At 37.2% G+C, this 139,568-nt stretch overlaps 1 protein-coding gene across 2 annotated transcripts; it reads right to left on the bottom strand.

The window, feature by feature from the left end:
- Nucleotides 1–22,933: 22,933 nt before the first annotated feature.
- LOC120775870 lies at nucleotides 22,934–84,944 on the bottom strand. Of its 2 annotated transcripts, XM_040106240.1 has the most exons (5): nucleotides 84,293–84,944; nucleotides 53,243–53,290; nucleotides 31,891–31,947; nucleotides 27,029–27,280; nucleotides 22,934–24,686 (listed from the first exon to the last, which is right to left on the bottom strand). In XM_040106240.1, exons 1-5 carry the CDS (start codon nucleotides 84,422–84,424, stop codon nucleotides 23,928–23,930), a joined length of 1,248 nt encoding a protein of 415 aa, XP_039962174.1. In that variant the 5' UTR covers nucleotides 84,425–84,944; the 3' UTR covers nucleotides 22,934–23,927. The 2 variants fall into 2 exon arrangements, with proteins under 2 accessions (XP_039962174.1, XP_039962175.1); XM_040106241.1 differs by lacking the exon at nucleotides 31,891–31,947.
- Between the last annotated feature and the right edge of the window lie 54,624 nt (nucleotides 84,945–139,568).

Below are 139,568 nucleotides of genomic sequence, written 5' to 3'. Positions count from 1 at the left end.
AGTCATCGGACCTTTTTTCTTCGAAGACGTCGCGGGCCAAGCGGTTACTGTGAGTGGTGAGCGCTACTGAGCAATGATCAACGAGTTCTTTTTTCCGCAACTTGATGAATTGAGATTGGAAAACATGTGGTTCCAACAGGACGGTGCATCGGCACACACTGCACGTGCCTAATCCTTCGTTTTGGCGACTTGCACTGGCCAGCAAGATCACCTTATTTGACCGCTCCAGACTTCTTTTTGTGGGGCTTTTTCAAGACGCGGGTTTATGTCAACAAGCCTCAGACTCTTGCAGCTCTTAAAAACAATATCCGTCAAGAATGTGAGGATCAATGGCCGGAAGTTCTGGCCAAAAAGATGGAAAATGCCATAAAAAGGACTCAAATGACAATCAACTGTGGCGGCGGCCATTTATATGGTATCATATATTCATATAATCCACAAGCAGAATCAAAGTTTTTCATTTTTTAAAAAAATTGCAGCCCAAAAACATCGGAAGGTTATTATTGCGCCACCTTGTACATACGTGATATTAGATAAATAAATAGTAATTAAAACATATGTTGCATATTTGACACGTCGCTGCTAATATTTTCTTGATGTGCAGACAAATATTGGACATTTGCTAATTATTTGTGCAAATCACACGCAAACCGTGACACCAGTTGGTGATGGTGTTGCAAGTGTTGCCAGAAATTCACGCAGAACTTTGAAACTGTATAATTGCCATCTCAAATGACCAGTATTTGTTCGAAAAAAGTTTTATAAACGCGTTGTTAAGTAAAAAAATAAACGAAAAACTATTGTATATTCAATATCATACTTTCACTTATTTTTGATAAGACCTCTGTCATTTCTCAAAAACACTATCATAATCATAGTATCGAAACGACAACTCTGATTTAAAATAAAAATATGGCGTTAAACATTCAAAGTCAAAGAAACACATTAAGGTGTAAAACCAATCGTATAGAGTAAACTCAGCCGGATGTTCGAAAATCCTGATATTGGGTATATAGTGGCTTGGCCAAGTTTTCACTCAAATTTAGGTTATAAATAAAACACGCTCTCTTATTTTCATTGGGATAACTCACATATTGGCCGATATATGCGGTACAAAGTCACCCCGAAGTTCGAAAATCTTTATTGTTAGAATTGAAGTAAGGAATTCACCTCACAACCACAAAATTCACGCTGTGAAATGTTAACATTGTTTCCATTTTTAACAGCGAATAATGTGTACAAATACAGCCTTATCGGGTGATTTTTTAAGAGCTTGATAACTTTTTTTAAAAAACGCATAAAATTTGCAAAATCTCATCGGTTCTTTATTTGAAACGTTAGATTGGTTCATGACATTTACTTTTTGAAGATAATTTCATTTAAATGTTGACCGCGGCTGCGTCTTAGGTGGTCCATTCGGAAAGTCTAATTTTGGGCAACTTTTTCGAGCATTTCGGCGGAATAGCCCGAATTTCTTCGGAAATGTTGTCTTCCAAAGCTGGAATAGTTGCTGGCTTATTTCTGTAGACTTTAGACTTGACGTAGCCCCACAAAAAATAGTCTAAAGGCGTTAAATCGCATGATCTTGGTGGCCAACTTACGGGTCCATTTCTTGAGATGAATTGTTCTCCGAACTTTTCCAACTTTTCTAGGGCCCATTCACTGAAAATTCGACGTTGTGGCAGATCGTTCGGCTTCAGTTCTTGCACGAGCTGTATTTTATACGGTTTTACACCAAGATCTTTGCGTAAAATCTTCCATGTGGTCGAATAACACAAACCCAATTGCTGCGAACGGCGACGAATCGACATTTCACGGTCTTCAGCCACACTCTCAGAAACAGACGCAATATTCTCTTCTGTACGCACTGCACGCATTCGTGTGGTTGGTTTAATGTCCAATAAAGTAAACTGAGTGCGAAACTTGGTCACAATCGCATTAATTGTTTGCTCACTTGGTCGATTATGTAGACCATAAATCGGACGTAAAGCGCGAAACACATTTCGAACCGAACACTGATTTTGGTAATAAAATTCAATGATTTGCAAGCGTTGCTCGTTAGTAAGTCTATTCATGATGAAATGTCAAAGCATACTGAGCATCTTTCTCTTTGACACCATGTCTGAAATCCCACGAGATCTGTCAAATACTAATGCATGAAAATCCTAACCTCAAAAAAATCACCCGATATATGTATGCATGCTCATGATGATACTCCCAACAACAGCAATGTGATATTTTCGTTCTCGAATTTTTGCTTTCAACTAGGGAATCACAATGTATGCAAATATTTATGCTTTTGGGTTTTGCCGTCGACATTTCCAAAACAATTATAATATGGGTATAATTTTGTATGAATGCATGCATAGTAATATTTACAGTCAATTTGAACATGCATGTTTAATAATTTTATCTGATTTTTACATAATATACTATAATTATAAGTATCCAGTGCTTTTAGACGTGCGCACGTTGACAGTCATAACTTTGAAGTTGTAGATAATTTCGTCTATTTAGGAACCAGCATTAACACCACTAATAATGTCAGCCTGGAAATCCAACGCAGAATAACTCTTGCCAACGGGTGCTACTTCGGACTGAGTAGGCAATTGAGAAGCAAAGTCCTCTCTCGACAAACAAAAACCAAACTTTATAAGTCATTCATAATTCCCGTCCTGCTGTATGGTGCAGAGTCTTGGACGATGTCAACAACGGATGAGTCGACGTTGCGAGTTTTCGAGAGAAAAGTTCTGCGAAAGATTTTTGGTCCTTTGCGCGTTAGCCACGGCGAATACCGCATTCGATGGAACGATGAGCTGTACGAGATATGTGACGACATCGACATAATTCAGCGAATTAAAAGACAGCGGCTACGCTGGCTAGGTCATGTTGTCCGGATGGACGAAAACACTCCAGCTCTGAAAGTATTCGACGCAGTACCCGCCGGGGGAAGCAGAGGAAGAGGAAGACCTCCACTCCGTTGGAAGGACCAAGTGGAGAAGGACCTGGCTTCGCTTGGAATATCCAATTGGCGCCACGTAGCGAGAAGAAGAAACGACTGGCGCGCTGTTGTTAACTCGGCTATAATCGCGTAAGTGGTGTCTACGCCAATAAAGAAGATGAAGAAAAAACCGCCTACGCGGTTATAGCCGAGTTAACAACAGCGCGTGGGGGCGGGGGGGGTCTCTCATCCAAGACAATTGATAATTTTTCATATGCGTTTTTTATGTGGCGGGTCCCAACCTTAGCACACAACCCTGTGTAGGGGGTTTTTCGCCTTCTCACTTTAGCTCGCCTTTAAACGGATGTTCTTAGGCTACCCAGAGGATAATTGGTCAAAGGCCGGAAGTCCTGAGCTGCTTAAGCCATATGTAAAAGAATCGTTTCGGGCCACTCCCAAGTGAATGGCTATCAGAGAACTTTCCTCACTTGCGTAAACTTCTACACAAGACTCCATCCTCCAATTAATCTCATATAATATATTTAATGGTGATTGGGAAATAATCAAAAACACTTCAACGTAGAACAATTCTACGCACTAATCAATCACCAATTATCGCCTATAACCCGAGCCGAGAATTTGATATATTTATTATAGATTTAAATGACGAATTGTCCAGAATATTGGTCATTCAACGACCCAAGTACCTTCCCGGAGCATGCGGGAATTAATCTCGGTAGAAAAAAAATTTTATTTATAATAAAAAACATTCAAAATCTGGCACCGTCACCACCCAGACCACCAGTCCCGATGGAGGTGAACCCTTCAATACTTTCACGAAGAATAAACTATACGAGGTGTGTTCAAAAAGTAACGCGAATTTTGTGTTTTTTCAAAAATTATTTATTTATTCATGAATATCTATTTTGTCCCCTTCAAAGTAATCCCTATGAGATATTATACACTTGTGCCAAAGGTTTTTCCAACCTTCGAAGCACTTCAAAAAATCATTTTTTTTATCTTCTTCAGCTCCTCCCTCGATGCCGTCTTTATCTCGTCAAGAGAAGCGTAACGTCGTCCTTTCATGGGCCTCTTCAGTTTAGGGAACAAGAAAAGTCACAGGGGCTAGGATCTGCGGAATACGGTGGCTGCGGCATCATTAGTGTGTTTTTAGCCAAAAGTCGCGCACAAGCACGATGTGTGATCAGGGGCGTTATCGTGGTGCAAGCCAATCTTTTATTCTTCCTCAAATACGGGCGTTTCTGGCGGATTGCTTCGCGCAATTGGCGCATAACTTGCAGGTAATATTCCTTATTGACCGATCTTCCCTGCGGCAAGAACTCATGATGCACCACGCCCCTGCAATCGAAGAAAACTGTCAGCAAACTGTCGCGATATTTTTTGAACACACCTCGTATGTATTTACCGAATAATACGCCTATGGAAAGGGCATCCAAGTATTCTTCAAATATCCCTAGGAAAACCCAAAAATTATTTAATGTCAAAAGAGAGTACGAGGAAATAAATTATATGACAGGCGCCTGTCAAGCCTAACCTATTTAAAATTAACTTTTAAAAACGGGAATATTGTCAAGTTCCTTATATATACGGAACAGTCATTATTAGTAAAAATGGCACAATAACCCTCAAGGTTGTGGTAATGCCACTAAAACAAAATACCTCTAAACAAGTAATAGTCAAGAAACCCCTTATAAACTTCAAGATAAGGAAATGATAGATAAAGTAGGAGACGAAAAATATATAACAGAACTTCTAAACAATGGTGTAATAAGGCCTTTGAAAAATCCGTACAACTCCCCATTGTGGATTGTTCCAAAAAACCAAGTTCATCGGGTTCATCAGTCATAAACGATAAATGCAATAACAATACCTGGTTCCAATCCAATACCTTTTACATATAAACAACACTCTCGCTAGCTTTGGCAAATATAAGTATTTTACAACTCTAAACCTTACATCCGGATTCCACCAAATCAGAATGAAGGAAAGGGACATAGAAAAAACAGCTTTTTCTACAACCAATGTTAAATATGAATTTAATAAGTTTCCATCCGGTCTTAAAAATACCTCTTCCATTTTTCAGAGAATGATCAATGATGTTCTCAAAACGCTTGTAGGAAAATCCTGCTACGTTTATATCGACGACATTATAGTAATAGGGAAAATTAAAAAAGAAAATATTCAAAATATTGAAGAGGTGTTTACGCTTTTGAATAAAGCAAATTTAAAAGTCAATCTGGAAAAATCTAATTTTTTTATAAAACAGAAGTGAAGTTTTTAGGTTATATGGTTACGGGAGAAGGTATTTTGTCAGATCCTGAAATTCCTAAAAAATTCCCTCACTTGCTAACCTTAAGGAATTACAAGGTTTTTATAAAAGATTTATAAAAGACTTTACAAAAATTGTTGAGCTACTTACTAATTTAACTATATAAAATATTTGCTTACGTCTTCTAAAATTCTGGTATTCCCAGACTTTAATAAACACTTTATTCTTGCGACAGATGCTTCTAACACTGATAATCGGTCAAGACAGACCCATAACTTACATACCTAGACTACTTAATAAAACCGAGGAGAATTACTCCATAATAGAGAAATAAATGTTAAGAACTTAACTAAAGAAATAAAAATCCTTACTCATCACCAGGCACTGACGTTTGCATTAAGCCACAGTAATAACAATGCCAAGTTAAAAAGTTGGAAAGCAAGGATAGAAGAATATAATTATAAGCTCACCTACGAACCAGGAAAAACAAACGAAGTCAAAATTTTTCACATTTTTGTATCAGGATAACACAGAAAGTATTTACCGATATTGCAGATGAAGATGTTGAATTTAAAATAATTGAACAAGAACACAAAAGAGCCCATCGCAATGGTAAAGAAAATAAAGACGATGATATTGGAAAAATTCTAATAAAAATACTACTAAAAAAGTGACTTATATTACTAAGTCATGCGAAATTTGCGGATGTAATAGGTATGACCGGCATTTAGAAAAACGCCAAGTTGCAGGCAACACCCATACCTTCGTACCTAACAGAAATCCCGCATATAGACATAGAAATGTCCGGTGAAAAATTTATTTCATGCGTTCACAAATTTTCTAAATTTGTAAAAATTTTCAGGATGAAAAGTTAATGAGTATTGCATATCAGGGATAAGTTGATAAAGTTTCTATACTAATTACCTGGAGTCGTGGACAATGAAGGCAGTTTTATAAGCCCAAGAACTCGCGGAAAAGTAGAGTCAATGGTGCGATAGAACGTGTTCATTCCACTATTATTGAAATAATCAGATGCCTCTAAGTGAAATAGCCTGATTGTTCTATTAAAGAAATTGTCAACATTGTAGTTCCACAGATATAATTACATCTCAGTTACAAAAAAGAAACCAGCTGATGTATTCTCTGGAAAAACACAGAGAAATAATTACCAAGATTTAACAAAATTCAAGGAAATAGTTAATTGTGACCTTCGAAATTAAATAGCCAGAAACCAAAAAATAAGCTAAATTATCACAACAAAAAAAATAATAGAAAGATTCATAAATCACATTTAAAAAGCTTACAGACATTTATTCTTTAGTCTCTTATCGTACTGGACAACTGCAGCGGTAGACACCTACCTATCAAACAAGAACTAGGAAAGATTACAAAATGAGCATATAAAATTATCCACCTTATCGACTTGGACGATTACGAAAAAATTATTATTGCGTCAGGCTTACTATATACCACGAAATTTGTAAAACAAATCAATTTTATTTTTACAATTAAAACATCATCTTTCCGAGATAGATAGCTTACTAACGCAACCATTCAAAAGAGATCAATCAACTGGATAGGATCTGCTTGAAAATGGTAAGCAAGAAATCCCTATGCCACAGACTGGGACCGAATACTTTTCATAACACAAGAACTGACAGAAAACAGTAACGTACAGTATCTCAAAAACCAATACCTTATCAAGACAAATAACAAAATATTATATAGTTACAATAAGATTGTGCATGAAATAAGTAAGAATAATAAAGAATTGTTCGCATAAACAGTATATAATAGGTTAGGTATAGTAAAAGACGAAATTGCAAAAATTATAATGGCAACCCAATTACCAATACATGGAATCGTTCATTCTCAAATTCTAAATTAGAAAGATATAGCAAATATCCTCTCTCAAACTGAGACATTACCTTTTAAAAATGAACTGCAAGCACCCAAATATACAGAACTCTCTATGGTCATTAAAAACTCACTTCTTTTATATGTAATTTCAATACCAAAAACCGAGGATACCGCACAGTTTCGATGGAATTTCCGGTGATCACGGATTTTGATTAGCCCACATGTTGATCGTCATTTATGTCTCCACGACCACTTTGAAAATGTTGAAACCACTCGTGCACACTCCTACGGGATAGGCAATAATCACCATAGACTTGTTTCATCAATTGAAACGTTTCGGTAAAAGTTTTATCAATTTTAAAACAAAATTTAATGTTGACTCTTTGTTCGATGCTCATTTTCGCACCGATAACACAAACTTACTGACACTTAAAACGCAATAACTTCACTTCCAATCTATGAAATATCATGAAATTCTCACTGGATAATCGATAAAGATAACGTTCTAGTCGGCATATATGTATGTAGATGGTGCCACCAGGGGGCACTAGATTCCTTTTTACTTTGGTTTTGGATTTACTTGCAATATTTCAGAATAACCTAACAGAAAATAAAAATAAATTAGACTTAAACATTTACATAAACTACATTTAAATAATGTAAATGGACTAGAAGGAATAACTTCAACTTCGTAGCAATTCTTGTTGCAGTAAGCCTTGTGTATATCATAAGGTACTTAAACCAAGAAACATAAATTCATTCTTTATCCCACCAATAATAGATTATCCACAGCTTTCAGTAGTCAATAATTAATAATCAGCGAGGCGCTGATGCTTAAGGAGGGGAGTTATCACAGTTAGGATAGCTAACAAAATATAACAGAAATTCAATTCAACAATATTCAGCAAATAAACAATATCATTATTGCTCAACAAAGTTCATTTCCAAAAATTACAACAAAAACTACACATTTCGTCGGCATTAAATCAGATCGGAAGCCTTGCCGCCGTAATGTAAGCCGTTTCTTGACCAAACTGAGATTTGCTATGATTATTGCTTACGTTATCATAACTGAGTAAGCTTATAGTATATAAGCAAAAATTTGTATAAACAGGAAATTATTTAATAAAGTAATCGAGCTCAACCTTGCAAATCCAATATCGTGTTTCGATTGTACGGTGGCCGACCCATAACTTGTATGTCATGTATGACGCTGTGTGCACACAACATCTCATTTTTCTCGTGTCGCCGAATATAAATGAAGAAGAAGCAATTTGGAAAACTAAATGTGATAAATATAAAAATGAGATTGAAAAAAATAAAAGTTGGAATAACTAATTAACGAGATGTAATGAAAAAAAAATATAACGGCTTAAGATCGTCGTATAGATACGTTAAAGATATTTATGTACCAACTCTGGTATTTTGAAAACATACATTTTCTCAAGGGCCAGAAATTCAATTGGAGGGTATTTCGTCATTTGAGGATTGCGACAATGAAGAAAGAGTAAGTAAAAATAAAAATGTATTGTAAATTATTAAGTTTTATTTTAATAATTTATAAAAATTTATTTTTCCTCTCGACGGCTCCAACTGTATTAAAATAGTTACAAAATTTGTTATTGAACAAAAGTATACGAAATTTATATTTGATAAGAAGAAGAAATAAATGTTGTCTGTATTTTCACAATCTTAACAACGGAATTATAATTTTTTAAAATTAGAAAAGTTACACAATTTAATGTTAATTAAAATAAATGGCGACAAAGGGGGTGGTGAGAATCCAGTTCCGACTTGCTGGAGCTGGCGATCGAGTTCTCGCGGATGGAGGTCGAAAAGATTTTTCCCGGTAGAGTGGTGGCACAGGGTCTCAGCGAAAGTTGATTTGCGGCCCGTATGGATTGAATTGCTTAGATCGAATTGTGTTTAAAGTTGTCGACGCGGCGCAGTGTAGAAGCGAATGTTCCAAGAACGAATGTGTCCGCAATCCTATTGCCCAGCCTTTTTGTTAAGTGGGTTGATTGATGGAGAGGTGTGGTGAGTTGTGTCGTGTGGTGATGTATGAGTGTGCTGTCATCGGAAGTGTTGTATTAGTGTGTGCCAGCCTTTCCGGGTAGAGGGGGCAGATGCCTAACTCATTTAAACACCCACGATTGTGACCGAACTTGAAGCCAAAAACGCAATGAGTACTATCGATAAGCCACCGTATTCACCAGATTAGGCTCCTTGTATGTTTTTCTTCTTCCCCAAACTGAAATTGCCGCTCCGTGTAACCCTCTTTCGGTCGATCGAAGAGATAAAACAAAATTTGCTGAAGGAGCTGAAGGCCATACCAAAAAGTGCTTATGAAAAGTGGTGCGAGGACTGGAAAAATCGTTGGCCTAAGTGTATTACATCTTGTGGGGATTACTTTGAAGGCGTCAAAATAAGTATTGATGAATTAATTAATAATGTTGCGCTTTATTTACAATTTGGCGGTACTTTTGTGTATTCAAGTTGATCCTTTACTATATTCTTTGGTATATTTTCTCAATACTACATCAATGAACCTTCCGTTTTACTGACCATTGTAAAATATTATTATATTATATATTATTTCTTTTCGATTTCCAATACCCTTCTCTGAATATCGAAATGAAGGAATGATTTTGGCATACTTGTTTGAGCTCGTCAATGATATTGTAGGTCCAGGATATTTTTTTTAAGATTTCAAAATCGTAGTTGACCACTAACTTGTTGAAACAGACGTTTTGACTTTCCCGAATCTTTGGGAACATTGAGTCGCCAAACAAAACACTGGCGGCTTTTTCTCTACCCACATACCAGCGAGGGAACTGTGGATGGGTAGAAGCCATTGAAGGAGAAAGGCAGCGAGCTTCTTTATGGATGGTTCAAAGCTTGGGGGGGAGGTTGGTGGAGGGGTAAATGCTTAGGAACTCTCTATCAATTTCAGTTTTGAACTTCCTGACCTTTGCAGTGTTTTTTAGTCGGAGGTTGTTGCCATTAAGGTAGCGGTAGATGAACTGCTCCGGTATGTAGCCTCCTTCTCATAAGTGGATAAGGAATAATAATAAGTGAATACTCACTGTGAGGGTGACTGGTTTAGGAATGGTTTCAGACTGGTTGAGGAATGCCTAACCTCGCTATCAATGGCAGCGAGTCACTTTGTGATAAGACTAGTAAAGGTGGCAGGCCACAATGTCATCGCAGGCAACTGTAAAGCTGATGAAGAAGGAGACCCTAACCCCACTATAAGTGAAATGGGAACGAGTAGGTGATCCCATCTCCTCGTTCATGCCCTGCCGGAAAATCCTTTGGCCCAAGAACGATCCTAAGCGATCTTGTGAGCTCTTTGCCCTAAACAAAGCTAGACTTTCCCTATTTGTGGGGTTGCTAACAGGCTATTTCCCTGTCGGCGTCCATACTGTAAGGCTGAGTATCTTACACAACGCGTCGCGTTGCGAAGCCAGCTGCGGAAGCTGTACATAGAAAGCGGGGTGGAATCATCTCAGTACTTTCTTCTTGATTGTCTTCCGTTTGCAAGGTTACGGCTTAAACAGTTGGGAACTCACACTTCCTGATGTCTCACCGAACCGGTAGGAATAAAAATCGAATTTTTGTTGGCGCTTCACTGACTTATAGTTCGAATTACAGGAGTTCGAATTTTATGACCTCACAATTGTCTGCATCCTGACTATTTATAGTAGTCCAAGTTAATCTAACTTAACCTGCCTAAAATCAAATTTTATCTATAGATCTTTAGAATTTACTTTTTTCTATCACATATACATATACATTTTACAATGATTCTGCAATATCAATACTTATATACATACTACTATGTTATAACCACAATGTGGTTTATGCTTTAGAGTTGGACGGAACTTAAAAAAAACCTGCAATTTCAACTAATCCCCTCGGACTTATGATAATTTAAAATAAGTGAAGCGCTGCTGTTGTAAAATGAAATTCAGCGGTAAAAGCTGGCAACGCGCTTATCACAGTGGCGCAGGACACATCATTTGCCAAAATGGCGTCCGAAGCAATGGCAATCCTATCGAACTAAATGCGACTACAAACGAAATGGGCTTTGTGGCAATTCAATAACATTTTCGATCGCCTCAAATGCAGTATGCAAATTGGCTAAGCGGCGAACAAGCAACAATAAAAAACAAAAACAAAGCAAGGCACAAGCACACAAAGCGACATGAAAAAGTAAACAAGCAACAAAAATTGCAGCACAAAAACGCGACTCTAATCCTTTTTGTGGGCTCAGCGAGTGTTTTGTAGTGGGCAGCGGCCGCAAATCGCCTAACTACACTGTGCAACACAGCAATCGGTTAATTTGGTATGTGCTATTTTTAAGCTTTTTTGTGCTGTTTTTTTGGGGGGGGGAAATTGGTTTGCATAGAATTTGGCTAATAACGGCATGTGGCTCTGTGTTGCACAATACGGCCACGCGCGAGTGATGGCCAAAGTGTTGCTGTTGCATGCGTGTGGTCACCATTGCCACACATACACATGAATGTGGCGGCAAATGCATGTATGTGTGAGTGTGTATCCATGTGCTCGTGCATAAACGCCAGTTGGACGCATTTGAAAGTGCCGAAATATTCAGCCGCTTGAAATTCGGTTTTGTTTTCGAAAAATCCCGATTTTTTATTTGCCAGAATTCGCAGTTAATTGCCGCGTACGCGCTGCCTTCGCAACCGTGAGTGAAATCTGAAACGTTGCATGCGGCATTGTACATCGCATGTCGCACAATGCTTCCGTTCTGCGGTGATTTTCCTGCATTTGCATCCATTTCCGCTCTTCGCTGGCGCTTCATTTGCATTTTTTGCGCCCACATTGCTGCGTTGTTGTTATTATTATATTTTTTTCGCTTTTTGCGTGCGTTCAACACGCTGGAAAACTATCGACAATGATGTTGCATGGCTGCAGCAGCTGCTGTTCTCCAATTGCCTTCACGAAATAAAAAGTGCCGTTATGTTTTTTCTTCTTTTTGTTGTGCAGTAATTGTTGTTGCAACTGTAGTTTTTAGCATTGTACGAGTTGTTGTCGCATCAGCCGCTTATCAAACCGTCAACAGGCAGCGATTTTTCGCTTATTTCGCCGCGCCAATGGACACAATTTGCGATTTTTTTAATTCGCCGCATTTTGTTGTTGTTTTTTTGGATTTATTTCGATTTTTGTTTTAAGCGCAACTTTTGTGCCCCCACCTCGCGCTCTTGTTGCATGCAATTTCAGCTGTTTTATTGTTATTGTTTTTGTTGTTAATTTTATTGTTTTTGCATTTATTTATGCTTCTTGTTGCTGTTGCACGCGCTGCTTAGGGACTTTGAGGCTGCTGCGGTCGGTTGTGCGCACAAAGGCTTTTATGGCAATTTTTTTCCAAACTTTTTGTTGTTGTTTTCACTTTTTCTATCTTCCATTTTGGTTTGCTATTTAATTTTATTGCCGCTCGGCCAACTAGTTGGCGTGCTTGTGTGTGTGCTGGTGCGTGTGTTGCTTGTGCTGCATGTTCATCATTTGCATCATTTCTGCCTTTTGCTTTTGTGCGCTCGCCGTCGTATTGTCCTGTCGATTTATTCAAATGCGAAATCCTGTAAAATCCCACTCAGCCGTGTATTTGGGTGACGAAAGCAGCGGCGGTTGCCGGCTGAATTATATAAGTAGGCATTGAAATGTTGCAAGTTGAGTGCTTGCCACCCGGCCACCCATTCAGCGCCTTTGTTTCGATGTGCCTCTTCAATGCGAGCGCGTTGAGTGGCTCTTCAACGTAGCAAACACAAATACAAATACAAAATACAACTTCAATATAAATAGAAAATCACATAAATCCTTGCTATTCTTTGCTAAATTAAAAAATTTTAAATTAAAGAAAAATACACCATGCCGCGTTCTGCGAGCATTTTCCGCGCTCGCTGCGGGCAAAACGCGTTGCGCTTCACTTTGTTTAGTTGCCATCAGCAGACACAACACAGATAGCAACCCCCAAACAACTAAAACAACAACGATAATAAGCGCAGAGCAGAGGGAAGGGCACTGCTGCTAACCGCCCGACCCGTTATTGAGAGTAAGCTTTCGAGCCCGGTTGTTAGTTCGTTGCAGTTTTAGATGGGAAACACATCATCTGCCCGATTCCATACAATTCAAGTACGTTGTCGATTTCGAAGAGGGTTCTGTTTTAGGAATGATTTACTTCAAGCGGGATAATTTTTGTCTGAATACTTTTTGTAGAAGATTTGGGCTGGTTTTCTAGACTTTTTCAGTCTGTAATTCCGGATGTTAGCAATAAAGCCTCAATATCTGGAAAAATTTACAAATGAACGGTGAAAGCCAAACGACTTAAACCTTTTGTTATAAATCGCTATTCTTCCTTTCAAAACCGTGACCATAAAATTTGTCTCAATGAAATCGGTTATCGATAAACTAGGTTGTTTTCGGTTTCTTGCTCAGTCCTTGAATTCCTAAATACCTTAATTTTTTTTTAGTTTTTCCACTTATAAGGTCCGACTGTGAAGTTTACTAGGTGACGGAAGCCCTCCAAACACTCCAACGATGGCAAAATAAAGGCTATTCAACTTATCACCAATCGACCTTGCAGTATAAAGCTCTTCTGCAAGATTCGCAGCATTGGATGAGTTCTCTGCAAGGACCTTCCGGCATAGCTCAATAAGCGGGGGGCTGATAGATATACCCATACGCTCTATTTGAGAGAGAAGGATCTAAGTCACACCAAAGGAAGATCGATGTTGAAATGGATCTAAAATGGTCAATGGAGTGGGGGCTGGAATCTATTGGATCGGAGCTGGACTTCAGGCGACCATTCAAGCTTCCGGATTACTGCGGTATCTTCCAGGCGAAAGTATTAGCAGTTGGGAAAGCAGCCGAGACAGCTAACAACGCAGGAAATAACATAAAAATAATAAAGAAAATAATACGTCGATAGCCAGACGGCAATTAAGGCAATAATCTCACATCGCAGTGCGTCTGAGAATTGCCTTAGAAGCAGGGAAGCAGTAGATGTAGCGGCTGCTTTCAGACCGCAAAACAGTTCCGGGAAACAAAGCAGCTGATGAGGTGACCAAAAGTCCCATTAGTTTGGCTCCTGAACAAATACAGAAAAAAAGGAAGTCACTAAGAAAGATATACAACGAAATCTACGAAAGAGCTGACAGGAGGATTAGGTGAGATGGAATGTCTTAAGTACATGCAGAATCGCCAAACTCATGTATAGGAGACCTTGCTTCTTACTCACATGGTCTCGAATGGACTGCCGGAAGGCTGTTGGCCTCTTAACAGATCACAACCGGCTTACCTCACATACGAGCTGGGTGTTCATAAATGATAGCGATGCAGAGAAGTTAACATGAGAGAGACGCTGGAACTCCTCCTATGTCATTGTTCAGCACTATGTAGTACTCGACTAAAGTATTTAGAAGTTTCGGACTTCAGATGACTGGACGAAGTTTCCAACGTAGACATCAAGTCGTTCTTAAAATTCGCAAAAAACGGCGGCACCGTCCAGTGTGACGAATTCTTCCCTTTAAACTAAACAAAACCTCCATCTGCTACTAAGGTCCTGTAGGTCTTTGTATGGCGTGAAAGCTGGACAGTATAACCTAGCCTACGGGGTGAGTTCGAATATACTTGGTGAAAAATTCGGATCCACTTGGGTACTTAGTACGTAGAGACAAAAAGGAACCGTATCCGTTCCAGGATTTTGGTTTTGTTGCGGGTTTGACAGTAATACTCTTCAACACATAATTAATAATACTATATTAGACGCTTTGTCGTAAATAAAGGTGAAGGAAAGACGTTTTTTCTAGGAAATATCTATTATTTTAGGCTTCGCATTATCAGTTGGAAACCGAAGTTGGATTCGCATAAAAATCAACGTGTCAGTCGTTTATCCTCTTAGCTGTTTGGCGCCAATTGGAGATTCCAAGTGTAGCCAGACCCTTATCCACCTGTTCTTTTCAACGAAGTGAAGGTCTTCATCTTGCTCTGCTACCTCCGGCGGGTACTGCGTCTAATACTTACAGCGCTGGAGCGTTTTCATTCATTCGGACGTCATGACCTAGGTTAGACATAGTTAGAAGGCATCTCTGGTCACATAGTTCTTTTCTTCTGTCGGGGCGTGGGCGCAAATCAGGATTGTGAACTTGAAAGAAAAAACGTATCTTCAGATCTGTTCAAAGATTTGAAGGTCCACCTCGGAAGGCTTGATACGTTGCGGATCGTTGAGTATTAGCTTACGAATACTCGGGTCTATGGACTTTGGTTCTTGAGTCAATGTAATCTTATAAGCGACGTCGATCGAAATTTTGATAGCAGAAGTTCATAGTTGGTGGGTATGCATGTATGGTTCTCCTCAGACCTTCCCTACGTATTGTCTCAATTCGAGGTCGTAAAACTTGCAGCGTTGCACCTTTAAAGCAACTTCTTCTTCCTAATCACGCTAAATACAAATGACAGTACTATAAGTATGTACTTGAGTTTCACAGCTGCAATTGGGCAAATCGCTTTTATTCAAGCCATAAATTGAATGATGGCTCCTCTGATTTCCCGTTTTTATTTCTCTTACTTCAATTGCTGTGGCTGCCATTTTTATTCGAAACTGAAATTTTCATTCGGTTGTAAACGAGACTTTAATGAATGCCACCAACAAGCTGCCACCGCCACCACCAACGCCGCAAATCCAACCGACAACGCCAGCGACGCAGCCGCAACTTGAACAACGAGCTTACGAATCCGCCGCGGCTGAGCGTGAAGGGGGCCAAGCAGCCTACAGCAGCAAGCCAATGCTGGCTAGTTGATGCAAAACGTGCCCCCACTCGCCGCCTTGTGTATATATTGTACATAAGTAGTTGTTGCTGGCTTTGATGGCTTTTCAAAATATTCATTTTCATTTTCATTTGCATTTTTAGAAGCGTTGCGCTCTCTATTTTTATTATTTCTGCAATATTATGGTTGTGGCGTTGCTGCTGCTGTTATTGCTGTCGAATCGCGACTGTCAGTCTTCATCGCCTTCGACAGCATCCTGTCGGCACTCGTCAGCAGCGCTGCTTATTTGTTTGTACCGTTAACGCTTGGTATCTAAATATTTGTGCACCGTTGGCTGTGTGTGTGTGTTTTCAGCTTTGCGCTGCGCTGCGCTGCGGTTTGTTTATATTCAGATTATTTTCTTTTGATTAAATTCGCGTTCATTACGAACGCATTTTGCATTTCCCACTCGCAGTTTCATGTTTTTCCGCTTTTTAGTTGAATTTTGTTTTGTTTTTCTGCACCTTTTGTTTTTATTGCATTAGTTATTATTGCTGTTGTTGTTGTTTTGTGGCTCCAGCCACTCCTCCTCGACTAACATTTGGCGTGGAAATTTAATTTATGCAAATTACTTTAATGCCCACATTGCCAAGTGATACCTAAGTAATGTGAATATATTTCGAATACACACGCACATATGTATCCATCCACATATACACATACATACAGGCAAATGAATTTTTATTTGTTTTTATTGCAGAGCTTTGAATTTTTCATTTTAATTTCGCGGACATAATGAGCTTTTAATCACTGCCGCCTGTCAAAAGCGTGGCGATGACGCAAACAAACCAACAATTTGACCGAAAATATATGCAAAAATTGTCTAATAGTATGTTAAGTATGTGAAAGGCAGTTACTTACTTGAAGAAATTAGACTCATTTGCATCCACTTTAAAATTTGAGCGAAGAACCAAAAGCTGTGTAATTAAAATTTTAATTTCCACTCAACAGTTTTGATCATTAATTATCACGAAAAATTTTGTTTTCATAAAAATAACTGTAATTAAAATTTATAGCATATAATTTCCATGTTTTAACATCAGTATCGACTTTAAGTCATTCTTGTAAAGCTGTCTTTCTGTTCGCGACTTGTGAGACCATATTTTTTTTGAAAGTTTAGTTAGGATTGCAGACAGGGGTCTTATTTTTTTGGTTTTACGTCTAAACATTTTCAAGTTATTTCAAAGAAGACCTTTTCTGGGGTCTTATTTCTCATAATTACCTTTGGCAAGGTCAACGATCTTTCCGAAGCTATACCCTGAACAGCGTATATTAAATCTGCCACGATGTTTGTAATACTAAGAAGAAACCGTTGCAAACCCTACACAATTTTCATATCTAAGCAATCAAAATGACGTACTGACGTCACACCAATATGGTCGCCTAGATGTAGTGAAACGCAGACGAGGATGCTCCAGACTTTGTCAGAACACTGCAATCCGGATTATGACAGGATGCCCCTTGATGTCTCCTAACGAACACCTACATAGTGAGGACCGTATGCTCTCAGTTAAAGAGCATAATGAACTCCTCTCCAAGTAGTTTCTGCTGGAGCAGAAATCATCCCTCTTTCATCTGCTTGGAGCGTAACGCCTTCCTAGGAACATCAAGAGGTCATTCCTTAACAATGTCAACGAAATAGTACACTACGCTGATTAGACTTCGGATTCTACTTACTTCAGACATGCACTGACCGCCTTTCACAGTGGAGCCATTAACACCTACACGACACCCTCTCAGTGAATGGAGTACTTGGGGTCAAACCACCACCCATTGCAGACGAAGAGCTCGAGTTGCCACGAAACACGATAGAGAGAGATCTTTGCGCAGCTTCATTTTGGCTACTGTAGTAGGAATATCAAACATATAGCACACTAGCCACCTCTTTGCATGCTAACCTCACACATCTGACACCCCTTTTTCTTTGGTCCAACCCCGCGGAAAGAGCCTGCCGTTGGCTGACGTCGATGGCAACTTATCTAAGTCTTACCATCCTAACGGCGATTGGGTACCCGTTACAATAACAATAACGAACTATGTCGATTTAGCCATGACCATCTGTCTGTATACACGCGAACTGGTTCCTCAGCTTTTGAGATTTCGATCTAAAATGTTGCTATAGCATATAGCTCCAATTACTTTTATGGAAAGCTTTTTCATTTGACGAAATGTCTTCAAGAAAATTGGCACCGATTATTGTCTGAGGCAATGGTCCAATCTCTGAATAAATAGTTCAGATCGAATCACTATCATATAGCCGCCATACAAACTGGTCAATCAGGTTCTTGTAAGACATTTTTTGTATTTGGGAGGGGTATTATAGCTCCGTTGCAACCGAAGTTAACGTAAAGAACGTTTCTTGTTTTCTTTGCTTTTAGCGAAGTCAAAGATTTTTGGGTGAGCTTCTCTAACTTAACCACTGAAAAGGTCAATGACTTTTGTGGTTGTGAACTACACTACTAAGCATAACCGATGACTGCCTTAATTTTAAATATTTTTAATATGATTTTCTTCCAGATCGATCATTTAATTCTAAGAAGGCCACTTCATTTAATCCAAATGATTAAATACTGTCCAATTCTTTGAAAATTTTTAGCATCAAGTGCATTGAGATTTCTTTTAATTTGAGGACATTGATTGAGTTAACTGTCAGTTCGTGTAGCATCGGCTTTTCACGAAGCTCAACAAAATATTGTCCATGGCGTCAAGCATATTTATGTTGAGTAGCATGGATCGGTACACTTTATCATAAGATCCATAAAGGCGCCAATTTGCCACTCTTGGAGGCGCCTTCCTTGCTTGCTAATCACATGCTTGATGGCCCAATGTGTGCTGTGGTTTGAAGCCTGGCTAGCCCAAGAGTTTTAGAAATATTCTCTTAAACAATTTTCGATTTCATTAAAAATTTAATTTAAAAAAATTATATATTTTTTTGTTTTCAAATAATCCTATCAACTCGCTATTTATTGGATTACTTAAGCACTTAATGTTTTCACATTAAATTCATATAATAATTTTATTCTCGAAAAAGTGGAAAAACAAACTAATTTAATTTTTGTATTAATCACTTTTATTCAATTACTTATTTTGATTTCGATTACATATTTATACACACGCTGTCCTAGCACCCGCTGCACTCTACAAACTGTTTGTTATTTTTTCGCCGTTAAGCCCTACTATATAGCTAATATTTTGTCACATTGTTGTTCTTAACTTAATTTATTTTGTTTTTCTGGCATTATTTATAGACTTACTTTAATTACTCATTATTTGTGTTTATTCATTTATGCATTACATACAATACTCCATAAATAACTACTAATTACAATTGTTTTTGTTGCCACATTACCGCTATGAAACAAAAAAAATTTAACTCAAAAAATACATATAAATCACGCTCACAGTAAAAAAATATATCACAACTAGCATGAGATAAAAAAAAATTGTGTCATGCGAATACTTATCTATTTAGTAACAGCATTCCTATAATTCGTTACATAAAAAGCTTCACAAATATAATTATTTGGCAGCGAAAAAAAAAATTGTTTTTTTATAAATTTCAATATATTTAGAATCTGTTTAATTATAAAAATAACAACTGAATTTCATGAAAAAATGAGCTGGATTTCTAAACGTTGTGCGAAAATTGCTAAAAAAGTGAAGCGTGATTAAAACGAAAATATTTACTGCCGCCTTTGTTTAAGCGCGACCAACAAATCAATATTGAACAAGCGTGTGTTAGTGTAGTTGCTGTTTCCGCTATTAAATGGCTAATAAATTAAAATTTAATTTAGTATCAACGGCAATTCGGCATTACATTTTTTGCCATTACCAAAAATAACACCGCGTACTTTTTTGTAGTTGTTTGCATTAGCCGCTGAAATTGTTGAAAATTAACTTAAAGCCTTTTAAGCTCATTAAGCCATATTATTTATTAACGGCTTTTTGCGGCTTGTAATTTTTAATAACTTCAATTTAACTGCATATGCTGTAATTATAGTTAGACGCGCTTCACTCGTTAGCCAAATAGTTTTAAATCGAATCAGTCGAAGTATTAGGCGCTGCCTGGGAATTTTAGAATTTGGCAGACAACTAATTCAATCATTTAATCAAAAAGAGTAAAGTCCAAGTTGTATTTTATTTGTGTGTGTAGGTGTGTGTTTTTGTGGCTTAAAATCGCGTCAAATGCGCCTAACGGAATTATCTACTTTTTACTTTCTTTTGTGATTTTATGGGTTAACACTTCGCCCTTTAAGAGGAGTGCTCGACTGGCGTCATCAAAATCGATTGAATAGAAGAAATTCTACTAATAATAAGACAAGTTTTCAACTGAGTAAAATCAAAGTGAAAGTCAAAACTGGGGTTAAGAAAATCGAAACGATCGTTGAAAATGAAACGGAACTTCGAACACGAGCTTAATGATGATTTTCAAAAATTAATGAAAGTGATAAATTTCAAAATTTCACAGAAGAATTTATTGACAATCTTCATTAACTCGCTAGATTTGTAATCTGTTGTTGGAGCACGAAAAAACTTCTGACAATAAAAACTCAAGTAACACACAACGTGTACTGTATTTGAAAGGCAGTGTCAACAAGTTGGTTTGTTAGGTTCTGGTAACCCTTGCTGACTCTAAAATTTAATTATTTTGATATATTTTCGGAAACACGTTAGAATCACTAGTTTTTAACCCGTTTTTAACCAGTTAGTTGGTTATAATAGTCTTTTACAAGTTCAAAAAACTATGCTGTTGTTGTAACGACATAATTCTACCGAGTTGACGGTTCTTGGCCGGATAAAAATCTGTGTCCGTTCCGGTTACTTACACCCGACCGTCGTGGGAACGTCTTGAATGGGCACTACTCGAGCACCGTGGTGAACAATAATCACCTATTGTGATTGGTTTAAAGATGAAAATGAATCAATCTTAGACTTTTATGTTCAATCATTTGTGAAAAGAATTGGCAGTTCGAAAGTTGAATTGTTTTACTTGGTTGTGCGTCTTCTGCAAGGCTATAATGCTAATAATTTCAACCGTGGCTAGGCATAATCGAACAACTCTAAAAGAGAAAAGTTCTATCAAATTTTAAGGTTTTTTCGGCTTGTTAAAGTATACTCAAACTCAAATTTTGAAACTAGAAAAGTGGAAACCCTCAAAACCCTTAAGTAATAAAAATAAATGTCGGCCAATTATCAAAAAACATAATTCCGAGATTCGCTCCCTATTAATAAACAACTCTCCAGATTGTTTCCAAAATTACCTACAGCACAGCTCAGAAGTTCTACTATTTCCAAGGAGCGTACAGCACTAAATAACTGAGAATCCATGAACGCTACTTAAACAAGTCAAACACTAAATAACTGAGAACAAGCATCCATAATCTCTACTCAAATAAATGGCTCGTAAACTAAAGATTTTATGCGAATATAGCGTTTGTTGTTGTACAGAGTTTAGTGATTGCTTGTTTCCTTCAAAACACACGCAGTTTTTATATTTTTGTAATTATTTTAGTAATTTTTATTCATTTTCTTTTTCATATAGGTTTAATTTACTAATTTTGAAATATATATATATTTGTATTTTACATATTTGTTTTGGAAAATTGGCGCTCGCACAGTGAAGCAATTCATTTTTAATTTGTTACACATACATACTGACATATATGCTATCGTTAACGACTAAGCTTAGTAACTAATTGTTTTAAGTTATACAAATTACATATTTCCAGTATGCACTTAGTCTAATTATTTGTTGTAATTACTTCGCTAAACACTAAGTATTTACAAAGTCTGCATTTTACCGTTTGTATTTTGTGTTCTGCTTATTATTATTATTATTTGTTCTTTATTTACAAAAAATATTTTATTTTTATTTTTTTATTATTTTTTTTAAACTTATATATAATTAATATTATAATAATTTAATATTTTTTCTACTTTAACTTTGTTTTTGGGCTTCATCATTTTTTGTTTTTACTTTAGCTTATTTGATTATTCTTTGATTCGTTATCGTCTACCAATTTTTACGCACTTGAATTTTTTAATTACTTCTGGGATTACTTGCTTGGTTTGGGAGATATTTTTGATTTTCTTCATTTGCATTTCACATTTTTACAATTTTAAGCATATTATGATTATAGGGATATTTGTATATTTAAGGTCATACAAAAGAGGTCGAGGATAACAAGAAAATAAATTGAGCAAGGAATTAGATATAATGTTTTGAAAATAGGTTGCTAAGTAAAAGTATTGCAAAGGTTAACGAATCATATCTCAAAAAGCAAGCCAAAAACGTAACTTAGAAAAGCCTTAATTTTGCTGAAAGAGCACTGTTTTTCAATTTTCGGAAAAGGGTTTCGAAAAAGACTAAACATTTGAGCAGTTTTAACTCTTTTATTATGCACCTGCAGAAATAAAGTTCCAAAAAATTATTCACTGGTATTAAGTCTACCCTATTTTTATTTTAGTTTTGTGTTGTTTAAGATTTCCTTAACAAAAATTTAAGCATAAAAAATATTTTGAATTTTTCATTGTCAAGAATGCGAATTAAGTAAAATCAAATTAAAATGAAAATTTCCTCCAATTAATTTATTATTCACAACAAAAATTATTTACAATTTTTACATTCAAAAATAACATAAAAAAATTAATTTTAATTAAAAAATTAAAATAAAAAAAATGAAATATAATAAAAAAATTATTTTTGAATAAAAATAAAATTAAAAAATTAGTACAAAAAAAATTGAAAAAATTAAAAAATTAAATTAAAAGAAAAATAAATATAATTAAAAACAATATTTTTAATTATAATAAAATTAAAAAAAAAATTATAAAACGTTTGACAATTTTAATATCCAAAAATAATTTAAAAAAAAATATTTTTAATTAAATTAAAATAAAAAAATAGAATTATAATAAAAAAATGTATTAAATAAAATTAAAAAAAATTTAATTTAAAAAAAATTTAAATAAAAAGAATTAAAAAAAAATTATATAATTAAATAGCAATTATTTTTCAATTGAAAAAGTTTGGTAACATTTACAATAATAAAACATAAGTGAGACTAGAAAAAATCTTAATGACATAACATACTCATACACACACACACATATGCGCCAAACAAGTGTCAAATGAAATTTAACATACATACATGCAAACATTTTGGTTGCTCACTCAGCTAATTTTTGGGACACTGAAACACCAAATGACGACAACTAAACGTCAACGTTAACATTTGGACTCGTCATAAGTTGCGATTTACAAAAATAAAATGCGAAAAGTCCATACACACACACTGGCATTTGTCATAGCAGCATGCGTGCATAACTTACTAATAGTTCGCTAAGCTTACAAGCTAGTATCTAATTGCGACAGGTGGCAACGCAGCGGCCAGTGAAAGTTGAGCATAACATTTTCGACCGAAATTTAAAAAAAAAATATTGAAGAATGTCCGAAAATTTTACATTTTTATGAAGTGTCAACTGACTGTTGGCGCAGGCGCACACCTGCCTCGATTATTTTGTTTTGTCTGCCGCTCTCTGTGCTGTTTATGTATGTAATATACGCTTAAAGACTAATATTGCTATACACGCGCGTCCAGTTCTTCGCTTCCCGCTCTCCGCGAGAGAGCAAAGCCTTATACATATACAACAAAATGAAATACTCATACTACAAACTTACACACACTTATATACATATATATAAGTATATGGTACATATGTATATAACTATCTCAATATATGTGGCTAAAAATGCAACGCTGGGCTTAAAAGCAACACCGCACCTAGACTATGCTATGTACATACAGAGGCGAAATGTAAGTAAACGAAATTAAGTTCTTTAGCATTTAGTACATCACATCACATCTAGTACATATTGAATTTGTTTAGCTTAATAAATAAATTATGAATTAGCAAAAAACCCTACAATGCATATATCTAATTAATATTTACTATTTACAGCTCGCAATCAACACACAGCGCTCGCATACGCCTGCGCGCCCCACCTTAGACGTGCAATGTTTGCGGATTTGACGCTGCGGCGCTGGGTTCACTGCGCGCCGCCAGCGCGTCCTCCTGCTTGGGCGCCACCGCCACTTCCACATGGGACGCCGCCAACGCCGCTGACATGCGCAGCGCTTGTGGCGTTTGACTTGGCAGCATCTCTTTGTGTATGAGCACCTCGCGGTCCACGGCGTTGGCTACGGCCTCCATGTGTTTGCGCACGCGCGGCCGCAAATACACATACAAGATGACGACGATCACCAAAAGCACGAGCGGTCCATATTTGCCACATGCGGGATGTTGGTCTAAGAAATTCGCTACCCATTGAGCCAACGGCCGCTCGTCAACGAGTCGGTTACGCAGAACAGAATTTTCATCTTCAGCGGGCGCGGCGACTCCGTCCGTACGACGTGCTGTCACGGTGCTGGTGGCGCTTGACTTTGTTGTAGCTGAAGTTGTCACGGGCGCTTTAAAGCTGCTGCTGGTGGTACTGCTGGCTGTTGCTACATTGGCATTTGGATTGTAGGGGCTGAGGAAGTCTTTGGAGCTGTCCTTTAGTATGCGCATGCGTGAGTCGGTCTCACCCGAGTTGCCGCCGATATCAACCGCGCTATCCGCGCCATACAAATGCGGCATCATGCCCTCCTTGCTGGCCATGTTGCCGGTCTCCAATGTGATCGCTTGCATGCCGTGGACATTGATGTCGCTCAGCTTTTGCGTGTCCACGATCAGTTTGTAAGATCGTCGCATACCGCCGGTCTCCTGGAAAGATAGATAGAAGAGAAAAAAAATTAATATGATTACCAAATTGGAAAAGGATTGTACACAGACAATTTGCTTGTATAAATATAGTTGCAAATAATTGTGCGAATCTTTCTCTTTGTTGCACATATGAACATAAGGGACCTGCTGGCTGCTGCACTTCACCTGCCTGCCATTTCAGTTGTCAGCAAAAAGGCTTGTAAAAATGTTAACAAATTAATTTACAAATGCAACGAAGCGACGCTGAGCGCTTGTTGCGCTCCACACGCATGTGTACTTGCAACATTCATGCAGCATGCGAGTAAATCGCCTGCAGCCGGCTGCCAACGCTGCTTGCAACATGCCAATCGATCAATATTTTTGCTTCGCGTTGTACACTTTGTTCTACACTGTCAATTAGTGTACAAATATTAACAATAATAAGAACAACAACGATTCGTGTTGTTGGCGATTCGACAATTTACGTCAGTAAGTCGGCAACATGAGCAACGGAAAGAATGCAGCAAATCACTCATAATTGCGTGTCATGTCATGGACCTTTGGATACCACTAATCACACCGGTAGGCAAGCACGCAACGGCAAATGAGGAAGTCGTAAGGCCAGGTGGAAAATTGAGAGCGCTCTTATTTAATGGTGGGTAGCGATAATAGTGGAGGCACGATCGAAAAACAATCAGTTTGTTTGTTGAAATATGAAAATAATACTTAATAAACTCGAGTTTAATATTAAGCACTACTCCCAAACTCCGAGTTTATTATTATTTTTTTGTTTAATTGGAAAACTATTGATAAACATTAAATTTGTCCGAAATATAAAAATGGTGCATAAACTCGAGTTAAATATTAAACACTACACATTAACTCCGAGTTTATTAATATTTTAATTTATCATTTGTCATAAATATGAAAATATAATGTTGCATAAACTCGAGTTTAATGTTAAACCCTCTTTATAAACTCCGAGTTTATTACTAATTTATTGTTTAATTGGAAAACGAAGGAAAATCAACCATTTTGTCACAAATATAAAGAAGTAATGTTGCTTAAACTCGAGTTTAATGCTAAACACTACTCACTAACTCAGAGTTCATTGCTGTTTTATTGTTTACGATACAAAAACATTAAATTTATCCAAAATATAAAGAACTAATGTTGCATAAACTCGAGTTTAACACTAAACACTACTCATAAGCTCCGAGTTTATTACCAGACTTGTTTGAATTTATTAAAATATTCACATAGTAAATGGATACTATTCGCTCAAGGAATGCCTTTGCTTCTAGAACAGAACCTTTTTTGTAATAGTAGCAATAGTCTTCCATGAGGTCTTCACTTGATTCAAGCTAGTTCTAAAATAAAAGCCATCAGCATCCGGTGCACAATCTCAAATTTCTACAAGGTGTCACATTGGGCCTTCAGTCTGCGTGCGAGCTAAAAAGCAACTCACGAGATCACTCCAGCTTTCAGCGCAACAAAGACCAAATTAGCTTGGAACTTACCGAGTGATTTCTGGTTTTCGCCTGCGGGCAAATGAAAACTACACATATGTATCTGATATATATTTGTATGTACTCGTATGTGACGCGCCACAATTGAACACGTGTGCTTGCTGGTTGCTGCCTGTTGGTGGCGAAAGCCGCAGACGAACGTTCGGTCGATCGCATGTGATCATGCGATCTTTCTTGTACTTTTGCAGCGCACCAAGACACGATAGAGCTTTGAAAAAAATCAGTAAGAAATTGAAAAGGAGTTTGAAAATGTATTGAACTATTGAAAGACGGAGTGAGCGGCGCGCACACATATGTTTGTACAGGCGCGGCGTGGCAATTGTCAACAGCTATGTTGCAATGATGTAATTAGACAATTAGTGTGGCTTTCACACCCGGCCATAAATGGTCTCCGTAATGTTTGAAAGCGCATAGTGACTCTAGCGCTAGCAGCCGTATGTGTGTGCGCACGCGTGTGGCAATTAAGTGCGGACAACAGCGAAACTGCCGCGGAAATCGTGTAAGCAACAAAAGCGCTAGACAATGTGCAACGCGGAACCAGTTCTACGCTGAGCGCTGATTATCTTTAGCCACGCTATCAGCACAGCGCGCTACGGTGGCAATCAGCGACTTCAACGAAGCTCTATTGTAAATGCACGAGCACATCCAGAGTCGCGGATAAACGCAAAGCGTAGCGTCTGGTTAAAACTGTAGAAGCTTCCAGTACTATTTTCTTCTTGCAATTTCAATTTAGTTAATCCCTTTGTGCATTTATTTTCAGATGATCTCTATTTTTATTCTCTTAATTTTGGATTACTCCGTTGTTGTTTTTGCTTTGTTTTCGAGTGCACTTACCTTATGCTTGCACGTAACTTGCACGTGATATACTGTCTCTGGCCACAGGGATAATTCAACAGTAGAACTATCAGTCAATAGATTGCCCATTAGACCGCCTCCGGAGACCTCCCAAGTGACCAGACACTGCTTCGATGCATTTGTGATCGCCTGATCCCAAGCGATGGTCGTCAGCACCAGCGAGCCCTGGTGCAACGCCGAATTCACGTTGAGCGGGAAGGGGCCCAATTGTTGATCGCAATTGTTCCAGCACTGCAAAAAAAGAAAACGAAACAGAGAGAAGGTATGGTTAGCAAATGAAGCGCACAGTACGGTAATAAAAGCTGGAAATAAAGCAAAGGCATGGCTTAAGACTAGCAGCGCCGCGCTTGGTAAAACAGCAATAAAAATTCGAAAGATCGCAGATGTCGAAGGAGCGCACACGAAAAAGGAAGAGATCAAGAATCGAACCTACTTGGGGTGCAGAGGTGAGGCTTATGCAACTGGCGGCCTGGCGGAGGAGTAGTCCGCAGAAATTTCCTTCAGAATGTGTGTTTATGTGTGTGTGTATGAGTAAAGCGCATTGTAATTGAAATTAATTTGTGGCAAGTTGTTTGTTTTTGCGGTTAAACTGCTGATGCTCGTTGATTGCTGCAGCCAAGCGCAGCGCAGCGCAGCAAGGCAATTGAGGCAGAGTCAAAGTTCAACCGCAGCGTAATGGCATTTAACCCGTTTTAACCCATTTTATGCAAATTACCGCTGGCTGCATGTTGCACGACCGGCAACAGAGCGCACACGGGGCACGAGCTGTAGGGCGGCAGCAGGACTGAGAGGTAGAGAGCGCTTGTTTTGCCTGCTACAAGCGATGCGTTCGTGGCGATAAGTGTTGCAAGAAGAGCGCAGCAGCATATTTGTTGTTGTTGTTGTTATTGTGTGTGGCTTTCTGGCAGCTGAAAACAAATTGTTTTAAATGCTTGTCGACCTATCTACCTGCTAATCATATGGCACATACGCAGCTATTGTGCACCTACAAGTAGGTGGCGTGAGTGTTGTGGCACGAAGGAAATTATGATAAATTCTCTTTGGTGGGTGAAAGGTAGAAAAGTTGCATGCTGCAAGTAGCAATGTGTATGCGATTCGCAGTTGTTTACACTGCCAAATAAGGCTAAATGTGCTGCTGATGAGGTTGCAACACGACGTAGATAAGATGTTGCACAAATGCATGCCTTTTCTCAGTAGTTGCTTTTCTCCCAAAGCCCACGTTGCATCGATAGCAGCGATCTTTATTAGTTTGTCATGCCACAGCGCAATAAAAACGTTGCTGCAGCGAAAGTAGCGAAAAAATGACGTAGCATGCGCGAATGCCGGCCGTACAGTAGCTGTTGCACAGTAGCCAAAGATTTGTGTTGCGCAACTTGGGCAAATAGGAGGGGCAATTTGCGAGCGGTAAACAAGTAATGCAGCAATGCACGTTGGGGCGCAACGTACAACATTTTGCTGCAGATAAGATAAGCGCGGCTTGCAACGGTGGCGCTGCTTAGCAATTTGCCACATGCTGCTGTGCTTAACTTTTTTAAAGGCGTTTTTTGCCTTTTCTCAAATTTTCGGTAGCGAGAATTAAATCTGTGGCAAATTGCAACTTGCAACATAGAGCAACAATAACTGTCGCGCTCAAATGTGTCCGTTTTTTATGTGGTGTCATGTTTATTTTGATGTTATTGATTACATTTTTTAATAGTATTTGTTTATTAACAAGTACTTGGCGTTGCAAAGCTTTTCAAAATGTTGCACATATTTGTTTGCTGAAATTTTGATGAATCTGCGCAGCTACTATGGCATGCATAAACTTTCAACAAGCCAACGCACTTTATGTGCACTTATGCGGCTATAAGTAGAGCTTGACGTCGACTTGGAATTTCGTGGCAACTTCGCGACTTGCACACACACACACGCCGCTTCTTCGTTTGGTTGCACGTACGCAAAGTATTTAATATGCAACTTGCTTTTTACAGGAATGTGTTGCATTAATGCATGAACATAGAACGAAACTTAGATATATGCAAACATGACGCAAGCCCATGTGGCAGCAGCTGTTACTCAAAAATTCTGACAACTAGAATTTGATATGATATGAAAATTGAGTTAGCATGTTGCTACATGTGTGGCAAGTGTACACATTTGCTCCGTGCGCTAGCTGTTGTAATAACGCGGCATGTGCACCCTACATGCAGCATGCAACAAAAACTGTATTAGATTTTTTCTTCGCCAAACTGCTACTACTCGCAGCAGCTCAGGATAATTTCACATTTTGAAGGCAACATGCCACGGACATACACACGCACACAGCCACGCCGCAAAGTATGCTATGCGATGGATACAAGCATAAATATTTAAAAACATATTGAGCGCTAAAGTATACGCAAAATAAATGAAAATAAGTTGTAGCAGCTTAAGAAGTTGTAAGTCAAGTATGCGCTTCCAACAGAAATCCGCTCAGGCAAGCAGCTATGTGCTGCCACGAACGCCGGTTGTAAGAGCGCAAAGTGTGTTGCAAAGTGTGTATGCACTATATTAAATATTTTGTTTGCGGCAACCGCCTGCAACATGCTTCCCTTAAGTGTAAGTTCTGCACATACGCCCCCACCCGCCAGCATGCCTCTTAAAGCCTCGCAACTGCGCGACATGTTGCAACACTACAACACACGATTAGTTTGCCAGCATTTCTTACATATTCTACACAATTTGTGGCATGCCACATCTATGCTGCGACTTTCAGAAAACTCTTTCGCATTATTAAGCATTTTTAATGAAAATTCTAAGCCAAAAACTTCGCAAAAGTTGCCACAATTTAATCAAAAATTGTTGTATGTGCCATGCAACACGCTAATTATGTTGTAAGATAGCTTAAAAGTATTACCGAAATTATTGTCTAATTGCTTGCGCCAACTCCACATTGTTGTTGCCGGTGTTCAGTTGTTGTTTTCACAATTTTGGCACTAACATTTCTCATGAATAGAGAACTGTTTGCAGACTTGGTGCTTTTCCAAAACCAAAGGGGCAAAAAACGTGTTATTATCTCTACTTTGCACACTCATTTCTTATTTAAATAGTGTTTTGCTCAAACTACCGCTTTAATTTCCTTTTAGCTGCAACCTTTTCGCACTTTCGCCGCTGCCAGTTCCGCGCCAACAAACAAATCTCCACAGACTTGCCGCACTTTACATGTGCGGTTGCTCGACTATGCAGCGAATTTCGCATAGTTCACAAAAAAACCAGCTGCAACAACAACACGCGCAGCGAAATGTTGCACAAAGTGCATAATGCATATTATGAAAATATGCGTCGCTTTGTGAGGCAAGTGGAAAGCTCCGCCGACTGGCGAGGCGAAATAAATTCCAAAACACTTATGTGCGCAGCCATAAAGGTACGAATGTAAATGAAAATCCGTGCGGCAAACCAACTATGCACCGAATGTAAATTGGCAGCAAGTGTTGCTCCAAAATGCTGTCATGTGTGCTTGTATGTGTGCTGCCTAGTTGCATGGAGAAAGCTTGTGTGTTTTTACTGTTTTTCGCTTTGTTTTGCTTATTTTTAGGTACGAAGTGTATAACATAACATTCTGTTGCACTCATTATTTTTTATAATACCAGAATATGAGCTGTTGCAAGTAATGAATGCGCACAAATTTGCACGTGTTGGATATGTATGAAAAGGATAAAATTAGCTGTTTTTAAGATTTTAAGATGAGTTCTGACAGACGAAAAGTTATTTTTAAGAAGTAGTAGGCGCTGCCATTCTCAGGTCAGACGACTCTACATAAACGCAACGCATTCGAATTGAGAACGGAGTCAGACTCTCAGCTATCAACTCTTCAGTATTACTCTTCTTCAGTATTCCTCAAAATCATTTGCAGAATAATTTCTGTCACTATAAGAACAAATACAACAACAAATAATAGTCATATGTTCATACTTCGAGAGTGAACTTAAGCATGACTTAATATGGGGGATGAAATGAGCTATGATCGGAGATATGGAGATGATACTGGAAAGATCTACACATCGTCACATAAAATGCAAAACAACGTATCATCACAAATATCGAAAATGAGATTTTTATTGCTTACGATTCACTACATCATGTTACATATGTGTAGCATTAAAATTTTCAGCTTCCGCTCTCAGTTATAACTACTATATGACCAATATATAGGCAATATATAGGCAATATATAATCAATATATACATAAGTGATATATAACCATTTTATAACCAAAACTCAAATTTTGTTTCAATACGAGTGATTTCTATTGCACCGTTTTATCTTCGGTTGTAAATTTATAAAAAGTGATGTTACGTTATTTTGCATTTTAGGTGACGATATATAGCATATATTTTTTTATACTTTAATTACCTACTTATAAGCAAGCGATTCAATGTAATGAGATCTGCTAATAACAGAAATTGAGTCAAGGAGAATTAAATATAAATGACTTATGTTTGAGTTTAAGTGTAATTTTGTTATAAAACATCTAATTTAAGCTAGAAAATTTGCTTAGCAATAAGCCTAAAGATATTACTATACCCATTTCAAGCACCAGCTTTTTAATTTCAATAATATTTGAGTCTCAGAATCGCTGCTTATACCTGTAATGTTATTAAGCATCGGATTTTGGGAAAGAAAGCCACTATACAGTCCCATAACAGCGCTGTTCTTCTACTGTTATTAAAGCCAACAGCCTCAAAAGCAAATTAGTAAAAGCGCTAAACATATGCTATGTATGTAAGAGGCAGCTAAGCGACTTGTATTTGTATGTAAGTAGGTATGTATATGCATTTTTGGTGAAATTTCATAAAAAAGTTAAGCAGTTAGTTGGCACTCACCAGAAAACTGAACGCTTCTGGGATATAACTATTGATATTAGGTGGTGTGATGCACATCTGTAACGTAAAAAAGAAGAAAAGAAAGAAATTTTGAAGTTTGTTTTCGTTTTCTCTTCTTTAAAAAATTCGCTATTTATATATTCTTCACTATTTTTAAAATGAAATTGCATACGACTTTATAAATTAGTTTTACTAGTTTCATTCTTTGTGTTGGTGTGTTTGGCTTTTCATTTGCAAATGCATTTGAGTTTTTAAAGTGAGTGTACAAATAAGAATAACTGTACTACAACAAAAAGCAAAAAGCGACAAGCGAGCGTTGCACTAAAATAAAGGGTGCTCAAAAGCAGGTTTCAGAAATCAATGTTTAGAAAGGGTTGCATTTTTGTGTAAATTTTTGGAAAAAACATTCGAAAATATAAAGGAAGTTGTGGCATAAAAAGCAGGCTTGCATGCAGAGCTATATTTGTCAAAAATAATGAAAATTGGATAAATATTTTAGTTTAAAAAAATGTGCACATGCTTGCTCTATAACTTTAAAGCTGGCTTAGTATAAGTTGCATGCTTTATAATATAAAAAAAAAAATATTAATAAATTTCTCAATTAAAAAAAATGTTTATATTTGCGCTGTAAGTATATTTTTAATTTTCTGTAAATCTTTTTCCGCGACAAATTTTTTTTTTTATTTTTTTCCTAAAATTTTACTTTCATATTGCGCTCTATAAATAAGTATATGTATAAATATATTGTATGGTATACTTATAAGTATATAGTAAATATATATATATATGTATATATATATATAGAACATGTCAATATGATGAGCACGCTGCGTCGCTTGCCAACACTTGCAAGATAAACATCAATATTTGTCATTTGTTGCGAAAACTAAAGCTACACAAATTCATTTTCATGCTTTCGGTTTCATATTTCATGCTTTTGTGTGTGTTTTTGTTGTGTTTAGCTAGCGGTTAAGCGACTGAGGGGCTTTTAAAAATAATCAAAAAGTTATTCAAGAGTTCTCTGCTGGTTGTGGAGTAGGGAGGGAGCATGTGTCAAAGGCGCTTACATAAAAATTGATTTTTTTATTTTTCAATTTTAAGTGATATCTAATTCAATGGAATTTGAGAAAAAATATTTATATAGCATAAATGTCTATACAAAATACTAATATTAATAAAAAATATTTCTTTTATATTATAACAACATTAAATATTTTTTTTATTAATATTAATATTGAAATAATTCTAGAAATCATTTTAGATTCGGACGTAAAGAAAATTCGAAAAACAAAAACATAAATATATAAAAAAATAATAAACATAGATTAATTAAAAAAAATAATAATCAAAATAGAAAAATGAAGAAACATGTAGAACTAAAAACAAAAATTATAAAAAAATTGTAAGAATTAAAAAAAAATTATAAACATTAAAAACAAGAGTAATTAATAATATATTAAAAAAATAATAAAACTATAAAAATAAAAAAAAATTAAAAATTAAAAATTAATAAAAATAGAAAAATTTAAAAAACATAGAATTTAAAAAACAAATAATAAATAAATTATTAAAAATTAAAAAAATGAGAAAAATTAAAAAAATGTATAAAATTTAAAACAATAATAATAATTAAATTATATAAAAATTATAAAAAATATAGAAGAAATAGAAAAATTAAAAAAAAAGTTGTAAAAATAAAAAACAAAAATAATAATTAAATTTAAAAAAATAATAACAGAAAAATTAAAAAAGAAATTAAAATAAAAAAAATTATAATATCATAAAAATATGTAGAACTATTTAAAAAAATGCATATATAACTAAAATAATAGCCAAACTATTGTTTTAAAACAATTTAATTTTATTGCAATAAATATAATAGTATAATAAAGGCAATTTTTTGAGAAAAAAATTAACTCGGTAATATAGAAATTATTACAACAAAAAATTGATTTTTTAATTTTCTCAAAAAGAAAATTTTAAATTCGCCAGCAATCGTATCCCGTCGGCTGCTTTGAAAAGCAGAAATCGCATTTTTCTTGTCGTTCGCCAATCAGCAATAAAATTATGCAAATTAACCAAAAAAAATTCATGTCAAATCTGCTTTGTTATGCTAACGGTAAACACCTAAAGCAGTGTCTACACATACGCGGTGCTCCTTCTTCTCCTCGCCGTACTTCTTCTCCTCCCGCTACTTCTTCACCAACAAAATCTTGTCTAATTAACATGGCCAATTCGGCAATTTGCTGCTGTTCTCCGTTGTTCAACATGATTAGCTGGCATTAGCATTGTGTTTTCGTGTGAACAAAGGTACGAGTCGACACACGAACAACCTGCCGCTCGCTGTTTCGCCTGTCAGTGTGTTAAGGTGTGTTTGTGCGTTGATTACTACATTATTTAAATGCCTAATTAACAAACTAAATATGCATAAATTATGATAAATGTAATTATGGGCAGGTAGTTGGTCGGAATTCATTCATTTCATGCATCACACCACCGCAGCCAACTTAATTCAATAAATGCACGGATTACCACTACACACATACATATGTACATAGTATATGCGGGCGCTTGGGCGCTACCAGGTGTGCTCACCGCACGCAAGGCATGCTGTTTGTTGCTTTTGTTGTCTAAATTATTTTGATTTAATTTAAAACAAACACATACAGCTGTTTTCACTTAATATTTACATTATAAATTTCGATAATTACTAACTAGCACTACTTGCTGTTGTTGTTGCTGTTTTGCAGAGCTAACTAACTGCGCGCAGAGCCGAGTAGCTTATAAATATGCAAAATTGGTAAATTGAATTTGAATACGAATAGCAACGGAAGGAATGAGAATGCTTTGCGATTATATGTGTATGCGTGAGTGTGTGTGAGAGACTGAGGAGAATGATGAGCGATTTATGATTTCACATGAATATTTGACAATTTATGCAATGATTAATGACAATGCAAGAGACCGACTCCGAGAAGGCGGTGAGTGGTGAGAGAACGGTAGCAGTCGACTGTGTAATGAGCGTACGTAGGGCGTAATGAAGCGAGAAATGATGAACCTGACTTCTTGGCTAAGTGAATGAATGGCAGATGGACTGACTGATTGTCGCACGGTTGCCTCAAGTGGCAATTATGGCAAGTGGCATTTACATGTATGATTATGAGTGACATAACATTGGCCGAAGGGGTTTGAAATGGGGCGTTGACAGCTGGCTACGCAGAGGCCAAGTGCGGCGATTAAATGTGCATTTCACAGTGTGACCGACAAGTGCTGACCTAACTGTGGTCGTTGGCTTAATGCGTCTGTTGTAAGATGAAGTGGAGGAAATTTTAATTGAGTCAAAGAGAGTGATTAATTTTATAGCGGAACTGCAAGCAACAACAGTTTAAGTGTGTGAGATGCGGTGCGGAGAGATTTGTGTTGTGCATTTTGGAATGATTTGAAAAGTTTATTAGTTTGCTCTGATAAATGACAGTGAACTGTAGAGACGTGTGCAAAATATTATATTGTTTGTGATGAGAAAGTTGAAATAAAAAAAATAGAAACAATATAACCAAGAATTTTATAACTGAGTTTGAGTTCAAGCTTAAGTGACGGTAATAAAATATGGATAAGATGATTTTAGCGTCTTATAATGTAGAAAATATAATAATATGCATATATATAAATAATAAATATTTTAAATTTTGGAAAAAAATTATTATTTTAAATTATTTTCGTAACTAGTAAACTAAAGAAATGATATATGTAAGTCGGACAAAAAATATATTTTAGCTTTTTCACAGTCAATAAAAGTACCATAAGTTCGGAAAAAAAATTCTAAAAAATAAAAAAAGCAAATTCTTTCGCAATTCCTAAAAAATGATTCAAGTTATGCCCCGAAATACTGAACTCCTCTGTTGCCTGATACCACTAAAGTATTAAAAATACAAATTTAGAAAACATGGACCACATGCCAATCCCAACACTTATACAACACACGCCTGCTTGCTAGGGCGAACTCAAATCAGAAAAGAAAACAAGTAGATGTGCTTAAAGAATTTCCTAAAAATTTGAGGCAATTTCCAAGAATATCATATGACAACTGACATTTCATGTTATGGCTCAAAATTTGTTTACATTTTTTTGGCAGCTACATAATGTCGTGCTGCATGCTACACAGCCAATGCTGAGTGCTGCTTATGGAAAAGTGGTAGTGATTTTGATTTTACATAAGTGGCACTCTCAGCCGTCCAACAGCGTTGGCAGCAGAGGAAAAGGATGTGCACAAGTGGCCATACGAGGGCCCACACACATATATATGTACATACCCATGTATGAGTTTTACATGCACTTGTGTGTGTTTGAAGCAGTATTGTGCTGGGCTCAGCGGCGCTGCGGAGTTTAAATTGTCAGCAAGACAGCACTGGAGAGCATTTTAGGCAAATTGTAGTCATATGTTTTGCATTTTTGTTGTTGCTATCTTTAAAGCACTATAGTTTAACACATGTGCTCTTAAGCAGACACATTTTAGTAGAGTAAAGGCTTGTGCCCGTTAAGTCTTATGTGTACACCAATGTGTTTGTATGTGTATGTATCTGTGTATTTGTATGTGTATGTATGTGTGTACTAGGGACTCATCACTCTCTCATCATCGTCGCTGCGACCCAGCCAGCTAGTCTGTGGGGAGTAATTTTGTGAATGAGTGGAAATTGAAGCCATGACATGAAATTTTAATTAAGTGCTTGTACGTGTAATAGTAAATTCAAACACACACATACCCATAAATATAAATTTACATATGTAGAGTAAAATGTTTGTCATAAAATAGATTTTTGCAGCTGCTTTCGACGATAAACTTTCTTTGGGCGCGCTGCGTTGGCCTAAATAGGCCAATTTTAGTAAGCAAAATTGTCATTGCGCAACTTGACACACATACAATCGTGACACACTCACATAGATATTATATTTTAAATGTTTGTAGAATACATGCACATATATAAGATGTAAATTTTATTTGCTTTGTTTATTGTCGCCTCCTTGACATAATTAAATCGCTCTTAATTATATTGATTCGCATTTTAATTGCATACTCTTAGGGGGTTCGCCATGGTTTTGCGGTTTTTTGGCTTTCTGTGTGCCGCATGTGTAAACCACTACGAAATTGACATGTGAGTGGGGTATAAGCTGTAGCTTGAATTCTGATTTTAAGATTTTTAAAAATTTTTGCAGGAAATTTGGGCGAAGTGAGGAAAATGGAATATTGAAAAAAAAGTAATTAATTAAAAATTAAGTAAATTAAGTGTAATTAAAAATTACATTGAAATTAGGTATAATTAAAAATTAAATTAAGTAAAAATTAAACTGAATTTCCTTTTTTCTTCTAAAATAATTTAGTTAACATTAATTAATTGGAAAATTAAATTAAATATAACTAAAAATTCACTTGAAATTAAGAATAATTACCAATCAAATTAAGTAAAAATGAAGTCAAATTTGCTTATTTTCTTCTAAAATAATTTCATTAACAACAAACATTATTTAATTGTAAATTAAGTGAAATGAAATTAAATTTTATTAAAAGCAAACATGAAATTTGGAATATTCAATAATTAAATTAAATAAACATTAATTTAAATGTGTTTCTTCTGAAATAATTTAATTAACAACAAACATTAAGCAATTGAAACATGAAAAAAAAATTAAATTTAATTAAAAATTAGCTTGAATTAAATATAATTAAAAATTTAATTAAGTAAAAATTAAGCATAATTTCTTTTTCTTCAACTAAAATAATTAAACTAACAATAACATTAAATAATTGAAAAATGAAATTAAACTTAATTTGATTAAAAATTAAGTTGGTTTTCCTTTTCCTTCTTTTTAAATAATTCAATTAACATTTACATTTTTCAATTAATTGCAAAATATAATTAAATTTAATTTAATTAAAAATTAAGTAAAATTCTCTTTTTTTCTTCTCAAATAATTAATTAACAAAAACATTTATTAAAAATTAACTTGAAATTAAATACAATTACAAATCAAATTAAGTTAAATTTCTCATCTTTTTTTTTAAATAATTTAATTAACAATAATTAACAATATTATTTAATTGAAAAATTAAATTAAATTCAATTTAATTAAAAATTAAATTAAGCAAAAATTAAGTTAATTTCTTTTTTTCGTTAAATTCAGAAAGTTATTATTATTTATCTTTGGTAATTGCGAATAAGTTTACGTAATTAATTTCATAGATAGATAGGATCATTCAAAGAGAAAATCACAACACACCTGCAATCATTTTCAATGCTTCAGCGATTTTTTAAACAAATTATATGTTCCATATTTCAAACTAAAAATAGTTTCAAACGTGCCACTTATGTGTGATGAAATACAAAATCTAGAGCAAAAGCCGCAATGATCCGTTAATATATGCCACAAAAAAAAAAATTAAAATTGAGATCTTGCAGCGGAACATTTGTACCACATCAGCAGCGCTTACATAATAATCTTCGATCAATGCGCTGCAGATTATCGCCAGCCTGCGTTGTTCATCAAAACACAAAAGAAAATATGTGGTAATCTTTAATTATGCCCAGCACCCTTTATCATCCGCCAACGAAAATGTTGCTTTCTAACAAATGAAAAATTTAATTGCATACTTTTCGTGCTTTTCCAGCTGCAATTACTTTGTATATAGCCATACCTCAATTTCATATGCCCAGTGATGGACAGCGGCTACAAAAACAACACGCAATCAAAGCGAAGAACAAATGATTGCTTGCTGCATTTCCTTGATTACCAGCATAGTAGTGTTGTTGTTGCAAGTTCGCTGCTTTGTTTTTGTTTGCCAAGTGCTGTGCTTGATCATTGTTTTGCTTGCACTTAGTGGCAGCGCATTTGCATTTCGTTTGCTGCAGCGCCTGACTCTAATAACGACGGAAGAAGAAGAAGCGAAGAATAAACAAAACTCCAGCAATCAATCGCAGCACGTACACACATTAACAGCAGATCCATAAGTGTATGTAAAAACATATTAACTGCCGCTTGCTGCTTGCCACTGCCCTCGTACAATAACAACAACAACAACAACAACCAAAAAGTCCAGCATTGAAGTCTACTTTTGGTGTTTTTCTTGTCTTCTCTCGACTTTCTGTTTTCTTTTTTGTGCGTATGTGTTTATTATTTTTATGCTTCATTTCGAAACTAGAAAATCGAGTGATTGCTCCATTTTGTTTGTTCCGACAACACGCTTCGATGCTGTGCCACATGCGCACAGGATCAATAAATATGTCGAGCGCTTTGACACTAATGTGTTGAAAGATCTGCTCACATGCCTTTGCCTCAATATTTGGGCATCCGTCTACTGAGATGAGTGTGGATTCGTGTGTTGTTGTTGTTTGACGAAAAACTGCCACCAACTGTTTATTAAATAGTTAGTTCAAAGACTGGTGTGTATTTTGTGGTTGCATGCCACATTGCCGTTGAGTGATGGGATCAATGGGGGCACCGAAGCGTGGGTAAAATGGGACTATGATTTTCCAAAGCAAAAAAAAAAAAATAACATGAAATCGAAAGAATAATTATAAAGTGATTAGGGCTGACTCGAGATTTATATATTTTGCTCTATTCAGTTTACCAAAAAAAGACAATTAATTTTGTTATAACATTACATTTAATTTATTATTTTATTCCCCAAAGCAGCGATCAAAATCAAGTGCTTGTATGACAACTTTTTTATTTGACGAGATTTAGAGACTTTAAGAAATTTTGTATGGATTATAATATGAGATAGTAATGCAATCTGCGAAGAAATTGTTTAGATCGGACCACTACAGCATATAGCTGTCATATAAACTGAATGATCAAAGTCATGTTCTGGTATGGGCAACCTTTTTAAGTTTACGAGATATCTTCACAAAATCTGTAATGAATTCTTTTCTAATGGTGCAATATCCAAAGAAAGTTTTTAGATCGGATCACTATAGCTTATAGCTGCCATACAAGCCGAAAGATCAAAGTCAAGCTCTTGTATGGACATCTTTTTCATTTGAAGAGATATCTCCACAAAATTTGGTATAGGTTATTATCTGAGACAGTAATGTAATCTTCGAACAAAGTTTTCAGATCTGATGACTATAGCATATAGCTGCCATACAAACCGAGCGATCAAAATCTAGTTCTGGTGTGGTATTTTACGAAGTTAACTTTTACCTTGTGTTTTAACTGTTTGTTTTTATATTATTTTTTTATTTCATTTTAATTTATTTAATTTAATTTTGTTTTATTTTATTTTATTTTACTTTATTTTTTATTTGTTTTGTAATCCACCATTTTGGTTTCTTGACTCTATTTCTGAAGGTCTTTCCAAATATCTTCCCACACCACCCTTCAAACTGTTGCAGACTGTCACTCAAAACGCACAACAATCAATTTCCTCACCCTATACTCATGGGACACATTTACGTAGAATAGGAAATTTGACTCCACGCGTCTTTCCCACTACAAAAACATTCCAAAATGTTTTAAGTAAAATGTAAACTCAATACTTTTAATTGTTTTCGGATTATATGTGTTCGTATGACACACACACAGTGATAATTGAAGCTTTGTTGTCTGCATCTAGGCGTTGAAACGCCCAACTAATTATTGCTTACTTCGGCGGCGCACACACACACGCAGATACACGCATACACAACGGGTAATGGAAAGTCTGAGGCCGAAGTTTGTGTTGTTGTGAATGAAATAAATTGATAATTACAGGCGTCGATTGATTTACATGTCAAATATTTACCAGCGCGAGCTATACATAACAGCGCGCCACGAATATACACGCATACATGCAAACACATACACACACATATCTAAAGTTGCTTAAAGGTGAACTCCACTTCGCTTGTTTTTGTTGTTTTTGCCTTTTGGCATTAAAAAGTCTTGAATATTTACATTTTCTCCAAATCTAATTGCCCGGCTGACAGGCAGTCATTGACGTATAGCTATCAGCAAGTACCGCTATTTAAGTGATTCCGAAAAATAAAAAATATTTTCGAGAATATCAGTTGAAAATTGTACAAAAAAATGATTTTTTTATAGGCGCGCTCTGCAATTTTATAGCTCAACTTTTTGCTGCTTTTGTTTACATGCCACACGCGGCGCTCAACAAAAATACATAGAGTTTGTTTATGCCACAATCTCACACATGGCTGCAAGGGCTCATCAGCATGCACATTGCAAAGCGGCCAGCAGTCAACTAGTTTTGTATGCTGCACGCCTACCAGCTGAAGCTTAAATGCCACAAAAAGACTGTTGTTGCAGGCAACAGAAATACATTTGGCAACAGTGCCACGTGCTTCAAGTGCCGCTGGACCGAAATACATTTACAAGCAGTTCTTATATATTATATATATAAATATATATGTGTGTATAAATGTATGTGCCACTGCATATGTGCTTGTTGCCACTTGCCTTGCTTTCGCGCCCGTGCCACTTCAGCGCGTCTTTAACACTTCGCTGCCTAAATGCCCACTTTAAATGTACATCTCCGACTTTTTTCGGGAAACTTTTTCCACTCACGCCCTTTGGGGTCACACTTTTCACTGCTACAATATTGTTATTTATTGTTGTTGTTATGTTGGCTGCGCCTGCCTGTATTTACACTGCTTTTGTATTGTAATGCCGTTGCCGCTGCCGCTCATTGGAAATTCCAAACATAAGTTCTAATGGAATCATTAACGTCGTGCTTAGCTCTGCATATATGTATGTATGTGTGCTTGTTATTGCTTGCTGCCTTCACTTTTCAACTGCCAACACATACTTTTACTTGTAAATAAAGCATTTTAACTTTTACTTACAAATAAGCTGAAATTTAAGCGCACTTTAGACTCCGAACCTCAACTATTTGTCTTTGTAGCGGAAGTCAATATGGTTTGCGGCTTTTGTTTTCTTCTTCTACTTCGTCGTCTGTTCTTCTTATGTATTTCTGTGTAAATATTTGTTGATTGCGATACGCATTTTTGATACGGACGTACGTGCCACAAGTTTATTTAAATGTAAAGGCTGCTTGTTGTGGGGAAATAGGTAGGAATTGGGTAGGAATATATACCCAAATGCATGAAAAGATCATGTTAAAGGTTATAACGTCACCTAAAATGCTAAATAACATAACATCACTTTTCATAAGCTGACAGGCGAAGGAAAAACGATATAGTAGAAGCCACTCATATTGAAAAAAATTGAATTTTGGTTATAAAATGGTTATTTATTGGTTATATATTAGTTATATATTGCTTATACATTGGTTATACATTGGTTATATATTGGTTATATATTGGTTGTCTGAGAGCGGAAGCTGGAAAATTTATGCTACATATATAGTATGTTACATAATCTAGTGAATCGTAAGCAATAAAAAACTCAATTTCGATTTTGATGATACGTTGTTTTGCACTTTAGGTGACGATATATGATATATTGTGTTATATATTCAGCTATGAAAATGATTTTAACGTTCAATAAAATGTATTTTGTTATACAGAAATTCAAATAAAGTTATTCTAATAATAATATCTAATTCTTTTGCACCAGTTTAAGTGAGAGGCGGTCATCAGCTTATATTATGGAATTTAAAATTTCAATTTCCTTGTCCCAATAAAGTAATACCAGTCGCCATCGATTCGCTATTTCGTTGCTCGCTATAGTCAGCGAGTTTAATTGAGAGAAAGAGAGAGAGAGAGACAGAGAGCATGCGGCTACCTTCTGAACTTACACTGAGGAGTCATATTATAACTCTACTACAACCGACTGATTACCCACTCGGTCCACACGGCATTGTCCTTCGCTGCGTATAATATCTAATTTTTCGAAAATATTTCATTCTATCTAAGCATAATTGTAAAAAGACCCTTGAACGCTGATAAAAAAGCCTTTTGTTCGGTCCACTATTTTCCACTTATCTCGCCACAAAGTGAATACACTAAAATATTGAATAAATATTTATGCTGTTCAAAGCAATCAGCCAGACAACTACAAAAACACTAAACCCCAATTTTACTGTGCTACGCATAATTTGAAAATGTGGCAACAATGTGGATGCCGTCATTAGCATAAAAAATGTTAACATTCATATTGTACACTCGAAAGTACTAATTTTTTATGGACTTGAAGAAGATTTCGTTGTTCACACAAAAAGCATATTTTGCTTGAAAAGTCACGCGCCATTAGGAAAATTTTATCTGCAGCCACTATACACACATGTACTTTTATGTATATGTGTGTATGCACTTATGTGGCGGCATGGCTGCGCTGTGCGATATGCTTGTGTATGCGTGTGCAACTCTTCTGCCCTACTTTGTATGCTCTTTTTTTATAGAAGCAGCACTTTATTTATACACCAAAGCAAATGTGATTCATATATGCATATATTTATGTATAAATGTATCTAGAAGATACATATTATATACTATATATACCATAAATAGCTTCATATACTCCTCTATTTATGTGGCACACAACTCTATTTTTGTGTGCACAGCGAAGTGTGGGAGTGTTAAAAGGGCTTACGAGTGAAAAACAATTGGTTCATCAGTCAAAGCGCTGGCGATTACAACAACAAAACACTTTCACTCTTTCTCGTATATTATGAAGTTATCCATTATTTTTATCTACTGATAAGCGCATATTTTGTTTGCATATGTGGTAAATTAGTTATGTGCATAGATAAATATTTGAGTACCGTTAATGAAGCGATGCCCTCAAGTGGCTGCAACAGCCGCCTGCAAGTGCCTGTGTTTATTTGGCTCCACTGTGCTTCGTACTAATTACTTTTGTGTATTTTTGAAGCATTTGGGAAAGAGTAGCTTAGGCTTTATCTTTAGTGTAAAAGTAGAAACATTTTTTGGAGTAAAATGTGTGAATAATATTGCTCTCAACTTCAGCTAACAAAACATAACAAAACGGGCGGAGATTTTAGGGACATTTTAAAGCCAAAAATTGTCTATAAGCATAAGTTCATATGTGGTAGACACGTAATCTGTAGTCAGATCGTTGCAATCAAGTACATCTCTATCTCCTGATCTCCCTAACCATGTGTTCAGTCCACAATCTGAACCTGTTTGATCGTGCAGCTAAGCGCAGGCGAGCCAGACTATCATGTGACAGCTTCTCGTTTTGTCTGCCACCTTTTTCTCTCCAATTGAATTTTCAGTTTGTTTGCGTTTGAATTTCCTTTTTCCTCACTTTTACAATACACACATGTTTCTTTTTTTTCGTTTTGCTTGTCTTGTATTCTTTTTCGATTAAAATCTTTAAATCGAAATTGAATTTTATGTGCGACAAACGCCCTCAACTAACTGCTATTGGCATTACAACACACACACACATATATATAGAGATATGTATACTCCCGGGTATGACAAAGTTCCTTTATGCACAAAAAGAATTTTCCATTGTATCGGTTTACCCATTTTTCCCATGAACATTTTCCCGTGCGTCTGCTGTGTCCAGCACACTTTGTTGTGATAATCTAAATCTATTTGGCTGCCTTGTCGGGGATAAACGATATGCTTAGAATTTCATTCTGCATTTATATTCGATTTCATTTCGAGATTTTTTTTTACAATCAATAAATTTCTGAGAAGTTTGTGTTCTTCGTTTCGGTTTTAAAGGTTCAATGGCATGTAAATGTGTTTTTGTTTTGTATGAGTGTGCGCCGAGTGTTGCCTTGGTAATGTGATATTTTTCGTTGGGATTTCCTTGCTTATCAGTAGTTATCGCTGAATTCCGTTTATTTTATGTTAATCCAAAGGCTGGTAGGTTTGTGACATCAGACAATTTAGGCTTGTTTATGCGTCCTTTCAGGAGTTGTGAACATTTTGAGAGAATGTACTTGTATGTAGAAAATGCTTGTGAAGGTGCGAGGGTTACTATTTACGACTTTTTGAAATGTTCTACGTAAGAGTTACAAACCACTATCAGAATTTTATGAATCTTATAGATTAATTGCTTTTCTAATTACGAGTTTTTAAAGGGACCAAGGATAAATTTGAGTATTTTCGTTTGTATAGCCATAATAAAATTATCTTTAGAAAACTTTTTTAATACAAAAAGTCATGGATTGAAACTTATAGCATATATTTTTTCATATACTTTTCACTTTTTTACACTAAATTTCTTTCACAGATTTTCAAAATCTTGTGACATTTTATATTTTTTTCAAGTATCTTCTACCCAAAGCCTTATAAACAGCTTTTTATTCAAGCATACACTTGACCATTTAGTGCTGGTTTCTAGTTAATCTTCAATAAACTCTTTAACTTTGCGGAATAGTAGTCCTGTGTATTGGCTTACGAGGTGCCCAACATGCTCCCGCTCGCATTTGCTGCTCTTATAAGCTCTTGCAATATGCTTTCTGCTTATGTTGCAAGTACACACACATACATACATATATGGCTATATGGTTATATACACATTCATGTGTGTGTTCGTAAAAATCATTGCTGTTGTTCAACACGCCAATAGCTGTGTCCTTGCAACACTCCTTCATTATCGAGTACGCACACGTAGTCGCATTTTGTGCAAGTGCCTCACGTATACACATTTACAACTACTTTTATATGCCTCTACTTGCGTGTGGGTGGGTGTTTGCTCGCTTATTTACTTTGTTTGTATTTCATATTATTATTTTCCAGTTTATTCCCTTGTAGGACTTACAAGCAAAAACAGCAATAACAATCAGAAGAAAGTCTGCGAGTAACTGCACAAACATACATACAAATACATATACATACATATGTACACTTCCATACATATATAAATATTTACAACCATATGTTCGCTGCTGAGCTTTTGTGCACCTTATATGCCAAGGCTTACTGCACTTGGCCAAAGAAATGCCGGGATATTTATCCCTGCAATGGGGCATCGTACGAGAGTTATGTGCTTATTTCTTTTGACTCACATGCAACACCGATTGGGCATGCATGTGTAAATGTAGGTGTGCGTGTTTTTCCTAAGTCTGCATATTTATAGGTTCTGTGGTGCTGCTGCGGTCTGTGGCCCTTGGCTGCAGCAATGCACAACTGGCAGCGGCTAAGCAGAGATTTATATTGGAAATCTTTAAGCAAAGTGCAGAATGTCTTTGTGGAAAATTGATGTGGCACGGCATTTTTTATTTCAGCTCTGAACAGCAAATATTCCATATTTTTATATGGGACAAAGAAAAACAAGTTGGACTCCGAAGCGGCAAAACGAATTAGAATAAAATATAATACAGACTCGAGAAAATTGTCCAAGCAGGAGACATAAGTCTGGTATGCGCTTAAATTAATTTTATATATTTATTATTATTATTCGAAAGCAAAAAAAATACAGAAACACCAAAAAACACGAAAAAAAAAAATTAAAAAAAAAAAAATTTAAAATTTTCAATTAAAAATTTTTAATTAAAAAAATGTTTAAAAAATGTTTAAAAAAATCCAGCTTGAATTTTTGGAATATGAGAACTTTTTTATTGTATATCTATTTTTACACGAATGTATGTTACACATACATATCTACAGTGAACAGCTGAGCAGCCAACTCTTGGTGTGGAGCTTCTTTATGCCGGCTGTTAATGAATGAATTTAACCCAGTTTTTATATAACACTTCCCTTTATCAGGTAAAATATTATAAACAACAAGTGTAAAGTGCGTTTATATGTACATATGTAACTGTAATTATTTACATATTTGTTTATGCCAACTAAAATTTCATTAGTTTATTCTTCGGTCGATGGTTTTCACACCTTAATTTGGTTTAAAGCGAGAAAATGAAAATTTATTTCGGTCAAAAAAAACCAAGATCAAGAAAATTTTGTTAACACCTTTACTGTTATTATTGTAAGTGGTCAGCACTTCAAATTTTTGAACATTTTTGAAACTAGTAGGCATGAGATACACATTCACGCTAATATTTAATGCCAAAAAAAAGTATTTTTTTATTTTTTTTGTTAAAAATTTACTCAAAAATTTCTGGTAAGCAAAAACCTATGTTTTGGTAGAAGTAGCGATCTTTGAAATTCCCATATAGCTTTGAGAAATATAATTTTTCGAACGCATCCAAATCCAGTTCCATTCCCGTTACAAAACCTAAACTAATAATTATTAATACTTAATACCAGAAAAAAAAACGATTTTTCGAAAATTTTTGTCTAAATTTTTTAGGCTACACAAAATTTATTTTAATACGTCATTTTTGTTGTTGTGCCGATATAAAAAATTCCCTAAATAGTTTTGGAAAATGTAGACGAACTGGTAGTCCATAATCGACCATAAGTTTGGGTCCATTCCCGTTACAAAGTCTATCGTGGAGTCGATATAATTTTCGAATATTTACAGTTAACTGTTTTCAAATTCGAATATTTTTTCTTGAAAATTGCATAAGTGACAACTAGATCGCTCAGTAACTAATTTAGCTAATTTCGGTATTTTCCATTAGCTGCATGCAACTAAGCACAATAAATAGCCATGTCCTTGCCACATGGCTGGCGAATCAGAGCAGATCGCTAATATTTGCAGAAAAAATTGGCAAAGCAAGAAAAGCGCTGCACATGACAGTGCAAGCAGACTTCCGTTTGCCACAAATCCACTGACCGCGCCACACGGCGATATTGAAGCTCACACGCTCCACTTGCCAGCAACGAGGCAGCCATCGATATAAACAGCGCTGCTCTGGCATTGTAATAAAGCGCAGCAGTTGTTGTTGTTTTCGTTGATGTTGCATAACTGGCTTAAATAAGTGTGCATGCTAAGTAAGCCGCTTTCGGGTTGCAAGCCAGGAGATGGTGGAAAGCGGTGACGCGCGGCATGTTGTGACTGCCGCATGTAAGTCCGTATGTGTGTGTGCATGTATTGGCACATATCTGGCAATCGGCTTGGTCGATAAATTTTCAATTGACCCAAATTTTGCACAGCTTTCTTGTTTTTGTTTTTTCCGTGTTGACATTTCTCGACTTTCTCGTGCTCGTTTTACTTTACTTTCCTTCCGCTGCAGCAGCGATTTCTTCTGTCGCTTTTTTGCGCGTTTTTCGGCTGCTTCCTGTCGCTGTGAGTTTACTTTGCGGCGCTTTTTTCAATTTGCTGATTTGCAATCGATGTGCCATTACACACGTGCAGTTGGCTGCGTGTAGGTGTGTGTGTGTGAGTCAATGTTGTAAGTTAGTTTTGGGCTGCGGCTCATTGTTGGCTTGCTTGTGCGTCGTTGCAACGCTATGTACTATATATGTTGCAACGTTTGCCTTGTGCAACATTTTCGGTTTTCGTTTTCATTTTCGATTGTTGCAAAAACGGAAAATGCATATTTTATTATGTCAACACACAATGGCGAAACGGAAAAACAACGAAAAGCGAAAAGCCGAAAAATATAGGCCGACAATCGATCGAGCCGTCGAGCGGCGTACGACTGCCACACTATCGACGGCTGAGTGGCAGAAAGACATATACATACATATACATATGCATGTTGCACGTATGTGTAAGTGTAAAGTTGTGTGGCAGGCTCACTCCATTGACTTGCTACTGTGGCAAATGGAATAAATTTGACAGCTCGAACCCCCCACCCCGCTTTACAGTATTTATCTTTCTGTTTTTGTTTTCCGCACGACCATCACTCGTACTCTGCTGTGCGGTTTGCGCTTTGCCCTTTGTCTGGTGGCCGCATGCCACAATAATAAATAAATTGCATTACGGTTTGCTTTTCTTTCGCACAACTTGTGCCGAATCGATTCGCCTTTTTCGCTGTTTCTTTTTACACAATTTTCCACAGCTTTTTTTTACGGAGATTCGACAGAAAATTGATTTGTTTTGTGTTGTTGGAAAAGTGTAAAGCCGCATATGTGTGCTTCCTGCCATATGCATATACAATTATACATACATATTTAGTATGTGTTATATAAAGGCTTGTAAGCCCTGCTGTGTTATGTTGCCAGCTTTGCAGCGTTAAGTCTCATAACACACGCCACGGAGTCAGTGTGTGTGTGATTGGCATAAAATATATGCCACTTAGGCATAAATACTATGGCGTCTACAGTTCCAACAGCTCTGAAAAATGGCCGGCATGCCCATACACACAGTCACTGTTTAATGTGTGTGTGTAATGTTGTGTGTAGCTGTTGAAAAAAGCCATGAAATGTTGCCAAAAAATAAATTTCATATAGGCAATAAAATTGCCAGAGTTTATTTAAAGGGCTGTTGCCATGAATCACCTTATAGTTTGGGGTTATGACAGCTTATGACGGCAATGGCGGCACGTGAGAAATCGCTGTACGTGCCACTTTTGATATATTCAGTTTAAAATTGCTTATTTTCGAAATAATGCCAGCGATATGTGGAGGTGAGTAGTAAAATAAAAAATATATAAAATTGAATATTTGTTTGGAAGTAGCAGGAAGGCTTAGAAAACTCTAAACACAATTTTTAAAAATATAAAAAAATGTAAATCATATACATACATAAATATATATAATAATACAATAGGCCCTTATAAAAATATAAATGATTTTTTTTTAACAAAATCCAGTTGGTTTACAAACTTAATTTTTCTGTATATGTACATATATGTATATTGTATATTTTGTTCTCTAAAATGCAAAATATTGTAACATCACTTTTCATAAGTTGACGGGCTAAGGAAAAACGATATAATAGAAACCACTCAAATTGAAAAAATATGAGTTTTGGTTATAAAATGGTTATGTATTGCCTATATATTGGTTATATGTTGGTTTTATTTTGAATTTATATTGGTTATATATTGGTTATATCTGAGAGGGGAAGCTGACAATTTTATGCTATATATGTACATATATGTAAAATGATATAGTGAATCGTAAGGAATAAAAAAGCCGATTTCGATTTTTTTGCTGATGCGTTATTTTGCATTATAGGTGACGTTATGGACTGTATTATTTATTTTTATTATTGTTCATTTTTTATTCTCTTTAATTTTTAATTATTTTATATTTATGCAAAAATTTATGTTTTTTCCCATTAATATTGTTTCTTTTAATGTTTTCATACTCTTGCAACATGTTGCTATTTAATAAAAATATTGTGTTTTTTCTCTTTTTTGGTTTTGTTTGCTTTTTGCTTCTTTAATCCCTAATAACCTCTGGCGGCGCGTTTTGCCTTTGATGTTTAATTTTTTACCCGCCACAAAGCGATTAAAACAAAATGAAGTGTACAAAAGGTGATCGTACTTACACACACACATACATACGAACGAAATGCAAATAAGCCTTGGACACATATGCAAGCGTATGCAAACCCTACTTGCAACAGCGCTGCAAACTGCGACTGCGTTGAGGCCATTCGTCACTTATGTTGCAATATGCCTGCGGCGCAAGTGTCAATTGCTTTTTACTAACAAAAAACTTCATACACACACAAAATATGCGAAAAACTTGTAGAAGAAAGAGCATAATGCAGTGGTTATGTATGTATGCAAAGGTTAATGAAAGCAGCATGATGCGGCGACTTTTGCCTGGCTGCCACGACGCTTGATTAGCCTAGCGCAAGGCAGGTGAGCCGAGTGTGAAAGAACTTAAAACAGGAACGCCAAGCACACTCGAGCGCTTACCATATATGAGCGACAAACGGTCACACACACTTGCAACACACGTGCTCACTACCCATTTTCTGTCACTCCGCAGGCACTACTGGCGCACTTAAGGTTTATTAGCTTTATAAATGAAAACAAAACACAAAAAAAAGCAGAAAAACTAGAGGGCAATGAAATTGATACCCGGCAACAAAGCGCAAGAAAGTCGAAATGAAATGAACAGAAGGGAAAAAATGGCGCACAAAAACAGCGTCGCTCGGCATCGTAAAAGGCACGTTGCAGTGAATGCAACACTGCTTGGCTGATTTATGAGCGCGAGGAGTGAAATGATTACTTTGCGCCGCACACGCCCCTCACAATGATAGCTGCAGCAGCGTTACATGATTTTAATTAGTTTAATTAAAAGGCTTGAAAGAAGAAAACCAACAAAAGGCGGCAGTTTGCTGGTCGCTCTTCATTATCTACTCCGTTTTTCAGCCGAAAGCACGCTTACTCCACTTTACACAATTCGCCTATTTGCAATACTTTTCGCGAAAAATAGAAAAATCCCAGTGTGAGTACACAGTTATGTTAAATATTTGAGGCACTCGATGCATTAAAGTCACATATATATATATATATACAGCACTCCTACAACAACTATGCGCTCCAAAGTGCAGCCTAATGCTTGCAACGTTCTCTGCTGCCACAGTTTGCGCCACGACAGCACTTAAATTCAGTCACGACTGACGAAAGTCTTAAAATATGGCGAAAAAGGGTAGTTCGCAACCACACACACACACATCCATACATGTATGTAGGGAGTAGTGGGAGTATGGCAAAGTTAGTAGGCTGGCTTGCAACAATCACTGCTGCACGACTTTAAGCACACACAAATACAAGCGCAGACGTGCATGTGTGCGTGCATGTGAGCAGTGGAAATGGAGAAAAAGTTAAACAAAGCCGCAAGTCGGAGCGCCGAGCGGAAGTAAAAGCTTATGGGCGGGAAATGGGGCTGGTCCGCAACTACCTTCTAGCTAATTAAATTAAGCAACCTTGTAAATAGTGACTACAATGCGAGTATGCAACAACAACTGCACTGAGAGCAGCAACACTGTATGCAACGCCATGATTTTGTGTAAAGAGGCAGTTAAAATTCGACGAGTTGGCGTCGGAGTGTGTTGCAGGCAGCGCGAGGCCGCGGCATGACGACGAAAGTGTAATAAAAATGTAGTTAAAATTTAAATACTTAATTAAATGCAACTAACGCGGCGCATAAGTTTACGCGTTTGGGAGCCAGCACAGCTGAGCGCCAACAGCTGTGGCACAAAGTGACAAGACAGCGTTGCATGCGCGGGAATGCCAAAGTTTCGCGGCAAGTGCAAGTAGATTTTTAAGGATAATACAATTTTACAGGCGTACACATATCTACAACTAGCTTTATACATAAGTACATGAAGGGATTATGTAGTTTGTGTGGAAGAGAGAGAGTGAAGGAGAGCGCGAGTGTGATAGAGTTACTGAGGTTGAGTGAGTCTAAGGCATAATAAGTGATATATGAGTATATGATATAATGAAATAAAATATGGCGGATATATGAAATGTACAGTGAGATGCTGGGGTTTGTGAAGTAAATGTATGATGCGATGACATTCATGACAACTATGGTTATAATATCAACTAAGGATGACATTTATGTACTCGTGTGGCATGAAAGGTGGTTAAAATGCATGTAATAATTGTTGTAATAAATTTACAATTATTTTAAGAAAATGCTGTTTTGGACAGCAAAAACTACTGCAAAAGCAAATTAATCGATTTTTGAAATTTATTTTCATAATATTTACGCCAGTAAAGAAGAAGAAAAGTATTTAAAATTTTAATTAATTTGCTTTCCTAAGTTTTCGTGTTTCTAGTTATACTAGTCAAAGTAGCCAGCTTAGTACTCTATTTTTTAAAGGCAACTTTAATTTAAGAAAATTTTGTAATATAAACAAAAAATGTATTTTATTACAAAAAAAAATTTGAAAACAGTAATAATATTTTTTTTAATAAAAAGTGTATGTTATTATTTTTTAATTTTTTATAAAAAATGTATGTTATTATAAAAAAAGGATATTTTTATTTATTCAATAGTTTTTTAATAAAATAAAAAATAAATCGTAAAACAAATTTTTTATTACTATTTTTAATACTTTTGTTTAAGTTGTTTTTTAAAATTTTTTTTGTTATAAAAAATATTAAAAATAGCAATAATAAATTTTTTATAATTTTTTTGTTTTACGGTTTTATTATAAAAAGACGTATATTTTTATTATTCAATATTTTTTATTAACCAAATAAAATATAAAACCGTTAAACAAAAAATTATAAAAAAATTTTTTATTAATATTTTCATGAAATAAAATAATTTTTTTTTGAAATTTGGAAAAATTTTATTTTTTATGAAAAATCTTTTTTAATAAAAAAAAATATTGAAAATGGTAATAATACAATTATTATTATTTTTTTTTTTTGTTTCACGATTTTATTTTATTTTATAAAAAAAATTTTGAATAAATTAAAAAATACTTTTTCTTTGGTCAAAAAGCAATTATTAATTTAATTTTCATTACTTTTTATTTACTAGACCGAGAAAATATATACACGAGTACATATGTACATATGTACATATCTCCATTTAATAGTGATTTCCAAACTTTTGATAGAATTTTGCCGATTTTCGAATCTCAAGCTTGGTTCATTTGACTACTTTAACAGCTTTATACTAAAAATATATAATTTTTGTTATAAACTTACATTTTTGCAATCCTCAAAGTCCATGCAGTGATGCCAATCTTGGACAAACTGTAAGAGAAGAGAAGAATAATTATTAATTAATTATTAAATGGGGTATATACTTGACTTTTTGAAAAAAATCAAGCATAAATTAGAATGAGAACAGAATAATGCAAGAATTCACAAAATAAATTCCAAAAATAGAAAATGTATAAGATATACATATGTAATATTCTGAAAACTATGAATAATACCAATAAAATGCAAAATAATGTAACATCACTTTTCATAAGTTTACAGACGAAGGAAAAACGATATAATGGAAACTACTCATATCAAAACAAAATTTGAGTTTTGGTTATAAAATGGTTATATATCACTTATATATTGATTATATATTGGTTATATATTGACTATATATTGGTCACATATTGGCTATAACTGAGAGCGGAAGCTGCAAATTTTATGCAAAATATATGTTATATGATGTTGTGAATCGCAAGCAATAAAACCTCAATTTCGATATTTTTGATGATACGTTGTTTTGCATTTTAGGTGACGATATGAATTCAAATAGCATGAGGTTCAAAAATGTTTTAAAGTGTAAATTGTGTGATATATATGAATTAAGTAAAGTCAAGTGTTGACAACGCCAAACTGTTTGCTGCCAGCAGCTAAAAATATGCAGATCTCTATATTTGCCACACAACGTAGCAGACTGCGCTGTAACAACAACAACATATTAGCGACTAAATTTACACAGAAACAGCAAAATCCCATTAGTCGCCCAGCAGCAACACAAAATATCGCTTGAATCGTAATTCTAATTATAATTTTCCCCACTGGCCCTCCCGCATTAAGTCTAAATGCGCTGCCATTAGCAGCGGTGCAGCGGTGAAGCGGAGCAGATTCAGAAAAAAACTTGTAACATTTTAAATGGAGGCAATTTGAATGCGCCAATCTGTCAGCCTGCGCTTATTACTTAGTGGCCTTTAACATTTTTATTGAGTGTGTCTCTGCAGCTTTACAGTTTTATTGCCTAATTTTCCGTTTGACTTTTTGCCATGATACGCCGCGAAGCAAATGATTTACAATGCGCTGGTCGCAGCGTTGGCTGAGGCAGCAACTGAATATGAAGGGACCAAAAGAGGTTAAGCCACGGCTGCCGTTACAATTTTAATTTTTTTCTTTAATATGTGCTTTTGTTGTTGTGCCCGCTTTTCATTGCCTCAACTTGCATTTTACGGTTTTACTACTTTTAATTTGTTGTACTCTTTTTTATTGCCCTTGTATTGTTGCCTATCGCCAAGTATGGCTACTAGGTGCGGCAACACATCATTCTGCTTAACAACTCAATTCGCTTTGGGATCTTTTTTTAAGCACACACACACATACACTCACACACATATTTATTTACTGTAAGTTGGCGAGCTTAGCGCTTGCTGATCGACGACCAAACGGGGCATACAAAGGTGCCGAGGTGCCTTACGGCAGCCACATATCGTCTATGATATGCGCGCCTACCGGGAACTGGCTGTGTGACCCGCCTGAGCACCGCCTTCTTTGCACGGACACGCATTTACTTCAGCGCGCCTGTCCACACGCGTGTCTTCTTCACAAATTTGCTGCTTTTCAGGCATTTTTTCCCGTGTTTTGTTTGAGCATTTTTTATTGCGCGATTTCAGCTGCTTGATTTCTCTATTTTTTCAGCTTTATTCTGCGTTTGATTTATTGTAGTTTCACAACGGAACAAAGTCAGTGCGATTAAAAAAGCAACAACAAGTAGCAACAACTATCAAATTGATTTATGACGCGTCTTCTGTTTTAGCTGGATTTTAATACATCAATTTAGTAATGAGCGAGTCTAAGCGGGCTTGAGATAGAATTAGCAGCAATCCAGCGTTTTACATACAAATTTATATATAAATATATACGTATATACTGTGTGCAGACAATTAAATCCGCGTCGTGATTCTAATAAAGCCAGCGACCTCATCGAATCGCCGCTGTACAGGAAGCGACCGCCATATTTTTGCCGTTCCGCGCATTGAAATTAATTTTAATTAAAAACTTTGCTGTCTTCTCTAGCATGCTGTGACTTTCAACTGATTTTTATTAGCATGAAATATGCAAAAAAAAAATGCTGCGCAACTCGCGATGACGGTATTGAAGATTTAAGTATGAGGAACCGTATTTAGACGCCCAAATGGCAGAAGTTATTGCTTAAAGCCGTTAGAAAGATGTGTACCATATTTTTTTTGGAACCAAAAACAATTTTCGGTTAATATATAATATTAAACTGTAAGATAGTAAACCTTTTGATACATTTGCGCACAGCGTCACCTATCGGAATTTTTCTAACTAACGAGAAATTGTTTTGCAGGATTGAGAGTGGAATAGATCTCATTTAAACTCTAACAGCGCAAGATGTGACTGTCAAAAAGCGGCTCAAATTAATATTTATGGTTATTTTATGATAATTCGTTAACTCTTTTGAGCTACAGAGTACTTATAAGTAGCTACTTAATTAAAATAAGAACGAATGTGTTATTACTTTCTGTTTTTCCTGGAACTTCCTCAGCAGAAGTGAATTTACATTAGCAATAGAAAGTAATTTCTGCTACAAAACTCAGACATTACCTTGCCCTTGACAAGAGACAAAGGTCACATATGCCGCAATCCAGCAACCCTGCAAACTTTTCACTTTTTCATAATGAAAATTTCTTTTGAAAACCCCCAACAACACAGCTGCCAGCTCCTATTTGCATCAGAAATTTTCATTAAGACAAATGTCAATGCACACCGGGTTCCCACAGCATACATAAGGTATAATGGAAAACTTAGAAATTTCCATGCGAAAGAAGCTGCTAAGCAACAGCGCGACAGACACATACATGCAACATCCGGCCTAACATTGATTACCTTGTTCAATGAGCCGGTAGACACCAGCTTCCTTGCCATGCCACAGCGACGACTTCACCTTTTGTTTGTGAGTAACAGTGAAATTTGCATAAATTCAATTACCTCAACGCTGACAGCTAGGCGCACACACACACATGCGCGTGTGGAGTTGCTGGCTGCCGCACATCTGCGCGCATTTCGAGCGAAGCTTCAGCGAGCGAAGCACAAAAATATTCGAAAGCAGAGAAAAGGATATATAAAATATGATTACCAAATGCGAGCAGACAAGCTAATAAATAATTGCACACGCACACACACATATACTTAATAAAAATATAACTGCTTAAGTGCAGAACATGGCGCTGCAGCGTCGAAAGGTAGGGAGAGCTCTTGGGGATAAGCGCATTTAGAACCAGTTGCTGCCGCCGCGCATTGCTGTAAATCTCACTTAGGAAAAACTGAAATTGAAACTGTAACAAAGCGGGCAAGAACTTAAAATTCAACGGCAACTATTGCAATCGAAAAAAATTCAATGAAACAGCCCTTTCACAAGAGCGCAGTGTGTCACAGCCCCTATGTGGCAAGTTGGACAATACAAAGTGCTGCTGATGACTGCGCTGCGCCAAAACAATTGGAACACATAACGTTTAGTGCTGCAACACATGCACAACGCATTGTTGTTGCCATTTTTTTTTATAGTTTTCTTGATTTTTTTTTTTTTTTGTTGCCACTTTTTTATAGTTCTTTTTTGTGCTGTTGCCATTGTTGTTACTCATTTGGTTGATGACCTACCGCAGTGAACAACGACGACACATTCGCCTGTGGCAGCGACAACCGAAGAAAGGAAAGGCAAATGAAAAGCGCACAAGAAGCAGCAGTAGTGGCGCACAAAGGCAGAATGACAATGATTATGAGGGAAAACTACTGCAGCACTGTGATTGTGGTAAGTTGCAAGTATACCACATGGAGAACTGGCATGACACAACGAACATGGTGGCAATTGTCAACCGAAACATAACTGCCAAGTCGATTTCCAAAGGAGACGCAAAGGTCAGCAGCGGTGGGGTTTGAATTATGGCTGCCACACGAGTTGCAGCGGCGGTCATAAAGATATTAAAGATATGTGCTACTCCTTTTCTTCGATTTAGTGATTTTAATGCAGCGATATGTGTGTGTGCTATCATTTTATGTGTGCCAGCGCTGCGTCAACGCATTGATTTGCTAGATAAACGCGCGCGTAACGACAGTAATATAACTCTCAGAAGAAGATAGAGGCAGCAACCGAAAGAAAAGTCTTCGAATAGAGATCGGAAAAAAGGAAGCGGCTGAAATACCTTTATTGGTAGCCAGCAAAGCGCTCGGGCCAGGCATTTATTGCAACCTGCCTCAGTATTTGAGGTATGCTGGCCAACGAGCGCCAACAAAAGGATCAACTCGTACAAAGCCGCAGCCATAATAATTTCAATAACAACGCCATAAATTTCTTTTCTTCAGCCTTTTGAAATGACTTAGCCAGGAGCTGGCGCGGCGGCCATAACCGGAGATTTGCCGCTGCAGTTGCAGTTTCGGTAGCGCCTCTCTTAATGCTGCAACGGCAGTCTTTGTAATTTCTTTTTCATTTTACTACTCTACTCTTGCCTGCTCGACGTTATTGTTGACGCTTGAAGCATAGTAATGAGCACAGTCTGTGTTGAGCTTTAATGTGAGAAAATGTTGTAAGTTGAAGGTTTGGTGTTGGTTAGTAAGAAGTAATAGTGGAGAGTAGCTAAAGAGCTTAACAAAATTCGCTTTCATTTATAGTTACTACAAGCATGCTAGTAATGCTTTTAATCTTACTTTTGGAGAGTCATACTTATACAGAGAATTATTCAAAACTGTGGTCTTCTCAAACAGAGAAATAGTTCATTCATTTGCTGAGAGTATCAAGGTTCTATAGTTGACTATCATTTGGTAGTCGAAAAGACTGGAGTTAGTTTTCAACTTGAGCTGTGATGTATATCGTTTGTTAGAGGATATGTTGCGTTTATGAATACCACGAACAATCGATGTATTATTAGGTATAGATTACGGGCTTGATTAGCTTTAACCAGTAACGGTGTGAAAGAGAGATTATTCTTACAAGTTCATATATAAAACATAAGTTTTTTTAAAATGTTTTGAAAACTCTTGAAATGAAAACTTCATACAAGAATTTTTTGGAAGTGACTTCTGTGGCTCTATCATCAAAAAATTTAAAATTTTTCAAAATTAATGTTTTCGAAAATTCATATCATTTACCTAAAATGCAAAACAACGCATCATCAAAAATATCGAAATTGATTTTTTTATTGCTTATGATTCACTGTATCATATTACATATATTTAGAATAAAATTTCCAGCTTCCACTGTCAGACACAACCAATATGTAACAGGTATATAACCAATATATAGGTGATATATAACCATTTTATAACCAATACTCAAATTTTGTTTCTATATGAGTGAAAAGTGATATTACGTAATTTGACATTTAAGGATACGTTATATTGCTTTACGAGTTTAAAATTTCTGATATTGTCTTTTAAAAATGTTTAGGTGAACTTTTTCATATGTACTATAGTATGCATTATGTATTACACATCCCCTTATATAGTACAGCTATGTGCCATACCCAGGCCAGCGCTGATGTCAACAATGCCATTATGCATTAATGAATCACTTTTTCCCAACATTAAATCGCCGAATGGCATCTGAGCAAATGCATGAATGAATGAATGTGCCACATGCTGCTGTGCTCAGCAAAAATACCCAGAAATATATTTGCCCGTGTGTTTTCTGCTATTTGTCTGAGCTCGTAATTTATGAGGTCAAATGGCAGAGAGGTGAAATACTAGTTAGTCCTGTGCGGCCTTTGTTGGCGTTGCAATAGAAGCAGCAGCAGCAGAAATGCGAAGATGAAAGAACAAGGCTGCCAACTCAAAGAACTGCATGCCTTGCATTTTTTCAGGCACAAAATTTTAATACAAAAGTGCAACGGCACTCCGCAAGCATGCGCTGCATACAAAGTGCGTCCCTGGGGCACACATACATTAATGGGAAATACAAAAGCATATGTATGTGCAACATACACAAATGAAATGGACAAATGAAGAAAAGTGAAAGAAGTCTGCCATTATGTTGTGTCACCCCGCTTCGCTCCCTATATTTGCTCGATTTCAAAGAAAATTACACAAACAAGCTTATAGCCTATTTGTTGGCGTTGTTGTGCCTGAATGTGAGTGCCTGTGTGTGTGTGTTTAAGCCAAAATTCAATTGAGCGTGAAATATGTTATCGTCAGGATATTTTCACACACATGCACGGCACGTCAAAGCTGGGAAGAAATTACCCGAAAATGCCCTCGGTGCTATTATTGTGCTCGCATTGAGAATGCGAATTTGAAAATGCTACGGTACTTTTTTCTTGTTGCCACAATTTTGCTAAAACTCTTTACGAGCATATTCTGTCTTTCATTCTTGCTTTCTTTTTTTTTTTGTTGTTTTTTTTTCTTTTGCCAACGTAATGATGACAAAGTGCCCGGCAATTGTAGGCTCTGTCCGAGAAATTGTGTTGCAAAAAGCAACATGGGATTAAATACGAACAGAGCGAACAATTCATTAAGTCGAAATTGACAGTGCGGCTCATCAGTCTCACGTATGTCAACGAATGTGTGCGTTTTTAGAGTGCAAGCAACAAAGGACACAACAAACGAAGTGCTTAGTATGTAAGTTAATCTGCGCCTGTAGCGTCGTGTACCCGCCAGGCAGACTTATCAGTGTCGCAAAACAAGCAAAGCTAGTGCTGTGAGTGATCTGTGGGAATAAATTGAGCAAACAAATTTTTTAATTTTTGTTTTTGGGTAAAATAACTGGTCCCTAACTGGTTTGTATTGAAGTAATTTACAAGGAACTAGTAAAGTGCTAGTTTCGTCGACAAACGTTAACAAACGTAACTTTAGATAAACTAACTGGTCCTTAACTGGTTTGTATTGACCTAGTTTGCGATGAACTAGTGAAGTACTAGTTTCGTGGCGAAACGTAAACAAACGTAACTTTAGGTGAACTAACTGGTTCATAACTGGTTTGTATAGAACTAGTTTTCGAGGAACTATGTAGTGGAGTGCTAGTTCCGTGGAGATTTCGAAAACTATTTTTAAGCAAAATTCTGTTAACAAAAAGCAACACGAAATACTTTTATGGCTAAGTATATTCAAAGTACACATAAACCAGTGCTCTTCTTCTTACTGGGTATACTCCCATTAGGTTATTTTTGTATAAGCCACAATTTGATCAGCCTGTATTTAATTTTCTGCTAGTCACTGGCTTTATGGCACTATTATACATATTTGTATGTATCTTCACCATGTTTGAATCAAATTTTGCACGCCAACCGGACACAAGCAGCTTGAGTTCTAAAACAGAAACTGAACTGGAATTCACGTGGGAAAATTCGCCCTGAAGCAAAATGGGAGCAATCATTTTCATTTTTTATTGTGAGATGTTTCGCATATTAAGCCAAAATGTTTTGGTAGCTAAAAAATAATGAATTTTTATTACAGAAAGCTTTTAAATACATAGCATAGGCTAGCTGAAGTCATTACAACTGGTCTGTTACACTTTTTGGATTAATGAGATAAAAATATTTTATAGAACAACGCAGCAGGTTGCGCTAATTATAGTTTCTAAAATAAATATAAGAACACAAGATACAACTTACATACGTGAGAGAAAATAATGAAGCAAAAAATTCATATACATATACATACATCCATATATGTATGTATATGCTTATATGCACCGAGCTTCGTATATTTGTAAGCAGCCTTTCAAATGAGTCTGCCCCGCATCACCTGCGGCCATGCTAACTGGGAGTAAGCGTCATTAACTTAGCCCTAACTCAACCACAGTCCAGCTGCTGTACGCTAAAACAAAAACATATAACTACCAACACCAACAACAGTAACAAAACACACTGCCATTACGCTCATTGACAGCTAATTTATGGTTTTAAGCCTCCGCATCACATGGCAAATATGATAAATAATATATTTATCAAAATATAATGGCTGCAACACACTCACACATACATACATGTAGAGTACAAACTGTAAAGCGCGTAAATTGTGTAATATCGCCGCTGCCGTTGCTACAGATATTTCAGGCTTTCGAGATACATAAATTAATCATAATTCTTCGGCGCGCGGAACTTGTTTCGCCGCACTAAACGCGCAGCTTTGCGCGGCAAAAATACACAAAATTGTATATATTTTTTAAGCGTTTAATATATGCATTATCATATGTAGTCTTTCTTTCGTTGCAGCCAGCGCTCGACGTCGCGCTTATCTAAATTACACGCGCACGTTGCTTTTACGCTTTTTAACTGCCGTTTACGGCGAGCGTGTTCGCAGCTACCTTGGGTCCACGCGTTTATAGCGCGGCTACTGCATCTCGTGCCCAAACGCTGGCGAAAGTCTCAATTAAAGCGCCCCATTGCTGTGTGGTGGCCTCTTCGCGGCCGCGCGTTTTGGTGACTGCTATCTGACTCGTAACTCACGCGTGCGTTATGTTGTCGCTTGTACCGCTATGTGATATGCAACACCAAATGCTGCAGCTCGCTGCTGTGTGTAGTTGTTTGTATGCATGTGTGTTGTTGTATTTTTGTGAGTCATAAATTTCAGATTAATCAATTCAATTGATTGAATTGGCTTTATCTCTTCGCCTCTCGCTTTTGTCTGGTCCTTTATTGGCCATTTTAATGTTTTTCTTTGTGCGCGTTGACCGTATGCGCTTTTTTTTCGGTGAACGTTCATGCATATTAAATTCCCATTGTTTGCAGACAAAAGCAATTAAAGTATTAATTAGCTTTATTGACAGTTTATTTATCATTTTTCCACAAATTATTGACTTAAAATGCATGAAAATTCGTGGAAATATTACAATTATGGTGAATATGCGACTTAAAGCACTTGAAAGTTATCGAGTGTTTTTGCGGTGTTTCGCACTACGAAACAATGGGTTGAAATCGCCATGACATGGTCTAACCAGCGCCTTCGTTGCAGTTTTATGCTCTTATCTATATCTGTAATATAATATCGAGTAATATTAGAGCTCTTACAGTTCGTGGTTGCATATTATTGGATATTCATTGATCACGCGGCCGGCTCCAAAAAACTTGCCAAGAACCGTTCTTTCGCAGAGCTTAAAGAACTTTCATATTTCAGCGTCGTTAAATAGGACAGGAGGTATGAGAGACTTATAGAGCGTAATTTTTGTTCGTCGAGAGAGGATATGCTTCTCAGTCGGCTACTGATCCCAAAGTAGCACCTGTTGGCAAGGGTTATTCTGCGCTTGCTCTCTAGGTTAAGATTATTGGTGGAATTAAAGCTGGTTTTAAGGTGTAAGGTTTTCTGAGCGTCAATCATTTGAGAGTGGCAAGAAACCATTCTTCTACATACGGCTCAAGAAGCTCACGACTTTCGGTCTTAGACCAAGTATTGTCTGGATAGCCAAAGAACATCCGTTTTGAGACGAGCTGAAGTGAGAAGGCGAAACATCCCCTCCTCAGGGTTGTGTCTCCAATGAAAAAGAAACAACATCACTCGCGCTGTTGTTAAATCGGCTATAATGGTGTTAGCGGTGTCAACGCCAATAAAGAAGAAGAAGAATCTTAAAGATTTTTAAGTCTGGAGCGAATTGTGAAGAACATTTTTTTCATTTTAACTCTCGAGTAATATTTTAGACACACGCGTAGACTCCCTTTCTAGTCTAGGACATTTTTAATTATAGAAGCACTTGGTATGAAAAATGTGTTATCTGATCCAACAATTAATTGGAAATTCCCAACTTCATTGAAGACAAATAAGAAAAAGTATAAAAAAAGTTTAGCAAAATATAAACTACAAAAACCAAAAATATTTGAAATCCTCGTAATAACGGTTCAACAAGCAACTGCACAATGATAATGCAAAAGTAGTGGCTTTTCCTGCAGCTGAGTTGATGGCATTCAACTTTGGCCGCAGTAAAATAAAATATACCTCCATTTACAACAAAAAAAAAAAACAAAAATGCTAAAACCAATAAAAAAAGCAAATAAATCACATAAAAGAACATTATGAAAACAAAAACGGAATTAATTTGAAACAAAAAGTGCAGCGAAAGCAAATCACACTCGCCTGAAATTATATGCAGCGTGCAATGTTGCAGCGGCAAACCATTCAGGCGTTGCAACCCATAGACTGGAAAATTTTTACGCAACAAATAAGTTGGCAGCAAGCGAAAAAAAATAAAAAAAATACAAAAATAAAAAAGTGATGATAAAAATAAAATGGAGAAGGTGAAGAGCAACAAAAAATAAAATGCAGCATGCAACATTCGTCACAATGGCAGCGAAAGCGCTGCAGCGGAGTGGGGCAGCTGGTGTTGCTAGCGAGGACTGGTGGCTGCTGTACGCCAGTTGATGCAACAAACAGTGCAACATGGGTGGGTGGCGCCTGAAATTTATTGGCTTTTCGTTGCATGCTCATCGTGCGCTCAGCAGCCATCCTTGCAAGCTCGATTGCTTCTACGCTGCTGCAACTGCAATTGCAACGGGTCGCGTCGCTTGTTGTTGCTGTTGCTGGCACATAAAAAACTTTAAAGCTCAAATTGGCGCATAAAAATCCATAAAAATCGCATTGCCGTGACAATGAAAGCAGCGCTTATGTCAGTGCCGCACTCGTTTTTCACCGTTCCATTGGAATTTTTCGAATTTAAGTATTTTATTAGGGGCACGGCGCAGAACTGTTGCTGTTAAATAGATAAGAGGTGGTATAAAATGTTGCTAGAAAAGTGAGGAGGAAAGAAAGTTTATAAATTTAAAGATTATTTCAGAAAAATTAAACAAAGTCGAAAAAATTAAATTAAAAAAAAATTTAGAAAACTGCGAAATAAGTAAAAAGTTGAAAAAACAAAGACAACTTTTATTAATTTTATTTTAGAAAATTTTCATGTACCAAAAAATGTAAGAAAACATAGCAAACTTTTTAAAAACTGACTGAAATGAAAATTATTATCAAAATTGTGGAATATTTTTAATTAGATTTGTTACAATAATAAAGAAATTGTGATAGAATTTCTTTCCCAAAAACAAATTCACATTTTTTGCTTAAAAAAAAATTCCAATAGAAAATCGGAAAAGTGAATTTGCCAGATCTCGCTTAAAGAGCTGCAAAATAAATACCGAGAAGATGATTTTAATTTAACACATATTAGAAGTTTCAGCTGCGCCATAAAAGCCAAATCAAAGCACATTTGACATTCATGCATACATATACTATTTATGCACATTAGAGCGGGTCGATTTTTCTATTCTAATATTCTACGGATTATTCTGAAGAACTTTGCCTAAATGCCAATGGTATTTGTCGCATTCTACACTCGCCACTGCAAGCTAAAAAATCACTCATACAACATAGCCCTATGTTGGGGGTAGGATAGTCTTTGTGATTCAGGAGAGGACACAATACCTGTAGACATAAGATCGCGGCACATTCTTCGTTTATAAATCTAAGACCAAGTGATTTTTAAGCGAAGCTTCCAAAATTTGAATAGTCGGTTGAATGGGAGATATGCGATATAGCTTTCCGATCTGACCGACTCCCACAAATAAACAATGGAATATGAAAACGCACATATGTACGTATTAAATTTCATACCAAAATTTAAAAAAAACTGACAAAACAACACTTTTTTATGATCCTTAAAAACTTTCGCCTTTAAAGTCGCTGGCTCACAATCGCTTTTAGCCCCATAGTGTCTTGGGCAAAGTTGTTCAGAATAGTCCCTAGAACCATTCAAGCCTACTCGATTTTTCAGTTTTTTGGCTCTCTGCAAATCAACCCGCTCTAATGCATGTACATATCGATGTGTCAACTAGAATTTTCCAATTTTTTCAACTTCATGATTTCATATTGCAAAATTTTTTTCACAAAAAGAATTTTATTTTTTTATCAAAATGTGAATACTATCAGTTTTTGAGCTCTCACACAAACCACAAATATAATAATACAGTTATAGCTATGCATGTTTCTATTTTTGTGAGTATGAGCTTACCAAAATCTATTTCAAAATACAAAAACTATTGTTTTCTCCATTAACCGTTAGCTGCGTGCGCGTGCATTTTTTTATTGTGTGCAGTTTTAACGGGAATAACAAGTCGGCTTAGGCCGAAACAAGCGCTTACATATATTTCTAGCGGAAAATCGGCATTGTGTGCGCTGTCATGTTGGCTAAGTAAATGTCGTTGACGTCTGCAAATCCGCAATAATACGCGTCAAACCATTCGTCAACAAATAAATAGAAAATGAAGGAAAAACATAAAAAATTTGCGGCGGAAAACAAGCGCTTTCCAAGAAAAAAAGCTGAAAATGTAAATTTAGTTGACAAAAAAACAGAAAACTTTCGCGGAAATGCAAAAAATGTTAGGCAAATATTGAAATCAGCATTGAAATTAATTTCCACGCGTCTGCGCCTAAAAGTGTGCCGAAAAAGCATAATGCCCAAAGGATATAAACGAGTACAAGGCGCTGAGCGTGTGTTGGTGCGTATGCGTGTGCACGAATATTTGAGGCGCTTGGTCTGTAGCTTACGTATTTAAATTTTTTTTCGAACTTTTTTGCCGCTGCTTTGTTCTATTTGCTTTCACACAAGCGAGTCAAACTGAAAATGCGCTGGCTTAAACAGGATTAAATTCGCATTTACAATGAGGCGCTGTAGCCGTGTGAGAGCGAGTGTTAAAGAGTGTAAGTGTATGAGAGTGTGTGTGGTAAGGTGACTGCATTAAAAACGCAATAAAAAGCCGCTCACAGCAAATAAATTTTGCATAGCGATATGCGAGCAAATACATGTGGAAGTGGGCATATACAAATTATGTATGTGTATGTGAGTTTTATAGGTGATTGACACTGTTGGAATTGCTTTTGAGAATTTTTGTTAATTTTTTATGCCAAAGCTATAATTTCTTCGACAATAATATACAGTTTAAAGTCAATATATTATTTATTCTCGGAACTGCGAGTTTTTAGTTAAGAAATTCTCAAACTAAAGCTATATTTCCAATTAATGGGCTTCCACTGGTACTACAGCTACTACATATATACATAAGAGCAGCATCTATCGAGAATTTCTTTCTTCTTCCAAATTTCCTACTGGGTTGTTGCCACAAATGTCTGTAGTGTAAAAATCGTCATCATTCAACTGAGATTAAATGAAATATTCCAACAGCAACGGCTGAGTGCCAACAAGCAATGAATATTTTATGGCGTAAAATTTAAAATAGCAATACATCAGCAAGCGAAAAAGGATTAAAATGAACACAAATACATGTATACACGTGTTACAATGAAAAATGAATAATAAATAATGCCTAAGTAGAGAAAGAAATGCGGAGTTCGTGGCTAGGGCGGGGGGAAGCTGCTGGCTTTGAAGCGCGCTTTCGCTATTTAAATGGCGAAGGGAGAAAAAAAAAACAAATTTAAAATTTTTAACAATAAACGGTCATTATTAAAAAAAATGTGTAAGTCAAAATAATTTTTTTTTTAATATTTTTGTTTAAGAAAAGCGTGAACAAATTTTTTTTATTTTACATATTAGAAAAAAAATTAAATAATAATATTAAAAGTATTCAAAATTTCAGCATAAAATTATTATTTTATTAATATTTTCAAATTTTTATTAAAAATAAAAAATTATTTTTTTCTAATACGGACATTCTATAGTATATCTAGTATACTATATGACGTATATATTCCTCTTATTATATACATATGTGCCTGAAAAAATTTCTGCTATTTTTCTAAGCTTCAAGCTAATTTCCATGCCATCAACGCATGTTTGCATTTAAAGTACACAACTTTAGTACTGAATTTTGAATGATTTTTTGATTTTTTTCAAAAAGTTTCCAGCTCACTGGCATTTAATAAAAGGCAATTTAAATCAATTGACTGGCAATTCACAGTTAAATAAGCGAATCCGAAAAGCAATTGAAGGTCATCAAGCGCGACTGCCGAAATTCCAGCGAATTTGTGCGCGCTGCGCCGCACTTGCCGCAAGGCGGTGCATGAGAGAAACTTATTTGCAGAAATGGAAAAAGAATAAGTTTTTAATTTAATTTTAAATTGCTTAATTTAGGCAAATTGAATGCAACACAAATACGGAGAAAAACTGCAGTGTTGCGCAGAGGCAGCGTAGTTGCGAGCACGTGCTCATTGTGGCATGCCACATGCTAACGCTTGCCTGCGTCGCAAACATTGTAAAAGTGTGCCTGCTTTTAATTGACAAGAACTTTGCGGGGAGGGGGGTAAAAGGGGGGTAGTGCAACTTTTGTGCAAATTTATTTGACTAAATTTTTTCGCAGCATATTTTCTACTAATTTGGTCTTTGTAGCGCCACAACCTAATTACATTTTGGTTGTTCTACATGAAGCGTGTGCGAATTGTGTGCGCCAGCATTTGCAACATGACGACAAAGTGGCAACCAACTGCAATTGTACGCAACTCACATGGAAGTGCATACAAGCGCACACATGTGGCATTATATATATCAGTGTGTGTGTGTTTGTGTGCGTTGAGTGAATTATATAATTACGTACAAAGTTGGTTCTTCAGTTTTCATGTTAGCGTTGCAGCTCAGCAAGTTTTAAGTGTGTAACCAGGTTTTCTATTTGCATTGCAACTAATGTTGCCACAATTTGTTGCGCCTTTTTACATTTCCACGAGCGCACACACGCGCCAGCAAGCGTTTGAAAGTGTGTGAGTGCCTGCATACATTTTGTGACAACTTTAAGCGCTGTTGCAAGCTTGTAAAATTAATGGTAAAAAATTTATTAATTAAAAAATTGAATTTCTAATTTTTTATATTTTTAAATGAAATTAACTTTTAAAATGTTTTTTTTTTTTCAAAACTAAAATTTTAGTTTCCTCATAAGTTTTTGGCTTACTTTACAACTCACGTAAAAAGCTGAATATTTATAATGATTGCATTCGATTTTACCTGTAAATATAAAAAGAAAAATTAATTAGTTAATTTATAAAATTATATTTATTATTTTCAAAAATCTGTTTTTCAGTAATAGAGAAAATATACAAATAAAAATTGATTAACCAAAGAGCAAAAAAAAAATATTAATTTAAAAAAATTAAAAATTATAATTAATTAATTTAAAAAATTTAATCTATTATTTTCAAAACTTCAAATTTCGTTAATATAAAAAAAATTAAAAAAAAAAAAAACGAATTATAATTAAATAATTAAAAAAAAATAATTAACTAATTTAAAAAACTATACATTATTTAACATTTATTTTTCAATAATATTGAAATTATTAAAAGAAAAATTAATTAATTGAAGAAAAAAATTAATTAAATACTTTAAAAAATTAAATTTATACTTAATAAAAAGATTTTTATAATTAAAAAAAAAAAAATAAAAAGAAAAATAAGTTAATTAAAGAAGCAAAACTATTAATTAATTTATTTAAACAAACAGATTTATCATTTTCAAAAATTCTTTTCAATAAATTAGAAATTATATAAAGAAAGATTAATTAATTTAAGGAATTTAAAACAACATAATTTAAAAAACTAAATTTATAATTTTCAAACATTAATTTTTGAATAATATAAAAATTAAAGAAAGAAAATTAATTAATTAATGAAATTAAAAAAAAAATAATTAATTTTAATTTTTAAAATTAAATTATTTTTCAACAATATAAAAATATAAAACGAAATAATTATTATTCAAAAAAATTAAAAAAAATTATTACTTAATTTAAAAATTAATAAAAGATAATAAAAAATTTAATTAAACAATCTAAAAAATTAAATTTATAATTTTCAAAAATCAATTTTTTAATTACAAAGAAAATATAGAAATATATGAGTATTTGGAATATTAACTTTTTGCTGATTGCTTTTTTGCCGCCAATTGGCGCAACCCACTATTCTCCAAATTCGACTTTTTCCCCAAGTAAGACTCTCATCCAGACTTTCAATAAAATCCCATTTCTTCATTTCCTCACCCTCGCTTCCGAAACGGAAATTCACACTAAAATTTATGCTAATTCGCAGTTAATTTCTTGCAACAAATGCAAATTGCTGTCATTCTTCTCATACTTAAGACTTTCCCGACAACAGCAACTACATAAAGCTGCCACGCACATGAGAAAATTCCGCATTCGCTCTGCGACAAGCTGCGTAATAATTTCTAATTTATTTTATATTTTTTCCTTAATTCAAAATACACGCGAAAAACAAAATTAAACAACTACAAGAATAACTGTGCGACATTGAGGTGAATGGCAGTTGAAGCCGCTGTTAAAAGAGAGGCAGCAGCACTTTGGATAAAGCGTTCTCTCAACCCCGCCGAATCGCGTTCGCCACGCCAACGTCTTTTAAGACGCTGCGCTAATCGTTTTTATGCTTAGTTGCTGTTGTTGCTGCTGTTTTATTGTTGGCTGTGCGCTAGCTTTTAGGTTTTTGTTGTGCTCGTTGCTGTCAAGTTGACCTTCGTCGCCGCAGCCCATCCCTCCACGTCAACTGCGTCGTGCTTCAGGTGTTGATAAGACAAGGTAGTCGACTAACAACAACAACAAGCCCAAAAAATGAACCAATTTTAGTAGTGGCAGCAGCAAGTAAACGAAGACAACACAACAACAACGCAAAGAATTTCATTTATTAAGGCATGCAAATCGGCTCTTTATCGCACACGTGAAATTTCGGCAGCGGCGGCGCGGTGGCAAAGCAGGAATTTACAACGGAATTTGCATTAATTTTGGGAAAATTCAGTGCCAACGACAAGACGACAAAGCGGCACTGTGATACAGACAAGCGTTGGAGTAAATGACGATTTTTTTGTTTTGCATTTTCGGTTTTTCGTAGTTGGGGTTGAATGCCACGCAGCAAAGTCGGCAAGTCTGAGCGCGAGCGCTACCGGTACGGCTTTATTTTATTTACCTACCGCCCCTGCTGCTGATTTTTCGTTTCTGCTGGCAAAAAATTCCTAGCATGCCAGCATGGCTCTTGTGGTGGCGCTAACAAAGGCATTCACCGCTCAGCCGCCACTCAGCCAAACAGTGTGACACCCTCTACGTGTGAGCTTAGCTATGTCAAGCTGTCTAGTTTAGGCTTTTTCTAACGGTATCAGTTTTGAAACGGTTGAAGCAGCGCTTGCTTGGCATTAGCGGCTTGACAAATTTCGGGGTTTTGCACCCCTGTCTCTGTTTTGAGAGGTGTGTGTGTGTACTTTTGAGTTGCATGAAAGCGCTTTCAAGTGCGGTGGTTGATTTCAAGTATTTGTTGCTTTTCTTTAAATAATTCAATGGTTCTCTGTTTTGGCATATCAATGAGCATGCTACATTCTTTGCTGTGCCTCTTGGCAGGTGTTGCTAAGCCGCTTATTTGTAGCTTAATTCACGAATGTTTTGAAATGTTTTATTTTTTCATTGTTTGAATTGATTGACTTTTAAGGGTTTAGAAGGAATATAGAAATAATTCGAAAAGAAAATATTTAAAAATAATTAAATTTGATAAAATTAAAATTTTCGGACAAAAAAAATATTAAAACAAAAGTATCCAAAAAATTTAAAAAAAAAATTAAAATTTCTAAAAAAAAAATTTAAAATGTTTTTTTTTCAGAAATTTAGATTTTTTTTTAGAAATTTCTTAGATAATTCAATTTAATTTTTTTTCCAAATATTTTTTTTCGAAAATTTTTATTTTTAGAAGTTTAGATTTTGTTTTAAAATTGATTTAAAAATTTAAGTTTAAAAATTTAAATTTAAAATTTTTTAATTTAATTTTTTAAATTTTTTAACGTTTTTTAGAAGTTTAGAGAGTTTTTAATTAAATATTTATATTTTTTAGGAAAAGCAAAAAAAATTTTTGTAGAAATTTTTACAAAACATATAAAAGATTAAAAAAAAAATTTATGTATAAAAATTGTAACTTTCTTCGTGGTTTTTATTTTTTTTAAATATTTTCAATCAATTTTTTAATTTTTTTCATTTTAATTTTTTTTTTTCATTTTTATTTTTTATATTTACAATTTTTTATGCTCTTCATGCTAGTTATGTCATTTAAATATTCATATTTATTTTCTACTTCATATCAAGTAATAAAAGCAAATAAGCCTTATATGTAGTCAGGTGACAATAACATTACACCAAAAACGGAAGTTGGGGCAGCAGTAAAAAATATGAAAAATGACCAAATTAAAATTCGAATCTATTTAAATAAATTTACTTACTTCTAACTAAAACCACACGCGCTTTTTATTGTTTTTGGTTTAACGTATATTTAAACGGTACAACGTGCTTGTGCCACACGCAGTTGCACTGTGCAACAAAAGCACGTAGAAAGTTGGCAGCAAGACATTTGACTTCCGCTGCAAGAAAAGTGCTTCCAAAACGGAAATACCACAAATGGCGTTAATAACGGGTTGCCTTTAAACTACAGCAAAGCCATGAGCATGTAGAGCCAATATATGTATGCTTGCCAGAGTTCGCCACCCTAAAGAGCTGCAGAAACGTTATTTGAATGGGGTTTGCAAAAATATCGTAAAAAGAAAACGCAAGAGAGCAGTTATGCTTAAATAATGATTATGAAGCTTCATTTTGTTGCTGTTGTTGTGGTAAGTAATTTCGTAGCAACACTATTACCTATTCAGCTATGCGAGGAGCGTTTCCAACGAAACTAAGAACAGCTCGCGAGTGAAAAAACACCATAATTAAGTTATGGATGCGTGTGCTACCATTGTTTGATTAAAAGAAATAGTAATAACAACAATAAAAGTAAATAAAAATGCGGCACACAAGCCCCACACTACTTCATAGTGCTTAATAGATGAACTACCTAGACTGCCGCCCCCCTCTGCCGCGCTGCTGTAACAAGTATTTGTAGGTAATCATACATTCCCGACACGTACAAGCTGAATATAATTTTATGCTTCGCATTATGACAACCAAACGTCGGTAATAATCATACAAAGATATGACAATAATCATGTTGCCGCTGCCGCAACACGCCGCGGACTGCGCGCACAGTGGCCACGGCCCTAGCAAATGGCTGCTTTACTGGCTTTTATGGCGCTACAAAATAGCAGACAACAAAGCAGCAACAACAACAACACAACCAGCTAAGCAATGGCTTTTGTGGCAGTTAAAATGCAATGTTTGTTATTAAAAAGTACTAAGATCCGTCTGTCCGCCGCTTCACTCGTCGTCGCTCGTCACTTCTTTCTGCTTGCCATCTGAGATCGAAGCATGCAACAGTAGTGCGCTACTTTTTCTAGTCACTACAACCCATGCTGACTGACTAATCACACACACATACACAGGCGCGAGCGCGCGTGGAGAAATGTTCAAAGCCACCGTCGCACGAAGCGCAGCTCATGGAATATGATTATTAAAAGGCCAACAAAACGCGTGCTCATACGATTTCTGATAAGTTTTTGTACGTTTACGACATGCTTAGATAGATAACGAATGGGGAGAACAATAAAAGCAATGAGAATCAGGCAAACAAAGCCATGAAAATATTGTGGATAAATACAAATATCGAACGCACGAATACACCCATAGAGTCCGTCCGCATGGATAGCGTATTGGGTTATTTTTATTTTCATCTATTTTCTTGTATTTTTTATAATTTTTTGTTTGTGCTATTTTTGGACTACCAAGCGCTTCTGAATGGCGAGTAGCCATATGCTTTGGCTACACGTTCGAGAACGCTGTCCACAGTGCGGCATAATAATGAGTCTTTTTTGTTATTTAGTTTTCATATTGGCTTTTTTCTAAAGTCAGTTGTATTGTCATAACAAAAATCATTATAATAAAAAGAATAATAATAATTTTAATGGTAATGCAATCGTTTATTGATTGTTCGTACAGGACTATAATGTACAGTAAATGCATCTGGGAGTGTGCTTGAGTAAACTGCAAGGGTATATGTGCTTCGGGAAATGAGGAAAGGTTTTCATACAAGTATAGTACAAAGAAGAAAATATTAAATCGAAAGGAGTTTGCAGACCTTAGAGCACGTTCTACTATAACAAACAATCCCCAGTCATTGAAAGTTTAACTTGTGCAATTTTATACTCGTCAATATACAGAAAACTCTCATACACTTTCCTTAAGAGGTTACATGGGTTTCCTCGGCTAAATAACAGCCTCTCTTCAACAAATTTTTTCTCATATAAAAATTAAATATTTTATTAGAATTTTTTATTGTTACAAAAATACACAATTAATAAAGAAATTCTGAATTTTTTGAAAAAAATATTTAAAACTCGACATATCCGGTGACCTCTCGGAATAAAGTTGTGCCCGCGTGAAAAAATAAGTTTTTAGTTAAAACCTTAACTTTAAACATGAACGTAGGAAAAAAATAGCTGACAATTGGATTTCTGGCAAACATTTTTACAAAAAAAAACTAAAATTTCAGTAAAATTTTGCGACATTTTTTTTTCAAATACTTGTAATCGATCCTTTGTCCAGGTTTTTAAGAACGTTATCTCAAAGACCTGTGTAAAATTTCATGAAGATCGGTTGAGTACTTCTCGAGTAATCTTGCCAATCGACTTAAAAAACACAGTTTCGAGAAAAACGCTTTTAAAGATGGCGCACTTAGCCTAGCTAGCCTCGAGCGCACAAGTTCTCGAGGCTGTATCTCCGAGACTATTACTTGGATCAACTAGCAAATTTAGGACAATATTCTAAAAGTTTTGTGGTATTTAATAAGCAAAAAAATTAGATTTTTTTGAAGTTAGCTATTTTTTTTTTCTTGAAAACAATATATTTTCGTAAACACCAAAAAAGTAGTATTTGGGAAGAAAAGTTCCTTATGTTAAACTCCGAGTTTATGAGTAGCAAATAATCCTGGATCGGACATACTTTGGCTGTAAACGATATAAGTATCTTCGCAAACACTAAACATATAGTGTTCAGAGTGAGTTCATGGAAGAATTTAATACATTAAACTCCGTGTTTATGAGCAGTGTTTAATGATTAAATTGGAAATGTTCAATAAATTCCAGTTTCCGATACAATTTGCACATACTGAACAAAAAACAGAAACTTTCTCAGAACAGAAATGAAGCATTTTCGAATATGTCCAGTAAAGCCGCACACAGGTTGGATAAATAGTGTTTGATGAAAATTTTGGATTCTTTAATCAATATATGTATACTAAATTGAAAAAAAAAATTACGTAACTTCACTGTTTATAAGTTCACAGTCGAAGAAAAAGCGATGAAATAGAAACCACTAAAATTGAAACAAAATTTTGAATTTTAGTTATAAAATGGTTACATACTGGTTATATATTGACTATATATTGGTTATTAATTGGCTATATATGGGTTATATATTGGTTATAACTGAGAGCGGAAGCTGCAAATTTTATGCTACATATATATAATATGATGTAGTGAATCGTAAGCAATTATAAACTCAATGTTCTTTGGCATTTTTGGTGATGATATGTAGCTATCGTTTCATATTTACATCGATGATAAGTCCACCAACTACGGTTAATACTACAAGTATGCCACCATTTGCTAAATTAGCGATTCCAGTTATAATTGCAATTAACGGTTACTTCAAAGCGGAGAAAATCTATTTTTTTTAACATAAAAATCAATTTTGTCTGCTTTAATGATTTTTATTAAAATTTCGAGCAGTTGCAATAAATTGGCGAAAAAATGCAACAACAAAAAGCCGACGCTTTATTCAACTGACAAAATGCCCTACTTATTATGCATTAAAAAGTTATTATTATTATTTTCTCAATATAACCTGCCAAACTACAGAGCTTTAGTTTACATATATTAACATATATTTTTGTATGTGTATGTTGCACGTGTACTACAAGCATATTTCGCGCTTTCGGCAATGGCTGCATGGAATTTATTTTAATTTTCAGCTTGATCGCATTTTAATTGTTATACCGTGCATGTGTGCTTGCACGTAAGAAGTTTTTCTAGCGTGATTTTCTCGCATTGCTTTTTGTTTTCCGAAATCGCGTTGTGCTGCATTTTTAAGGGAACTCGCCACAGCCGCCGTTGAAATGGATTTCCGCTCGCAGTTGATTATTTTATATTCTGCTTTACCTTGTTTTTCATATCCGCGTAATTTCGTGCACATATTTACAAATTACGTATGTAAGTGTACTAGTTACTAGGTGTACTACTTTAAGTATAAACGATATGTACATATGTATTGCTGGTCGCGAGCACATCGATGCTGCAGCGCGCAGTGCAAATATTGCTTGACTGTAACTCCTCACTGCTCCTGCACCTATGCCACACACACGCATTTTGGCCCGCGGCATGCAAAAGTGTGGCACGCGATTTTCGCAGAAGATGCCACGCTTGGTTTTACTGCTACTACGCATGCCGCCACGATGCATATTTCAGCAATGATGCTTCATTTTAAGCGCATTTTCCTTTTTAATGCCAATCTCATTGCCGTTTATTATGCTCGTTTTCCCGATTTTAATTTCGCCTTACTTTTACGCTATAAAAAAGCGAAGCTGCGTGCGCGAAAAATGCTGTGGCAAGCAGGTCGCTGGTGGGCGTTGAATAAATGATTAAACAGTCGTATGCAGAGTGGATAATTTTATGATTTTTTTCTTAATTTTCACCACACATTTTCCCCGGCTAATGAGCATACAGAGGAACCTTTAAATTTTATTTGTACCCTTGCTGAATTAGCGCTCGTTCGGCTAATGAGTGCTGTGCGAAAGTGTGTCTGAGGTCGGCGGCAGTGGTGTGTGAGGCCAAAAGCTTAGAAAGAAATCAAATAAAATAGTCCAATAAATAAAAATAAAATAACTTGACAAATGCTGTTGAACAGCGGGTGTTGATGCGCACAATTCTCACACCAGCAACGCAGGCCGCCTACGCATTTTGTAAAGAACTAAGTATATCAGTGACGAGCGGAAAAATTGCAGAAGTCAAGGAGTGAAAGATTTGCAAAAGAATGAAATAAATGGTTTGTGGAACAAATGCCAATTTAATTATTAAAATAATTAAAAAAATATATACACTTTCATTGCTAGACAATAAATTTCTGTGAAATGTTGAGAAAAATGTGTTTCCATTCGAAAAACGAATAATGCGATTTTAAAGCTCTAACTATAATTTTAAAACTCTATGGTAATTCTAAAAATTCTAAAAAAAAATTCTAACGGTACTTTTCCTACTATTGCAGGTAGTAAGCGGAATACTCTTAAAATAGTGTTTTGTTGCTATAAAGACATAATGTATATAATAATAATTTAAATATTTAGTGTTTTTAATTTTTTTTCATTTTAATTTTTCTAATTATTATTTTATTTTATTTTTATTATTATTTTTTCTTCTAAGCATTAATAAAAAATTATAGTTCTGTGTTACCAGCATACTGCACACCACTGTAGCCACTGCCAGCTTTGGCCATCTTGCCAACTATGCCAGCAGCTCGTGGGCGTCCTCCATTTACTTGTTTTTATGTTTCGCTTATTTCTTTTTTGTCTATTTATATATATTTTATTACAATCACCGCTAGTGGCAAGCAACAAATAAGCAGCCAATAAATTATAAGCAAATGTTAAGTGATTTCAAATTTAATTTTTCGCTGTTCACTCAACGTAATTTGCTAATGTGTGTTTGCTCTTGTTGTCGTAAAAAACATGCCTTTGATATATCGTTAATAATACTATATTTTGATTAAGCATAAAGCGCTCTTAATATTTCTAGTAAATAAGGGATTTTAGCTGTTGACCCCGCGCTATTTTCTGGTCATAACTCTTTGTTGACCTTTCTTCGATTTTTATTGTGAAGTTATTATATTTATTATAATCTTGTCACGTCTTTGATGGCTTCAAGATGATAAATATTTAATAATATATGATATTTGAAAAGATTTTGAGGTTAAGCCTGTTGGCAGCTTGAGTGCTTAACAGCAATAAAAATAATAATTTATATTTTCGTATATTTTTTTTTTTTAATTTTTACATATTTTTAAATCTTTTTAAATTTTTTTTACATATTTTTTAATATTTTATGTCCGATCTCTAAAAATAGTTAATTTGGCAGCACTTAAACTCGACCTAACGGTATTTTATTCATTTTTAATATATGAAAGTTGAGTGAAACTCACTGTGTTTCCCTCGCGAGTTTGTCCACTCGGCATTTTCATTCCCCGAATGCCAAAAGCGACTGCAGAACTCTCATGCCACTAAACGCACATGTGATTAATTACACACACATTTACACTCAGACATATGTGAATGTGAGAGTTTGAACTTTTCAGCAACCAGTATGAGTGTGCGCTTAATTGGCTTCTTCCGCAGCAGCAGCGCAAATCAAAGGCAACTCTAGTTAAGTGCAACCAAAAAAAAAAATAAAGTCTTCGAGTCATTATAGATTTTTAAATTTATGCAGAACACAAACTATTTACAATTTTCATTTAATTTTCAACGTCCGACGGCAATGTTGGCGCACCCGAACGACATGTTAATCACATGTGGCAGGCAACAAACTTCGCATTCGTAATGTTGCATATGCGCTCAGGCGTTGGAGTGGCAAGCAACCAGTTGGGCAGCAGTTTCCTTTCCATTTCGTTGAGTTTTTTCCGCTGCCGTTGCCGCCTTGTGCTTGCGAATAGGCAAATGCACTACCTCCTGCTGCGGCGCGCATTATGATGAATGCATGCATTGCTCGATTTTTTTTTTTAGAATTTTTTCTGCAAAACTTTTTTCTTCGTGCGCGCTGCCAGCGAGCTAAATCGAAGCGCAGACTTGGCGTTGCCGGCGTGGATATTTGCTTGTTCGTGTCCGTTGTGTCTACTTTTTCAATTTACGCATTGCGAAATGAATTCACGCCGTGCCACATGCACATGTTGCACATAGACACATGGCAACGTACGACTCTCGGAGTGTACTTTAAATAAAGTTAATTTTCATAAGAAAATAGCAAAATATACAAGAGCGCGGAGGGTTGGCTGTAATAGGCTTATGCGGCATTGTGTTGTTGTTGTTGTTGACGTTTTGTTCTCAGCGCTGATGAGCCGCACCTTTTTGCTTGCCACTTGACAGGCATGAAAGTCGCAATAAAGTCCAAGATTATGTATTGCAACGTGGATTGCTTGGGTAATAAGCAAATTATATGCAAATAATTGTTTGTATGTGTGTGTTTGAGTCTGGTTGAGTATGCGCGCGATTATAGCAAACACATAAAATAATAATTTTGAGATAATTTTGTTGTTGCGGTAACTATTAAAGGCATAAAAGGTAGGTTGTTCAAATTGATTCGTATTCTTCGAGTTTCGATGCTATTTTTGTGGCAACAACGTGTTGCAACATTTCTTAGTTTAATTTTTATTGTCGTAGTGGCAATTTATTATGTACTTCTATGTGATTTATATTAAATTTTCTAACACAGAAGGCAAAAATGTTAACAAACAGACATTTATGCAACAAAAAGTGTCAGAAAAAATTGACAAATCGCAACCCAAAAATTGCTTTAAAAACCTTGTGTACCCATTTTCATTTCCACAACTGTCAATTGTCATTTTCAAATACTATCCCTCAATATTTTTATCCCGCGCGCTGCTTGCCACAATCAGCTGCACTATTGCGCGCCTTTCCGCACAATTAAATTCGCTAATGTGTTTGCTTTGAACTCAAAATGGCTTTTCAATTGCAATTTGCATGCTGCCATTAACACTTCAGCAGCGTCAACATCAATGTCATCGGCATCATCATCATCAACAGCATCATAATTAACAGTTCAATGCCTGATTTAATTTTTTGTTGTTGCAACATGCAAAAGTGCAGCAGCATAAGGCTGCAAGGCAATCCGTTTTTGCCACTAAAATGTCCTTGAGCCACATATGTGCACACACATGCCACATAGCTGGTGGGGCAACATTAGCGTGAGGGTGCAAAAGCGCGCTATTATATGTGCTGCAACAAACATTGTGGCGCGTAATTTCCAATTACGCCCGCTGAAGTGCGCACTTTAAAATGCCAGCGTAAAAAATTTATGGCTTTGCAGCGCAAATGTTGCATATGATTTCATGCAACCAGCGTCAGCGTCAGCGGCATGTTGTACGCTTTCGAGTGCAGTGCAAACACAAATACGCTGCGGGTGGCAAAAAGTTGCTGATGAGTTTGCGAAAAAAAGCTTGAAATTAAAAAATGTTGCATGAAAGTTATGAAAAAATTTTGTTGAAATGCAAGAAGCGCAGCAATTTTTATTTAGAAGTTTTGCAATTAGTTTGTGTAAGTGTTGTAGTGGGGGCAAAAGAAGGTATAGGTATAGGCGTACAGACTTGAGGGACAAATTGGACTCATTATTTTTTTTTATAATTTTTTTTAATTTTTTTTTTAATTATTATTGATTATTTTTGTATTATTTGCTTGCCATTAATCATTTCATTTGCTCTTCGAATTTTTACAATTTATTTTTCTTGAAAAAATTTTAATATTTCCTCACAGCTTTATTTACTTATGATTAATTATAATTTATTATGTTTATTTGCGTACGATATTTACAGTTATCTCGCGTCAGTTGGCACTGTCGATTAATTTATAATGTCGCCTAAGCACACACAGCCATTTATCTAAGCATTTCGCACCGTGTGGCACGTACTGCGCTCTGCCACATTGAGCGCTCAAGGCGTTTGGAAGTATTTGTTTGTTCAGAAAACGATATTGAGACAAAGCGGCAGCAATAATTTCACAGTTATGCATGAGCACAAACATCTTCGTGCCTCTGTGTGAGTGTGCGTGTGTGCTTAGTAGGAAGTCTCAGCGAAACGAAGGCAAATAGCTTTGGATCGCAATGCAAACTAGCAAACTGCGGAGCAAATCAAACAAGCAGTCAGGCAGATAGTCAAAGCAGCAACTGAAAGTCAAACAAGTGCACCAACATGACAACAACCAACTGATAGCAACCGCTCACCAGTCAATCAGACAAAACGACTTTCGTCAGCCTGAACGCTCGCTTTGCGCTCACTTTCGACACATTTCCAGCTGTACTGCTAGTGATAGCAGAGCAAGCAATCAAAGTGCAATGTACAAACTGCTTGCTGCAGCAGCGGCAACAAGCCAGTTGACACCAATATACATAGATATGTATGTGTGCGTGTGCTGGTGTGCCAAATATGCGCTGGTGCGCCTAAATAAATAATCATGTGAACAAATAAATTTGTAAATTTATGAGCTGCCATGCATGCGTGTGTGTGTGTGTGCGTGCGACAAATCAAATATTGTGCTGCCAACAAATACGAAGTTCACAAAAATATTAAGCGTTGACTTACTAGTACGAAAGTGATTACACGAAGGCATACACTTATAGACACACACACACTGACACCTACATGTACATATAGATATATATATGTATATATTTATTGCAGCTTAATATTTTAGCTTGCTGACAGCGCGTTGTCGACAAATTACATACGAAATCATTAAGTAATTACAACAACAGCAACAAAAAATTATTATTTTTCGACAACAGTAAACTTGTAATTACAAAACAACAACAGAAGTCAGCTATTTAGTCATTATAAGCATGAAATATGTGTAGTTGCAACATGCAGTATGTGTGTTTGTTTTTCTAAAGGCGCTATTTTTGCTGTCATAAACTAAGTGCTGGCTTGGGAAATCGATAAGACGCCTATTGCACGTGGTCAGGGGTCAATAAAAAGGGCTGAAAATTCTAAATTTGTTCCGTAAAAGTGAGTGTTAAGTTTACACCGTTTTGCTGTTGTTTGTGTGAAGTGTTACATAGTTGTTGATACGCAGAAGTCGAGCAACATTTTTGTTGCATAAGTCAAAGCGATAACAATATAGGCATAGGTTGTTTGGGTTCACTGGAGTGGCAAGGGAACGTGGCACAAAAAGTGATTTCGATGACTTGCCACAGCCGATAGCATTAATTTTAGCAACAATTAGTCTAATTAGACTACTTACTACCAGTTTAGCTTAATTTGACTATATTTGTGGCAACATGTGCACATACTGAGACATATCCAAAGTGTAGAGAATTTATCACAGAAACTTTACTCAAGTTGATTGCCTGCAATATCAGCAATTACTCGCCATTAATGATAACACACAACAACAACAGCAAAAATTCGCCATGCAACATTAGTGAAAACTATCTTCATAACCAAAAACCCCATCAGCAGATATTGTGTAATTTCGAAAAAAGCATTTTCGAAATGGCAACTTCAGCTAGGGTTGCTTAGTAGCGTGCTCATTAGCACAAATAATAAAGACCCCCCTTCCCAGAGGCACTTAGCGTTATTTTTTATATTTTAGATATTTTTTACAATTTTATGGCGGAGGGGAGCTGCTGCATACGAGCAAACATTTATGAGTTGGATATAAAAATAAAATAGAGTGGAGCAAATAAGTGACTGCAACCGTTAGAATTGCGCTTGCTAGCAACATTGCGGGCGATACGCGAGCGTGCTATCAGCGGCAGCGGCGAAAAGCAAGCGGTTGCACGGGTGGCAGTCAGTGAACTCACTGTGCCGCGTTACTACAGCGTGTAGTGGTGCATGTTGTTGTACTTTTATGATTATTGCTGCTTTTGTTGTGTGATAAAACACTGATAAGCGCGCTGGCGGGCAGGCAGTAAAAGTTGTTGTTGTTGTTGCCATCGCATATAAATTATTTATTTATTTCGGTGTGTAATTTGCCACATGCGGTTTTATTGCGTATCAGCAACATAGTAATAAACTTGTAAAACAATTATTCGAAATTCTTCAATAAAATAACTGAGACAGAATTTTTTAAAAATTACGAAATTTTCATTTCTTAAATGTTTCTTTAGCAAAGGCATTAGAGCTTTTTGGCCACGATATAATGCTTACGACGAAACTTGCAAATTTATTATGCCACATCATAAAAATTATTGTATTTCAAATTGTAATATGAGTTTTATTACAAATTCGCACACAAACACACACATACAAACACATATATATGCAAAGTCATGAAGGTGTAGTTCGCTAGCTCGCCTGTGGTTTTATTGGCGAAGGGACATTCTACTGCCTGCCTGCCTGTCTAGCTTCCTAGCAGCCTTCGCTTGCCATTTGAGTCGCTTGCCGCGCTTGCCACAGAGCGAATTTTTATGTGTTGCTGCTTCTCTTGTTTCAGTTTTTATGATTGTGTAGCGCTTGTTGACTTGACACCAACGTGTATATTTAATTTTTATGATTTTCATAATCAACTTTGTGGTTGCTTTTGTTACCGGAATTATGTATGTGGCACCTACAGTGCTGTCAAATGGCCATGAACGTAGATGAGGGCGTAATTTTAATTGTTTTTACGGCGAATCATACATATTTATGCTGTGTGCTTGTGTTGGTATGCCGTTGAGAGTTGGCTGTAATAGCGACAACAACAAAAACGCTGTAAATTTTATTTAATAACTCAAGCTCAGGATGTTGCAAGAGCGCATAATTTAATTGAAAATTGTGTGTTGCATAGCATTTTGTATTGGGTGTTGATTTATAACGGTTTTTGGACCTATGTAACTGTGTGTGTAGGTGTTACTTGCTTTATTTTCATTTGCTTTTGCAATGAAATTCATTTTGTTTTCAGGCTCGTTAACAGCTTGACAGCTTTTTCAACCATCAATTGCTGGTTGTTGCAGCAAATGTGGAAAATTTTTGTTGCAAGTTAAGGCAATTTTAAATCATTGAAACAAAAATTCAACTGAAAAGCAATACGAAACAATTATTATTTTTGCAGAAATTAAAAAAAAAATTATTTAGTTTTAGTTACTTGCAACAATTGGATTTTTGTATTAAAATAAAAAATTAAGTTCACTTATACCGTGAATTGGAGAACAATTAAAGCTTGTGAAGATTTTTTGTATAAAATTTCAATTCTAATTTTTCTTGTTTTCAAGCTATTCTTCGATATGTAATTTCTTAGAGATTTTCTCTTGAACATTTGCTTTGAAAAAATTTTAAAATATTTTAATTTTAAAACTATTAATGGTTTCATTGAAAAACAATTCTAAATTATTTATTTTCACACACCGATTCAGTAAAATTTTTTAAAAATTTTTTTACTGAAATTTTAATTTCGTCTCAACATTTTCAAAACTCTCTCTGTCTAAACGCCAATCACAGGCAATTTAAGGTGATTGAATTAGAATACTCTCAAGAGACCTACAAGCACACAATTACTTCATACATAACCAAAGCTGCCACACAGCATGAAGCGTCTTTAACGTGCCTCCTTATTTACTTAAGTATTCCAAACCTTATCTTCGCGGCACAAATGCAACAACAATACCTTCATACATCGATTCGCATTGATTTCTTTAAATACCATTGCGGTGCGCTGATAAATAGGCTTTTATGATTTGCCGCCACAAAGCTGAAAGCTGGCTTCAAGCAGGCACAAAGCTTGCGAAAAGCGACCGGGCCACGCATTGCGGCCCATTCAAATGTCAAATGTCATGTCAGTCAGTGGCGACAGCTAACTAAGGAAAAGGAAGCTTCAGCGTAGCACAAAATGAAAACAAGAAAGTGAAAAAATTGCCTGCTTGCCGGGTCTTACACACTGCCATTTGGCACATCTTGTCACTCGCTCGGTGCTGTGCGCTGCGCTGGAGCTGCCTCTGTTATCTGTCATCTGTTCTGTGCCCACAAGGTTGATATATTATATACCCTATGTTATGTAATTGCTGGTACGAGCTTCTGTTTCCCTTAAATGGTAGATTTACAGGGTTTTTTACGATATACCCTTCACGCATGAAAAGCACCGATGTAGAAAAAAATTAAACTGATTTCCAATCTGACTTCTCAGCGTTACTTCAGTGCTATAGATTTTTCGTTATATACATTATCTTTATATACGTTTCAAAGCCTTCCAGTGAAGCCCCGCAATCACTAACTCTTTCCTTTCAGTGTTTTTTAAGCACTTATGTTTGAACCCCTTTCTACGATTTTCCATATTATTTTACTTTGAGCCTTGCAGCTCTGTTATACTCTATTTTGCTTTAGTTCCCTTAAGCTAAGCTATCGCGCTTTCTATTTTATGCAAGCATTTTTTTGATTTTTTCATTTTGCTTTTTGTGCCCTATCATCGTCGTGCGGAACTCACCTTTTGATAGCAACTTTGGCGGCATCTGAAGAGATCCTTGGAGCCCACTGCTTGCGCGTTTATAAATCCAAGCAGCGTTGTGACAGTGAATGCCATCATTAGGGTGGAGTTGAGTTCCTTTTTGCTGGACATTTTATTTGTTTTTCCTTTGTGTTTTTGCTGTGCTTATAATTGGTTTGATTATTTTGCTTTGTATGCAGTTTTTCTTGCGGATTCTACTTGTTTGCACTTTATAGGATTTTGAACTGATTTTGCTTTCTTAGGATACAAGATTTTAACACTCGGAATATATTCACTTTGCACTTTTTAGTTGAACTTTTTTGTACTTCGCACTTTCTTTCAAAATTTTAATGAAATGTCATTCGAAAATGAGGTTGGATAAAATTTTTCAAAACTCAAGTTGCCAGTTTTATACTCAAAGTCGAATATTATTCGATTTTCTTGTAGATTGTTTTGAATTTATGTCATCAATCTTAGTAAATCTTCTTTGAATCGGACATATCTTTAATTTTTTTCTTTTCAAATTTTGTTTATCCAATTAGTTTCGGGTATGTTTTTGAGTTATGAAGACGCCCAATTCTTGCCACTGTTTTCCAAAAAAAAATATTTTTTAAAATTTCGTTATTTTCACTTTGTCAAATAATTTTTTTAATAATTTCAGACAATATGCATAACACACTTTAATTATTTTCGAGGCTTAAATTTTGTATTTCAACCAATTTCATATCTACAATCTTCGAAATCGGAAAATTGTCAACTGTTTTCAAACAACACTTTGTCGCAAATACATTTTGCCGTCGCTAAAGCATTTGCCGCGCACGTTCAGATACGTTCGAAACTCGTCGCAATTGCTTGGTAGCTTTGTAAGTCTCTCGACTGGCTATGTGAAAACACGCTTTTCCTCTACGCTCGGCACGTAAAATACGACGACAAATAATTCCGTAGCATGAAATAGCTGAACACACACAAAAATTATTCGAGAAACGTAAACTCACTAAATTCAACGTCATCAACTAACGACCGCTCACGACCAACTGAAGCAACTGGCTGCAACGACAAACATTTTAAAAACTATGTATTCCATACGAGACACCACCACGACCAGTCAGCCAAACGACAGCGAAACAACCGAAATACACCAGTCAACCAGTCAGCCAAGCAGTCAAGCAAAGCAATTGATATGCCGAACGAACAGCGTGTGTCGGCGTAGGCAACGAATGTTGCAACATATACAAAACCGAACTTGCAGCGAATTGCGCCGAAACGTTGTAGCGAACCGAATTGGAAAATGCAACGAAGTTGGCTGGCTGGCTGGCGCTGGTTCTGAAGAAGACCGGTTGAAGAAGCAGCTGGTGGACAGCGCGGATTGTTGTTAGCAGCTGCGGATTGCCGGGTCGTTGGTGGAGCGCGGGCGCCAACTTGTGTGGATGGCGGGCAAATTGTAGTCGCTACGCGCGTGTGAGTGTAGCCCTAAAAGCAAAGCAAAAGCAAAAAGTTTCAAGCTTGTTGGTAGCGTCTACTTGTTGGCCGCTGGGTTCGATGGCGACCAAATAAACGACGTTGGAGCAATAATGTGCTGGGTTGTTCGAGTAGACGGCAAAAAACCGGTTTTCGCACAACATGCTGCTAGCTACAAGCGCCCACAACATGTTGAGAGCGTTGTGTGGCAACTGCAGGTTGCGGTTGTTTGTTGGCTGCTTGTATTTTTAATGCATTTTGGGGAAACTTTTTCCCAATTCGCCGCATAGAAGTTGGCTTCTGTTAAACAGCAAATTCTAGAAGCATTACAGTGGCCAAGCAGTTTTTGAAAACTGTTACATTCCTAGTAAGAGTTTGTTGAAGGTTTCTATAGTAGACATGCCGGAAATATTTATAGAGTATTATAGAGGTTCTTCAAGACATCACAGTTATATTGAGCCTCCAAAAATTTTTGTAGTAGTGGCATATAGTACATAAGAACACCACAAAGTAGGTGAATATTGTAGTGTAAAAGTTTCTACCAAAGAGAATATCGAAAGTCCTTGTCCTAATAGGTACTAGTCTCCACTCTTCCAAACAGGATGAGTCGCCGAAGGTTTTTCAAACGTGAATACGTTCCACAAAAAAATCGAGAGACAAACGGCTTCAACTACCACAAAACCATGGAGGATGGAGTTATGTGGAGTAACTCACGCAAGTGAGGAAAGTTCACTGAGCGTCATTCACTTGAGATTAGCTAGAAATTATTCTTTTACATATGGCTCAAGCAGCTCAACCAAGTATCCTCTGGGTAGCCAAAGAACATTCGAAGTCGAGTCAAAGTGAGAAGGCGAACCATCCCTACTCTGGATTGTGCGCTGGGTTTGGGACCCGCCATGTCAAAAACGTTCCCAATGAAAATTAATCAATAGCCTCGGATGAGAGACCCCCCTTTTGATGACGACCATGGCAAACGCATTAAGGATTACGAATTGAGCAAATTGAGGGCATTCACATGGAATGTTCGGTCCCTTAATTGGGCAGGTGTCGCTGCCCAGCTTTTTGATGTCCTCGTGAAAACAAAGGTTGACAGGACGGCGGTGATGTGCAATGAACGGGAAAAGGACTGAGACTAGATCCAATCAGTGATGGAATATCGTCAGCACCCAAATCATAAACCATGAAAACAACAATTCTTAATGTCGGAACCCTTGGGCAACCAAATAATGGTGCTCCCAAATTTTTCTTCAATGTTCCGACCGTTATCTTCACACTAACTAAAAATCATATGTGATACCGTTGTCAACCAAAATTTCCGCTAATAATTTAATTAGCAGCAACTGTTAGCAACATGTTCGATACCAACAAAATTTTTCGAGCAAGCAGTCAAGGGGAAATACTAGAGTTCGAAAATGTTGGTTCACTTGCGACGGTCAAGTGGTTCGCTCAAACCAAATGTATCTCATAGATATGCATGGTTAGTAAACAACCTAACTGATTACGCACGGTGCAACATTTACGTTAATCGAAAAGACAACAGACATGTCGCTGTTGCAGCATTGGAAGATACGCACTGTGGTTGTTGTTATGGACGCTAAAGCGCGCTTCGCACGCATTTCCTGTTGATGGCAGTTATTGAAGGTCATTTTGGGTGAACGAGTGCGTCTATGTGTGTGAGTGTGTGTGTGTGTGTGTAGAAGTTTGCCCCTAGCGCTGCGCAGATTCTTGCAAGCAAGCGGTTGTGCGCATATCGTTAGATGGCGGCATGCAACGCTCAAATCAGAAATCAAACAGAAGTTTATTTTTGCTAAAACTTTGTAATTATGATCTTCCAACTGCAGTGTTGCAATAAAATTGTCTATAAATAGTTGTCTTATATAAGTTTTTCGTGTCTATAGACGTTTCATATGAATTCAGTCGGAGCAAACAAGCCTACGCAAACAGTAAACACCCTCATTTGTAAGGTCCTTTATTTCTTATGACATTTGCTCTTTTCTATTTAGCAACAAATAACACTTTCAAGCAAACATTTTTATTTTTTATTAGTTTTTTATTAGTGAAAATCCGTCATTTGAGCAATTTGAGTTCGCCTACGCATCTTCCTCATTTTTATTCACTGCCCATAGTTCTTTTGTTGTGTTTGCCTGCGATCTGCTTCAACTACCTGCTGCTGGCTACGTTAGCTACTCCAGAATCCTCGAAGCAAAAATGAAGTGTCTTAGAAACAACACCAAAAAGGTTGACAAAACACACAGCAACGAATTAGTGTCTGCGCCTGCGCCGCAGCTAGCGACGCAACTACCTGTTCCACTTGGCCGATTAAGAAGATACTGCACGCACAATTGGACCAAAACTGGTTTGGCTGCTCTGCAGACGCCTATGGAGACTCCGTTCCTAGAATGTCAATTCTTATTGTTTCTATTTTTTGCCTCATTTCTGCTTAAGCCGTCTTAGATTTACTATTTTTATTTTGTTTGTGTGTGCACGTACTGTTGTTGTTGTGTACATATGTTTGTTGTTATTTGCTACCATTGTTTGATTGCTCTTTGTTGATATTCAGCGCTGCCGTGTTTGCGCTCCAGATTTGCGCAAATAATTAAATGCTTAATTCGAAGAATCTACAAAAAATATAAAGATATTTATGTGCTTGTATGTACATATGTATTTGTATGTAATGTAATAAAAAATGTTTTCCATTTATTTAATTTTTTGTTGTATCTATGAGTCAAAAATACTTGTAATCCAAGAATCTGATTAACATTACATTTTACTGACAACTTTTAATATATATACATTCAATATAAGTATTGTATGTATATATGTATGTATGTAATCTCATTAGCTGTTTAGAACTGTTTCCCAAACCTATTTTACTTTGCTTGAAACTTATTTCATCAAACTGGCCAATATTGCAATACTCATTGCACTTATAATTTGGTTCCGACATACGTTTGGAAGCTATGAATATATTTTCTATAGTTGTTTATATTTTTGGCTTTACTTTTCGCTTGCAAATTGCAAAAAAACAAACAAATCATAATAGACTATTCCCACGCTTTACAATTTGCTAACTCATTCGCTTTCTTATTACCCTCTCGTTACGTAGTAATTTTGAGAGCGAAATATCTTATTCGAAGGTACTTCACTTCGATCTATATTTACTTTGCGAGTTTCGAGAAGATCGTTGCATTTGCATCTTCAATATATCGAAAACCCAGGATATGAAATAATATGAAACCTAGACAAAACTAGAGGCTATCAAAGCTGATTAAAGATAAGGAAGGTCGAAGAGGCAAAAATATGTTGGTCAGTACTATATCGTCTCTAAGAAAAGCAGTCGATGCTTCTGGACGAAGAGTAAGCACTACTGACAAGGAAAAACACAAATACAAGCATCTGAAGTAGAAATGGCAATCCAAATATTCCTTTAGCACCCTAGACAGGTTATTTCAAGTTTTCCACGAAGTTTGTAAGCCCCAAAAGTAAACTAAGGGGACGCTATCTACGAGGTGTGTACAGAAAATAACTAGAATTTTAAAATTTCGCGAGTTTGGAGAGTATAATCGCCAATATTTTTATTTTATTATCTACGTGAGCCTGAAGTCAGTTGTATTCTTCCCTTACTTTGTTACTTTGTAGCAGCCGCTAGATTTGGAAGTGTTGTAGTGTTTTAATAAGCTTGATGATTTTCGTTGATTAAAAGTTTTGCGCGAATTTTTGGCCAAAAACATTACCGACCGTAAAGGGATTCCACGGAGCGGCAATTTCAGTTTGGGGAACAAGAAAAAATAAAACGGAACCAAATCTGACGAATACGATGGTTGATCGATGGTATTCCAGGCTGAAATGTCCTGAAACCAGTGTCCTTTCATGGGCAAATGAAGTTTTCCAAATGGGCAAAAATCACAGGTTGCCAGATCAGGTGAGTAGGGTGAGTGATTAATGGTTAATATGAAGTTTTTTGTCAAAAAATCAGTGACAAGCGTCGACCGATGACACGGCGCATTATGGTGCAACAGGCGCCAAGACCCTGCCTCACGGTATTGTGGTCGTGCACGACGAATGCGTGGCAAAAGACGCTTCATAACACCAAGGTAAAACACAGCACTAATCGTTTGGCCAGGTGGGATGAACTCTCGGTGTATAATACCCGCGGAATCGTAAAAACAAATCAGCATTGTCTTTATTTTTGACTTCTGAAGACGACCGATGTGTTTTTATCATTTGAGGAAGGTCGTATGATTTGCTAAGTAAAACCACATTGAAAAAAGCTGTTAAGACTTTTGCTGAGAAAACATGAAGCTTGAATTAGAAAGATAGAAGATGCTCTATACATTCTTCACTGTTCATTTTAACCCCTTTTGGTTGAACTGTCATGTAAAATGTTTGTCCTTTTCTGAGTTTTACCAACAAAACTGATGAACATAAATATCTCTCTGTAAATTTTTCTGTTCCAGAACCATAAAAATTCACCTTATGGAAAGTATTTTGGTCGAGTTTTGTTTGATTAAGAATTCACTCAAGAAGACAAGCATCATTACGACGCTAACTCAGTCCGAAGCCGAAATAAGGTCTGTTCAAAAATTTGATAACACTGAAATTTTTTTGCAAGCTGTTACAAGTATTCAAGTTAGATTTAACGATTTGGTATGGTATTATATAATAGTCCATACTTATTTTGTATTTTTTTGTCTCAAAGTCAAATCAACTGCCATTAATAGCTTAACAGGAAGGAATAACAATAATTCGGCACACACATGCGTATGTGTTCATAGCAGTGGACTGCCAAACTGAACGTCACTTGCGATGAGAAGGGTGCCTGCACCAGATATGTGCACCCATTACGCGCAAATATATCAAAAGCACATTAGCCACGTTTACCGTACGTGCAACAACTAATTTTTGCCTCAGTCACAGCAGTTATTAACTTCATCATCACTTATTAACTGCGACGCACACAACGGTACACAAACACACACTTGCACACATACATAATATTATTTAACATGTCTCAACTAGATATTTAACTGTGCGGACGAGAGGGGTGCGGCACATGGCAAATCAGTGAAAATTTCGCATTTGCAGTGTGAAGAATTCAAATTGACTGCAATGACGACGACGCATAATTAAGAGCGACGAGGGATAAATATGTGCATTCATATGTGTCTATATGTAGGATTAAAGCAACAACACATAATACCGGATTTAGCTGCATACGCACGCTGCAGCCGCCTGTAGTTGCCACACAGCGCTGCCACGCATTTTGAATCGCTTCTTTCCTTCGCACGGCTTATGAGTTACAGGCAGGCGTTCCGTCCGCTGCTCCAGTGCATTGACGTCAAATTAATGCCATCAAAATTCGTCTAATATTCAGTGTGACCAATGGCGATTGGTTGCGCCACACACTTTCAATGCGCTGCCACAGCCCTCCGCAGCACTCGCATGACGAGGGGCGAAGTTGAATAATTTGCTGGCGGCTGAGATGCCGCGGCCACGGACATGCGTAATTAGAATGATTTCGGTCGCATCGATTTTTCGGGACCCTCAGCGTTCAATGCACTGGGTGGCTGCTGCTCAGATATTATATATATATGTAACACATTCCTTCCTGCGCTTGGCTGATGCTCGCTACCCTTCTGCCCGCGGCATTCACCTTTCTTGACTTCGACTTTGCTGTTGCGCAATCGCTGTCACATGCGTGCGTACGCCTTACGCATGCGATACAACAACAACGACGACAGCAACTTGCAACCAACAAATAAACTTGCAACAGCCGTGTCGGATGCTGATGCGTCAAGGTGCCCTGATATGTGTGGCGAATCTAACGGCAAGCACAGACAAGGCCGCGGTGCTGTTGTTGGCTTTGATTATGTGATTTATGCTGTAAGCATATAAGCGGGTATTCTCCACGCCATGATCTGCAAGTTTTGCTGGCTACCAATCAGGCGTCAAAACAGCTGGAACGTAGACATTTAACATTCTTCATACACCGTTAAGGGAATTTCTCAAATATTTTGTGTTTTGTTCGCCGCTTGTGTGCCGGGAGAATACCTGTAAGGCAGAAACTAAATTCTAATCCTTTAAAGGCTTATAAGTCTCTAAAAAAATTTAAACGAGAATTTTGAAAAATTTAAAATTATAATTTATTGGCACTTTAAAGCTGAAAATAAAAGGGTTAATAATAGAGAAATATCTAAGCTGTTAGTTGTTCTACTTGGTAGCTTTACTAATCTGCGTTGTTCTGGTATTATGGTTTGCTTGGAAGTGCTCCGATTCTTGTTTACTTTCGGCCTCATACAAAAAATTTCATGATCCATCATCTACGATATCATAGACGCAAAAAAGATTTACAATGCTCTATCAAGAATAATGTACATAATACTTTATGCTGCTCCGTTATGGATATAGGCATTGGACATAAAATCATGTGTCAGACCAATAAATGCGGTGCATAGATTCCGCCCATAGACGTCTAGGGAGACGAGTTCAGGAGATTTCATGAGCTATCAGCGGCAATTACAGAAATCAAGAAAGGAGCATAATTATATGGCAAACATCAACTAAAGGACGATGGACTCACAGACTTATACCTGACATCCATAAGTGGATAACAAGGCAACTGGGAGACCTGGCTTTCCACCTGACCCAAATATTAAGTTAGAAACAGCACCAGGCGGTAGCTTAATGGTGAAAATTTGACTGCACTTATGTGTCAGTCCTCTGAGAAGTGGAATGCTCTTCGTAAAGCAGCAACTTCCATCACGACAAAACAGCAGAATAGGCGTCAGTCCGTCCGTGCTACAGAGAAGACGTAAAATGTTTTGACGCTCCTACGAAGTAATACCTTATCTGGTGGTTCCGTGGGAGAGTCTTGAGTTGGAAGTAGATTGGGCTTAGAGGATTAAAGTTCCAAACTCCGGCTTTTGATGTTTCCCCCTACTATAAAAGAAGACGTATTTTGAAGCAAAGCCAATGAATTTTTCAAAAATCTGTCTTCACCAATCGACGCGAACCTCTTTTTGAGCGATTGACGGATAAATTGTGTGGGATTCAACGTAAAAAATTGTTTTACTGTCAAATGGTAATGCAATATTAAATGTATTTTAATCATACTAGTGCCGAAAGTTGTTTCTATCTCACGTCAGGTCACATGAAGATCAGTAACAGTTTGTTTAGTTTCCACAACAACAACCACTTATTTTGGACGATTATCACGAAATTTGTCTGGTAGTGATCTACGACCTCGATTGACTTCACTATACCCTCGATAAATACTGGTCCTTGGGTCAGCTTCATTGCCAAAAATTGTTTTGAGTTCTTCGATGCCCTGTTGCTGAGTTACTCCATGTTGAAAGTTGTAAAAATAGCCGCAAGAAAATGTTCGCGATTTAAGTCACTGTTTTGGCCAGGATGCATATTTTGAGCTACTGTAAGCAGCACAAATAGCACTGTTATGTCAAAACGCACTAAGTATGTATAACATCGAAAGTATGGGTCAAGCTATGTATAAAGTTGTGAATTGCCAGCTTGTAAAATTAGGGTTGCCAAATCCCGAAATATAAAAGGCCTACGTATCACTTAAAAATGTCAGATGACTGTAGCACTTATCATAGAGTCGTTGCACTCATTTGGAAAACGCTTTAATTATATCTGCGTAAATAATGACTAACGGTATATACCACCATTTTATATCACCATTTCCATAATTTTATTTATACAACCAGCTTGAATTAAAGTAAACGTAAATCAATTACTACAAATTATTAAATAATCATATTTACATACCGATATGCAAGTCTTTATATATGGATTAATTATGTAATTAAATCTAGCGCTATAAAAAAACTTTATGGCGTCATAAAACCAATTTTGATTCAATGGAATAATTTCGAATGAAATGACACAGAAATTAGCGAAAATTGGATAAATGAACTGCGTGACTAACGCAAATAAAATTTTATTTAATAATAATATTTAATGCATATTTGCAAATCTATACACAACGGCATTAACATTAGGGTAGTACGATTTCTATGTATTGGAAAAAACTTTGCGGCCTAAAGGTGTGCAACAGCACATTATACATACAGACAACATATTTCTTGAAAAAAATATATTTTGAAATATCTTCCGCTTTTAGCTGGATTTGGAACCTGAAAAGAATTTTTGAGGTTAGTTCACTGAATCAGTCAGCTGTTGGCTGACTTTTGGTTGCACTTTTGGTCTCTTGATTCATAAAATATGAAAATAAAATAATATATCGTCTTTTGAAATTATAAGCACGGTGTGGCAACTATTTGGGAACATATAGATTGACAATTTTCAAGGGAGAGCTATTTTTTAAAAAAATTCTTTTTTTCATATTTTCTAAAAATTTTAATTGATTTTTATCAACTGCAAATATACTTCAGTGCATTACTTTGTATTCTCTGCTTGTAAGAGCTAAGGCAACAACAACATTTTTTTTATTTTTAACTGACCCACCCTAACACTCTTGTACACACTGCTAAGTATTTGCTTAGCTCCATGAACATTTTAAGCTGCTTTAATTAACCTGCTCAGCATAGCATGAAATGTTGTTAATAAGTTATGGACGGACATTAAAAAATGACTCAAAACAAATACCGGGCGGCAAATGAATATATTTCACACCGGTTCGCTACCCAAGCAGCGCACAAAGTGATGTGGATGCTTCGTGGCTGGCGCTGGCTGGTGAGCAATTAATTCAACGCACAAATCCACGCATGGCAAAGCGTTTAGCGTCATGTTGCACGTTTCAAGTGCAACATTAATGATCGTGAATGATTGCAACAAGCGCATAAAACAACGGTAAACATGTAAACATGAACTATATAATGTAATACATAAGCATGACGTGCATTGCAGCGCCGGCCATAGTTGCAACATCATAAAAACTGTAATAATTTTTGCAACATTTACTACAATTAGGCAGCTAGTGATCCTTAATTGCAGCACAGCTGCCGCGGCAGCTAAAAATTAAAAGTGTTATTACTATTGCCACAATCAACGAGCGACACTCGCTTGCCGTGTTGGCACTGTTGTTGTTGTTGTTGTTGTGGGATTTGACGTTTTTACCGCAGACATTCGTCGTTTCATTGTGTTGCACTCGCCGGTTGCACGGCCATAAATTCACAGTTAATAGGATTTAATGCGGCAGTGATGTTGTCAGTGCCACCAACAGCCACCGCCACCGTTGCCGCCACAGCGCGCCATTTAAATGCAACACGCACTCGGGCAGCAGTGTGGCGCTTTGGCTTTGTCAATGTGTTTGGGCGGCTGCAGTCAAAATGCGATTAAGGCGCTCATACAGTGTACATTAAGTCTGTGTATATGTGTGCGTGTGTGTGAGTGAGTGCTCCAAAAAATCCCCAAACCATGATTTATTTTTGTGCAACGCCGATTAATCACACATGCCACCAAGTGCGTGAATTATTGCTTACAAAGCTCGAGCTGTGGATCACTTCCCCGCGCCGTCAGGTAACCACCAGATTGTCGGTATGCAGTCGTGTGCATTTAACGCCGCCTTGTGGCATGTGCGCATCATCGTTCGCGGCTTAAAATCTTACTCACTCGTGTACTTATCGCAGTTATCGCTGTGGCTCGCGTTTGTCGTGTTTGCGTTTGCGTTGCAGTTATTGCGATTATACACCGTCTGCACAGTTAAGTCGTGCTTTTATGTGCACATTAAAATCGTTGTTGTTGGCATAGCAGTTTATTACATTCCCCACACCTCTGAGCTGGAGACGAATTGGCTTGGCTCAAGTCATTACATTTTAATAGATTTATTATTTCTTGCCTGAGCCAGCGGCTTCGAAGCAATAAAATAATTAGATAACGTCGGCAATTAGTTTATGCTGCTAGATCGGGCGTAAACAGTCTTATTACGAGCTAGATCGCACTTACATAATATTTGCTTTAATTGGGTACATCTTTTTTTCTATTTTCGCGTTTCTCGCTTTTGTCAAGCATATTTGCGTTCATCAATCACATAAGTTCTTAGAAACATCCTTCGAAAGTGAAATTCTAAACAGCTTAAGGGGTTAAGTGGGTTCTGAAAAAATGAAGTTTTTCAATTTCTTTTTTTTAATACTATGATATGTCTGGGATATTTTCTCAAAGTTTCAAGCTAATTGCAATAAAACTCTAGGAGATAGAAGCTTTGGGCGAGCGGCCCTTCACTTAAGACCGACCGGTTACTTGTATCTTTCATCGTGTTTTCTCCAAACATCGTTTTCAAAGCCGGTAGTCACGATTTCTCAGAAACTACTAAATGATCTTATTGAAATTTTTCACAGTTCTTCTGAATAGCATGACGAATTTGAACGTAGGATTTTTTCGGTTACAACTAGTTTTTTCATAGCAATTTGTGGTAGAAATGGGACCTAAAATCATACTGTTTTGCTTGTAGCTTTACCAAATATTATTATTTTTTTCCAAATCTTTTGAATAATTACGACCTATACATCCACTAACCGCTGAAATTTAATTTTTGATTTTAGCGGAATTCTTGGTCTGTTATGTTGACCTCCACAGGGGGCGTTCTTAGGCAGTCCTCAACTGCTAATGGCTGAGTTTTCAAAAAATTGTGTTAAAATTTACATAATATTATTCAAGCGTTGGTTGCTCTTTGCCACGCTCAAGAGTTGTAAAAAATTTATTCATTTATTAAACAAAAAAAAAATGATTATAAGAGGCATTTTCCAGCCGTCAAAGCATACGTGACCTCTTAATGTAAATATTTATCGACATTAAATGTTCAGTTCTTTGCATTTCGCTGAAGTGCATTTCATATGAAATTACATGGCTTCAAAATCAACACTTTAAGTATAAATTTCCTTAAATTTTCGAAATTTGCGCGAGATTAACATTCTAAATTCTAATTGTACCATGTGAAACCGACTTTTACCATCTTACTGTTTAAGCGACGTACTGCTTGCCTCTTGTCAAGCTGCTGGACATTAATGAAATAATATAAGTTCTTCGAAAATATTCGAAGTTTTCTTAGCTTTGAACCAAACCTAGCAGAGGTGAAGCTACTGGAAATCCACGTATTATCCACATATCTCTATGTTTAATTTTGGTCATCGCTTTTGTATTGCTCTTTGTCATCTATTGAAAAGTCAGTTTCGTGTCTATTTGATTAAATCATAGTTTCTAAAATTAGACAGCTGTCAGGGAAGTTGTTCTTGAAATATTGTAAAAATAGCTTTAGTGAAGCTGAAGCTGAAAGAAACGTTTGTGATGTTTGTGTATCAAAATGATAAATAAGAAGTTTTATTTTTTTTAAATCTTTATTCCAGGGGCTTAATGTGCATTTTTCAAGCTCTTTTCCATGTAATACAACAATTCAAAAGTATCCTGTTCAGTTCGAGGATGATGAACACAGTGTATATCAAAAAGTGTCTGTTATGGGACAGATCATAAAAAAAACACGAAATGAAGCTTCAGTTTTTCGGACGTTGACGAGTATTTGGGCAAATAGGAGGATTCCCAGTAGTATCACAAAATATGTAAATGATGTCAAAATGATATTAATCGCGTATTAAGTTGCTTCACATCGACTTTTTTCTCCTGAAATGGTCCCGCATATTTTTATATCTGGAACAGTGCTATGCAGTTTGTGGTTCGTAAAAAGAAATGTCAGCATAAGCTGAGTCGAGCTGAGAAGAGCCATGGCGTCCTCGTGTAAAAAATAGTCTTTTTCAACAATATTTTCTCATATAAAAAATTAAATATTTTATAAGAATTTTTAGTTTTTACAAACAATCACTATTAACAAAGAAACTCTTAAATTAAAAAAAAAACTCCTCTGAAAAAAATATGCCCGCGTTGGGAGCATAACTCCTTACAGGATCATCTTAAGTGAAAAAATATGTGTTTTAATTAAAATCTTAACTTAGAATTTGAACGAAATAATAACCGAAATTAGATTTTTGGCAGGCATTTGAACAAAAAAATTAAAATTTGATTGAAAATTTCGTGACATTATTTTTTTCAAACATTATTTTTTTCAACAGTTTCATGAAAATCGGCTGACTACTTCTCGTGAAATCTTGCCAACCGACTTCAAAAACTCAGTTTCGAAAAAATCGCGTTTAAAGACAAGTGCGCATAGTTAGCCTCGAGAGTACAAGTTTTCAAGGCTGTATTTCCAATAGTAGATATGCATATGTTGTTTAATTTATTAAGACAGTAAAAAAATCAATTTCTTGAAATGTAAACCCAGGTAACCCCATAAAATTGATCAGAACTCTTCTGCAACCTTATAAATAATTTTTTTGTTTTTGTATGTATCTGAGTATAAAACGAAATGTTTTATTAAAAAATAGCAGTTATTATTAAATAATTTTAGTTATAATAAAATTTTTAGTTTTATGAAATATTAGAACTAATCACCAGCTTTAGTGAAGTAACTTTCTCCATCGGCAACAATCTGACGCGGCAGAGGAATAGAATAGTAAATATAGCTTTGTTGTTTGCAAAGCAAAAGTAAATAGTTGTACATGTGCATGTGTATGTACATATATACATATGTAAGTGAGTACTACTTAGTGACTAAGCGGTTGTGGCATGGCATATCAGCTTACAATGCGAAATTGTAAGCCATTTTTGTTATTATTTATTACATTAATTTTTGCGCTTTCTGCACTTTATTTGCGCTGCTCTGTACATATGTACATATGTACTTATGTATATATGTATGTGCTTAGAAGAGGAGTTCACATACATGTGTGTGTGTGAGTGTTTGACTGTTTACCTGCGAGTGTATTCACTTGCGATTGCCGTGCAAATAAGAATAAAGCACAGAAGTACTCGAATAACCGAGTGAAAACAGATATTTATGTTATATTTATGTGATTATTTGTATGTGAGTGAATAGTGGAGGGCATTGTCATTGACAAGCTGAACAAAGTACACACTCGAGGGTACGTACATATGTACATACAAGTATGTAAGCAGAATGAGCTAATAGAGACTTGCGAAAGTAGTTGCTCACCTCTGTTGGTGTGTGTGTGTGTGTTTGAGAGTTGAAGTTTGCGCTTATGAATGTGCAACATATAGACTTCTATATCATCGCCATAAAAGGTGGCATGCATACACATACGCTGATATGTGTGTGTGTGGAATGATTTCCTCTTGGTTGTTGGCCTTTGCTTCGGTTGCTGGCTTCGTCAGTGTCATTGCTTCTCCTTTTGCCTTTGTTTCAGCCGCAACGAAGCGGGACGATTAGTGGATAAAAGCTGACTGTGTGTGGTTGGGGATGTGTGCTTGCATTTATCTATACACACACGCGCGCATATATAAAAGTATATATACTATGAAGAGTTTGCCTCAGTTGGGTCCGTAGTATTGTCATGCAATGTGCCAAGTTATTTAATGCTTTGAACTTGACACGACGAAGCTTCGCTAGTTAAACAAACACACGCACACACATGCATACACACAAACACATGAGCGATACCTGCGTCAAAGCGACCATCAAGGGAAAGCGACAAAGGACAAACGTCGACAATGAGTTGGACAAGCCAAAGCTGAAGTCAAAGCCACGACGACGACAACAAAAACCACAATAAAAGCTAAAAAGTGACAAAAAGACACGGCCGACGTACAGCGAACCCAGCGCTGCGGCGGCCGAAGAAGATCGCTGCAGTAAAAGTTGTAAGAGGCAGGGCGCAAGCGCTAGGCGCTTACTCTCACACACACACACATACATGCGCTTAGTGTTGCGCTTTGCAGCGCACAGGAATTCCGATATTTTAAGTCGGAAATAAATTCCTAATAAAAGCAGCATTTTTTTGCCGTGTTAATAATTCCATTTGCAGCGCTTGCCACCGCGCCCGCTCCGCTCATTACCGCCAAGTGTGACGTGTGCAACATTGCAAGCTGCGAATTGCAATGGGTCCCGGCCGAGAACACGCCCATCAAAGCCATCAGCGAGGCACACAAAAACCTCACGGGCCGGCACGATTGGCACGGCGCGGCGCAAATAGGCGGGCGGCTCGAATTACATGCGAATAGTCACCGGCTCAAGAGCGACATGGCGTAATGTGTATTTACAAACGAATTAATACACACTAAGCGCATATAAATACCAAGTTTACTGCTTACATATGTACACTATATATTTGCGAGTAGTTGACACTACCAACATACGTGTGTGTAGGGGAAGGGCTACCTGCAACGCCATGGCGCAGCGACTTCTTGCCTCAGCGCTGTCACAGCAACTATGAAATTTGTTCCCTTCCGCGCCGTGACAAAAAACAGCAAAACGGCGAGTGCAATTGGAGTAAAAAATTGTGAAGCACAAAAAACAAAGCAAAATTAATGTGTAAGGGCCTATCCGCTGTCATAATTTGCCCTTATTAGTCGTGCGTTGTAGTAGTTGCCTGTTGGGGTTGCACATACATATGTGCATATGTGGCATGCAAGCGTGTGACAAACACAGTACTATATCCGGCGAGCAAAAAAGTTTAAATAAAAAGCACCAAACAGTAGTGACAGGCGGTTTCCAATTGTATTTATTGTAGTGGTGTCAACCCTCCGGGCATTTGCCATGCTGCCGTTCGGTACCGGTTGCCCAGCTCCATTGCCTGCTGCACCTCGGGCGAGAGGCTCAATTGAAATATCAGCGAGGGATAAATACCGGTACGTAGAGGTTACACACACACACAAGCGCATACATACAACTCCATACACTTATATGTGTGTGTTCTCTTACATACCTTCCATGGATGGCGATTTAATAAAAAGCAAAGTCTCAAAATAATGAAATGAAATTGAATGCAATATAAAGGAGAATGAAAAAAATCAACAAAAAACAAAAAAAAACACAAATAATATTCTGCCTTCATATTCGCTGAAAGGGTTGTTGCCAAACGGTTTCCATTACAGCTCGGCCTTTTTATTCCCATTTTATGTTCACCAGCTGAGTGTATGTGTGTGTGCTCATTGTTGGCACTGTTCCAGCTAATGAGCCTTGGCCGTCGGCAATTTTGTGCTTTGATATGTGAACCTACATATTTTTACGGAACGAATTTACGAATTCATTGGCTTCACTGTACTAATACACTGATACCCTCGTTTATACATTTTTATGAGTATTTCATTTATGTCAATATATATTTATATATAATTAAGTGATCTCAAATTTGCGCTATGCAAAATGCGTAATAAAATATTTCAATCTTGGGCTGATTGGCTTCGGCTTTTCCGTTTCATAATTGATACTTGGCCAGTTACGTCATTTACCCTGTTATTACTTTTAATGGAGCTAGGCTACTAGAAGGTTAAAAAATCGAAAATATGTATATTTAAAACGGTAAACATGTATGGAGTATATTGTTTAACAGATTGTCAAATTTCTAAGGGTATAACCTTTATATATGTCACTCGTTTTTGTTCTCAATTAAAACAATTTTCCTCTAAAATTAGCTACCGACTTAAACAGATTGTCAAAACAGTTGCCCCTGATTTGATAAAATTCGAGTTTATTGTATTTAAAGCTAGAAGAGGGTCTGATTTAATGCTAAAGACCAATGACTTCAAAGAACCCCGCAAGACGTAGTCTAATTTCGAGTTAATGGTGTTAAACACAACTTCTTGGAGGCCACATTTCATACAACTTCTTGAAAAAATCGAATCTTCATCCTTTTCTCGCAAGAACTGCTGTACGTGCTGTGTCGGATGTTGTCAAGTTCAACTGCTTTCAATTGCGGCCATAAAAATCCGTTCTCCATTGACGGCGTTAGCAGCTTCATCTTGAAAGAAGTACCGATTGATCATTCCATCAAACCAAAAACCACACAAAACTGAATATAATGGTTGTTCATTAATAATTTGTGGATTTTATTCGCACCAGAATCGACAGTTTCTTCTCATCGGAGAAGTTGTTTTTTAAGGGGTTACATGGGTTTACGGGTTTCAAAAAATCAGTTTTTTATTATCATATTAAATTCTCTAGAACATTGTCCAAAAATTTCAAGTTGATCCCAGTAATAATTTCGGTGATACACCCTTGAAAACTTGTGCGCTCGAGGCTAGCTAGGCTAAGTGCACCGTCTTTAAACATGTTTTTCTCGAAACTGTGTTTTTGAAGTCGGTTGGCAAGTTTTTTCGAGAACTACTGATCCGTTCTTCATAACATTTTACACAGGTCTTGAAATACAATTCTTAAAATCTTGGACGAAGAATTTCGATTACAACTATTAAAAAAAAAAGTGTCGCAAATGTTTTTTTTTTGTATGTCTGCCAAAAATCCAGTTTTCAGTTTTTTCCTTTGTCCAAGTTCTAAGTTAAGGTTTTAATTAAAACACGTAGTTTTTTTACTTTAGATAATTTTTAAAGAGCTACCCTGACACGGAGGATGCATCTTTTCTCCCATGGATCACCCGAAATGACGTCGCAATGGCCGAGTTCAAAATATAAATATTTTTTTAATTTCGGAATTTCTTTGTTAATAGTGTATGTTTGTAACAGTAAAAAATTCTAATAAAATATTAAAATTTTTATATGAGAAAAAATTGTTTAAAAAATATTCTCTTTTAACCGAGGGAACACATGTAACACCTTAAAAAAATCGTTATCGTTTTCAAGTTGTCCCAAGCCAATATTTGCAATATCGCGGTAGTCCAAAGGCTTCAATTCTTGAGTGAGAACAATTTTAGTTGATTGCAAGCCCAAATCCTTTCTCAAAATCTGCCACGTTTCGGTTTGAGGCAGTTTCAATCCTTGAAAAAATCTTGGAATCGACTAATTGCGGTCTTCAGAAAATTGCCTGAATGGCAACCCATTACTTGGGTGGTTCTTTGTCTTATTGGAACATTATGTAAAGAGAATATACGCTCCAAATTTTGAACGATTCGACGAATAGCGAGCACAGGTGGGCGATAATTACGACCATAAAATAGCAAGAGCGACGGAAAAGTTACTATTGATGAACTTTGAAATATTGAAGAAATTCGCTATATTTTGAAATTTTTGTACAAAAAGGGAAGAATGCCACGCAAACCATCGATGAAATTAATGAAGTTTACGGAGACGATGCTATATCAGTTCGTGTAGCACAACAATGGTTCGTTCGCTTCCGTTCTGGAAATTTCGAAATTTCGATTTACACTGATGAAAGTTCCACAATGATGGAATAATGTCTCTAGCGGAAAAATGGCAAAAAGTGGTCTACCAAAATGTATATATTTAATTATTTATTTATTATTGTAAATATAAAAAAAAAATATGTTGAAGTTCGATTAGAAATACGAAATGACTTTTTGACTACCCAATATTACCTAAGGAGTTGAAAGTCGCCACTACCAAACTAAGAAAACTTAAGTTGAGTTTTGTGGAGTTGTATATTTATTCAATGATTCTCTCATCTAGCAGAGGGAAATGCTCTGCCTCCTTGTACTAAAAAACTTCATGTTAACTTCTTCTACACTCACTTTACAACTACAAGGTATCATACAATCTCTTATATAAGTCAGGCTGTCATCTTTGGATGATTGATTTTGCTACTCACTTTCGTATGCTGGGTTATGTTGGAGATCCGCTTTGACTTTGACTGATCTAATAATTTGGAAAAAATATTGGCGTTAGTTGTTGGATCATGACAGTGTTAGAAGGTAACGAGCAAACGCAAAATTATTGGATCGATCATTATAAAAGCGGCCATTAGCAAGAGCAGTTGAATCCTCGTAATATTTAATGATAAAAGTTATACTCCTAAGTTATACTCATAAAAATTAATATAATTAAAAATTTAAATTATATAATAAAATCCGAGTGAAACCACGAAAATATAATTAATACAAGCTATACAATTTGACTCTTTTTACTAGTCCTACAGTTAACAACTTTTTTTCACTAATATTTTTTACAGCCTCTCACTCCACATAGTTTTGCTAGTTCCGAAGAAACACTCAAATCGTTACTCACAGTCAATTGGGCAAAAAACGGGGCCAAAAGCCTTTTTAAATTGGGTGCTATGCCGGGTAAAAACCCTAATTATTGTATATAGACTTTAATCGCACTTTCTCCGGACCAACAAGTTTAAGTAAAACATCGATTAAAACGGGTTGAAAGTAGATTTTCCAAGCCTCTGCTGTATCTAAGAGCATAGCATGCCTCGTAACCTTACTTGCCTCAACTATTTCTGTACTTAATAAACAGAAGGCAATTTTTTCTTACTTTTAATTCCCAAAATTTAATAATCGGTTCAATAATTGCTTATAACGGCATTTTTACAGTCTTCTCGAGTTGTTTTCATATTTTTCGTGCTATTTAAAGCAACATTTTTACATCGTCGCAACTTATTAAACTTTATTTCTTTCGCCATAGACCCCAATTTATTCGCTTCCTTGTTGGAATTTATAGCCGACGAAGAAGAAATGTCGTAAGTTTTATTGGGCTAGCTGCCACACATTATTATTATTGCCCATTATAGTTAATAAAGTTTAAGTCTAACAACGCTTGCAGCATGGGCACCACTGCGGAGTGGGAAATAATCAGGTCCTTTATGGCCCACAAAATTTGCTATCCAAAAACGATTGGTTTCGTAAGCAAGCGATTTGATTTCACACCCACTTCTCCCACACGGCAGCAGCGTGGTTAAGAGAAAATTTAATTTTCGCGGACTTTATTTGTCATAAAAGTAGCGCTTTACGAGGCTTTCATGTGATGGAATGTGTGGGTGAAAAATATATGTGTGTGTATGTATGGATTCTTAAATTGCGCGTTTGAAGAGGGAGTTAACTGGCTTGAATATTCGGTCTCCAGTGGGAGTTGCCCAAATAATTGAGAACTAGTTACATCAGCACGTAATAAGGAATACTTTAAGTCCATGTCACACACTTTATGTAGCTGCTGCCACATTTCTTCCCCATCTCCGCCAGTAATCAAAATCATTCCACTTTCGCCCAGCGCTGTCTTCTGATATAACGCAATTATTGCACAAAATACTTATCCATTGCGCGCAGTGTAAATATTAAGCCTTTCGTTGTATTAATTTTTGATTCTCTGGCATTTTATGACAGCCGTAAGTGTCAGCACAGCCAATGTGGCGAATATTATCATGCGTCATAAACTCTTATAAAAGGCTCAAGTGGCATGCGGTGGCAGGTTTGCTGTTGCCCAAAAGTGCGTGCTAATATTGGAACATGGAATGTGGCATATATCTGTGTATTATTATGTGTAAAAAGCATTTTGTATACATTTTCACATAGAATTTTATGGCAAGATTTAATTTTCATCATTATTCCAAGCAATAAGCCAAGTAATGTTGCGTCTGTCGGAATGTGTCAAGATGGTGGCGCAGCAATTCACCGAGGAAACACTGAGAGAATTGAGAGTTATGGGAGGAAACAATAGCTTTGTTATTCCATGTTGTATTTTTGTACTCATTTTCGCGCTCACTAGGCTCCTCTTTTAAGGAAGAGCCATTGTAGTGCTCGCTTGATATTCCTTTTGAGCTCAGAAGCTTCTTAGCACGACCATTTGTAATAAATTAAAACCTTTTTCTGGATCCCGGCTACCATAGGTGGGATTTCTGATCAGTGAAGAAGTTTTTAGGAGAAGACATTTGAACCACGTAAACAAATACTTCGTGACAAATTGGGATCAATGTCATAGAATGTTCTAGGACCTAAGGATCGGAAGTATATTCCAATTTAAAACCAATAAATTACCTTTTAGTTTTTCATTGAACATGTGGATGGAGTGCAAGAGAGAGGGCTTCACCTGGACCACGCTTATTCAAATCAAATACGTGGTTTGACGGTACAGTAACAGAACTGAGTGGATTTAAAAAATGTATTGAACCATTCGCTATAGTTCCTTAAAAACTTTCAAAATAGCGCGATTTCCAAGCATTGAAGATGTCACGGAAGGCATTCTCCGGAATAGCCTTGAGAGCCGAGGTGCATGCTGCTTGGATCCTCTTTCATTGGACTTTTTAGGTAAACAAAGCAAAAGCCCGGAGGGCCACATCTGGGCTGTAAGGCGACTGTGGAAGCGCTGGTTAGGTAGCTGTTCACAAGAAAGCGGTGTGAGCCGGGGCGTTGCGATGTCTTGTCGGACCGGATTGATCTTTCGCTTGAGTCTATTGAGGACTTCTACCTAAAACTTGGTTTGTAATTCATGGTGGACGATATCTTTGATGTAAAAAAAGAAAATGAGCATCGTTTTCACTTTGGGTTTGCTCATTTTTCCGGTCTTCATCAGCGATCCCTTCCCGGTCCTCCAAAAAGGCCTGATGCCACCGAAACCCACATCTGGGTATCCTGCTTGATCATATCCGAAAATATTCTCAAATACATGTACATATATACGATATATGACAATTTTTTCAGTGTACTAGCATGGAAATTAACCCTATCAGCTTGTGAAGCTGCTGCTAAGCACAGCCGTTGGCTTAACAATGACCTCCAAGTGCCAATGTTGTTGCTGCCATAGTTATTGGCATTTGTATTGTTTCATAGTGATGTTGTGATGACAGCACAATTGTTGCTATTCACGTTCGATGAGGCCAATAGCAACAACAACAACAATGTCTGCCAACAAACAGCGATATGCGATAAGTCCAGCAGCCGAACGTTGAGTCACATCGGCAGCCATAATAATATTATGACCAATAGCAGTGGCGTTGTTGTTGTTGTTGCTATTGGTGGCACTGCTATTTTTGCTAGCTGCCGTTAATGTCGCTGTCAATGATGGTGTTGGTGATTTTGTTGATGACGCGTTGAGCGTTTTGTTTGCACCCCACCCCACCAAGGCATTAGAACCGCATGTCGCTTTGTTGCATGCACCGTGCCGCCGCCCATTGTTACTTGGGTGCTGGTGCTGTGTGTGATGAATGTTGTTAGCTGTCTGCGGCATTGTCCGTTGATAACTTTCGTTTTATTATTTCAATATGTACTCGCAATTTCAGGCATTCGATTGCGCCGCGGCGGCTTTGCATTTATTTATGGCCGCTGCAAACATTTAATGATCTCTAATGATGGGCGCAACGGCAACACACAAACGCGCCAATGTCGTGCCACACAACCACACATACATAAAATTCGTATGTGTGTGTGTTTGTGCTTTTACATGCAGATAAATTCATTAAAACATACTTGCAACAAGAGGTTTATGGCATCGGCAACAGCATAGCCTGTGGCGTCGTGTCGTCAAGTGTTTGGCGCTTTGTCTATTTGTGCAACAACAGCAACGCAGCCAGCCACAGCTGCTCATCCATCTGCCCAACCAGCCGTACATTGGGTCCATCACATGCATCAACGTGGCAGCTATTGACCGCAACGCATTGCCGTATTACTCATAATGTGCATCATAAACATTTTTATGGCATTCAGACTGTGCTGTGTCTTCTTCTTCTTGACTTTGCTGTTGCTGTTGTTGGCTTTTCCATTATAGTGGCGTTTGATTTCATGCGTTCTTGTTGTTGCTTATCAGTTTATTTCATTTTGTTGTGCACTTGTTCACTGATTGCATTTTTTATTGCTTTACGACGGTATGTTGCATGTTTCTGCGCCAGCGCGTGTGTCCGTGTGTGTGCATTAGTGTTTTTGCTGATAAAGGGCTATATACTAAGTAAGTTCAAAAACAAGCGTATATGTATATGTTACTGCCATTCAATGCTGAAACTTTTCGTATGTAATTACGATTTCAAGTGCCGATTTATTGCTGAGATTGCGGTTATGTTGTAGAAATTCGAGTGCAGATGTTATGTTGTACAATGCAGCGACCCTGCAGGAACACCTTTAACTTTTGATGGTTCTAAGGTTAGGTTAAGAGGATGATCCTACCAGGAATTTCACTTGGACCGCTCAGAATGCCGGTCTGATGCGGTCCCTAAAACTTTTACTTTATCCACCAAAAGACTGACAAAGTCCTTTGAGCCAATCACAAATCTGTTAAGACTAGTAATGTCAGTGTCGGCTATGCCCGCTGGTTCATCGAAGGTCCACCTTACCCTCTTTCATATAATTTTGACCATTTGAGTCCGACAATTCTTATTGGTCAAACTCCAGTAAGAACCTTTAAGATTGGGAAAAAATATACTTTGCTGAGGACAAGTAGTTCAGTAGATCTCCCGTATTCTACTCTAGGCTTATAGGAGCCTGCAGTCGCATAGAAGCGGTTCGTCGACCAGCGCCTGGTAAACGTACGCGATATCCGTTGATCTAGTGTTAGAACGCAAGTTGACATTTGGAGATTCAACTTGGTCCGATTCTTATGTAAACGGGGTAAGGGTGCCGCCGCCTGGTTATCTCCTCGGCTTTGCAGTAACTAGCGATTCCGCTGTGACCAGGCACCCAAACGAGTCTGAAGTAGCTTTATGTCATTTCTAGTGAGGAAGACACTTCTTAACTAGCTTTGAGCGAGCAGCTGCACAGTCCAGCGCCTGTATTGCTCGACTACTATCGGAGAGAATGTCCACCTTCCTCAAACTGTCTACCGTTTATAGCAGTACGTCTACATACATCTTAATAATAGCAACTTCTGCCTGAAAAACACTGGCTAAGATTGACGGTGATCTCCTTACAGAAAACTTCCCTACAAACCTTCTCCCCCAGCTCCGTTCCATCTGTGGAAAAGCTCACTGCTAAGGGAAAAAGTCGCCAATGTAGTTGAAAGAGGTATGAATTTCGGTGTGCCCTTGTTCGAATCCCTTCAGCTTCCGTGAGCTTTAAAGCATATTTTGGCAATGTCCCCTTCAGTTATGGGTACAATGACATTCAGTGCAATTCTGGATGCTGCTTGTAGTACATCGGAGAGGCCGATGAGAACTGCTCTTTGGACTCGTTCAAGCTTATTTGCAAGTATATTATTTTCGAGCGCCCCACACCAAACAAAAATGGCTTGATTACGGTTTCGTATCGCCAAAACATTTTACTTTTAAAAAGTGCCAGATTATGCTTGTTAATTTTCTGAATGACCTACTTTCCCTGCAGGGTTACTGCTAGTGTCCACATGGAAATATATCTACACAGTTTCACATATTTATTATCGCTTGAAGTGGTTATATAATATTTATAATTGCTACATGTTACTTCATGTTGAGGGTCATTTGGTTTTCTATGCGTGAAATTTATTTAATAAATGTACAATTTTATGATCGAAATGAAGTGCTGAAACCTCAAAGTGCTGATATGAAAAATCCGAGACAGTGTTTGTCTTTTAGAATTTAATTCCCGGAGGATTTATTTTGTGAAACATATTTTTTATTGTTGCTGTTTTAAGTTAGCATAATTGTGAGTTTATTGCTTTAAATAGCTGAAACTATGCACTCATGCCAAGTCGGACCAGATTTCAATGTGGGAAACAAGTTTAAGACGTAATCTCTGGTTTTTAATAAGCAGAAAGAGGAAAAAATTGGTTTTCACTATGCTTTAGTGAGCTAACTTAAAACACATATCGTCAATAACTCGTTCTTTTTGGGGATATATGCTGGTTGAAATATGCCGATACTTACTGGTAACTCCAACAAATCATAAGATAAACGAAATTGTAAAAAAATTACTTTTGTAACCTCTTCGACATTTCAAAACTTGTTTCCTGGCGAAAAAACAAGCAACTGGGCTAAAAGAGATAGAAGAATATAGGTTAAGAGAGGTAGAAATAATATGGATTAAGAGAGATAGAATTTGAAAATATATCATTGTTTCTATTTGCACTTTTTTACATAAAAGCAGACCTCGAACATAGCGACCAAACAAGTAGCGTATCGAATCAATAATCCTTTTTTCCATGAAGAGGAAACTCAACTTTTTATATTCATACTTATGGTAAAGGGTAATCAATTTTGAGATTCCCTACTTTTTTAAACAAAAACACAGGAACTTCAAATGGGGAATGTTTATTATCAAGTGAAAGAACGTTCTTTGGCATTTAGTTTTTGGAGATTATCTTTTTCAAATGTTGGCTACGTCTCAGATGGTCCATGCGGCGATTCAAATTTTAAATGACCCATTCGAGCATGTTGACTGGTTACTGGCTTATAACAAGCGAGATGTTTTGCTTCAATACTCCGATTGTCGGCAGTGACTTTAGGTTTAGGCTTTACGTCAGCCCGAGTTGCTGCGAACCTGGCCGAATCGACTCTGTATGGTCTTCGAGTACACTCTTAGCTGCGGCTGTTATATTTTCTTCACTGCGTGCTGGACGTTGTCTATGCGGTCGAATATTATCCAATAATGAATGCTGGGCCTCAAGATGGGTGATGGTGTTGCGAATAGTATGCTAAGTAGACTGATTATGTTGACCATAAGTTGAGCGAAGCGCGCGAAACGCACTCTTTACTGAAGGCGGCCAGGCGGCTTTGAAAGCACTAAATTCTCTAAGAGATTCGTCAAAGTAATGAAAGCAGGCCTTGATATCTCATCAGATCTAACGTTCCTTTTCACGATAAACTTGCAATGGGGTCCAGGACATAGTGATATGCTTGGAATCGGGGAACGAGCCAAAACAAGCACCACCCTTCAATTGGACTCCGAAAAAATAGAATTTATATGCCTCTGGCTACTTACAGATATTTAATCGTCAAATATGTTATAAATAAAGCTGAATATTGGTGGAATGAATCTCTGACTTGCTCAACAAGCATGTAAACGTGACACTAATCGCACATACCTATTATTAAAATTTAATAAGAATGATATTAGAACTCTAGTAGAAGTGCTAACAGATCTCTGTCTAATTGGCAGCCATATCAAAAGACTAGGAACGTCATATAACGACTGTTGAAAAAACATTCAGGAGGTAGAAGGGGAGTAGACTCTACACAAAACACCTTCTATGCGACGGGCTAATTATCTACACAATATTTCAGATGCGCAGAAATAAAGTGGGGGGACTTTAGTCCCGGTGATATAACAATGTGCATCCAAGGTGCGTCGTTAGACAGCCACTCTACCTACCTTTCCTATCCATCATAATTTTTTTTAACGAATTTAAATTTAAATATAACCACTCCTTCGATGTTTATTAAATTGATTCTCTAACCCGATCCGCTGACCTCAACAAAGTCGCTAAGAACAAACAATGCGCCACTTAAACTATGTCACTCATCAGTTCGAAAGCCAGACTTCAAGTGGCATATAAAAAATGATATACAACTATAAAATGCGTAATACATGTGTATATAAGCAAATATGTACTAAGAGAAACATGCACATAAATTTCAGATGCTTGAACATGAGCATGAACAGGATTATCGCAGCAACTTCAAAGGACCTTTATCTCAACTCACAAACTTAAATGAAGGACTTGACGCAGCAATAAAGGCGGAACAACGAAAAATTACTCAACGCGTATCCTTAATTTATGTGTAAACATCCTGTCGCTGTCACTTTAGCTTTGACCTTTTTGATGGCACTGAAACTGCCATGTTTATGCAACATATTTGAAACTGTATTTGTACAGCAGATTTAAGCACACAGTGTTAGATAATATAAGCAAATACACGCATACACACACGGACACATACGTGCTGCTATGAGTGGATGCGCTTTGAGACAATTTGTCAATGAGTGGACTCGGATATCAGCACATGGGGCACACACGCTCGCCGAGTAATTCGATACTTTTGCTGGCAAACACGAAAAGGGAGGACACTTGCGGACGGGGCTAAGGGACACGCAGACACACGTATGTCGCTTGTCAATGGACACGACGACGGATGGACGAAGGACAGCATGCAGTTCGAAGTGCGACACTTGACCGGCGCACAAAGGCCTTCTCCAATATGCGTGTAGTGTAGTCTGTGAGGCAGGGCACTTGAGTGGAGACACAGGCGCGCAGTTGAGGACACACGGACGGCAGCACATGTCGCGTGCGTGCAATGCAAATTTGCAACAGCCTCGTAGACAAATAAGAGCAGGAAGCTGAAAGTGTGTCCGACAATGAGTTGCAACTACAAAATATTGCCTATGTGGCACGGCAGCGCATGCAGCAGTGCGGCGTTGGCGAAATATGATAGCACTGCGGCAAAGGACTGAGGAAAAAATCTTGCTGCTAAGCGCTATTGATGAGGCACGGTGTTTGTATGTGTGTGTGTGTTTTGAAGACAAATTGTGCATGAAGTAGAAGAATGCTGCAGCACTTACTCACTCGCGCTCTATTTGCTCGCGCAGTCATTGCCGTGTTGCATGCTTCGTTGGCTGTTTCCGCTGCCACAGCCGGAACCGTTTAAATTGTAGCGCCATTTGCGGCAATTTCTTGCACATTAAAGCAGTTTTTTCCTTCTTCTTGTGAAATTTCTCATGTTTATTTGTTTTTGTTGTACAAAATCCATTAAAGGCGGCTGCCGCGGATTGCAGTGGATTGAGCATGAAAGCGTAAATGCGTGTAATCAGCACCCACTCCTAGTGCTGCAAGTTAGGAATGAAGCAGCCGCTGCAGCAGCTGGTAGAAATGCGGTTTTTTTTTTGTCATACAACCGACTAACAACTATCTATTTTGATCGGCAGCGCATGATCAAGCAACTGATCCAACGCCACCGCCGCTTGGCCTAATGCGTTTATAATTGCTGCTTGTGGCATGTCCAACTGTCAAGCGTCCGTCCATCGGTCCGTCCGTCCGCGCACAGTGAAACGTCAAAGTTCCCAACGAATGCGATGCGAATGAATGGGAAAAAATTGACGTGTGTAGCAGTCGCTGGACAGAGAATTTCATTGATGCACTCAGGCATTCGGTCATTTCAGTCATTCAGCGAGCCATCGCAACCGTCGAGCAGCAAAACTCACGCCGCCATTCCGCTAGAGGCCGGCGCACAAACGGAAGCTAAAGTAACGCCAACAATGAGTTGATAAAATGCAATAACAAAAGCAAAAAATGCAAAAAAAAAGATTAAAAAAGAAGAAAAAGGCGAATAACAACAAAGCGAAGTGGCAAAAAGCGGTGGCAGGCGGGCAATTATATTTTATAAATGGCAATGCTACGCGCTCGCTGCAACAACAATGAGGCGAGCTTCAAAAAACTTAAACTACAAGCAAGTATACAAGCAATAAAAGGTAAATACAAATTAAAGCGCTTATAAAACAACATCACAACATCTGCACTCAGCGAAATGTGATAATTCGTTTTTAGTTGTTCGTTTTCTCTCGCAGTTCATGCTGCCGTTATTTTCTGATATCTCAAATCAGCTTTGCAGGAAATGAAATTAAAAGTCAACAAACAAACGGCAATAGCAGAGCTTCGGGAACGTGGCGGAGAGCCCCGGAGAGTGGCTGAAGACTAACAGTACAACGAAATTAAAAATTTAATTTATAAAAACATTCGAGAGCCAACGACGAGCTGCTGATGCGCACGATAAAATGAAAATTACTTCCGTTTAGTTCAAAATACCTTTTTTAATTTAATCTTTTCATATTTAATTATTATTGTTATTATTTTTTTAAGTAATGAACTCACGCTTTCTCAGAAATGTAGCGTTATATAAATAATTGCTTATTCATTAAAATGTAAGCATGGAATACCAGGTTCGTTTCAAAAGAAACCCGTTTAAAGACTTCAAAACCTCGTTGAATGTCTCTAAGTGTGAGCTTAAAAGCTCAAAGGCATTGTATACGTCAGTTATTATTATATTGATATCATGGGACAAACTACCCCGGTTGTTAAGCACGCTCCTTGGATAAAATGAGAATGAAAGGAAAATCGTGTTTTGGTGTTCAAAGCTATGCCGAAATAACTACCTCCTTCAAACAAATAATCAGCTCGCTTGCATCGTAGCTCTCGAGTAATTATTGATAATCCTATCCTCCAAATTTTAGACATGTTGGACCACATTGAAAACAGTATAGATACCTATAACAAAGCACCTCTTGAAAAATATGGCAGAACTACTATTACTAACAAGTGATACTTTTGACTAACTTTTGAATTCAATTTTCCCTTTAGGATTTTGAGCTCTTCGTAATATGCTTGCGGTCTATGCTGCCATCAATCGTAAAATATTTGGTATTTTTCCCTTTTTTTAATTTCCGTAGTCCTGCTCTTATAGGTATAACAGTGTTGCACCAAAACGCATTATTGTAGTATTTGTACATACATATAAGCATTGTTACCCTGGTGACGAACATTGCCCTCAGAGAGCGGAGGTGAATAGCGAGTACTTAATTTTTTGATAGTTTGCCGTTATTCCAGCTGTCACTACATATATTATGAAAGTTATAAATAACCACGAGGAAACGAAAGTACATCATCCCTACCAAGGTTATACCGTTAGGTCGGGAACAACGGATTCGTTTTCCAGAAACACCATAATATCCGCAAACTAACTAATCTTATGAACATAGCGCCATCCTGAAAGTAAGTAAATTAGACCAATTCCCCCAAAGTTAGATTTCAATAGTCACTTCCGGGTGAAGATACCCTCTAATCATGACCGCGGAGTACATAGGTACGGGTGTATGCTCCGATAATCTCGATATCTCTTTCTCTATCCGACTACAAACTTAGGCAGCACCTTCCAAATACAAGTACTATGTATAGAGAGCCCCTGTAATGTTCTATTTAATAATGCGTGAGGATACAGATAACAGCCACTAATTAATTCCAGCGTATTTAATTACAGAAAAGCTTTAAGCTTACTGGCGAGCCAACTCTACCTGTCCTTAATTTGGGTTCTTGGCCACAGGAACATTTTCGGTAACAAAAAAGCTGATGAGTTGTCCAAACTAGGAGTCTCTTTAGATGACTTCGAAGCGTAGTTAACAACATATCAATCAAAAGAGAGCTTTTTACATACTTCGAATAAATAGCACAGTGCAGAAGGAAGCCAAAAAACAAGTATGATAAGATTAGAACCAAGGACTCATTATATTATTTTCAGCCTTTCAGCCACTATAACGGGGCACCTGCCGTTTGTAGAAGAGGCGCTAAAAATGCGTCTGACCTAGAACATAATTTGCCGCAACTGATTGCTAGAAAGGATTGAGGAAACAGTTTTCTACTTTCTCTGTGAATATCAAGCTCTAGCACAAACCAAACACAAAGTACTTGAAACACATTAGGCACTATACTTTGACTGGCTGCCAACAAAAACATAGCGATGAAAACGAGGTAGCAAGTTTATAGAACTTGTACCATAGTAAATCAAGATGGTGCAGTCAGCGCTAATTCAACCCAAAGTGACAGCACTCTTGATCATACGTTTCTCAAACAACATGTTAAATATGTACGGCTCTCTGTACTCGAACAAGTCTCTCAGTTTTTGAGTTATTGATCTGAAATTCTGTACACATCCGGTGCTCTCCAAAAAACTGCTCATTTGTCGGGACCGCCGATATCGGACTACTATAATAAAGCCATAAAACCTAATCAATCGCCATCAAGTGCTTGTATGGAGAACTTTTTAATTTGACGAGTTCTTCTTCTTCTTAATTGGCGTAGACACCGCTTACGCGATTATAGCCGAGTTAACAACAGCGCGCCAGTCGTTTCTTCTTTTCGCTGCGTGGCGCCAATTGGATATTCCAAGCGAAGCCAGGTCCTTCTCCACTTGGTCCTTCCAACGGAGTGGAGGTCTTCCTCTTCCTCTGCTTCCCCCGGCGGGTACTTCGTCGAATACTTTCAGAGCTGGAATGTTTTCATCCATCCGGACAACATGACCTAGCCAGCGTAGCCGCTGTCTTTTAATTCGCTGAACTATGTCAATGTCGTCGTATATCTCGTACAGCTCATCGTTCCATCGGATGCGATATTCGCCGTGGCCAATGCGCAAAGGACCATAAATCTTTCGCAGAATTTTTCTCTCGAAAACTCGTAACGTCGACTCATCGGTTGCTGTCATCGCCCAAGCCTCTGCACCATATAGCAGGACGGGAATTATGAGCGACTTATAGAGTTTTGCTTTTGTTCGTCGAGAGAGGACTTTACTTTTCAATTGCCTACTCAGTCCGAAGTAGCACCTGTTGGCAAGAGTTATCCTGCGTTGGATTTCTAGGCTGACATTGTTGGTGGTGTTTACGCTGGTTCCAAGATAGACGAAATTATCTACAACTTCAAAGTTATGACTGTCAACAGTTACGTGAGAGCCAAGTCGCGAGTGCGACGACTGTTTGTTTGATGACAGGAGATATTTCGTTTTGCCCTCGTTCACTACCAGACCCATTTTCTGTGCTTCCTTGTCCAGCCTAGAGAAAGCAGAACTAACGGCGCGGGTGTTGAGGCCGATGATATCAATATCTTCGGCATACGCCAACAGCTGTACACTCTTATAGAAGATGGTACCTTCTCTGTTTAGCTCTGCAGCCCGAACTATTTTCTCCAGGAGCAGGTTGAAGAAGTCGCACGATAGGGAGTCGCCTTGTCTGAAACCTCGTTTGGTATCGAACGGCTCGGAGAGGTCCTTCCCGATCCTGACGGAGCTTTTCGTGTTGTTCAACGTCAGTTTACACAGCCGTATTAGTTTTGCGGGGATACCAAATTCAGACATCGCGGCATAAAGGCAGCTCCTTTTCGTGCTGTCGAAAGCAGCTTTGAAATCGACGAAAAGGTGGTGTGTGTCGATTCTCCTTTCACGGGTCTTTTCCAAGATTTGGCGCATGGTGAATATCTGGTCGGTTGTTGATTTTCCAGGTCTGAAGCCACACTGATAAGGTCCAATCAGTTTGGTGACGGTGGGCTTTAATCTTTCACACAATACGCTCGATAGAACCTTAGGCTTGAGGAGGCTAATCCCACGGTAGTTGGCGCAGATTGTGGGGTCTCCTTTTTTATGGATTGGGCATAGCACACTTAAATTCCAATCGTTGGGCATGCACTCGTCCGACCATATTTTACAAAGAAGCTGATGTATGCTCCCTATTAGTTCTTCGCCGCCGTATTTGAATAGCTCGGCCGGTAGTCCGTCGGCCCCTGCCGCTTTGTTGTTCTTGAAGCGGGCAATTGCTATTCGAACTTCTTCGTAGTCGGGTAATGGAACGTCTGCTCCATCGTCAAAGGAGGATGGAGTCATGTGTAGAAGTTCACGAAAGTGAGGAAAGTTCTCTGATCGCCATTCACTTGGGAGTGGCCAGAAACGATTCTTTTACACATGGCTCAAGCAGCTCACTACTTCCGGTCTTTGACCAAGTATCCTCTGGGTAGCCTAAGAACATCCGTTCGAAGGCGAGCTAAAGTGAGAAGGCGAAACATTCCCTACAAGGGTTGTGCGCTGGGCTTGGGACCCGCCACGTAAAAAAACAATACCAATGAAAACGTTAATTTGACGAGTTATCTATACGAAATTTGGCCTGGGTTTTCCCTAAGGTAATGATGTAATCTCCAAAGAAACTGTTCAATAAGGTGCTTGTGTGGAGAACTTTTTAAATTTATTTATTTATTTGACGAGATATCTTCAGGAAATTTAATATGAATCAAAATCAAGTTCTTTAGGAAACCTTTTGTATTTGTGAAGGGTATTATAGCTTCGGTGCAATTGAAGTTAACGTCTTTCTCGTTTTTCTTTGAGATTATGGCTATCTGGTAAGCCACTGAGAATTAGTTCTTCTTCTCAAATATTATATCTTAAAGAAAAAACTTGGGTTACCTTATTTTTAATCTTTATGTATTGCTTACATCTTTCAAGGCAAATTTATACGGGGTTCAAAGAACTCTGTTCATCTGTGCTCTGGACTGTTCATTAAATCAATATTTGACATAGAATTGAGTCTGTAAATATTGGGTATTACATCTTATACCCAGTATAAACATCTTCTTTACAGCACTTCACTTATAAAATTGCAGTAAGAATAACATTCCATATTTCTAAAATCTACGAATTCCCGATTACTGACTGGTATTATAGATCATGGCTCATACTTTGTTGAGTTTAAATATTTGTTGTATTTCTTGGTATTTCTCTTTTAAAATCTTCAAGAATAGCTGGCGTACTTAATACATTCAGTCCTATATAAGTATTATGAAAGACCTAAACCATTAGCAGGCTTCTAAATGCTACTAGACTATGTTGGTGATCTTATCATTTAAGCGATTAGCTCTAGTTCTAATTGATCTAAACCAACATATTATGAACAAATATTCTAGTTAAGCGATGCCGACTAAGAGAACTTAAGAACTGTCGGCAACATTTGAATGTACGGTAGAACTAATTGTAGTTACATAATTTGTCAGCTGACTGATTCCACCACTCGAAGTGCGCTCAAGTGCGACTTGCAACATATTGCCGGCAAGGGTAAGCAAAACATTGCGCCACTTCAGCGACTTTAAGGCATAAGTGAAATTTTGAATTAATGACAGAGGAAAATTTTTAAGTTTTTTATAGAAATATGTGAATGTATGTACATATGTATGTATGTGAACATTTCAGTGCCTTTCGACATACATACGTAAATATGTAAATGTTTAACATGCGTACCAACTGTTGCGGTCGAAAATAGTGAAAAATGCAATTAACACTCAATTTAAATGAGTTTCGGATAGACAATGACAGCAGAAGAGCTAACCGAAATGTCGCTATAAATGCGTGTGAATGTGTGTGTGTGCTTTTATAAATGACTGAATGGGTGTTATATTTGGGAAACGAAATTAAAATATGCTTGCCACAAAGGAACCAAAAAACACAAGGGAAGACAATAGCAAACAGTATCAACAACAACAAAGCGCATACGTGGAGCGCAATGAAAACAGGAAGCGCATTAGGCTGCATTTTCTCACAATTAAAATACAACAAAAACATTTTTTTTTAAATAATCTTCCCCTTTTTATTTGCCTTTACGTTCGACTAATTCCATTTTATTTTAATTTTTTATCAAACCAACTAGCCGAGTGCGAGCGTCCATAATTAAAGCGCATTGCTGATCGCGTCTCATTTCCGAAACGCCGCCTTGAAATGATTTCCTTAATCGCTGTGCCGACGGCTGCGCATCCTTGGGAGCAACATAAATCTCCCGGTAGCAATGCGTTGATATGAAAACAAGCCGCCTCTCCGCGGCTTCTGTGCGTAAGTGCCACCGACTACTGTTGGTTAGTTGGTGCATCGAAGATTGAGGTTAGGGCTCTTGCTTCCACCCTCGTCTACAACCACTCTCCGCGCGACGGCACTATTTTTACTTTCAGGCATTTGTTGCGGCAACACTTCAAGCGTTACACAAGCGGCCGGGCGCTGTTATCTTTGCCGACTACTGCGCTTCAAAGGCAACTTCAAGTGCTCGCGCACTCGTCGCCGTTATCGTAATAGGAGCCTTTAATGGAGCATTAAATTATGTAGTCGTGGACACTTCGGCTTGCGCTCGCGTGTGTGTGTGTACGAGTGTGAGTTTTACCTATTGCCTGTTGCATTTTTGTCTCTAACGAACGTGCAACAGCAGCCGGCTGGCGTCAATCAAGTGGCCAATTTCGCTGCCACAGCAGCCGCAAGTGTTTTTCTCCTGTTCCCTATCTAATCTCTGTTTGCCGGCGACGAATGCCGCTCCTGAAGACAGCCGAGTGTGGCAGTTGCAGCTGAAATATATCGGGTGATTTTTTAAGAGCTTGATAACTTTTTAAAAAAAAAAAAACGCATAAAATTTGCAAAATCTCATCGGTTCTTTATTTGAAACGTTAGATTGGTTCATGACATTTACTTTTTGAAGATAATTTCATTTAAATGTTGACTCATGTGGTTTCAACAAGATGGCGCTACATGCCACACAGCTCGCGATTCTATGGCCATTTCGAGGGAAAACTTCGGAGAACAATTCATCTCAAGAAATGGACCCGTAAGTTGGCCACCAAGATCATGCGATTTAACGCCTTTAGACTATTTTTTGTGGGGCTACGTCAAGTCTAAAGTCTACAGAAATAAGCCAGCAACTATTCCAGCTTTGGAAGACAACATTTCCGAAGAAATTCAGGCTATTCCGGCCGAAATGCTCGAAAAAGTTGCCCAAAATTGGACTTTCCGAATGGACCACTCTAAGACGCAGCCGCGGTCAACATTTAAATGAAATTATCTTCAAAAAGTGCAAAAATGTCATGAACCAATCTAACGTTTCAAATAAAGAACCGATGAGATTTTGCAAATTTTATGCGTTTTTTTTTAAAAAAAAGTTATCAAGCTCTTAAAAAATCACCCGATATGTACATCACTCACTCTCTCCGTACACACATACAAAGACGCATGGGAGTTTGCCACTCTGTGCATGTTGCATGATCACTTGCGGCTTCGGTGACGACGGCGTTGCTGCAACACGTTCATTAAGTCGTGTTTTTTTATGATCACGAACAATCGAACAGTGGCACAGTTGCATAGCGTCCAACGGTGTCTTTCTGTGCACTGACCGTTTGATTCGAATACCTAGCTTTCTTGTCAACTCGTGTGGCGCCTCCCTGCTGGCAACCCTTCGGCTGCATTGTGGCATGTATGTATGTATGTAGCACATACACACACACAGACATGTGATCCTTGGAGTAAGTCTGTCAATTAGACATGACAGGCGGCGCTTTTGCTGTTGTTGCTGTAGATAACTAAAAGGACTCTCCTGACACATGTTCGCACCGTCGGGGCATGTAACGTACGTTTGTGGGTAGCGCCGGTATTGCCGTTACACGCAAACTCGCTCGCTTCCCATCGTTGGTTTCGTTTTTTATCTTCGCTCTGCGCTTTGTCCCTCTAATTTTATCTGCGTTCAAATTATTTAGATATGTTTCGCTTTTTTGTTGTTCTTTGTCGGTCAATTGTATTTGTGCTTGTGCATTGAGCAACGTGCAACATATTGCAACATTGTAACACAAAGTCGCACACCAAAATGCACATAACATTAGTTAGTATTGTTGTTGCAGTTGTTTTTTTTTCTCACAATTCCTACACTGTCATTGGCATTCCCGTTTGCGTTTGAGTCTTCAGCGTTCGCGCGTCGCCCCAGTCGTCGCTGCTTCATGCATTCATTGATGCCATGCAACGTTGAAGTATGCGCACACACATACACATATGCCGTATATATAAATACATATATGTATATATATGCACATTTTCGGGATTTGTGCAATTTCAGCATTAGTTGCGCTGTCTGGGTAGGTGTGGCGCGCTGGTGCCATCAAAATGTAGTGCCACAATTGATTGCTTGTGGCAGTTGGCAAAGTCAAACAGCACATCAAAAGCAAGCCAGTGAACTAGTAAACCAATATATGTATATAACACTCCTTCAGTACATACAGTTTTGCTGTATTATCTATTTTTATAATCCTTGGTGCGGAAATTTGGAACTGCAAAGTAGTTTGCGGAGTAATTTATTTCGGGAAGTATGAACACAAATGTATAAACGTAATGACATCCTTGCTCTGCAAATCACTCTATCATTAAATATACATACTCGTACTCATAGTTGAGCCGTTTACAGGTGTACGTGCTCTTTGACTGTAATCCTTTAATAAGCAGTTACGAGGATTATCGGTAGGAGTGACAAGTGCTGATTGCTATTTTACCTATTTTTTATAGCAGAATAGTTTCATATATAGTATATGTTAGATATAATTTAGCCAGGGCGTTTTGATACCACGGAATTTTGCAAAAATTATCAAATTAAAAGTTAATTCTTAAAATAAATTCCACAGAAAACAAAAATTGCACAAAAAAACAATTTTGAACTATTGAAATAATGTCGCATACAAAGAAGCTTGATGCCTACGTGCCTCAGAGATCGACTTTCCATCTGTGTTTCTCAGCTGAATCGGATGGTTACTGGTCATTTATATAATGTTAAGAGAGAAAGGTTGTGACTAAAAAGATTTTCTTTGGGATTGGTAGGGCTGAAGAAAGAAATCCTCATGAAGCGGCTTGATTTGGCCAATAGAAGTGAAAATGTGTTCCATCAGGACAACGCAAGAACACACACATCGATAGTGACTCTTCAGCAAATGTAAATCGGATCATTCTGATTGATAAAGAAAACCTTCAATTTAAAAGAAAAAACACAGAAACTTCAAATTTAATGAAGAATTTTCATTATCATTCGAAAAAATATTCTTTGGCATTTGGTTTTTGAAGATTATCTCTTGTTGCCCGCGGCTACGTCTGGTCCATCCGTCGAGTCCACTTTTTGATGACTCGTTCGAGCATTTCGACTTGTAACTGACGAATGACACGCAAGATGTTCTGCTCCAAGGTCTGAATCGAACCGGGATTGTCCGCGTAGACTTTAGACTTTATATATCCCCAAAAATATATGTATGACTAAATGTGTAATATCACACAAATCCATTGATTGATGTGACGCATGGGAAATGGCGCCGTCTTGTTGAAAACAAATGTCGAAAAGACCACGAGCTTCAATTTCAGTTACAACATAGTTGGTTATCACGGCACGATAACGGTCGCCATTGACGGTTACGTTCTCCACGGCATTAGTTTTGAAGAAATATAAACAGATGATTTCATCGGCCTACAAACCACACCAACCCATTCTTTTTTCTGGATGAAATGGCAGCCCTTGAATCTCTTCAAGTTGCTCCTCTTCTCAAGAGCTGTAATTCCGCTTTTTTACATACCCATTGAGCCAGAAATGGGGCTCGTTGCGGAATAAAATTTGGCTCGAAAACGTCAGATCTTTTTGGAATTTTTCAAGAGCCCATAGAGCGAAGTCGAACGGCTTCAGTTATTGCACAATCTGTATTTTGTATGCTTTCAATTTAAGATCTCCATGTAAAGTGCGCCAGGTCGTTCAATACGTCAGTCCGAGTTTTTGCGAACGGCGCTGAGTCGACTCTCCACGATCTTCGTGTGCACCGTAGCTACAGGTTTTGTCCGGAAAGTAATAGGACTCAGTAGATTTAAAAACAAATTATAAAACCAATCGTTAGAATTCTTTAAAAACTTCAAAACAGACTTCTTCTGCGTCGATGCTGCGCTCTCAGCGCAATTTCCAAGCATTGAAAGCGTCATGGAAGGCATACTCCGAAATAGCCTTGAGAGCCGAGGTGCATGCTGCTTGGATCTGCTTTCATGGGCATTTTCAGGCAAGGAAACAAAAAAAAAGTTCGGGGAGGGAAACACATCTGGGCTGTAGGGCGGCCGCGGAGGCGTTGGTTAAGTAGCTGTTCACAAGAAAGGCGGTGTAAGCCGGTGCATTGTCGTGGTACAACTTCCAATAGGCTGCGATGTCTTATCGGACCCGATTGAACCTTCGTTGGAGTCTCTTGAGGACTTTCACGTAAAACTTGGCATTGACGCTTTGTCCAGGAGGAACAAATTCGTGGTGGACGATGTTTTTGATGTCAAAAACGACAATGAGCATCGTTTACACTTTGGATTTGATCATTTTTCCCTTTTTTGTATGACAGCTTGGCACGACTCATCTGTTAAGAGGAGGTTATTGAAAAAAGTACCTGTACTTGGATCACCCGTTATATACGTATATTATTTCCTGTTTACTTTCAAGAGACTAGTAGGCTCTAATAACTTTGTTGGAGTTTATTCGTTTGAATGAATCTTGATTTTATTCTAGCAGAAAAATATCTACAGGCAGCTGGATTCTGGACTGCGGAGCTGCTTTTAATGACAAAAGAACTATAAGACATGGGATCCCTTACCAAGTTTGTTGAACTTTGGCCTTTTAGAATGTTCGTCCCTTAGCAACACAAATTCGGTGCACTGAAAAAACTTCCGAAAATAAAAATATTTGTTTGACGCGCTGGCAAAATCTCCATAAACTTGTAAACATTTATTTTGTGTTTATAGCCTTGTTAGCCCAGAACTCAGTCACCTGCGCTCAATTCAAAACATTGAAATTTTATGTGTCAACAAAAATTGCAAAAACAACAAAAACCAATTGGACGACAAAATCCGAAATGAATATGCAAAACGGAAGCGATTTGTTACCCGATTTCTTAGTTGTCCTAGTTGCGATTGAAGTTGAATATTTTTTATAACTCACGTTGCTACAACAACTCACACAAACATTGTTATGTCTTGATTTTTGCGCTATTGCAACATACACTTTTATTTGTTGTTGTTCCGTTTATTGTTGTTGTACTTTTTGCTCACTCGCATATTTGGCATTTATTGCCACTGCGATACCTTTTTTTCGCTAACAACCGCTATTTTCACCTACAAATCAGCGCGCGGCGGGGTGAAGCGTCGTTGCAAGTAAGGCGCTACTCTTCTTGGTTTTTGCTGCTTCCGCGTAGTTGCCTCGCCCAACATTAACTTTGGCAACTTTTTAACGGCGCGCATTGTCACTTTATTGCTTTTTCACTAAAACGAAGCAGCGCGCGGAAAACTGCAATAAAATATAACTAGAACAACAACAAGAACGATGGCAGCTAACAAAACATAACCATAAGGAAGCAGAAATAAAATCACAACTGTCATAAAAATTTCATGCCTGAATTATTCGCAAATTGATTTTCATAGTCTCGCATTGAATTTGCCAGAGCGCGGTGGCAAAAAAGGAGCGGCAGGGTTGTGGCAACAAAAGGGTTTCCGACGACCAGCGCAAGGTGGTACAAGTTGGCGCAGGTGCCGGCCCAACTACCCGTGTAGTACTTAGTATGTATATGCGGCAGGGCGGCGCGTTGAGCAAGCAAGCAGCTTGTACGTGGGCAGCAGTCGGCGGCCAAGCACCGTTGGCGATACGGTTCAATGGCTCGGGGCTAACAAGCTAACTGGGTACGACGAGCTTTGCGCTTTGTGGACTGTGGTTGCAGGTTGCATGCCGTATTCGGTATGCGGCAAGTGGCATATATCACGCGCGCTCAAGAATAACAATTTTATTGCGAGCCGCTCATAAAATCACAAGTCACCGTGCGCGCCGCCACCGTTTGGCCTGCGTGCCATGCCGTGTTTGATTTGCAGTAGCGTGGCGGGCTTTGCATTTGCTCGGCGCTGCCACAATTGTACCTGCCACCGTTTGCCGTCATTCAAATGCAAATGGTAATGACAATTCAACTCGCTCCGGTCGGTTTGGCGCGGAGCGCGATTTGCTTTGGCTCATAAAAGTTTTGTTTCGTTCGCTGCTGCTTTTTGCCGTTTGCAGTTATTTTTCCAATTCGTCTTGGTGGCAATTTGACAATTTGACTGCCAAAAGCTGGGTTTTTAATGAACTTTTTACGGCATCGCAGTAACAACTGAATGTCGCCTGCCACATATGCTTTGCTAGTTTTATATTCGGTTTCGACAATGTTGCGCTGAAAGTTCTAATAAAAAAGTAGTTTATTTCGTTATTTTAATGCGCCTGCCACAGCAAGTGTTAGTGGTGTGTAATACTCTGTAGAAGATATTGTCATGCTACTGTAGCTATCTAACCTGTAATTTGCCGATTGACGATTTTCTTGTATCAGTTTCATGCTCCAGCGATTTTCGTGTAAAGCAAATAAAATGAGTTGTCCGTAACTATAAAATGACATTACGTTAAAACCCCGATTTTTTTGAGTTCTCAAAGGTAAACAACCCACCAAATTACACAACACTTTTGACATCGCTCTAATTACTTCTACCGTTTACACCGCTTTCCATCATTTTCCTTTATTTCCAAAATAATCACCATCATCTTCAATTCTATTGTCCTGCCTTAAGCTGAGTTGCGTTCACACGCTACGTTGCGGCAACAACCGAAAATGTTAATTTTCATAATTAAGTCAATGTCACTTCACACTCGTCGTTCCCTGTGCTGCAGAAAATACTAATGGGGTAACATGAGGAAAAAGGAGGAGTTTATGTTAACTCACTATACTTCGAGTAATCCAACAACAATCAATAGTTTTATCTTTCTTTAACTTTTAATTTTAACTTAACTTTAATCTTTAACTTTAACTTTTAACTTTAACTTTAACTTTAACTTTAACTTTAACTTTAACTTTAACTTTAACTTTAACTTTAACTTTAACTTTAACGCTCTTTAACTTTAACTTCTTTTAAATTGCTTTAACTGCTTTAACTTTAACTTTAACACTTTAACTTTAACTTAACTTAACTTTTAACTTTAACTTTAACTTTAACCTTAACTTTAACTTTAACTTTAACTTTAACTTTAACCTTAACCTTAACCTTAACCTTAACCTTAACCTTAACTTTAACTTTAACTTTAACTTTAACTTTAACTTTAACTTTAACTTTAACTTTAACTTTAACTTTAACTTTAACTTTAACTTTAACTTTAACTTTAACTAAAAATTTGGTCAACAGAATTTCAATGTACCCTTTCCTTAATTTTTAAGGGGGAGCCTGCTTTAGGAGGCCTAAAAAAAGGCAGTTTTTCGTGATTTTTTTCAGGATAGAAAAAAACAAGCAAATGTAATGAAATTTTTACATCATTTTATTACATATTTAAACTTACAAAAAACAATTTTTAAAATTTAAAATATCGAAATACAGCCCACTTTCATCTACTTTTGTGCACCACCGCGCAATTGAAGTGTCCAATTGGCGGGCAAAATGTAGGTCGCAATTTTTGTCTGAAACAAAAAAATCAAATGGAGAATTAATTTTCATTAGTCCTTCTTCTATGTGAACCTAAAAAAACCCGAAAAAAACGCGAAAATCAAAGTTTTTTTTAGATTTGAAAAAAAAGATGCATTTTTCACCAAAAAACCTAACTTCAATTTACTAAAAAAATAGTTCAGAATTTTGTTTTTAAGAACTTTTTAGGTTCACAGAGGAGGTAATAAGATACTGAATCTAATAAGCTTTGGTTTTATACGATTGGTTGAATACTTTTTTTGTAATTTTGCCAATTTTGGAAAATCCCAAAAATGAAAACTCGAGAAAACGCGCTCTATAGAGCGGCTGCAGCTGCCCGAACGCTCGTATACCTGCTCGGCGTCCGACTGCTTTTAGTGCTGTATCTTCGAAAATAATCCGAATTGTATTTCCAAAATTGACAGACATATTTTTAGATATATTAGGAACAGATTTAAGCAATAAAAAAAAAATCGATTTTTTGAGCCTCCTAAAGCAGGCTCCCCCCTTAATTCAGTCAACTCCTTCAGTGTCGACAGTATGCATTACTCAAAACGTCACTGCGCATGCGCCCCCATCAGAAACGAAGAGCTCCACAGCAGCGCTGCTTTAGTCATGGGCGCCATATTTCGCGATTCATTGCAATTTTTTTAATTGACATTAAATTGCAGATATGTGAAATACATTAACCCTCTAATGCATGAATTTTTGTTTCGACTGTGATTTTTATATTAGACTATATTCAGGTCTGTGAAGACGAATCTGATGTTAGTTTCTTTTTCGATTTGTCAATTTGTGTACCTTTTTACAGGTAAATAAAATCATGCCTCAAGGCGGACCTATGCATTAACCCTTATTGTTCATATAAATTATGTTTTCATTTCTTCTTTATTGTGATATTTGAAAAAACAATCTTTTGCCGTTGAATTGCATAAATTAATTTTACATTTAATGCAAAATGCCTGAGTTTCTGATTTGCATCCACGAAATTTGCACATTTTTTTGCCTGAGCGGTCCAAAAACTTACACCAGTGTCCTATTTGATCGTATCTTATATTTTCTGATAGGTGATACGTCTTTTTAGCTTTTGGTGGAGGTGTTAAAGACGATGGACGACCACGTTTTACAGGTTTTGTCGAACCAATCAAACAAAGTGTTTCTGCCACTTCTGGATCTGAAGTCAGGAAGTTTACACTTTAGGACGTCCTATTTATCGGTTATAAAGACAATATGCATTCACCATACTCACGTCCAGCATGTGGTGTAAAATAATTTATTTGTCCATTTTCTGGTTTTCATTTTTATGTGGTATCGACCAATCAATCCGTCAACCAAATCCACACCACCCATATGCTGGTTGTATTCTTTCACAATAGCTGGACAATCCACCTCAACATTTTTTGTTTCAATTTTCGATCCCAACGATTTGCCTTTAAGGAATATGAACTTTCATTATGTACAATTGCATCTGTTCCTACGTAGGTGGATAACAGACGAACTGCTCTTGTGTCGTACCACAAAACGCTGCTTATGTCTACCAAAAACACTTCCCACGTATTCTTCATTATACCCACGTGCTACTTTTTTTGATTGCAGCTCTGCGTCTGTGGAAAGTTTTATATTTGGTACTCGATTTCCTCGCACTGTACCTAAACTGTGAATTCCGCGACTTCTCATATATAATAGCAATCCCAATGAGGTATAAAAGTTGTCAAAGTAAACAATATGATTGGCATTGTTGTTTGGTATGACTTGTGACAACCTAACTACAACATTGGATGCAGCACCAAGATCTGACAATTTGGCAAAATTTTGTTATCGCCGGCGCCACTAACAAACTTCAAAGGAATACGAATATCCAAAGGAATCGCAAATCACGAATAGTTTCGCTGCCCCCATTTTTTGTGAGGTTTTGCTGGCATATATTGCCTCACTGGGTTTCCACTCATTTTCGTGGCAATACATTTGCTCATCAACGCAAAGTTCCTCTGCCGCATTGGAACTGAAGAAAAACGTTGGTTGAAATATGTTTTACTAGCGGCCTTATTTTATACAAGAGGTCATAACCAGGTTGATCCCTTTCTATACGAGACGCATCATTATTGAAATGCAAGTGGTTTCTAATTTCTTCAAATCGATTGCATGTCAAGTGGATAAACGTATCGGATCTAATCCGTATTGTCCCCAATATGAGCGACTGTTAGGAAAGCGATAAACAGACGTAAACAACAATATTCCCAAAAACTTACGCAGCTCTTGGTGATCGATACAAAACTTTGAAGATATATCTTTTGCTTGGCATACAAGTTCATCTGTAAGGTAATATTGCCTGCAAAAATTTTTATTAAAAATTTGATAAACTGTTATATATTAGAAATTACCTTCAGAAAGTCTTCGGTCACAAAAAATATGCAAAGCAGTCGTAAGGTGTTTTTAAACATTTTAAAAAATCCGGCATGTCCTGGCCTTGAAAAGCCGTAAATCTGCAACACTCAGCTGAAGTTTTTTCTTCTTCCAAAGAATCGATCTTATCGCACTCATATCGTTTCCTCAAATCACTTGCAGCTGGTAGGACTCGATTTTTTCTTGCGATTCTAATGTTTGTGCACAGAACGTGTCACTGTCGACGGTAAGAATACACTAGAAGTAACGTCACAAACAGGCAATGGAGGAATCGGTGGCAGCTCAATTATTTCAGCATTTTCTTCAAAGTCTGTCACATTCAAACTGCATTCGATTGCGTTTCGCATCATTTCTGAGGAGTTTAGCATTGCATCACGATCGTATCATTTTCCGGTAGTGAGTAGGTTGGATCCATATCAGAATCGTCACTATCAAAAATCGCATTCATTGTCGGAAGTATCAGTTACCAATTGCGACTCTTTTCGAAATATTGTCGAATTTCTTCATCCGTCATATGGGTCTTAGAATAACGCGACATATCTGATTATTATTCAATAATAAAATAAGAAAAATTTTCAATTGTATCACAAATATTTCATTTTACTGGAAAAAGGTAGGCAGCGCAATCGCATGAGTCCGCCCTCAAGGCGGAGTTCAATATTTTCGAATTTACTCACCTGCTATTAGTTTTTTTATTATAAATCGAACACTATCATAAAGAGCACAAAATTCCACACCCGTAAGTATTTTTTTCAACTTGAAACGACACAAGAATTTATATTTCTTGTTGTTCAGAAAATTGTGTTGATTGCAAAAATAATTAAATTGGCGGGAAAGTGCTAATCTGTCACTTCAAATTGACAGTACGTCAAAACTAGAAGTAGTATTGCCAATCTGAAAAAACCATTACGTAAGTTGAACTTTAAGCGTTCTTTTGAAAAAAAATCCGAATTTTAATATTAAAAGAAATATTTTATATCTGATTTTGAAAACACCCCGTCTGTAGGCAGGCATATGCACTAGAGGGTTAATTTATATTGCGGCAAGAAAGCAATTTGCAACATCTGTTGCGGCAATCGAACAGCAAAGTGTAGAAAACACGAAAACAACGCTGAAGAGTGAATAAGCAAAAAATTAAGAAAGAACGTGTCTTGCCGCGGACTGCCGACGGAGAACGGTTAAAGAAGGCGCATGATGACGAAAAAACGGTAAAATATATGAATTTTTGGCAATGCGAGAATCAGCGGCATCGTAAATCAGCACGTTGTGGCAACTTGTCATCGGCAACAGATGCTCAACAGCTTGATACTGATTATGATTTGCTTTATTTTCTTTGTTTCTTTAATATTTGGTGTTTTTATGCGCATTTATGGCGTTGCATAAAAGCGAAATAAAGTAATTATAGTTTTTATGCAACACCGACAACATTTGCAACACTTGCAGCAAATGCTTTTAATTTGGGATGCATTAGCAAGAAGGAAGGATTGGGAACTAAAAAGGCTTTGTTAGTAAAATATTTAGATTTCATTGCAGTGGAAGAGTCTCAGTTAAGTCAGAAGTAATTCCATGTTTCGGCTTTTGTATACTTATCGAGAATATTAGATAACCCTTTCAAATCCCTACTAATTGCGGAAGAATGACTCGAATTTTCATAAAAACAAGTTATGTATACCAAGTGACTCACTGTCTGGTGGCGACACGGTCTCACAAGAGTCATAAGTTGACAGATCGAGAAGACTGCAGGAAATGCCTAGCGCAGAGCACCAGGGAAACAATGAAGCATCCATTGTGCACTTTTCCGCATTGGCATGGCTACGCTGTAAGCATCTGGGGTCCGCACGGTATGATACACTGGATTAGGTATCGATAGTGAGGCCACAAAGTCTGTTAAATTCCCGTCAAGCGCAGGCTTCCTCAACGATGACTACTCCTTTTAGACTTAGCAAGTGAACTCCGTCTGGTATCGCAAATAACCAACCTGGTCTATGCGTAGCTTATTGGCCTACCAGATTAGCCTAACCTAACCTATTCTCTCCATTCAACCCCTCCATTCAAAAACTTTCATGCACTTTAACGTGGAAACATTCCGGTCAATATGACCCAGTATCATCGTCGTCGGGTTAATGGCAAGATCTAATTTTTGAAAGTAAATTGAAAAATCTGGAAAAATATTTTTACTCGTATTTAATATCGGATAGCAAAATCTATCAAGCAGTCGGCAGCATTTTTCGACTACTTAGACTACCGGTTCCATGTATGATCCGATTTAAATGTGTTCATTTAGGCTCACACCAAGATTACAGATTAAATAATTTTGTTTTTCATTATCTGCGCGGAAAACATGTTGCACGTTCAGCAACTGCATGTTGCAATGCGCGCGCGCAATGCGAAACTTGTTGCACCATTTATCAGTGGAGTATCAGTGGCTTCAACAGCAACGAGAAAATTAAAATTGTGACTGACTAAGTTGCCAATCAGTGACAGCAGTGCCAACAACAAAAGCTGCAAAGCTCAAGATTGTCGTATTTGCCACATCATCGTCAACGTCATCATCATTAGAGTCATTTGGCAGTGGATCGACAGGTAAATATGCTCTGAATGTCGAATAACATGTTGCAACAACTACGCCAAGCTACCGCAACAACAACAAGCAGCGCTTAAATGAATGTAAATATGCAGCAAGAAGCGCGTAAACTAATCTGCCACATCTTGTTTGGTGACTGCCACAACTGCTCAGCACAGCAGCAATGTTTGCTAAATAAATCGAAGCGGAGAACCGTTAACTCGGCGTCTGACGGAGTTATAAAACAGCTTATACATCATGTATATTTGTTTGTGTGTGTGTGTGTGCCACATGTTGCACTACAAAACCAAACGCCACGCATTCATTTTAGCATTCCATCAAAGCACATCAACTTCGGTGCCGCTGGTGACGATTTAGCAACTTAGCAAACGAAGCGGTTAATCTGCAACATAAAGCTGAATTTTATAAGCAAGTCAGTCAAGACTCCAGCCCGTCCGCGAATTATCTTCTTCTGCCACTGTGAAACTGCGCTGTCTGTTGTCTGTGTAGCAGCGTTCCGCTACTTTCTTTCTAGGCGGACTTGTCCAATTAACAAGTTGCTGTTGCACTGACCGGCGGCATTAAGCGAACCATCATCCAAATCGTTTGCGCAAACAAATCGTTTAATAATGTCCAAGCTCAATGGCAACAAGTTGGTGAAACGTTTCTGCAGCAGTGCGATTTCGGTTGCTCTCTAAACAAGTTTAAGCTTAAGCAATCAACTAGGGAAGTAGTCTTTGAGTTAGAGGGAGGTTTCTCCTGCAAATAGAGTTTTCTTAAGCAGCCTCTTAATCTTTGAGAAATTTGTGTAAAGTTTTCTGTGTCAGAAATATATTCAGACTTCTGCAGAGGGATGTGTATCTTTACGAATAGAGATGAAATTCACAAAATTGCTTTGCTTGGGCTTTAATGGCATTGCTCAAATGTAAAAAAGGTTGTTAACTTGGCTAAATGTAAACAGAGGTTGTTGTCTTGGCTAAATAAAGGGATCATTGACCGCACAAATGTAACCAAAAGAATCATTGACCTTATAGAATGTAAACAGATCGGTCATTGGATCATAGAATGTAAAAAAAGGGTCAGAGATCTCAAATGAAAACTTAGATAAATGTAAAAAAGGTTGTAGACTTGGCTAAAGTTAAACCTTAAGGTCGTTGTCTCTGATTTCCAAAATGTTTTTTTTTTTTTCGGAGAGAATTACAATGACTTAAAATTAAACAGGATAATTGAAAAAAAATCACTTTATAAGAGTAATATATTAATAGAACTTAACTCGTAATTGGAACTTAAAATCCCAAAGGTAAAGCAAATTGCTCAAGTTCCATCCAAAATTCTCAGCTTTAGAAATGTCAATTTCGTCTAACATATTGTAAAGGTTAAGCCAACTGCCAACCACAATGCCAATACACCCCCGACTTTTCATAGCCCGACCAAGAAGAAGTTGAAGTAGCAATTACCCGTCTGAAAAATAACAAATCGGCGGGGACCGATGGATTCCCGGCCGAGCTATTCAAATATGGCGACGAAGAACTGATAAAGACCATGCATCACTTCTATGTGAAATGTGGTCGGATGAAAGTATGTCCGATCTGCCCAATCCACAAAAAAAGGAGATCCCATAATTTGCGCCAATTACCGTGGGTAAGCCTCCTCACCAACGTTTATAAGGTTCCATCGAGCGTACTGTGTCAAGGACTAAAGCCCCCCGTCAACAAACTGATTGGACCTTATCAGTGTTGTTTTCGATCTGGAAAATCCACAATCGAACAGATATCACCATCTGCCAAGTCTTGGAAAAGATCCATTAAAGGAAGATCGACACATACCACCTCTTCACCGATTTTAAAGCCACTTTCGGCAGCACGAAAAGGAGCTGCTGCTATGTCGGAACCTGGTGTTCCCGCAGATTATCTCAAAAATTATGGAAATTTCTTTCTTTGCCATTAATTTTCTTCGAAATTGACCGCGCAGTTTTGCATGAGCGCATAAGGCACAATAATTTAAAAAAATACCCACAAAATTCAACGAAAATCTCCCACTTGAATAACTCAACGGTGGCAATTTTAGATTTCCGTCAACAGCCACATTCACAGTCAATAACTTCAACTTGAAGCTATCTTATAAAATCACTGTATCATGGGCTCAAAGCATTTGGGAGTAAGCATCAAGTGAGTTTGCTTAGTAAAGCGCACTATTTTAGTAAGTCACTGCATGATTTTAGCACTAATGGGTTTCCATCTACAAATATAATATGTGAATATTAAAGCACGGCGAGAGCCCATTTGTATTAATCTGTGTATACACTATATATGACTGTAAGTGTGTGATTGTGCCACTTGTCTGCGCATTGTATAAATATTATCACTTTACTGCAGCTCATGTGTGAATGAGCAATATAAATGAATATTTATGAATAGTACTTCATGCTTATTAGTACGATCAATATTTTTAAGTTTTATACGACCGACCGCTACCTCACTGACGGCTACCGGATTGCTCATCTACGGCAAGGCACTAATGAAAGCTGCAGACTTGACACTTTATTGTTCCAACGCGGTCACACACACACACAGGCACACATACCCGCGTCGTGCCATTGTATCCTGAGTCACTTCGCATAGCGTCATTTTCACATTTCTCGCTTATTATTTAGACGTGTCTTTGGTCCGCTTGGCCTGGCCTGTTGGGTCCATGTTGACACAAAGTTGACACAAGTCGTGAGTTGTCACTTTGTGCGACATTTACCACTTTCGGATTTTAACAAATGCATACGTGCACTTATGTGCATGTGTATGTAAATACTTGCATTTGAGTTTGGTATTTTCTTATCTTTAAGTGCGAGTTGTTGCGTTGTATGTAGATATTGCTTGCGCACTTGCATATCTCTTTTACAGTTTCGCTTGTTGGTAAACATTAATTAATGGTGCATGGTATTTTTTAGGCAAACAGTTATTATCACGTATATGAATATATGTGAGTGCATGCACATGTGCTTTTCGGGGTGTCAGTATCTAATGCCATAACCCAGCTAGCAGAAGATGCTGTGCGGTTGCTTGGTCAAAAAACTCACGAAAAGTCGACGTTTTGTCACTTTTATAACTGTTATATTGATTATTATAGCGAAAATGTCTGACTTTCATAGTATTTAAAAAGCATGGGCGAAATATTCAGATTTTCTGTTTCTATTATTATTTGTGTTTACTAGTTTTTTGTTCCCGGCAAAGTGAATGCCGCTGTGTAAGCTGTCGTTGAGCAACACCAAAACATCCGTCAGGCTCGGAAAGGACCTCTCCTATTCGTTCGATATCAAACGAGGTTCCATACAAGAGGAATCTCTCGTGTGATCTCTTCAACCTATTGGTGGAAAAAATAATATAAGCTGAAGAGCTAAATAGAGATGGTACAATCTTTTACAAGAGTATACAGCTGCTGACGTACACTGACGATATTGAAATTATGTCTCTAGACTGGAGAGGGAAGCAAAGTAAATGCGTCTGGCTGTGAATGAAGGAAAACGGCGAATATCGCCGTCGATGGAACGATGAGCTGTACGAGTTATACGATGACATTGACACAGTTCCACGAACTAAGAGATCGTGGCGCTGGAAACACTACAGCTCTGAAAGTACGCAGTACTCGCCTAGGGAAACAGAGAAGAAGGAAGACCTCGTCTGGAATTTCGGACTGGCGCCACGTTGCGAAAAGAAGAAACGACTGGCGCGTTGTTGTTAACTCAGCTATAATCGCGTAAGCGGTGTCTATGCCAGTAACGAAAGAAGATATTGAACTTTAGTAACCCAAATATGTACCATTTCGGTGGACCACTTTTTGCCATTTTTCCGTTAAAGACATTATTTCATCAGTGTCAAACTTTTCTGGTTTCTCGGTGAAAAACTGCGACAAGTAATTTTCATAGGCGTGTCTTGAAGCCAACTTTACTCCATTAACGGAGTTCTGCATTGACCGAAATAAATGGTAGTTCGATGGCGCAAGATCAGGGCTATATGGTGGGTGCATCAAAACTTCCCAGCCAAGCATTCCCAGTTTTTGCCGAGTCATCAAAGATGTGTGTGTTCTAACGTTGTCGACGAAGCCCTTTCTATTGATCAGTTCTGGCCATTTTTTTCGATTGGTTGCTTCAATATCATCAGTTGTTGACACTAAAATGTATAATTAATCGTTCGACCAGGCTGCAGCAGCTCATTGGGGATGATTCCTTTCCAATCCCTCCAAACACTCAGCATAACCTTTCGAGGCGTCAATCCTGGCTTTGATGAGCTTCACCACGCTTGGACCATGATCTTTTTTGCACATTATTGTCGTATTTGATCCGATTTTCGTCTTCTGTTACCATTCGCTTCAGAAATGGTTCGATTTAATTTCGTTTCAGCAAGGAATCGCAGATCTTAATTCATTTAATTCATGTGGCACCCAAATATCGAGCTTCTTTTTGTAGTCAGTCTTTTTTAAATGGTTCAAAACCATTTGATGTTGAATGTTAAGCTCCTTAGCGATGTCATGGCTTCTTATGTGGCGGTCTTGGTCAATTTTGTCCATAATTTCATCGACTTTTTCAACGATATGTCGACCAGAGCGATGTGCAGCTTTCACATCAAAAATTTATAGAACAGAACCGAGCGAACCATTTTTGTGCTATACGAACTGATACTGCATCGCCTCTTTAAACTTTCTAAATTTCATTGATGGCTTGCGTGGCAACCTTCCCTTTTTTACATAAAAATTTCAAAATATAGCGAATCTCTTCATTATTTTCACCTATTTTTGAACAGCTCTAACTTTTTTTCAACTTCTCCGAATTTTTGGTTAAATGAAGCTTAAAATCTCACCTTTCCAACACTATGGGATTGGAAGCACTGGAGACATATATATATTTGTATGTATGACTGTAACGACATCTACAAGTATTGACAAAATACGTAAAGGCTTTTTCGACTACCCAATAGGGCTCATTTCTACTTCTCTGCACTTTCTAGAGGTGTCGTTGCCAGTAAGTTGCAACCTGCGACTAAATCAATAACTGTCCTGCAGTCGGTTCGAGGCTGCGTGATTAGAAAGCTTGAGTGTTTTTTCCTTTTGCTTCTAAGTCATTACATCTCACCCTGATTCGTCTGTTAGCTCTTTTGGAATTTTTGGGTAACCTCCCTGCTTCTAAGGTTATTTGGCTTGGGTGATATATTTATTTTAACTTCATACTAATAATTTTCCTTGCAAATTTATCTCTCAGAGACCACTTTGCTTCAAGAAATCTGCGTGCATACTTCGAGAGAATATTTCAAAGGATCAATTTTTATACTTTCTCACAAACCAAATTATTAGAGAGTTTCCCAAAAAGGTTTTCATTTCGAAACACCAAACCACTAGAAAGTTTCAAAGAAAAAATTTGATGTGTGTATGCTGGTCTTTTTTATGGTCTTTTTAAGTTTTTTTTTAAGTATATACCTATATGTATATATATATATACCTATGTATATTAACAATTATGTTGTTATGTGATATGTAAATAACCAATTAGCATGTTCCAGGGTAAGTAAATACTCGGGATATACATACGTATATACTTGTCTACTATTTTTACTGTCGTCTTATTATTGTTTAACTTTTCCGTCTGATACGGTGTTGCCATATTTTTCTCAAAGTTTGATTGGTCCAAACTTTGGCGCTTTGTGGGCGTGGGCACGCGAGGGGCAATGTTTTGTTTTATTATGTGTGCAGACTCTTCAACTCGTTTGTTAAAGTAAATGGTTCGATTCAACAGCCAGAAGGCCTACACCTTCCTAATTGTGTTTTGTATTTGTTTCTGTTAATGGCACATAATAACATGCTTCTTTGCATTCATATTTACTTTTGTTACGGCTATCTGTCGCAACGTTATTATAACTCTTTCACTGAGTTCGACTGTGTGTACCTGCCGCTTGTCGTGTGTGTGTGCGTTCGTTCGCTGAATTTCGCTGCGTCAGACAGCGCGAGATAACACTTCAAGCTCTCCACTTTTGTAATTTCAGTTGTTGTTTGGCTTACTGCTTCGGCTCCCACTCGCTCACTTGCTGCTGCGCCAGAAACCTGAAAGCACAAAGGCGGCGTGTCGGTACGCAAATGGAAGCGTGTTCGTACGCTAAAGCGCTGCCGCACATTTGTCATTCTCAGCTTCGTTATCAGACGTCAAGATGGCAGTATTATCGTGAATACAATTTTAAATTGCCATGTCGATGTCTTCATTTTGTGGCGAAATTAAGAACCCATTAAGTGCTACCGAAAGTGATGGTGTCGGTCTCGCGTTCTTTCTTTTTCATTTTATGGCTAACTTAATGCTCCCACAATTCTGTGGTGGATTCTTCTGAAGGAGCAAAGAGTTGATTTGATAAAATTAAGGAAAAGAGAAAGCGATTTATATTGCAATTTAAAGTATTTGCGAATGCTGTGAGCGCCTTCCTGAAGTTCTTAAATGCGAGTTTCTGTGAAGGCATTAGAAATTGTAGTAGTAAAAGTTTTACAAGGTGCGCTCCAAAGTAAACAGGTCTTAAAAAAAACAGAAGAAATGGTTTTTTCGGCAAAATAAATTTATTTTATTCAAAATAGTCTCCATCTGCTTCAATACCACTTTTGCACGGCCCAAAAGCATGTCGAACGAGCCTTTTGAATGGCCTCTACGTCTGCATAACGCTTTCCTTTCATGTGCAAATGCATTTTTCCGAAAAGGAAGAAGTCGCACTATGCCATATTTGGTGAATTCGGGGAGTGGTTAATGGTTAAAATGTGATTTTTGGTCAATTAATCGTCCTTCGAATGTTTGATTCTGAGCAATTTTTGGTCGTCAGTCAATTTGTGCAGAACAAACCCTGCACACACCTTTTGTAAGCCCAAATGTTCAGTCAAAATGCGATAAATCGAAGTTTTGGAGCAGGTCAATTCCATTTCAATGAATTTCAATGATGATTTCAGCTGATCTTTGATGAATTCCCGCACAGTTTCGATGGAATTTCCGGTGATTATGGATATTGATTAGCCCACATGATCGTCATTTATGTCCTCCCGACCACTTTGAAAACGTTGAAACCACTCGTGCTCTCTGCTACGGGATAGGCAATCATCGCCAGCAACACTTCCTCCTTGACTGCCCGCGTTTGGGGAACAAGACTTAAACACTTGAGAGCGCATACCTTCAAACATCTCACCGAACTGGCGGGAGTTGAAATTAAGCGCCTATGTAAATTTGTGTTGGCTTCTAATTACTAATTTGTAAGTCCGAAGAGAGGAGTTCTTATTTTCTATGGTTTCACAAAGCACTTCATACATATGTCAGTTCAGGTAACTATTACAATTGCCGATAAACTGCGATAAGATAAACCTTGTTGCGAAGATGTAGCTTAATGGAATTCTTTCACTTTACCTTAAACCTGAAGGATGCCATAGTTACAAAGCTATAATTGTTGACCACAGCTCACCGAGTTCAAGCGAATCACAACAGTCTTTTATTAGAGCAATGACGAGCTCGAACACAATGCAAGTCTATTAATACTAGAAAGAGAGCATCCGCTTGAAATACGCTGCAGTGGTATTTATACCTGAAACCAGAGTTTTTGAATAGCTCCAGACAGAAAACTGCTTCAACATTCTTACTGAGCTCCGTTCCATGCGTAAAAAACACATTGCGCTTCTTCTTCCGGTTCCTTCTGCTGATATAAGGTTAAAAAAAGAATCCACCAGGTGTTGACTCTTCGGCGCTGAAATTCTCATTTATTAAATGAGTATCTGTTTCATGGTCAGTTGCGTACCACCAGACCAAACTACCAAGCAGCTCATTACGCTTGCAAAAATTATTTAATTTCTTCCTAATTTGACTGCTTTGGCAGCTGCGGTATTCATTGCTTCGTTAATTAGCCAACTATGCGACGCGATTAAATTGCAGCACCCAAGCGGCGGCGCGGCAGTCATCTCCGACATACAAATTCATGGTCATTGCCGGCAATTAACATAAGCGCACACCATGGCCACTTCGCTTTATCGCGATCGTGAGCAGCACTGGCATAGGAACGCACAAAACTTATACGCACGCGCATAAACAACGGCGCTGCTGCAGAGAGCCGCGACCGTGAAAATCGGTACCTTGGAAAGCTTTCATCGCACGCCGATAAGCAGCGCGCATGCGTGCCATTGCAAATATACATCATATGTTTATAGGTGCGACCAAATGTATGTATCGGTGCGAGGAGCTGTAGCGAATGCAACATTCTTGCTTGATTCCGGAGGCTATCACAATTACTCACACATTTCAAACGAGTAATTGAGACTTAAAATCTAATGATATTCTATTAATTACTTCTATTGTCTTCTTTTCTCCACTTTCAAATTACTTAAGTATGCTCTAGTGCATCTATATTCTGTTTATTTCATAGCAACCGTTCTTTTTCTCTTTTCATCATACCGCTTTCGTTCCTTTACTT

The sequence above is a fragment of the Bactrocera tryoni genome, chromosome 4 (genome assembly GCF_016617805.1).
Source record: "Bactrocera tryoni isolate S06 chromosome 4, CSIRO_BtryS06_freeze2, whole genome shotgun sequence".
NCBI classification, from domain to species: domain Eukaryota; kingdom Metazoa; phylum Arthropoda; class Insecta; order Diptera; family Tephritidae; genus Bactrocera; species Bactrocera tryoni.
The sequence above is the reverse complement of the archived record's forward strand: the minus strand, read 5'-3'. Positions and strand labels throughout refer to the sequence as shown.

Coding starts and splice junctions, on each gene's coding strand:
- LOC120775870 (XM_040106240.1), bottom strand. CDS start 84,424: ATGTCCAGCAAAAAGGAACTCAACTCCACCCTAATGATGGCATTCACT. Junction 31,948..53,242: donor ACTTTGAGGATTGCAAAAAT/GTAAGTTTATAA, acceptor TTTACGTTACAG/ATGTGCATCACACCACCTAA. Junction 24,687..27,028: donor AAGTTACGTGCAAGCATAAG/GTAAGTGCACTC, acceptor CTATCTTTCCAG/GAGACCGGCGGTATGCGACG.